This window comes from Ovis aries, chromosome 7, assembly GCF_016772045.2.
Source record: "Ovis aries strain OAR_USU_Benz2616 breed Rambouillet chromosome 7, ARS-UI_Ramb_v3.0, whole genome shotgun sequence".
Taxonomy (NCBI): domain Eukaryota; kingdom Metazoa; phylum Chordata; class Mammalia; order Artiodactyla; family Bovidae; genus Ovis; species Ovis aries.
The window spans coordinates 40,243,081-40,387,259 of NC_056060.1; positions in this window are offsets into that span (position 1 = coordinate 40,243,081).

Genomic DNA, 144,179 nt, shown 5'->3' on the forward strand with positions numbered 1-144,179 from the left:
ATATAGTATGTATAACATATTTTAGAAAATGTATGAATTTTTTCCTAGCTAAAAAAGTTATGACATTTTAACTCCACTTTTTTGACTTAGTATGAGTAGAATCTTAGATTTCTAAATTATATTCACTCAAAACTTTGACATAATTCCATGTATTTTGTCATCTAGTATTACTGCTAAAAGTCCAGAAAATTTATTATCTTAGGGAATTTTTAAAACTTTGAATGAGGCTTGAAATTTCTAATCCAATTCTGAGAATATGAAGAAATACTATGTTGTAAAAAATAAAAACAGGAAATTAACAAATGATATAGTATTATTAACTAAAGTACAGATCTTGTTCAAATTTCACAAAATTTTATGCCAGTGTCCATTATTTGTTTTTACATCTTATCTTATTCAATGCTCCACACCATATTTAATTGCATTGAGCAGCTTCAGCTGCATGCAATAAATTCTGATAAATTCTCTTTTCATTTTTATTGTACTACAAATATATTCTAATTTTCTGTGTTATGGCTTCTTAGTGTTACATATGCCCTCATTTAAAGGTGGACATTTAATATCCAAATGCATAAGATTTTATTTAAAATATTTTTAATGTTAATTTCTCATTTTGATACTAACTTCCCATTTAAATACTTTGTTCTCTGCAATCATCCTCTGTGTTTTTTTTTTTTTTTTCAGTCTAACTTTATTGAGGCTTTCAATGGCTAAGTTGAAGATCTCTCTTGGTAAATATCACACTACACCTGAAAATATGTGAGTTATTTCCCAATATCTTTTGATATTGATTTCTAACATAATTCCACAATGATAAGAGAACAGACTCTGTATGATTTCAATACCTTTAGACCATGAAGTTTTTGTACCTTGCTTTATGTTCCTGGATACATTCCCATGTCTCCTAGTTTACAGTCTATGGGAACTTGAATTGAATTTGTATCCTAGTGTTGTGTGAAAATTGTATAAATCTAATCATGATAAATTGGTTCATAGTGCTTTTCAGGTCTACTATATCCTTCTACTTCTCTGTCTATTCATTAGTTTCTGAGAGTTTGAATATGGAACTCCAATTTAAAATCTTAATTTATCTACTTAAAAAATAATTGTAATATATAGTGGAACTATGTGTAATTTTGTTCTGCATTTTCCAAGTCTCCTATAAATGTGTTCTCATACTTTCATAATTAAAAAAAATTTTTTTAACTAAAAGAATTCATTAGAAGGCAAACATAAGGCAAAGAATCTGATTTTGTTCTAATAAATACTTTATATTTTCTCAAATTATTATCCCCAAAGATTTAATTTATGTTGTTTATAATTATTAATATTTACTATCATAAATTAAAACTGAAAAAACAAAAAACTCATTGAAATTACTTAACTTTTTATATTGTACTTCAATAAAGCAGATTATTAAAGCAAACAAACAAACAAAAAACAGTTAAGTTCATTTCTCATCAAAGACCCATACCCAGTTAAAACATTGGCTCACTGATACCCATAAATGAGGTATAAGTCTTAACTGAAGTCTGGAATTAATGACAGTTTTACAGGTGAAAGTCTTAGTTTGTAAGGCCCAGGGAAGTCAACTAACTTTTCTTATGTCACACTTCTTAATTTGCCTGGACATTCCTGATTTATGCTTATTTTTCTGATGGCATAATTATTAATGGCACCCTCTTTTACTTCCAAAAATGTCCCAGTTGGTACGATGAGTTCTAGGTCTACCTATCAGTTCAGTTCAGTCACTCAGTCATGTCCAACTCTTTGTGACCCCATGGACTGCAGCATGCCAGGCTTCCCTGTCCATCACCAACTCCTGGAGCCTACTCAAACTCATGTCCATTGAGTTGGTTATGCCATCCAACCATCTCATCCTCTGTTGTCCCGTTCTCCTCCCGCCTTCAATCATTCCCAGCATCAGGGTGTTTTCAAATGAATCAGTTCTCCAAATCAGGTGGCCAAAGTATTGGGGTTTCAGCTTCAGCATCAGTCCTTCCAATGAATATTCAGGACTGATTTCCTTTAGGATGGACTGGTTGGATCTCCTTGCAGTCCAAGGGACTCTCAAGAGTCCTCTCCCACACCATGGGTCAAAAGCATAAATTCTTTAGCACTCAGCTTTCTTTATAGTCCAACTCTCACATCCATACATGACTACTGGAAAAGCCAAAGCTTTGACTAAACAAAGTAATTTTGTCTAATTACTAATTTTGTCCAACATTGCTTTGTTGGCAAAGTAATGTCTCTGCATTTTAATACCATTCAGCAAATTAGCAGCATTGCAAAGTCTCAAACTTACTCCCAACCAGCACTTCCTATTTAATCACACTGTCATCAGTCTGTACAGAAGGAAACAAAACATTGCCATCTGGAAATCATCTTGTCAGACAGATTTCATAAATAGGTAAACAGATTTTGCCTTACCACATACCGTTATACTCAGATAAGCTTACACTGACATACATATATGATACTTACACATACAAAATTACATACAGGAGTTTACATTTAGAGCCTCCCATTTCTCATAATTCAATGGATACTGACCTACATTTTGTCCCAAAGAAGAACACAACTCTCTGTGAGCATCTTATCTGCCTTTAAGAGGTCACCTGGCCATGCCTATTCACTTTAGTCCTCTGTATCTCAGTTAAACCTCTGTAAAAGTTAGATTACTTCTATTAAATTAATATAGCTAAAAATCTGTGACCCTGTATTTGAGAACCAACCTAACATATGCTATGGGTTGAATTGTATCCTCCCCGAAAGGTATGAAATCCTAACCTCCGATATCACAGAACGTGACTAGACACAGTTAAGATAAAGTCATACTGAATAGAGGGAACCCTTAACCCAATATGACTGGTGTCTTTATAAAAAGAGAAGAAGAGATACAGACAAAGGCACCATGGGAGAAAATAGCCATGTGATGGAGGCAGAGGTTGGAGTGATGCCCTTAAAGCCAAGGAATGTTAAGGAATGCCAGCAAACACCAGAAGCTATTATTAGAAGAGGCACAGAAGGATTCTTCCCTACAGGTTTCAGAGAGAATCTAGCCCTACCAACTCTAACTCCATGATTTTGGACTTACAGACTCCAGGACTGTGAGACAACAAATTTCTGTTGTTCTAATCCACACAGTTTGTACTAATTTCCTATGGTAGTGCTAATACAGGCGGTGACCTACTTCGTACTCAAATACCAGTATTACAAATTTTTACTAAAATTGATACCTTTACTTTCTAATTCTAGCTAGCTGAATCTTAGGATGTTTTATCAACTTTCTATCTCTCACCAGTATTATCAATTTAGGTGAAATCATGTCTCATATCTAGCTTTTATAGAAACTTTCATAGCTCAAAACACTGTTAAATACCAATCTTTCCTGTTACTATCCCATCACCATGACAACACATGCCTCTTCTATGTTTTCAAAAATCAGAGAGACTCAGAAACTTATGAAACTGTGTACAAGCCCATGTGTCCTTGCTTTTGAGGTAAAATGTTGACTCAAGAATTAATGATTGGAAAATGTCAGGGTTAGAAACAAAGAATAGCTGTTGGACTAAGGAACTGGTAACAATTTATTCTGCCACATAACAGCATCACTGAGCTCCCAGTTCCCCCCAAAATATAGATAAAGGCCTGACATACATTCCTAATTTTTTTTATAGGAAGATGAAAACTGCTGAACACTAAAACATAGGCCCTAGACTGGCTGAAACCAGAAGGTTGATCAGGCTTGAAACTTCACCATGCCAACCAATCCAAGAACTGTCCAGAAGCTAATCATGCCCTGCTCTTTTCACATTATAAAACTCCTCACTATCCCCTCTATCTCCTCATTAGCCCACTGTGGCACCCCTTGCCTGGCAAAACAATCAAAGCTACTCTTTTCTACTTCACCCAAAACTTCATCTCCATGTTTCTATTCGGCAACAGAGAACAGAGACTGAGTTTCAGCAACACTTAACTCTCTATATGAGGATGTCTCAGTCCATTCAGGCTGCTACAACACAACCAAAAACTGGATGACTTACAAACAACAAGCATTTATTTCTGACAGTTCTGAGGCTGGGAAGTCCAAGATCATGGTGTTAGCAGATTCAGCATCTGGTGAGAACATGCTTCTTGCTTTGTAGATGGTGTCTTTCTGCTGTATCTTTACAAGATGAAAGAAGATAGAAAACTCTGGCCTCTTTTTTTTAAGTGAACACTAATCCCATTCATGAAGGCGTTGTCCTCATGACCTAATCACCTCCCGAAATTCCTACCAATACCATCACCTTGAGGGTTAGAATTTCAACTCATGAATTTGGGAGAAAACGAACATTTAGGCCATAGCAGTGAATCAGTTAAATAAGAGGCAGCAGAGTGTTATCAGAATAGATGGAAATAGAATCCTGGTTTCTTTCCCCTCAACCTTTGTATATCTTTCCATGAGAAAGCCTTTCTATCCAGTGGTTACTCCTATGCTTTTCTGGCATTTCACTGTATGCAGCACCAGCCAAGCAATATTAAATAATCTTCTACATGGGATAGTGTATTATTACTTAAAACCTTATGTTTCCCCCAAATTCAGGAAAAGATCACATGGAACATAGCAATAATCAAAATAATGTATGCTCTATATTAAGTGAATATCATAGACAAGTGACTCTCAACTAAGATGGCCCTATCAGAATCACTATTGGGAGGGCTCCAACACCACCACCCATCTTCTCCTGACCACATGAAAACCATGACTTAATGGAAGCACTCTTTTCAAATCGCTGCAAAGTCCTCAAGTGTGTTAGAGGGAATGGAGAAAGTAACAATGATTCCTATAAATTCTCATCTATCTTGTCTACTTGGTGACCTTAGAATGTGTTTAAAATGTGTTCATTTTTTAGAAAATGTAAGTTTCTAAACGCTTTGTATCATGGGGTCCTAAATTTCTTTTTTAGTATTTTTTGTGGTAAAATAGCCATAATCAATTTTAGTCATTTTTAAGTATTCAATTCAGTGGCATTAAGAACATCCATAATGTTATGCAATCCATTTCCAGAATATTTCCGTCATCCTAAACATAAACTTTGTTTCCATTAAATAGCTCACTACTCCTCCCTTTCCCAGTGTGATCCTATTTTTGTCATCAAAGTCTGGATCATACATACCAACTGTCTTAAAGTGTTGGTTTTATTAGACCAACATTCACTAAGTATTTATTCATCACCTATCCTGTACTTCCCCTCAAATGGGTAAAGGGACTAAAAGTCTTTGGAAACTACTTTGAACTTTGTAGAATAAATGATTCAGAATATTATAGCCCTTAGAAATAATACCTGGCACCACAGTAAACAGTATATTGGTGTTCATTATTACTATCATTTATCTTCATTTTTATTTTCTATTTTTTCTAGAGTGAATTATTATTTTTAGAATCAATATAAAGCCTACTACAATTTTTTTTAAAAAACAGAAGGTCCATAAGGTCACTACAAAATGAATAAAGAGTTCCTACCCAAATCATAAAATGGTTATTTTAAAAATGCAAAAATAAAACTATATGAAGAGAGAGAACCATAGATATAGGCAAACCTATTAATGACACTGTCCCCAAATACAATACTAAACAAGGATCAACTCAGAGAGTAATTATTACTGTTTAGTTGTGTCCATCTCTTTTGTGACCCTATGGACTGTAGCCCACCAGCCTCCTCTGTCCATGGGATTTTCCAGGCAAGAATACTGGTGTGGGTTGCCATTTCCTTTTCCAGGGGATTTTCTTGACCCAGGGATCGAAACTGAGTCAGGGAAGCTCACCCAGAGAGTAGAACACAGGCCAAACCATGGAGGAAAGGTTTAACATGCTGTGTGCCATTTTCAGACTTTTCAAGTCTGTTTCTGAACAGACAGGGTCCCACGGTCTCTCTAGGGTCTACCTACTACTGTGCTTCTGTCTCATCCAAGGCTCCAATTTATTATAGCTGTGACTCATCTCACTTCAATCCTGGGACCAAGGCTAATTCGTTCAGCTATACCGAGGAATATATTGACACAAATCCCAATTAGGAACTTCCAAAAATGCAGGATTTCGTCTGTGCACAGACCAGCAGGGTTTGGTTCTCCCAGGAACATAGGTCTCTACTCTTTCTTTTGTTCTCTGCACATTTTCTGTCTTGATACCTGTATAGTACCACGAACATTACTGTTATTTATTGCTTCTCTGAACATGAGGGTTTGATAGTCAGTGGTGCAAAGCTTATATCCTCTAATAGATTCCTCTTTCAATACATGTAAATGACTTCAACTCTTCAAAATGTAGCTCTTTACATTCACAGTTGAACACAGCCATTTGTATTATCTATGCTAGTTAAATTATAGAGTCTCAGCTTTATCACTAAATTTCAAGACTACTCAGAAAGTCACTAAATGATGTGTTCTGCTTACCAGAGGGAAAAGATATATCATCAGGGTCTGATGCTTTAACGTTTTGGGGCCTAATGTCTTATTCAGTCCTTTTTAGTGACTAATCCAGACCACATCTGCATTAATAGTCATAACCCAGTCACAGGTTTAATTTGTTTTAAACTATATTTAGTCCTTTGGGAGCCTCTATAATGAATTTCATTAAACAGAAAGATTATATAATGTACTCTTTTATGATTAATTAACTCTGTATAAAGATGATAATTATAATTAAACTCATAATTTGACTCAAGTGTCATTATCATAATAATTGATCAAGTCATTTTATCACATAAGTGTTCAAAAACTGCAATGCATGTGAAACAGAAACAAACCTAAATCATGCACAAAATGTAATTTTTACATATATTCCAGAAACTCTCATCTTTTTTCAGTCCTTTCAGCTAACGGCCACTTCCCGACTCCTCTCCAAATACTTTTTAATCACTTCAAAGATGACAATACTTTTAACTATAAATTTGCATTTCAAATCAGATTGACTGCATAGCACAGACATATGATACATTTGTTCTTATTTTTTAATTTAGTTATTTTAATTGGAAGCTAATCACTTTACAATATTTTGGTGGTTTTTGCCATACATTGACATGAATCAGCAATGGATGTACATGTGTCCCCCAACCCAAACCCCACTCCCACCACCCTCCCCATCCCATCCCTCTGGGTCGCCCCAGTGCACCACTTTAAGTGCCCTGTTTCATGCATCAAACTTGGACTTTTCATCTATTTCACATATGGTAATATACATGTTTCAATTCTCTCAAATCATCACACCTTTGCATTCTCCCACAGAGTCCAAAGGTCTGTTCCTTATATCTGTGTCTCTTTTGCTGTCTGGCATATAGGGTCATCATTATCATCTTTCTAAATTCCATATATATGTGTTAATATACTGTATGGGTATTTTTCTTTCTGACTTACTTCACTCTGTATAGTAGGCTCCAGTTTCATCCACCTCATTAGAACTTATTCAAATGCAGTCTTTTTCAGAGCTGAGTAATATTCCATTGAATAATATTCTACAGCTTTCTTATCCATTTGTCTGCCAATGGACATCTAGGTTGCTTCCATGTCCTAGCTATTGTAAACAGTGCTGTGATGAATATTGGGGGACACGTGTCTCTTTCAATTCTGGTTTCATCAATGTGTATGGCCAGAAGTGGGGTTTCTGGGTAGTATGGCAGTTCTATTTCCAGTTTTTTCAGGAATCTCCACACTGTTCTCCATAGTGGCTGTACTAGTTTGCATTCCCACCAACAGTGTAAGAAGGTTCCCTTTTCTCTGCACCCTCTCCAGCATTTACTGTTTGTAGACTTTTGGATAGCAGCCATTTTGACTGGCATGAAATGGTACTTCATGTGGTTTTGATTTGCATTTCTCTGATAATGAGTGATGTTGAGCATCTTTTCATGTGTTTGTTAGCCATCTGTATGTCTTCTTTGGAGAAATGTCTGTTTAGTTCTTTGGCCCATTTTTTGATTGGGTCATTTATTTTTCTGGAATTGAGCTGCATGAGCTGCTTGTATATTCTGGAGATTCATTCTTTGTCAGTAGCTCCATTTGCTATTATTCTCTCCCATTCTGAAGGCTGTCTTTTCCCCTTGCTTATAGTTTCCTTTGTTGTGCAAAAGCTTTTAAGTTTAATTAGGTCCCATTTGTTTATTTTTGCTTTTAGTTCCAGTATTCTGGGAGGTGGGTCATAGAGAATCCTGCTGTGATTTATGTCAATGAGTGTTCTGCCTATGTTTTCCTTTAGGAGTTTTACAGTGTCTGGTCTTACATTTATAGCTTTAATCCATTTTGAGTTTATTTTTGTGTATGGTGTTAGAAATTGTTCTAGTTTGATTCCTTCAACAGGTGGTTGACCAGTTTTCCCAGCACCACTTGTTAAAGAGATTGTCTTTTCTCTATTGTATAGTCTTGCCCCCTTTGTCAAAGATAAGGTGTCCATAGGTGTGTGGATTTATCTCTGGGCTTTCTATTTTGTTCCACTGATCTATATTTCTGTCTCTGTGCCAGTACCATACTGTCTTGAAGACTGTAGTTTTGTAGTATAGTCTGAAGTCAGGCAGCTTGATTCCTGCCATTCCATTCTTCTTTCTCAAGATTGCCTTGGCTATTCGAGGTTTTTTGTATTTCCATACAAATTGTGAAATTATTTGTTCTAATTCTCTGAAAAATACCATTGGTAGTTTCATGGGGATTGAGATGAATCTATAGATTGCTTTGAGTAGTATACTCATTTTCACCATATTGATTCTTCTGATCTATGAACATGGTATATTTCCCCACCTATTTGTGTCATCTTTGATTTCTTTCATCAGTGTTTTATAGCTTTCTATATATAAGTATTTTGTTTCTTTAGGTTGATTTATTCCTAAGCATTTTATTCTTTTCGTCACAATGGTGAATGGGATTGTTTCCTTAATTTCTCTTTCTGTTTTCTCATTGTTAGTGTATAGGAATGCAAGGGATTTCTGTGTGTTAAGTTTATATCCTGCAACTTTACTATATTCATTGATTAGCTCTAGTAATTTTCTGGTGGTGTCTTGAGGGTTTTCTATGTAGAGGATCATGTCATCTGCAAACAGTGAGAGTTTTACTTCTTCTTTTCCAGTCTGAATTCCTTTTATTTCTTTTCTTCTCTGATTGCTGTGGCTAAAACTTCCAAAACTATATTGAATAGTAGTGGTAAGAGTGGGCACCCTTGTCTTGTTCCTGACTTCAAGGTAAATGTTTTCAATTTTTTGCCACTGAGGATAATGTTTACTGTGGATTTATCATATATGGCTCTTATTATGTTGAGGTATGTTCTTTCTATGCCTGCCTTCTGGAGAGTTTTTATCATAAATGGGTGTTGAATTTTGTCAAAGATATCCTTTGCATTATTGAGATAATCATATGGTTTTTATCTTTCAATTTGTCAATGTTTTGTATCACATTGATTGATTTGTGAATATTGAAGAATCCTTGCATCCCTGGGATAAAGCCCACCTGGTCATGATGTATGATCTTTTTAATGTGTTATTGGATTCTATTTGCTAGAAGCTTGTTGACGACTTTTGCATCTATGTTCATCAGTGATATTGGCCTGTAGTTTTCTTTTTTTGTGGCATTTTGGTTTTGGTATTAGGGTGATGGTGGCCTCATAGCATGAGTTTGGGAGTTTACCTACCTCTGCAATTATCTGGAAGAGTTTGAGTAGGATAGGTGCTAGCTCTTCTCTAAATTTTTGGTAGAATTCACCTGTGAAGCCATCTGGTCCTAGGCTTTTACTTGTTGGAAGATTTTTGTTTACTGGTACAATTTCCATGCTTGTGATGGGTCTGTTAAGTTTTTCTATTTCTTCCTGCTTCAGTTTTGGAAGGTTATACTTTTCTAAGAATTTGTCCATCTCTTCCACGTTGTCCATTTCATTGGCATATAGTTGCTGATTGATAGTAGTCTCTTATGATCCTTTGTATTTCTGTGTTGTCTGTTATGATTCCTCCATTTTCATTTCTAATTTTGTTAATTTGATTCTCCCTTTTTTTATGAGTCGGACTAATGGTTTGTCTATTTTATTTATCTTCTCAAAGAACCAGCTTTTAGTTTTGTTGATTTTTGTGATAGTCACCTGTGGTTTTTTTGTTTGTTTCTGCCATAATTTTATGATTTATTTCCTTTACTAACCCTGTGGTTCTTCATTTCTTCTTTTTCTAGTCGCTTTAGGTGTAAAGTTAGGTTACTTATTTGATTTTTCTCTTATTTATTGAGGTAAGCTTGTGTTGTTATCAACCTTCCCCTTAGCACTGCTTTTACTCAACCACATAGGTTTTGGATTGTCGTGTTTTCATTTTCGTTTCTTTCTATGCATATTTTTATTTCCTTTTTTATTTCTTCTTTGACTTGTTGGTTATTCAGAAGTGTGTTGTTTAACCTCTGTATGTTTGTATTTTAACAGTTTTTTCCCTGTAGTTGACATCTAATACTACTGCATTGTAATCAGAAAAGATGCTTGAAATGATTTGTTTTTTTTGAAAATACCAAGGCTAGATTTATGGTCCAGGATGTGATCCTGGAGAATATTCCATGTGCACTTGAGGAAAAGGTGAAATGTTCTATAGATATCAATTAGGTCTAACTGGTAAAGTGTATGATTTCAAGTTTTTGTTTCCCTGTTAATTTTCTGTTTGGTTGACATATCCATAGGTGTGAGTGGGGTATTAAAGTCTCCCACTATTATTGTGTTACTGTTAACTTCCCCTTTCATACTTGTTAGGATTTGCCTTACATATTGAGGTGCTCCTATGTTGGGTGCATATATACTTATAATTGTTATATCTTCTTCTTGGATTGATCCCTTGATCATTTTGTAGTGTCCTTCTTTGTTTTTTGTTTCATGCCCTTTATTTCAAAGTCTACTTAGCTGAGTATTGCTACTCCTGCTTTCTTTTGATCTCCATTTGTCTGAAATATCTTTTTCCAGACCTTCACTTTCAGTCTGAATGTGTCCCTTGGTTTGGGTGAGTCTCTTGTAGACAGCATATATAGGTCTTGTTTTTGTATCCATTCAGCCAGTCTTTGTCTTTTGGTTGGGGCATTCAACCCATTTACATGCAGAGTACATCATGAGAAATGCTGGACTGGAAGAAACACAAGCTGGAATCAAGATTGCCAGGAGAAATATCAATAACCTCAGATATGCAGATGACACTACCCTTATGGCAGAAAGTGAAGAGGAACTAAAAAGCCTCTTGATGAAAGTAAAAGAGGAGAGTGAAAAAGTTGGCTTAAAGCTCAACATTCAGAAAACGAAGATCATGGCATCTGGTCCCATCACTCCATGGGAAATAGATGGCGAAACAGTGGAAACAGTGTCAGACTGTATTTTGGGGGGCTCCAAAATCACTGCAGATGGTGACTGCAGCCATGAAATTAAAAGATGCTTACTCCTTGGAAGAAAAGTTATGACCAACCTAGATAGCATATTCAAAAGCAAAGACATTACTTTGCCGACTAAGGTCCGTCTAGTCAAGGCTATGGTTTTTCCAGTAGTCATGTATGGATGTGAGAGTTGGACTATGAAGAAGGCTGAACGCTGAAGAATTGGTGCTTTTGAAGTATGGTGTTGGAGAAGACTCTTGAGAGTCCCTTGGACTGCAAGGAGATCCAACCAGTCCATTCTGAAGGAGATCAACCCTGGGATTTCTTTGGAAGGAATGATGCTAAAGCTGAAACTGCAGTACTTTGGCCACCTCATGCGAAGAGTTGACTCATTGGAAAAGACTTTGATGCTGGGATTGGGGGCAGGAGAAGAAGGGGACAACAGAGGATGAGATGGCTGGATGGCATCACTGACTCGATGGACGTGAGTCTGAGTGAACTCTGGGAGTTGGTGATGGACAGGGAGGCCTGGCATGCTGCGATTCATGGGTTCTCAAAGAGTCGGACACTACTGAGCAACTGAACTGAACTGAACTAAACATATAGGTAATTATTGATAAGGATGATTCTGTTGCCATTACTTTGTTGTTTTGGCTTCAGTATTATAAACCTTTTTGGTGTTTCCTGTCTAGAGACGATCCTTTAACATTTGTTGATGAACTGCTTTGGTGGTGCTGAATTCTCTTAGCTGTTGCTTATCTGTAAAGCTTTTGATTTTCCCTTCATATTTGAATGAGATCCTTGCTGGGTACAGTAATCTGGGTTGTAGGTTTTTCTCTTTCATAACTTTAAATATGTCCTGCCATTCCCTTCTGGCCTGAAGAGTTTCTATTGAAAAATCAGCTGTTTTCCTTATGGGGATCCACTTGAGCATTATGTGTTGCTTTTCCCTTGCTGCTTTTAATACCTGCCCTATATGTTTGATCTTCTTTAGTTTGATTAATATGTGTCTTGGGGTGTTTTGCCTTGGGTTTATCCTGTTTGGGACTCTCTGGGTTTTGTGGACTTGGGTGACTATTTCCTTCCCCATTTTAGGGAAGTTTTCAACTATTATCGCCTCAAGTATTTTCTCATGGCCCTTCTTTTTGTCTTCTTCTTCTGGGACACCTGTGATTCGAATGTTGGGGCATTTAACATTGTCCCAGAAGTCTCTGATGTTGTCCTCATTTTTTAAAATTATTTTTTCCTCTCTCCTTCATTTATTTACAAAATTCTATCTTCCACCTCACTTATCCTATCTTCTGCCTCGGTTATTCTACTGTTGGTTTCCTCCAGAGTAATTTTGATCTCAGTTACTACATTATTCATTATTGATTGACTCTTCTTTATTTCTTCTAGGTCCTTGTTAAACCTTTCTTGCATCTTCTCAATCCTTGTCTCCAGGCTATTTATCTGTAGCTCCATTTTGTTTTCAAGATTTTGGATCATCTTTACTATCATTATTCTGACTTCTTTTTCAGGTAGACTCCCTATGTCTTCCTCTTTTGTTTGGTTTGGAGGGCATTTATCGTGTTCCTTTACCTGCTGACTATTTCTCTGCCTTTTCATTTTGTTTAGATTGCTCTGTTTGGGGTGGCCTTTTTTGTAGGCTGGAAGTTTGTGGTTCCGCTTTATTGTGGAGCATGCTCCCTGTGGGTAGGGTTGGACTAGTGGCTTGTCAAGGTTTCCTGGTTAGGGGAGCTTGCATCTGTGTTTTGGTGGGTGGAGCTAGATCTCTTCTCTCTGGAGTGCAATGAAGTGTCCAGTAGTGAGTTTTGGGTGTCTATGAGTTTGGCATGGCTTTGGATAGCCTGTATTTTAATGCTCACTGCTATGTTCCTGGGTTGCTGGAGAATTAGCATGGTATGTGTTGCTCTGGAACTTGTTAGCTTTTGGGTGGAGCTTGGTTTCAATGTAGGTATGGAGACTTTTGGATGAGCTCCTATCAAATAATGTTCCCTGGAACCAGGAGTACTCTGGTGCCCTCAAATTTTGGATTTAAGCCTCCTGCCTCTGGCTTTCAGTCTTATTCTTATAGTAGCCCCAAGACTTCCCCATCCATACAGCATAGATGATAAAACATCTAGGTTAATAGTAAGAAAATTCTCCACAGTGAGGGACACCCAGAGAGGTTCACAGAGTTACATGGAGAAGAGAAGAGGGAGGAGGGAGATAGAAGTGACCAGGAAGAGAAGATCAAAATGGGAGAGAGCAATCCAGCCAGTAATCAATTTGCTATGTGCTCTCCACAGTCTGGAACACCCAGAGAGGTTCACGGAGTTACATAGAGAAGAGAAGAGGGAGGAGGGAACTATTGGTGACCAGGAGGAGAAAAGGGGGAGTCAAAGGGGAGAGACCAATCAGGCCAGTAATCAGTTCGCTAAATGTTCTCCACAGCCCAGAACACCCTGAGAGATTCACAGAGTTAAGCAGAAAAGAGAAGGGGGAGGGAGGAGATAGAAGTGACCTAGGGAAGAAAAGGGAGAGTCAAAAGGGGAGAGAGCAATCAAGCCAGTAATCACACCCCTAAGTGAAAATGGATACTAAAGATTAGATTCTTAAAGGTACAAAATTGATAACAAATACCAAAAAGCAAAGATTAAAAATCTAGAGCGGAAGTTAGACTCTCAAAAATACAATATTTAAAACATAAAACAAAGTAAATCACAAAAATTATAAAATATATATATATATGAAATTTGCTTTAAAAATAGGGTCTTTTTTTTGCATTGTAAGAGTGTTATAAAAATGAAAATTAAATGAGTAATAAAGAACTTAAAAAAAATTTTAATGATAATAGTAAAAATAGATCTAGAAATTTCTCTGGAGCTGTTGAGGGCAGTGTGGGGTCAGTCCAGTTTCAGATAGTTCCTTGTTCCAGCTTGTACTTCTTCTCAAGGTCTACAGGTCCCTTCCAATGCTTAATCAATGTTAACACAGGGTTTTAATCTGTTGCGCCTGTCACTTGCAGAACGGGTTCCCTTTTCTTTAGTTTGACTTCCTCTGTTTACAAGTCTCTTCAGTGTCTAATCTCTGCCCTGACACAAGGGGGTGAAAGTGGTCACTTATTTAGGCTCACTTGTTCAGTTGTGTTGTGGGGAGGAAGGAACACTGCAAACAAATATCACTGGTGTGTCAGGGTAGTGCGCACAGTGTATGGACCACACTAGTTTTGCCCCAGCTCACGGTGGCCTGTGCTTTTCTGGTCTACACTGCTCAGGCTCCAGATTGCTCTGCAGGGGTACTGTCCAAAGCAGACCCTGCGTTCATGCACTTCCCAGGTCTAAGCTGCTCAAGTTCAGGTTCTCGGGTACTCCGCATGGGCATAGACTTGGTTGGGTGTGAGTTTTGTGCCCTTCCCAGGTCCAAGCAGCTCAGGTGACCAGGTGCTTGCCAGGGACACTGTCCCAGGTGGGCCGTGTCCCAGGTGTGCCAGGAGAGCACCATCTCAGGTATGCCATGTGTCTCCTCTAGGGAGCTGATCTCAGGCTGTGACCCTCCTGGCAGATGTCAACCATCCAGGATCCCAGGAAGACATAGTTAGCAACAAGGAGCCTGCTCAGTTTGGTGGAGGATGCTCTTCTCTGAGCTAAAATTGCCCATTGCCTTCCAGCTCTGACTGTTGCATGCCTGACTCTCTGCCTCCAGTGGGGGCAGTGGGGCAGGGGGCGAGGGGAGGGAGCCTGTACGAAGCCACCTAACTCTCATTTGATATTCACTCAATCCTTTGTTCTGAGAGCCGGCCAGGCTGCACTTTAGAGCCTTTCCTGGGAACATTCTCTTTTCTTTCTCTCTGGCAATCCACAGTTTGGGTTACTGTATCAAGTTAGCTCCCTCAGATTGTCTTCAGGGCATTCAGGGCCAGTCCTTACCCTAAGCACCGATGATGCAGCCCAGGCCTCCCTGTCCAGGCCCTGCTCACTGATGCCGGACATGAGTGTCTGGGCTACTTCTCTGCTGGCAGTTGCAGTTAGGCATGTCTTCTGTGGAATTTTTTTTTTTCCTTTCTTTTTTCCCTCCTGGTTATGTTGCCCTTTGAGATTCCAAAACTTCCCACAGACTCGGCTGTGAGAGGGTTTCCTACTGGTTGGAACCTTCTGCTCCATGACTCCCACCCCAGGACGGGTCTCCATCCCTAACTTTTTTCTGTCTTTTATATTTTGTCCTACCTCCTTTTGAAGAGAATGGGCTGCCTTTCTGGGTGCCTGGTATCCTCTGCTAGCATTCAGAAATTGTTTTGTGGAAATAATTCAGCATTCAAATGTTCTTTTGATGAATTTGTGGGGGAGAAAGTAGTCTCCCTATCCTATTCCTCCACCATCTTGGGACTGCCTGGATACTTTTGTTTTTAAAATACAGGATTTGCTACTTTCCTCAGGTTACTCAGGTGTGTGTACGGGTTTTGGCCATGATATGAAATGTATGGACAGCAATAATCAGAACCCGGATGAAATAGACTCTCAGAAGTGTGACCTGGGCCACCTGGTGAAAGTACTGGCAGTAGATAACACAGAATATTCGCATTTCAAAACTAAGAAGGAAGACTCAGGACTCTGGTTACTCACAGCAGCTCAGAAAAGCCCACAGAAATGCTCACCAGGAAGTATAATTAACCTCAATGAACTGCCACAGTCTAGGCTTTCAAAGGATTTATCCTGAAACATCACTGATCTTCACAGTGCATCCCTGTATCTAGAAGAGTGGAAAATAACAGCTGTGAGGAAATGCTGCAGGCAAAACAAACAGCAGCATCATTATGACTATCTTTAAACCATTGGATGGAGTCAGCCCAAGGCTGCTGACTGGGTGCACACAACAATCTACCCACACTTCAGCATTTCATGGCACACAGGAGCAGGATCATTTCAGTAACAAGAATCCTTCAGGAAAATCCTGACTGTGCACTGAGTTCGCTCAGAGATTACTATACTTACGAAAATGTCTTAAGGAAATAGTGCAAGACAGTGTGAATTTTGTGGTACAGGACATTTTCTCATGCAAAAACACAGTCCTTGGGGGCAGGGGAGTGGTGTGAATCTATAATGACATCTTGGCCTTTCCCCCCCCCACCCCAGGTTTGTAATCTTAATTATCTTTCAAATTTTAGTGAATGCTTCTGTAAGAAGACTTTCAGGCTCACCTGTACCAAGCATTTATCCTGCTGCATGGCAATCAATGATTTTTAAATGCCTTGCAAGTAAGAAACCATCTTTCATTCACTTCCATAGCCCCAGTACCTAGGACATATTCGACAGTAGGGCTTCCCTGATAGCTCAGTTGGCAAAGAATCCACCTACAATGCAGGAGACTTTGGTTCAATTCCTGGGTCGGGAAGATCCACTAGAGAAAGGATAGGCTACCCACTCCAGTATTCTGGGGCTTCCCTTGTATCTCAGCTGGTAAAGAATCTGCCTGCAATGCGGGAGACCTGGGTTCAATCCCTGGGTTCAGAAGATACCCTGGATAAGTGAAAAGCTACCCACCCCAGTATTCTGGCCTGAAAAGTTCCATGGACTGTAAAGTCCATAGGGCCGCAAAGGGTTGGACACAACCGAGCAACTTTCACTTCACTATTTGACAGTATGACCTAAAAATAAAAATGTGTTAACTTAATGAGTAAACAGGTGTCCATTCCAACTCTGATATTCAGTAAGACTGAGAGGCTAGTCAGATACCAGCACAGACTTCAGAAATGAGGCAAAGTACAGCTGACTACAGTGGGATGTGGGAAGGCTTTGGGAAATAGAGAGAGAAAAAGAGGCATTTGGCTCTAGGGCAAAGACCTGAGATGAGCACTGGTTAATGCAAGGAAGCACAAAAGGTTTCACTTACTAATTTAGCCTAGGACCAACCTGGTACTCAGTAAACAGCATATTAAATGTGATAAAGCTTGGTCTTTATGGAAAAAACAAGCAGAATGACCTGACATCAACCAAGATGTCTAAATATCTCGTACACAGTATAGGAAGCCATAGGAGGGGCATCAAATCTCAAACACCAATTTTTAACATACTTAAGACTTACAGCTCTCTCAGTCATATGGTTCTTCAATGTCCTAAATGGGACACTGGGGTTCCCAGGTGGCACTAGTGGTAAAGAACCCACCTGCCAAAGCAGGACAAATAAGAGATGCATATTTGATCCCGGGGTCAGGACGATGCCCTGGAGGAGGCATGGCAACTTACTTCACCATTCTTGCCTGGAGAATCCACATGGACAGAGGAGGCTGGCAGGCTACTATCCATGGGGTCACAAACAGTCAGACATGACTGAATTGACTTAGTTCAGTTCAGTCACTGCATCATGTCTGACTCTTTGCAACCCCATAGACTGCAGCACTCCAGGCCTCCTTGTCCATCACCAACTCCCAGAGTTTACTCAAACACATGTCCATAGCGTCAGTGATGCCATCCAGCCATCTCATCCTCTGTTGTCCTATCCTCCTCCTGCCTTCAATCTTTCCCAGCATCAGGGTCTTTTCAAATGAGTCAGTTCTTCGCACCAGAAGACCAAAGTTTGGAGTTTCACTTTCAGTATCAATCCTTCCAATGAATATTCAGGACTGATTTCCTTTAGGATTCACTGGTTGGATCTCTTTGCTTTCCAAGGGACTCTCAAGGGTCTTCTCCAACCCCACAGTCCAAAAGCATCAACTCTTTGGTGCTCAGCTTTCTTTATAGTCCAACTCTCACATCCATACATGACTACTAGAAAAACCAGAGCCTTGACTAGATGGACTTTGTTGGCAAAGTAATGTTTCTGCTTTTCAATATGCCGTCTAGGTTGGTCATAACTTTTCTTCCAAGGAACAAGCGTCTTTTAATTTCATGGCTGCTGTCACCATCTGCAGTGATTTTGGAGCCCCAGAAAATAAAGTCTGACACTGTTTCCATTGTTTCCCCGTCTATTTGCCATGAAGTGATGGGACCAGATGCCATGATCTTAGTTTTCTGAATGCTGAGTTTTATGCCAACTTTTTCACTCTCTTCTTTCACTTTCCTCAAGAAGCTCTTTAGTTCTTCTTCGCTTTCTTCCATAAGGGTGATGCCGTCTTTATATCTGAGGTTATTGATATGTCTCCTGGCAATCTTGATTTAAGCTTGTGCTTTATCCTATCCAGCATTATTCATGATGTACTCTGCATGTAAGTTGAATAAGCAGGGTGACAATATATAGCTTTGATAAACTCCTTTCCTGATTTGGAAGCAGTCTGTTGTTCCATGTCCAGCTCTAACTGTTGCTTCCTGACCTGCATACAGATTTCTCAGGAGGCAGGTTAGGTGGTCTGGTATTCCCATCTCTTTCAGAATTTTCCAGTTTGTTGTGATCCACACAGTAAAAGGCTTTGGCATAGTCAATAAAGCAGAAGGAACTGTTCTTCTGGAACTCTCTCGCTTTTTCGATGATCCAACAGATGTTGGCAATTTAATCTCTGGTTCCTCTGCCTTTTCTAAATCCAGCTTAAACATCTGGAAGTTCACGGTTCACATGCTGTTGAAGTCTGGCTTGGAGAATTTTGAGCATTTCTTTACCAGCATGTGGGATGAGTGCTTTTGTGCATTCTTTAGCAGTTTGAGCATTCTTTGGCATTGCCTTTCTTTGGGATTGGAATGAAAACCAACCTTTTCCAGTCCTGTGGCCACTGCTGAGTTTTCTAAATTTGCTGGCATGTTGAGTCAACACTTTCACAGCATCATCTTTAAGGATCTGAAAAAGCTCAACTGGAATTCCATCACCTCCACTAGCTTTGTTCATAGTGATGCTTCCTAAGACCCACTTGACTTCACATTCCAGGGTGTCTGACTCTAGGTGGGTGATCACACCATCATGGTTATCTGGGTCATGAAGATCTTTTTGTATAGTTCTGTGTATTCTTGCTATTTCTTCTTAATATCTTCTGCTTCTGTTAGGTCCATACCATTTCTGTCCTTTATTGGGCCCATCTTTGCATGAAAAGTTCCCTTGGTATCTCTAATTTTCTTGAAGAGAACTCTAGCCTCTCACATTCTATTGTTTTCCTCTATTTCTTTGCATTGATCACTGAGGAAGGATTTTTTTTTTTTTTAACTCTCCTTACTACTGTTTGGAACTCTGCATTCAAATGGCTATATCTTTCCTTTTCTCCTTTGCCTTTAGCTTCTCTTCTTTTCATAGCTGTTTGTAAGGCCTCCTCAGACAACCATTTTGCCTTTTTTGCATTTCTTTCTCTTGGAGATGGTCTTGATCCCTGTCTCCTGTACAACGTCACAAAACTCCATCCATAGTTTTTCAGGCACTCTGTCAGATCTAACCCCTTGAATCTAGTTGTCACTTCCACTGTACAGTTCTAAGGAATTTGATTTAGGTCATACTTGAATGATCTAGTGGTTTTCCCTACTTTCTTCAATTTCAGCCTCAATTTGGCAATAAGGAGTTCATGATCTGAGCCACAGTCAGCTCCTGGTCTTGTTTTTGTTGACTATATAGTGCTTCTCCATCTTTGGCTGCAAAGAATATCATCAATCTGATTTCGTTGTTGACCACCTGGTGATGTCCATGTGTAGAGTCTCCTCTTGTGCTGTTGAAAGCCAGTGTTTGCTATGGCCAGTGCATTCTCTTGGCAAAACCCTGTTAGCCTTTGCCTTGCTTCATTCTGTACTCCAAGGCCAAATTTGCCTGTTACTCCAGGTATTTCTTGACTTCCTACTTTTGCATTCCCCTATAATGAAAAGGACATTTTTGGGGGGTGTTAGTTCTAGAAGGTCTTGTAGGTCTTCATAGAGCCATTCAACTTTAGCTTCTTCAGCATTATTGGTCAGGGCATAGACTTGGATTACTGTGATATTGAATGGTGTGCCTTGGAAACAGAGATCATTCTGTTGTTTTTGAAATTGCATCCAAGTACTGCATTTTGGATTCTTTTGTAGACTAGCATGACTACTCCATTTCTTCTAAGGGATTCTTGCCCACAGTAGTAGATACAATGGTCATCTTAGTTAAATTCACCCATTCCAGTCCATTTTGTTTCGCTGATTCCTAAAATGCCAATGTTCACTCTTGCCATCTCCTGTTTGACCACTTCCAATTTGCCTTGATTCATGGACCTATCTTTCCAGGTTTCTATGCAAGATTGCTCTTTACAGCATCAGACTTTACTTCCATCACTGGTCACATCCACAACTGGGTGTTATTTTTTGCCTTGGCTCCGTCTCTTCATTCTTTCTGGAGTTACTTCTCCACTGACCTCCAGTAGCATACTGGACATCTACCGACCTGGGGAGTTCATCTTTCAGTATTCTATCTTTTTGTCTTTTCATACTGTTCATGGGGTTCTCATGGCAAGAATACTGCAGTGGCTTGCCATTGCCTTCTCCAGTGGACCATGTTTGTCAGAACTCTCCACCATGACCCATCAGTCTTGGTTCGCCCTACATGGCATGGCTCATAGTTTCATTGAGTTAGAGAAGGCTGTGGTCCATGTGATCAGATTGGTTATTTTTCCGTGATTGTGGTTTTCAGTCTGTCTGCTCTCTGATGGAGAAGGATATGAGGCTTATGGAAGCTTCCTGATGAGAAAGACTGACTGAGGGGAAAACTGGGTTTGTTCTGATGGGGTGGTGGTGGAGGGGGGGGCATGCTCAGTAAATCTTTAATCTAATTTTCTGTTGAAGGGAGGGGTTGCGTTCCCTCCCCATTATTTGACCTGAGGACTAACTATGGTGGAGGTAACGAAGATAATGGCAACCTCCTTCATGCATTGCTAATGCATGCATTGCTACACTCAGTGCCCCCAACTCTGCAGCAGGCCAACGCCAAGCCACGCCTCTGCCAGAGACTCCTGGACACTCATGGGCAAGTCTGGTTCAATCTCTTGTGGGGTCATGCTCCTTTCTCCAGGATCCTGGTGCACACAAGGTTCTGTTTGTGCCCTCCCAGAGTCTGTTTCCCCAGTCCTGCTCTATAGTGGGTTAATGGTGACCTCTCCAAAAGGGCTTGTGCCATAACCAGGTCTGCTTCACCCAGAGACCCTGCCCCTGCAGCAGTCCGCTGCTGACCCATACCTCCTCAGGAGATACCCAAGTACAGTTTTGTCTTAGTCTCTGTGGGGTGTCCAGATCCTGGTGCACACAAGGTATGCTTGAGCCCTCTGAGTGTCTCTGGCAGGTATGGGGTTTGATTCTAAACACGATTTTGCCCCTCCTATCATCTTGCTGGGGCTTCTCCTTTTCCCTTGGACATGGGGTATCTGAATTGACCTAGCACACATGCCAATGCAACATTAATGTCCCACCTTAAGAATATTTTAGAAATTCATGATTTTCTTCATTTTTCTGACCTTCCAGTATAACTATGCCTATGTATTATATAGTGAAATGTCAGTCAGTTAGTTCAATTGCTCAGTCATGTCCAAGTCTTTGTGACCCCATGAATTGCAGCACACCAGACCTCCCTGTCCATCACCAACTCCCAGAGTCCACCCAAACTCATGTCCATTGTGTCAGTGATGCCATCCAACGATCTCATCCTCTGCCGTCCCCTTCTCCTCCTGCCCTCAATCTTTCCCAGCATCAGGGCCTTTTCAAATGAGTCAGCTTTTCGCATCAGGTGGCCAAAGTATTGGAGTTTCACCTTCATCATCAGTCCCTCCAATGAACACCTAAGACCAATGTCCTTTAGGATGGACTGGTTGGATCTTCTTGCAGTCCAAGGGACTCTCAAGAGTCTTTTCCAACACCACAGTTCAAAAGTATCAATTCTTCAGTGCTCAGCTTGTAGTGAAATGTACAGTATTTTAACTTACTTTCATTTTATATTTCTCTTAAATTCCAGGTTAGCTCCTGCTTAAAAAAAAAAAAAGTTGTACATAGGTTTTATTATCCATAATTTTGTTTAATAAAAGTAAAGGGTTACAGAATATTTGCTATTAGAAAGCTCAGTCTCACCGCCAGGCATCCCAAAGAAGAGATTAGAAAAATGGGGAATGCATAAGTGCACACTCTACTCAGCTTTCTTTCAGTCTTCACTGTAGCATAACCTACAGATACAAGGATCCACCACCCGAGACTCCATCTAGAAGTCTCAGACAAGGATGCTGAGCCTCAACATTTGCAGCAGATGCTGATGCCTGTCATGCTGTCGGATCTGCTACCTCTGTCCATGAGGCTTCTCCAGGCAAAAATACTGGAGTGGATTGCCATGCCTCCTCTTTGGAGGTACAGAATGGTTTATTTCACTCTGGAAATCCAGACAAGTTCAGAGGACACACTTAAATCTGGCCTTGAAAGAAAAATATAACGGTTGGTGTTTTTCTCCTTTTCTTTCTGTTGGTTTAAAAAAATAATAAAAGAAGGTGCAAGATAATAGGATCCATCATAATCCTTTGTTCATAACACAACATTCTCACTGGTCTACACCAAAGATCCAAAGTTCCTTGATCAAGATGAGTTATAGAAAAACAGGAACTTATTCCAGGGTTATATTACAAAGTCAGTGTAAAAGCCAAAGTCACAGGAGTTGAATTACCCTAGAAGTTTCCTTACATCAAGCATAAAGTACAGCATACATGATTTTGGTCAACAAATCTGAATAGTAATTACTACTCATATCAAAGTTTAAGAATCATCTAGCCAGGATAATGAAATGACTTTAAAAAAATCATCCATGCAGACTTCTGATTATTTAGAATTTTATGCTGCTATGATAACTCTCAAATCTTGACAGCCAATGGGGAGTACATAGAGAATTTCAAAGTATTCTCACCTTTCTGGAAGATTTAATTTTGTTTTTTCTTTTCTTTTAGGAGTTTTCAAGGTTCTTTTTTTTTTTTTTTTTAGAATAGTTTTACAGAAAATATAGAAAAATCATACAGGGAGTCCCCATGTATCTCACACCCAATTTTTCCAACCGATAACACCTTATATTAGTAAGGCACATTGATCACAACTCATGAACCAATATCGATACATTATTACTTACTACTGTTCATAATTTGTGCCTATTTCCTTAATTTTTACCTAGTGCCCTTTTCCTGTTTGAGGAGCTTACCCAGGATTTCACATTATACTTAACTGTCTATCATATCTCCTTATGCTCCTCCTATCTGTTAGCAGTTTCTCCTATTTTCCTTGACATTTTTGAGGAGTACTGGTCAGGAATTTAGTAGAATGTCCCTTCATTGGGATTCGTCTGATGTTTTTCTCAAGATTAACTGGAGTTTTAGAGTTTCAGAAAAAAAAAAAAAAGCCACAGAGATAAAGTACCATTCTCATCCGATCATATCAAGAATACACACAGCCCACATGATTTATGACTGTTGACATTAACCTAGCCCATTGAATGGAGGGTGTGTGAGGTTTCTCCACTGTCAAGCTGTTTCCACCCCCTGCCCCAAACATACTGTAGGCATTGTTTGGAAGAGAGTCTTTATGCACACCACAGTTAAGGAGAGCTGAATGATAAGCAAGAGCATCCTCCCTGATAATATACCATCTATACAAATTACTGAGAATTCTTCTGCACAGATCTGTCTATTCTCCCAATGTATTTATTCAAGCATTTATTCATATCACTTGGAGAAGGCAATGGCACCCCACTCCAGTACTCTTGCCTGGAAAATCCTATGGATGGAGGAGCCTGGTAAGCTAAAGTCCATGGGGTCGCTAAGTTGGACATGACTAAGCGACTTCACTTTCACCTTTTGCTTTCATGCATTGGAGAAGGAAATAGCAACCCACTTCAGTGTTCTTGCCTGGAGAATCCCAGAGATGGGGTAGCCTGATGGGCTGCCGTCTATGGGGTCGCACAGAGTCGGACACTACTGAAGTGACTTAGCATAGTATTCATATCACTATCGATTCATGGAGTTATTTTATACTCTGAGTTATTATCTAATCTACTTTATTGTGTTGCTTAAATTGTTGCAGTTTTGGCCAGCAGGAGCTCTTTCAGTTGGCACTGGTGTCATTCTCACATCCTTCCATCATTCAGGGGCTTTTAGGTTTGTTTTCTCTTAGCACTTCTTTACCTTCCAGCACTGTAAGATTCAAGGCTCATCTGATTCAGTATTCATGGATCATTCTAGCTTTCTCCCCTTGCTTGTCTATAACCTCTAACTCCAACAGTGAAAGAAGAAAAAAAAAAAAACCTTGTTTCCAACATCTGCCATTGTTCAATTTCAGTAGACATGCATAGTGGTTTCAGCATTTTTCACCCATGCCTCAGAGGGAAATGACTTTATCAACTAGAGTATATGTATACTTCCATTTGCCAGTAGTCTTAGTCTCTACTCTTCCAAAGTTACTTAGGTCAGCAGCTTTCTTCCCACTCCCATCTGTGAGGTTACTTTATACATTTTTAATATTTTCAAAATTTTAAAAATTTTCATCATACTCTGCATTCCATCCTGGGATCCCTCAACCTCTTAAATAATTTTTAATTTACACAAAGTTCTCTCATTGTGCTGTAAAGTTCCATGGTATTAAGACCCAAAATGGTATGAATTTACCATTATATCATACAAAATAGTTTCATCATCTTAAAAAATTCCTTATAATTCACTACTTAATCCTCCTCTACTTCCCAAATTGCCAGCAACCACTGATCTGTCTACTAACTCCAAAGTTTCATTTTTTCCACAGTGTCAGCATACAATGGAATCATACAACATAAAGTCTTTCCAGACAGGCTTCTATCTATTAAGTGGTATGCGGTAAAGATTTATTCATGCTTTTGCATAACTTGATAGTTCTTTCATGTTATCACTGAATACTAATTCACATTATTAATGTATCAAAGTTTATCTAATTATCTATGGAAAACCCTCCCCTCCCGGTTGCTTGTGGGTTTGGTGATTCAAAATAAAGTTGTTACACAATGGAGACACAGATATAAAGAAGAGACTTAACAGACATGGGGGTTGGGGTGGGAAGGAGTTCAGTTCTGTTCAGGTCTATCACTCAGTCGTGTCTGACTCTTTGCAACCCCATGGACTGCAGCACGCCAGGCTTCCCTGTCCTTCACCAACTCCCGAGCTTTCTCAAACTCATGTCCATCGAGTCAGTGATGCCATCCAACCATCTCATCCTCTGTCATCCCCTTCTCCTCCCACCTTCAATCTTTCCCAGCACCAGGGCCTTTTCAAATGAATCAGTTCTTCGCATCAGATGACCAAAATATTGGAATTTCAACTTCAGCATCAGTCCTTCCAATGAATATTCAGGACTGATTTCCTTTAGGAATCACTGGTTGGATCTCCTTGCTGTCCAACTGACTCTCAAGAGTCTTCTCCAACACCACAGTTCAAAAGGCATCAATTCTTTGGTGCTCAGCTTTCTTTATAGTCCAACTCTCACTTCTATATGTTACTACTGGAAAAACCATAGTTTTGACTAGACAGACCTTTGTTGGCAAAGTAATGTCTGTGCTTTTTAATATGCTGTCTAGGTTGGTCATAGCCTTTCTTCCAAGGAGCAAGCATCTTTTAATTTCATGGCTGCAAGCACCATCTTCAGTGATTTTGGAGACCCTCCCCTCCTCCCAAAAATAAATAAATAAAGAGAGCTGACTTTGGCTCAGATCATGAACTCCTTATTGCCAAATTCAGATTTAAATTGAAGAAAGTAGGGAAAACCACTAGACCATTCAGGTATTACCTAAATCAAATCCCTTATGATTATACAGTAGAAGTGGCAAATAGATTCAAGGGATTAGATCTAATAGATAGAATGCTTGAAGAACTATGCATGGAGGTTCATGACATTGTACAGGAGGCAGTGATCAAGACCATGCCCAAGGAAAAGAGAGGCAAAATGGTTGTCTGATGAGGCCTTACAAACAGCTATGAGAAGAGAAGCTAAAGGCAAAGGAGAAAAGGAAAGATATACATACTTGAATGCAGAGTTCCAAAGAATAGCAAGGAGAGTTAAGAAAGCCTTCCTCAGTGATCAATGCAAAGAAATAGAGGAAAACAATGGAATGGGAGAGACTAGACAGAGGAGCCTAGTGGGCTGCTGTCTATGGGGTCACACAGAGTCGGACACGACTGAAGCGACTTAGCAGCAGCAGCAGAGATCTCTTCAAGAAAATTAGAGATACCAAGGGAACATTTCATGCAAAGATGGGCACAATAAAGGACAGAAATAGTATGGACCTAACAGAAGCAGAAGATATTGAGAAGAAATAGCAAGAATACACAGAACTATACACAAAAGATCTTCATGACTCAGATAACCATGATGGTGTGATCACCCACCTAGAGTCAGACATCCTGGAAGAAGGAGAGAATGGGACAAATGGAGAGAGTAACATGGAAACCTATACACTACCATATGTGAAATAGATAGGCCATGGGAATTTCCTCTATGATTCAGGGAACTCAAACCAGGGCTCTGTAACAACCTCAAGGGGTGGGACGGGGTAGGGGGTGGGAGGAAGGCTCAAGAGGAAGGGGATATATATATATACTTATGGTGATTTATGTTGATGTATGGCAGATACCAACATAATATTGTAAAGCAATTATTATTCAATTAAAAATAAATAAGTTTAACTATTAAATTTTAAAACAAAAAAATACAAAATAAAACTACTACAAACACTCACAATGCAAATTTTTATGTGGACATAAAATTTCAGATCAACTAGGTAAACACTTAAGATCCCAACTGCTAGATGGTGTGCCAAGACCAAGGTTGGCTTTGTAAGAAATTGCCAAATCATATTCAAAAATGGCTATATCATTTTGTATTCCTAATAATTGATATTATTGGCTTTTGGACATTAACACTCTAATATATGTGTAGTGTTATCTCACTGCTCTATAAACACACAAATAACGTAAAGCATCTTTTCACACATTTATTTGCCACCTGTATATCTTCTTTGGTGAGGTGTATATTCAGCTCTTATGCCAATTTTAATCGGGCTTTTTTGTTTTCTTACTGTTGAATTTAGAAGTTTTGTATGTTTTGACTATAAACCTTGGATCAGATATGTGGTTCATAAATATTTTCTCCTAGTCATTGACATCTTTTTATTCTCTCCTAGTCACTGACTTATCTTTTCATTCTCTTGACAGAGTCTCTCACAGAGTTTTAATTTTAATAATATCTAATAAATCAAATTTTGATTTCATGGAACAAACTTTTGGTGTTCCATCTAAAAACTCATTTGCAAACCCCAAATCACATAGATATTTTATCCTACATTTTCTTCTAGAAGTTGCATAATTCTGCATTTCATATTTGTGTCTATGACCCATTTTGGTTAAATATGGTGTGTCTAGGTTTGGGGGGCTTGGAGGGTTGTTTTGTTTTTGCATATGGATGCCCAGCTGTTCACATGGCATGCTGTTTGAAGTGTGTGTGCCAGAGTGATGTGGTGGGGAGAACGACGGTAGAAGTAAGAAAATACAGTCAGTATCTGACATAAAGGAATAAGTGATGTGGTCCTACTGTGTTCACCATGAGAGCATTTTAGCTTTCTCTTTCACAGCTCCTCCAGGGAAGCGAGGAAACAAGCTTCAGAAAGCCTACTTTGGTGTTTCAGAGTTCTCTTTCCACGTCTGAGAAGAACACTTGCCTTTTCCTTACTTCACAGAGCTGTTTTACAGGACAAATGGGAATTATGAAAAATAAAAGCACTTTGGAAAATCCAAAGGCCAGTTCAAATGTAGTTTAACAAGCATCACTCTATAATGAACAATCTTCCTTTAAGTTCCTTTCCTACACTGTGCCTAGGAGGAAGAATCATTCCCTTACTCTTTGGAGAACTTTTCCTCATATAAACATTCAATCTAGAGAGCATTTTCTTGTGAAGCTGAGGCCTGATGTGCTCTGATTGTCATTCTCTGCAGAGCAATTGTATAAGATAAAGAGCCCCCCAACCCTACATTTTCCTCTCTTCCCCTCTCCCCTTCCCTTTTCTGCAAATGGCTGAGAGAAGCCTTAGGAAAATAATACATTTTGTTAGAAGATAAAATTTTAATATGTTTCTGTTTAAGAGTTTGATTAGAGCAAAAATCAATTTGAATAGGGAAGCACCAAGACCAGAAGTAGTTGAAAGCTCTCCACCAACAGGAGTTCTGGGAAAGACTTTTATAGAGAAAAGGCAGAAGCAAAGCAAAGAAATCTTTGGTGAGCCATAGCGTGTTCCTTATTCTCAGGTTTAATTTCTTAACTTTGAGGATTTTCAGGCTTAGGTTTTGGTTTGCTGACCTACACTGCTAAGATATTAGAACCACCTCAGTCTAACAGCCCCCTTGTTTAATTTAACAATTTACACACCTGTTTAGCAAAGAGCCTGGCCACCTGTGCTTGAGAGTGAACAAGATCCTATTCTGAGACCTCTTCAAAACATCACGCTCTACCTGGAGGAAGCTGAAATCACTCTTTGTGTCCACCTAGATACTGTAAGTTGATTGTCAGCCATAGTCCCCAGTCACCAAGCTGCCCAGCAAGTAGACCTCAGTACTAGAGCATCCAAACCATCTGCCAAGACATGCATCAGGGGTCTGGTGGCAAGAAGGAGCATTAGTCTTCAAGAGACTGGAGTTTGGCAGTGGTAAACTAATCACTAAGTGAAAAGCTAGCCAATTTGTGAGTTTTTGTCTTCTTTCTGAGTTTCCCTCAGCCCCAAATAAGAAGTGGAAAGTTGAGATCCTGGTTCATCTGTGTCTTCAATAGATTGCCAAATCGTTCTAGCTCTGAAATGACTTACCTAATGCCTTCAACACGTGAAGTCTTTCTATGCCTTCACAAATTGAAATGGAAGGAAAAATATTTCAAACTGAAGATTTCAAATGCAAGATCAGAATAATGATTCAGCTCTCTTCTTCCTTTCCACAAACTGCAAGTCTTCAAATATAAAATATTCCTTAATGAGAAAAAGAAATGATGCTTTTGAGGGGAGAAAGCAAGTGTGTAGTGAAACAATCAATACTGATATTTCCATTAGCCTGAAATCCCATTAGAGACATTTGTAATTAATTGCAAATATATTTTGAACACAGAAGATTTAACAAGAATACCATATTCACATTGTATTCTGATTCTGTTGATCTGGGTCTTTCTATCTCTGGAAACAACTTATGTAATGAATAGCTAACCTTTGCTATGTGAAATGAGGAACTAAATGAAGCTCACATTTAAATGTAACTGAAAATGTGTCAAATGAGTTGTAAGTGAATAAAGCATGTCAGAATGATTATTTTCTAAAGGTGACAGACACTTTAGTTGTATTTACAGGTTTGTGGAGAAGCTATTAAAATTCTAGCAAGGCCTATCAGGTTCAGAGAATGACACTGGAAATTTATTACAGGTGCCAAATTCAGTCATACTCTGAAGCGTGTTAATGTTTTCCACTACAGACTCCTATAAAATTCATTTCAAGATCTTTGCAGGAAAAATGTGTTTATGAAAATCACAGAGCTTCCAAGAGGCTTTCCAAGAGGAAAGAGAAGAGTAAGTGGGGTGTGTGTGGGTGTGTGTGTGAATTGCTGTATTTTCAAACAATATAAACAAAAAATCCAAAATAGCTGTTTCTATGTTCCTCACTTTCCAAAAGGTCATATATCCAACATACTCAGCAAACCTTCAACAAACTACCATAGCATTGGTTTTTCTTACATTCATATCTATCACCAGGGCCTTATCTACTCCCGAAGTCATCAGACTTCCAAACAAACCTCTTCTTAATTAAATGTATTCCAAATAATCCCTAAACATACAAACCTTCTACCATCAAATCTGTGCTGATCAGAAAAGAGTTATGGGTGAAAATAATTTTCTTTCAACTTCTTTCTCTAATTTCTTTCCATTTTTCTCACTGTCTTTTGTTTGTTGGCTGGTTTATTTGGTTAGTTAAGTAGCTGGATTTGGTTGGTGAGTTTGCTTTCTTATGGCAAACTAGGGCATTCATGTTCAAGACTTTTTAAAGTGCCATAATTTAAATTGTGTTTAAAGTCATTAAACTTGTCCAGCATTTAAGAAATATTCCTCACAGTGGCACACTTGTCTCCTTAGATATAGGGAACTGATTCTGCACTAACTTAGCTGGGAAGAAAGCACTGAAATTCCATTCGTTTTGTTGAAGACTTTCATCGCAATGGGGAGGGTGAACTCTGACGCAAAAGATGCACAGGGCATGTATGGTTGTGAAGGGATCAAAGTCAGATACCCACATGTATATATCTGTCCACTGATGCAAGAAGATGTCATGGAAAACAAACATACCACCCAGAAAGCACAGAATGAACCCCCTAAGCAGCAGAAGAATCTAGAACAGGGAAACATGAGCAACGTTCTCAAACCCTCAGAGGTTTCCTTCCTAGTTTGTTGAGTAATTTACAATCTGAAAGGCAGTGATAATTGATGGTGATCTGGTAAGAGCCATCTGAATGTGCTTGTATCTGAATGGCTAACACCCACCCCCTGCCTCCACTTTTGGCACATCTTGTCTCTGTCCCAGTTCCATGACCTGGGTAAGGAACACGCCAACACATCCCTGGATCATTTACCCCAGGGGGGCTCTCACATACAACCACAACAGCATTGCTTTGTCACCCTCTCCTTTTCAGCCTCACTCACATACTTCTTAGTGTGCCACCTACAAATGTAAGTTTCTCCAATGAAAGAAACCCAGCCGCGAAGGAGGAGGCTACCTGCTGTTTGAAACTGATGGTGTATTGTTGATAGAGAACAAAAAGAAAACTGAACTGCTCGACTCTTGTTTTGCTTTTGTGCTCACTGTAAAGGAAAAGACGTTTAGACTAAAACGAGGAGAACAAACTATTGGTTACCTGGGAAATGAAGCTCAAAATGAGGGACGGGCTTGTAAGGGGATATCTATAGGCTGTAAATAAGTTCAAACCTCTTGACCAGAGAACTATATTTCAGGTTACTGAACAGACTTTCATTTCAGGGTGATAGACTGCTTTGGGTAATCTTTAGAGAACTGTGGAAACATGAAAGTCCCAGAGCCCTGAAGACAGTGAATGTGATTCTAATTTTCAAAGGGGGCAAGGTACACTCAGCATGAACTTAAATTCCAGGCAGGACCCAACTGTGAAAGAAAAGTGTGTGGGCACCACTCACTCCAAGGTTGATAACGTATCCTGAATGATAAGAGACTCTTTCAAAATTCTGATTCAAGCTATGGATACATTTGCCCCCAAAACATTAGATGCATAACTGAAATATAGGATGGATAGCTATCTTCCCAAAATATGTACATGCAAACAAACAAAATTTTGCAAACAATTTCAGGGAGTTTATAAACTCCCTTAATTTTACTTAACACTTGACTCATAACCCATTAAGAAAGATCATGTCCAATTCAAATCATTTCTTCCTTAGCAAAATTTCTATTATACATTTATTAAAAGGGCCAATAATATACACAATGATTTAAACAAGACATTGTGATAAAATTATATTCCTATGGACAAGATGACAAAAAGAGATATGGTTGTAAGTAAAATTAGTTTGTTTTTCCTTTAATAAGTATTTATGAGTGTGCAAAGTCACTTCAATTGTGTCCAACTCTGTGCAACCCTATGGACTGTAGCCCATCAGGTTCCTCTGTCCATGGTATTCTCCAAGCAAGATACTGGGGTGGATTGCCATGCCCTCCTCCAGAGGATCTTCCCGACCTAGAGATTGAACTCACGTCTCTTATGTGTCCTATATTGTCTGGTGGATTCTTTACCACTAGAGCCACCATTTACTAAGCACCGATTATGTGTCATTTATTATAGGCACTCGGGATAAAGTGATGCACAAAATAGATAAGGTCCCAGTATTTGAAGACCTTGTCACCCAGAGGAATAGAGTTTGGAAGGTGTAGTTAGTAGAGCATGAAAAAAAAAAAAAAGACATTGGGTTAGGTCAACTATGAATTCAAATTCCTGAGATATTGCATACAATGTGCCTGGCATGTTGACTGGCCAAGCAGTCCACCTGCTGTTTGAGGACATGACAAATTCTGTTGCTAAGTTTCAAATGTAACAGCTCTGATCATGGGGAAAGGTGTGTATCAGATCAATGGCATTTTTTGTTGTCACTATTATTTTTATCATTGTTTTAGAAGTTCAAGTAAAGGCATAATGTGTCTGTCAAATAAACCAGTGCCGCTGTAGGATGAATTAACAGAAATGGAGATCTACAATTTGGGAAGTAATAAATCCAAAGTATTCTATACTGATGAAGCACAATGGGTCATTATGTTTAATTTTGTAATGCTTAGAGACATGCTTCCCTTGGAGGCCAACCAAGATGGTAAAGGGACTAACAACACACCATGTGAAGAATGTGGAGATGAGGATGGTTGGTCAAGAATACAGAGGGGACATACAAAAGATTTCCATACAATAAGAAAGTGCACTTTTGTTCCATGTCTCCAGGAGACAGGAAGAGGACAGAAGTAAGAAGGAGACAAATTTTGACTCACTGAAGGAACTTCCTAGTATTTTGGACTTTCCAATGAAAGAATACTTTGGCCAATACTTTGGCCACCTGAGGCAAAGAACTGACTTATTGAAAAAGACCCTGATGCTGGCAAAGATTAAAGGCAGGAGGAGAAGGGAATGACAGAGGATGAGATGGTTGGATGGCATCACCAACTCAATGGACATGAGTTTGAGCAAGCTCCAGAAGTTGGTGATGAACAGGGAGGCCTGGTGTGCTGCAGTCCATGGGGTCACAAAGAGTTGGACACAACTGAAGGACTGAACTGAACTGAATGTAAGAAGGGACTCTTTCTGTAGTTGGAAAACTGTAAAACACCAGGGGTATTTGAGTATTTTCTGGTGGCCCCTTGGCAAGAGCATTGCAGAGAGAATCAAGAAACAGAAAGATAGTCATGATAGATATATACCCTGCAGGTCTTTTAAAGCCCAGTGATTTAAAGGATGTATAAACCCTTGTTTCATACATGCACAGGTGTAATATAATACTGTCCCAGGTTGATTTTTTTTTTAATTTTTGGTAGAAAACAACAAATCACAAATTATCAGTGGTCTGTTTTTTAGTTTGAGAATGTCAAAGACAGGACATGCACACAGGCTTAGTATATACCATGTACTTGCCAAAATGGTATGTTGAATATCTTTCACCATGACACGAGCTAGTATGTATAAAACTTAACAGAGTTTATCATGACCTCAAATGCCTGCTAAGATATAGTCAATCAGTGCTATGCTTACATACACAGCATAGACCCTGCTATCACATTTCTAGTTAGTTAATTAATCACTGATAAGATATAATTACAGAATTTTATTTGACTCATGGAAAAATAGTAAGAAATTAAGATCTTCCCTGAACTCATTATTGAAACAAAGAATGTACTTTACAAATGAATTGTAGCCACAAACCAAACCTTACTAAATTTGGTTTGTGGTTCAAAAACCACTTATCAACTGTCCAGTTCTCAGCAGAATGCAGAACTCAGCAGTTGTATGAATTCCCTCTAAGTTTTAGATTTTCATATCCAATAACATAACTCTTGAGAAACCTATATGCAGGTCAGGAAGTGACAGTTAGAACTGGACATGGAACAACAGACTGCTTCCAAATAGGAAAAGGAGTACATCAAGGCTGTATATTGTCACCCTGCTTATTTAACTTATATGCAGAGTACATCATGAGAAACCCTGGGCTGGAAGAAACACAAGCTGGAATCAAGATTGCCGGGAGAAATATCAAAAACCTCAGATACGAAGATGACACCACCCTTATGGCAGAAAGTGAAGAGGAACTAAAAAGCCTCTTGATGAAAGTGAAAATGGAGAGTGAAAAAGTTGGCTTAAAGCTCAACATTGAGAAAACAAAGATCATGGCATCTGGTCCCATCACTTCATGGGAAATAGATGGGGAAACAGTGGAAACAGTGTCAGACTTTATTTTTCTGGGCTCCAAAATCACTGCAGATGATGACTGCAGCCATGAAATTAAAAGGCACTTACTCCTTGGAAGAAAAGTTATGACCAACCTAGATAGCATATTCAAAAGCAGAGACATTACTTTGCCAGCAAAGGTCCGTCTAGTCAAGGCTAAGGTTTTTCTAGTGGTCATGTATGGATGTGAGAGTTGGACTGTGAAGAAAGCTGAGTGCCAAAGAATTGATGCTTTTGAACTGTGGTGTTGAGAAGACTCTTGAAAGTCCCTTGGACTGCAAGGAGATCCAACCAGTCCATCCTAAAGGAGATCAGTCCTGGGTGTTCACTGGAAGGACTGATGCTGACGCTGAAATTCCAATACTTTGGCCACCTCATGCGAAGAGTTGACTCAATGGAAAAGACCCTGATTCTGGGAGGGATTGGGGGCAGGAGGAGAAGGGGACGACAGAGGATGAGATGACTAGATGGCATCACCGACTTGATGGACATGAGTCTGAGTGAACTCCAGGAGTTGGTGATGGACAGGGAGGCCTGGCTTGCTGTGACTCACGGGGCCGCAAAGAGTCGGACACGACTGAGCGACTGAACTGAACTGAATAGCATCTCCACTTGGATATGTCAGAGTCCCCAAATTTAACATACCCCAAATCAGCTCTTGATTCATGTCTCAAAGCTTTCCATACCTGCAATCTCCACACATTTTTAAATTATACCTCTAGCTACCAAGCTGCTCAAGCCAAAACCCTAGAAGTCATCCTCAAGAGCTCTTTTTCCCTCTCTCTCCTCTGTAAGACTGGTTGATTCCTCCTTTACCATATATATGGAACCATTTCCTTTCTTTCAGTCTCCTTGGCCATTTTCCTAGTCAAAATTACCATCATATTTTTCCTGATCTGTTATGGCAGCCACCTCCCAGTTGCCATCTTAACTCATTTCTATACATTTTTTCAGAAATCTGCCAGGGAAATGCAAAGTAGATTGTGTCACTTCCCTGGCTAAATTTCTACAATATTTCCCACAATCACTCAAAGTATTAACTTCTTGCCATGGCTCTCAAAGCTTCAATAGATACAGTGTCTACCTATATCTCCATCTTTACCTCTTGCTTCTCACTCCTTCTCTTATTCTCCAGTATTCTTTCAGGTCTTCAAAACTACCAACCTCTTCCCCATTGTAAATCCTTAAGGTATTCTTTCTTCTGCCTAGAATATTCTGTCCCCAGCTTTTCTCTTGATTGGCTTCTTCTACTGATTTTCTTTCTAATGTTTACCATAATTTTTACTTATTTTTTCTAATTTTACTTATATGCATTTTTTGTTGTTGTTTTCTGCCCACACTATAAGCTCCAAAGGGCATAGACTATATCAGTTTTGTTAACTATGTGTTGGGCAGGGATATACAGCATAAAAGTTAAGGGCACATGCTCTGAAGCCAGACTGCTTGCATTCCAGCTATGGTTTGCTAATTTGTAACTTTCTGACCTTGACTTTTTTGACTTCAATAATTTCTTATGTGAAATAAGGAAAGAAAATAGTATTTACCTCAAAGGTTTTTAGGAGGATTAAATAACAGATTCAAACTGCTTTTGCATATAGCAAACACACAATAAATGTCAGCTATTGTTGATGTCATGCCTAGCATACAGAAGGTAGTGCATGAGTATTGATGGCCTCAAGCTGTGGTCTTTACAAGAGATCAAAACTAACTGGGGAAATCTAACAGATTAAGAAATGATCCTTACCCGGGAGAAATTTATAACCTCCAGCAAACTGTCATTTCTATACTCTTTTCATTCATTCTGAGTTGACATGCCAAATGGTTTATCTAAACAGTCATAACTTTCTTCAAGTCCTCCAAGAATCATCCCACACTCATTTTATAATATATCAAAACAATTTTAAAGAAAAACATTTCCACCTAATTTTTCTCTCTTCCACCTCTAAGTTTAACTCCTCCTTTAATTACCTCCTTTCCTAGCAACTAAGCTAAGGGCCCTTCCTTTTTTCCCCATGGCAAAGTGTTTTCTTATTTTGTAAATAAGCTCTAAATTTTGTACTCTCCTAACTCCCCTGGATATAATTTGATTTTTTTCTGCCTCCCCATCCAACCTCTACCTCTCTGTTGACTTCTTGTTCTCAGTCTACAAATATGCCAATGTCTTTCACCCAACATTAATATTTTTTCTCTCTGTGGACACAATGGCCTTTCTCATCTCTGAAATTCTCTATCAAAAACTTGAATTATTTTTCAAAATCTGTTGTGAATATCACTTCCTTTGTTTAACCTGCTCTATTTATTTTCTCCCTAAGCAAAATCAATCACCTTTTCCTCTGTTTCTAATAGCACTTCATTTGTATTTCCAATATATTTAATTCTTTTTATAATGATGTATATAGATGGATGGATATAAAGATATTAATAGATAGGAAGATATTCACTCCACTAGCTTTTGGAGCCTCAAGGGTAAAGCATGTGTCATTCATTTTCTAACATTTCTTTTAATGAGTCAGCACTTACAGTGTTTCTTTTAGCTATCACAACATTTTGGTCACTGTGCTACGCTCTTTAACTGTAAGAATATTAATAGGGAAACTGCATTATCTCCATCCACAGAGGAAGAAATTGAATCTTCAAATGGTCAGTTTATTTGCCAGCTATCATTCTTCATCATCATATTGTATTTCCTGATGGAAAAATTGGGAAGTCGAGAGCAGAGGCGAGAAGGAATGGGGTGAGATAACTAAGATGAAACTAATAGTGTAAACACAGTCTCCAAAAATCCTTCACCAGTAGTTGTGCCTCTTTATTATCTATTTCCAGCCTCCAGTACATTTTTTCAATGATAAATAAAAGCTAAACGCTACTAAGGTAAGAGCAACAGGTAAGAGTTTATTCTATTGCTTAGCCAACTATCAGACTTTTCTTGGTTTACTTTATTCTGTAACTTTCTCAGACCACTGTTACTAGATGCTTTATTTTGGGAGGATAGTACAAAGAAAACTCAAGTCACATTCTTGGTTTTAGAAATGTTGAAAGGAGCTTCATGGAGAGGACTACAAACATTAATATTCAATCAATATAAAATAATATAAAAACCTGAATAAACTAAATATAACTTTTTCTTAATATATTAACTCTTTCAGAACTTAGGGATTCCTGACTCTTGTTCAATCTAAATGAACAGCAGCAAGTGAGATTAGAAAGATAGAAAAAAAAGAAAGCTAGAATACATAAATTAAAAGGATCGCAAAAGTAGAAAGAGAAATAAAAGCAGTTAATTGGGTGGAGAGAGAAGGCTGAAGGAAGTAATTTATTCAACTCTTACCTAAGTAGCAATATTTTAATCCTCTGTCCTCAGTAGCATTGACATTAAATCTACCAGACTTGAAAAATATATTTGAAATGTATTAAGCACACGGTTAAGACTGGAAACAACCCAAATAAGCACCTGTAGAAAAATGCTTAAATAAATTGTAGAATAACCATATACTGAAAGGAGTTACAATTAACAAATTAACCACTAAATTACACAAGAAAAGTTAAGATGATTCAAACTCCATTTTTAGATAAAAAGTAACCCTAAAGGGTAAAGTGACTTACTGAGAGTCTCACAGATAATTTAGCATTAGATATAGAAGGAATTGATAAAGAAAAAGGAAGTCCCTTAAATAAGTTAACCGAATGAAGAGTTTGAAAATCTGTGATGCGATGCTCGTAAGTGGAAGAATTAAGAAGATAGGAGCTCATTTATTTGTTACTCCAAAGAAACTGTTTCTGGGTCTTGGCCTCATGGTACTTGATGACAGGAGCCAGAGAACCTTAATGGCTACAGAAAACTTAAGAGAAAAATGAAGCATCTGGTTCCAACAGGAAGTCAAAGAGCTATTCATTTCCAACAATATGTATTGCTTTCGTCCAGTGTGCCAGGCTGAACACCCTAACAATGTCAATAGGAACAAGAAGAATAAACAAAGGATGTACAATGTCACACAAAACTTCCGGTCATAACACAAACACCTAAACCAAGTTATAAATAAATAGATAATACCATATACCACAGAGCAAAAATAATCTGAACACACCTTAAAAAATGAAAACCAAAATATTTTAAAGGAATGACTAATACTATAGTAAATAAATCATCCCATAAATGCTATCAAAGAGTGCTTCTCAGTTACCCTTCTTAATTGAAGTAAACTTAGTCTAATGAATAAAGGGATAGGCTCCTACAGTTTTGGCTGGTTTGATCAGGATCAAATCAGGGAAGACTTGCTGGCAGTTCTTTCTGAATGATTCAGCAGTGGATTATTTGAGGTTATAACCTACTCTATATGCGGCTTCCTTCAAGAAAATAAGAATCAGTTTGTGCTTTTGAGGTAGGAGATAGATGGATGAACAGCTGGTGTTTGTCAAGTGGAGTGAAACTGAAGCCTTGTTTTCCCCCAGACACTCCAAGGACAAAGCTAGTGGCAAAAGCTGAGCTCTGCTGGAATAACAAGACAAGATGATCACTCCTGAGGTCAAGGAACTTCCCCTGACTGCACAGGCCCAGAAACACTACTTGGGGGTCTAGAAGGAGGGGGTGCCACCCCATAATAGGTGACAACAAAACCCCGCAGAAGCCTTTGCAGTGGAATCCATCTTAGCAAAAAGTAGCCCACACATGTAGGGCAGGGTCCTCAAACCAGTCAGTTGTGGAAAAAGAAACAAGATAACTAGCCAAAGGTAAACAAAGACCAGGAAGAACTGCTCTGTATAAGTGATTTAAATCACCTCTTTACTGCATTAGGGAGGCCACCCACATACTCTCTCTTTGAATGTGCATTTCTGCCTTGCTTCTGTCTTAAATAAACACTGTTTCTCTATGTATTCCCCAACCTATTGTACCATATCTCTAATGATTTTGTACCTGTTTTTACAGTTTTTGCCTCCTTGAAACATTCTTGCTGTTAAATGGGGCAAGAAGCGAGGGAATTTTACTTCCAGTCTCTAGCTTGTGGTGGTCTAGCAGCTAGGATTCCTGGCTTTCATCCAAGCTGAAAGAAAATGTTAATTGCTCAGTCCAGTCCAACTCTTTGAAATGCCATGGACTGTAGCCTGCCAGGTTCCTCTGTCCATCGGATTATCCAGCCAAGAATACCGGAGTGGGTTGCCATTCCCTTCTCCAGTGGATCTTCTCAACCTAGGGATTGAACCCAGGTCTCCCGTATTGCAGGCAGATACTTTATCATCTGAGCCACCTGGTTCAGACTTCATCCAGACTGCTGCTGCTGCTCCTAAGTTGCTTCAGTCGTGTCCCACTCTGTGTGACCCCATAGATGGAAGCCCACCAGGTTCCCCCATCCCTGGGATTCTTCAGGCAAGAACACTGGAGTGGGTTGCCATCTCCTTCTCCAATGCATGAAAGTGAAAAGTGAAAGTGAAGTCGCTCAGTCATGTCTGACTCTTCGTGACCCTATGGAGTGCAGCCTACCAGGCTCCTCTCATCCAGGCAAGAGTACTGGAGTGCAGTGTCATTGCCTCTACCCATGTTCAATTCCTGAGCAGGGAACTATTAATAAGATCTCTCTTTAAGACCACTCACTGCTATTTCTCCAAGATCCTTTTTGCCCATTTTATAGAAGATGTGATTTTTAGGTTTAAAAGCTCTAGATCTAGACCATCTGAAGAATTACAATAAAGTCATAAAAATTTCCTGAGAAAACCTTCATACACATGTAACTGATGAGGTCTGACAAAGCTCTATTGATTGTACCAACGCCAGCTTCTTAGTTTAGCTATTGCCCTATAGTTGTGCAAGATGTTAACATATGGGGAAGTTAAGTGAAAGATGCATGGGACTTATCTGTGTACTTTATTTAAAACTTCTGTGAATCATAATTATTTTAAACTAAGAAATGTTAAAAAAAATTCTTCAAGTCATACTTCTCCTAACTGAAATTTAAAATTTGTGTTAAATTATAAATCAAGTGGTCAGTCCCTTGGTTTAAGCATTAAGAACTGGGTTACCTCTGAGGGTTAATTTCCATATACTGCCAATCATACTAACCTCCTTTCAAAGGGTTTTCCATTTAAGAAGCATTCAAACAGCATTCCAAGGGCTAAGAAAACTCTCACTGTTGGCAGCTGTAAGACACCTGAACCACACTTCATCTTGTTAATAGAATTTCAATGCAGACTTGTCTGTGTTCCTATTTCACTGCAGCACTCATTTTTTTCATTTGTTCTTCATAAAGTGTTTTCATCATCAGAAAAATGATTTTATAAGAGGTACTAAATAATTCCTCAAAATCATATTTTCTTGACCACATGTATCCTTCTGGTAAAATATTCATTTCATTTTGTATCACAACAGTCAATCTAATTTGCTCCAATGCTGGAACAGAAAAATTTACTCTTTGTCTTTACATGGTACTTTCAAATTTCCAAGTAGTGTTTCTCATGAAATCATTACTTATTCCTCTTATAGAATGAAGGCATCTTAGAGTAACATCTGTGAATCACACTGGAGCATGATCACTAACCTAAATAACTTAAATGTGTTCTGGACATCACTATCTATCATCCTGCAGGCTGTGGAAACCTGACAACACCCATGTTTACATTTTGCCAATCAACACTGAAAAGATGAAAGCAGCCAGACAACACACACCATAGACTGAATGTTTGTGTCACCACAAAATGCATATGTGAAAACCTAACTCTCAAAGTGATGCTATTTGGAGGCGGGGCCTTTGTAGAGCCCTCAACACTGGGCCTAGTACCCTTATATAAAAGACTCCAGAGAGCTCTCTTGTACCTTCTGCCCTGTGAGAACCTGGCAAAAAGACAACCTTCTCTAAACCAAGAAGTGGGCCCTTACCAGGCACTGAATCTATAGCATGCTGGTTTTGGACTTCATCCTCCAGAACTATGAGAAAGTTAGTTCTGTTGTTTGTATGTCACCCAGTCTATAGACTTCATTTTAGGCGCTCAGATGGATTAGATAACAATAAAATTATAAAGAAGAGTTATGATGGCAACAGAATCTTAGTGGTTGAGGCCAGAATGATAATGTTTTAGACATGGAAGGGCAGAGCTCAATTAAAGATATGTTTTCTAAAGAAAGTTGAGAGTTATAGGACCAATATGAATTATTTTCTGTGGCCAACTTCAAAAACAAACAGAAGTTCCAAGGTTTGATATACAGTTGACTGTGGCAATATCATTGTTTTAGCTATTAATGGAGCCTCCAAGCCTGAAGGAAGCCCCCTTGTTGGTGCTTGGCTGTGAACTGCTTATGTAGACTCATTTTTTTGCACACTTGTCACACAACAGGACTATTGACCAAGTTGTTGGACACGCCTTAATTATATGCAAGGATAACTAGAAGGTTTTATTTCATCCTCAGAACTTTTAATTATTTTTGTGGGGAAATGATGGTTCACAGAAAACAGGAATCCTGGCTCTCACATCAATCAAGTGGTGAGTGGAAGCAACATTGTTAAACAGGCAGGTGATAAAGGGGGAGCCAAGGTGTTGCTGTGTGTGCTTTTCCTTGAGGGGAATGGCTAGACCAGCTGTTCCTCCCTCCCTCCTGAGATTAGAGAAAAATGGATGGCTGTTTTTGTAATTGCTTTGCATTTAAATCTGTTTGTAAGGGATTTCTTTATATCCTTCAGTCAATACATTTAGTAAACTGAGCAAAAGCCTGCTTGCAATGACAACTTCTTACACTACATTAAGCAGCTCTGTTTGCAGCTCTAGTCAATAGATGGATGACATGCAACTCCTCTGTGATTTCTGGACTATTTGCCTTTCCCAATTAATTGACTTTGGAAGAGGTTCTTCCCTTCATTGAATTTTGTTGCCATATATAGTAAGTAACAAGAAAGTGTTACAGCTGAGAGATATATTAGTTACAGTCTTCTGACCCAACTCTTAACCAACAATGATACCCTCAGCAGAAATAATGTCCCATCTTGCCGAATAGCCAAAGAATGACCTTCCAAGGATCTTACAGAATTCACCCCTGATAAATTCACTCTCATAGAGGAAAAGTAAAGACATACTGCCAAAATGGTGAGAAAATAGCAGGCCGTAGGGGTCTGAGAAGCTTAGCATACTGTCTGTCTCTCTTAGTCAATGGGCAAATATGATTTTAGAGTCAGTAATACGATTGTCCCACTTTAAAAGAAGGAATAAAGCCACCTGCCAGAAAAGTAAAAATAGTCAAATAGAACTACAGAAAACTTAGAAACTTCTGCTCAGCAAAGGAAATATCAACAGAGTGAAAAACAAATTATAGAATGGGAAACATATTTGCAAACTCTGTATCTAATAAGGAATTAATATTCAGAATACATAAATAACTCCTACAACTCAACAGCAATAAAAAAAAAAAAAACCTCGAAGAATGGGCAAAGAACTTAAATAGACATTTGTCCAAAGAAGATATACAAATGGCTGACAAGCATATGAAAAGATGATTAACATCAATAAATATCAGAGAAATGAAAATCAAAACCACAGTGATTTATCATCTCAGATCCATTAGGATGTGTGTATGTGCTCAGTCATGTCCGGCTCTTTGTGACCCCAGGGACTATAGCCTGCCAGGCTCCTCTGTCCATTGAATTTTCCAGGCAAGAACACTGGAGTGGGTTGCCATGCCCTCCTCCAGGGGTTTTTCCAACCCAGGGATCAAATCCATGTCTCTTGCATCTCCTGCTGCACCACCTGGGAAGCCCTCATTAGGATGCCACTATCATAAAAGCAGAAAATAAGTACTGGTGAGGATGTGGAGAAATTGGAACCCTTGTGTACTGTTGGTGAGAATGTAAAATGGTGTAACAACCATGAAAACCAGGATGGAGGGTCCTCAAAAAATTAAAAACAGAATTACCCTATGATCTAGCAATCTCACTTTTGGGTATCTATGTGAAAGAACTATAAACAGAATCCCAGTGAGATATTTGCACAGTTACATTCATTGAAGCATTATTCACAATAGCCAAAAGGGAAAAACCTAAATGTTAACTGATGTATGTGTGGGTAAACAAAATGTGGTACATATGTGCAATGGAATATTATTTAGCCTTAAAAAGGGAAGGAAAATTTATAATATTTGATATCAAAGATGAATTTTGAGGACATTGCTAAATGAAGTCAGTCAGTCACCAAAAAAGACAAATATTGCATGATTCATCTCACATGAGGTATCTAAAGTAGTCAAACTCTTAGAAACAGAAAAAAGAATGATGGTTACTAAGTCCTGGGGGGAAGAGAGTAGGCGAACTGTTATTCAATGGGTAGAGAGTTTCTGTTTCTCAAGATGAAAAGTTCTAGAGATCTGTTACACAAAAGGGTGCAATATAGTTACCACTAAATTAGACTTAGAAATTATTAAGCTAGTATTTTTATGTTTTTGTGCATTTTGCCTCAATTCATTAATAAAAAAATGAAGGCAACTCACTACACTATATTCAAAACAGCAATTTCTTACTGATATGAACATCAGAGGAGCTTAAAGAACATTTAGGTTATTTTTTGCACATGGAAGTGGAAAAGAGCAAGAGAAAGACTACATCCATCAGACAGAGCTGCAGTCCCCAACCTTTTTGGCACCGGAGATTGGTTTCACGGAAAATAATTTTTCCATGGACCAGGGTGGGGAGGGATGGTTTGGGGATGATTCAAGCATATTATAATTGTTATGCACTTTATTTCTGTTATATCAGCTCCACCTTAGTTCATCAGGCATTAGATCCTAGAGGCTGGGGACCCCTGACATAAAGTGTTAGAGACTCAGAACTCCAGAATTAGAGGTCCAAACCCAGAAGAACAATTTGCAAAAAGGAGGGAGGGAAGGAAGACAAATAATCCTTCGGTAAAACAACTTAAATCAACCATCATTTTATTTGGAATTTTTAGGAGGGAGGTTTCTTTTTTGTGTAACAAAAAACACTAAGTCTTATACTAATGCAGATTTCAACACTTTACCCCATTGATATAATCAGCATAATGAACAAAATTCATTCACATCCTGACACTCTATCACTTCCTTCTTGAAATCAACCCCTGTTTTCTGAACAAAGCGTCTCTCCTTTAATAAGAGAACTTCTTATCTCCAAATAGTTGCTCAGAATTCTCTAGCTTCTCCCCTCCGGCGGATCTCATATACTACACACCTTCAGCTACAACTTCAATGCAGACAACACAAATCTATGGCTGGGGCACTGCAGGTGATACTCCCCCGAGCCACAAAATCTACCTGCAAGACATGCTCTCTGTGCTGCCCCCGCAACTTAAATTCCATGTGTAGGAAATAAATGCATTTCCTACTCTCTTTGATAACTACTTCTCCCAGTTTCCTTGGTCTGTAAGTGACAACATCCATCCAAACATCCTTGCATAAAAACTCAAAATCACATCTTTTACTGTCTTCATATTCTGTAAATTCGCAAGCTTTATAGGTTCTTCCTCTGCAATTTTTTTCACTTTTCTTACCTTTTTCTTTCTCACCAATGTAATTAATTCAAGAGCTTATCATTTTTGTCTCCCTTTACCAATCTTCCCCATTAGAATTCCACACAATATATAAGATAACCATTCCAATCCCAAAGACACATGTGTCTATATTTGTAGAATTTCATGAAATGTTAAGTTCTTTAATTTACTCCTTTTCATCTTAAAATAACTTTTCACTGAATTTTGCAGTTTCAGACAAGAGAATCTATGTCACTAAAAATAAATTAATTTAAAAAAAGAGAGAGAATCTGTGTCTTCTCTCCTATAGAGAAAACTCTAGCAGATCTTTGTCTATGTCATGCTCTACTATGCTAAATCCCTTTAGTCATGCCCAACTCTTCATGACCCTATGGACTATAACCCATCAGGCTCCTCTGTCCATGGGATTTCCCAGGCAAGAATGCTGAAGTGGGTTGCCGTACCCTCCTCCCAGGGATCTTCCTGACACAGGGATTGAACCCTAGTCTCTTAGATCTCCTGCACTGGCAGGCAGGTTCATTACCACTAGCGCCATTTAGGAAGCCCTATCTAAACCAATGCCCCATGGGAAAGGGATATTAAGGACAGCTGTGGCTGAGTCTCTTTGGGTACAGAATGACATGCCTGGGTTAGACCAAGCAGGGAGGAATTCTGCTGGTGTTTTGAACTGCATGCTTAGACAAATCGTTAAATATTGCTTTTTGGACTTAGTGTCTTTCTCAACCTGGTCCTCACTTTGCTTGTGATGTTCCGTCATGGTCACTGAGGAGCTGCAGTTATTCATCATGGATTATGTGTACACATTTGAGCAAGGCAGTATCCGTCTCTGTCCTCCCTATCAGACATCACAAGGTTAATGTGGAAAACGCTATCTGGATGTTAATCACATACGAAAACTGCTGCTGAGCAGAGGAGGACTGGGAGGACTAGGACTATCTAAAAAAATGCATTTCCTTGCTATAATATGCACATGGAGAGATAATGCATAGGCTGTATATATGATCTAGATGCATCTACCGATGGAAACAGGTGACAACACACCTCCTTTCTTGAACACAAACAGCATTCTTAGTATTGGCACCATATACATTATGGTGCTTCACGTGCATTTAACCACTTGTGGCCTGCAAGCTTTTCTGTTCTCAAAAAAACAGCATCTCCCAGGGCAATGTACTTTGGACTTTACCACAAAAAATAAGGGTGAACTGCTGTTAAAAATACTTTTACTATATTATATGTGGAGGATTTGTTTGTTTGGCTTTTTTTTTTTTTTTTTTTTTGAGAGAGACACTGTGAGGAGATGAGATACTATAAAGGTGAAATGCCAGAACCCTTTTTCTTTTCCATCTTAACCATTGTAAGTGAAGATCGTTTTAAATCTTTTAGAATACATTCTGGATGTACACAAATTTATAACATTCTTTGCTTCTCAATAACTAAATTTACCTTATTCCTTATGTCTCTGTTTTCTCATCTTTGCCAGTTAAAGGTAACTCAGTCTTTCCAGTATGAAATTCAGTCTCTTCTGAGCAACTCCTCAGTTCTCCATGACTCTCCCCTCACATCCCTCCCTTCCTTCTCACTGGGTATCTGTTGGGCTTAAGTCAAAGAGGAGGGGGCTGGGGAGAGGTGGGCACCACCACCTTTACTGACTGCCCTTTCCTGAGCCAGCCTCATCTCTCTGGCCTCTCCCTTCAGCAGCCAGGTTTACACACATGACCTCCTGACACAGTGACATGCACCAGGGGCACAGGCTCATCTCTCTGCCCTCAGGGGATCTCGGGAGGGGACTGGGCCATGAGCTTTTTTGATGGATCCTCACACTGCATTAGAGAACTCTGGAAGACTATGTCCTAAAAAATCCACTGACATACAGCTACTTTATCATACTGGACACATGGTTTAATTTACCTAAATCTCACAGAGTTCCTACTCTACACCGTAAAGCCAAAGACACTGCTCTCAGACCTCCTGCATCTATATGAGATTTTAATCACTATCGCCTTCCCCAAGACTCACCAAAGCAGAACCGGGGCACTGGGCCCTTCTCAGGCACCCAAAGTGTATCTAAGCTGAAGTCACATATTCCGTCCAATTCTCTTATCCTTTCTGGCCAGGAAAATGGTGTTTACCTCATCAAACATGCTTCCCCTTCTAGCAGTTATAGTTCAAATTCTATGCACTGAATCTTCCAAGATTCTGGCCTTACTATTTAAAGCCAAGTTTTCGGAATTCATAAAATTTATTATTCTGACCTGAGTCCATGGCTCTTTCAAGCAAAAGCTGTGACTTTTAAGACTTTTTATCTCTGTTATAGATATATAAAAGTATGCACAAGAGCTCAAAAGCCAGGAATTTGACTCTTCTCTTTCTGCACCATCTCTTGCCTGCACAGCATAGCAACACAGATAACTTTCATGCTATTTCAATGATAAGAATAAGGAAAGAAGTAGAAGGAATTGAAAAATACAATTTCCTATCAAAGTGTTACACAGCTACACATGACTTCTTTACTTCTTAAACAGGGGATGCTGAACATCATTATGTATTTTCTGGATAATGTACGGTCCTTATTGGTCAGGGTGGCTAATCTCAGCTGTTTCTGCCTTTTAGCTTCAGTCTCTGCCTTTCCTGCCAGACTATGAGTCACCAGGGGCTATTTTGATGGCCACCTCCAATACTTTCTTCTCTACCTCTTTTCTAGTTTGTCATTTCTTGTCTTCTGTGAGCTAGGAAGCCAGATAACCAAGCTTGTTAAAAAACTGTGTGTTAAAGGGAGCCAATAAGGCCCTGCCCCTAGGAGTGAAGTGTATGCCTTTGTAACCACTATGTCAGCCTTCAAGGCTGATTTTTCTTCCTTCTAAGTTTGGGCTGAGTTCCCAAGGGTAGAGGTTGTCATAAATTCAACCTCTGAATAAGCGGGTCATTACTATAATTTAAAGCATAGTATGTATCATTCTCCTTCATAAAAATGACACAATAAAAGCTTTGTAATTTATACCACGGGCATCATGTTTGAACTTCAAATGGGAGTCAAAGCCCAGCAGGTTGTTTTCAGACATCTCTACAAAAGGCGCACACACACCATTAGGAAGAAATGGGTTTTTTCTCTCTCTCTGTTTTCATGGACTAAAGTGTATTTCTATTTCCCATGAGAGCAACGACTTCAGATATTCAGAGTTCAGACTTTTGACCCTGCTGCCACTGAGGAGGTTTCAGCCTAATGTTTTAGTTGTGAAAGATCAGTACACAAATTGGGCTGTAAACCAAGACATTTCCTTATAATTTCTTGAAAATGTCTCATACTAGAAACAAAGTCAAAGATAACAGTATATAAGGCACTTAGGTTAATCCTTAGGAAATTCTTAATCATCTAAATAAATATATTAAACAGCAATTACTTTCATCCAGCCTTCTGACCTTTTGAGAGGAACAAAACTTCCTAACCTCAAAGCTCAGATCTTTCAACTCTGAGGGTGCTCAATTTTTCTCAAGGATCAATAACAAAGATGCTCCTGGTGAATAGGTGAACATGGTGCCAAGGATCAATCATATAAGAGCTATTCCACAACTCTCATGAAACCCCAGGAATATGTAAGTTTCAGTTTCTGCAACTAAAGACATCCAAGGGCTTCCCTGGTGGCTCAGAGGTTAAAGCGTCTGCCTGCAATGTGGGAGACCTGGGTTTGATCCCTGGGTCGGGAAGATCCCCTGGAGAAGGAAATGACAACCCATGCCAGTACTCTCGCCTGGAGAATCCCATGGAGGGAGGAGCCTGGTAGGCTACAGTCCATGGGGTCACAAAGAGTCGGACACTATCCAATGCCGGATCACTAGAAATAGAGCCCTCTGTCTAGTTGTGTTTCTGTTACTCTGCATCTCACTTGGTAATAAAAACGTGTTACACTATCAAGTGAAACATCCAAACTTACTCCCACTTTACAACAAGCACCTAATTAACTCCAATATTTATACCTGCCTGCTCTACATTTCCCTGTATTCTCATAGCAGCAGCTTCATTGTTGATCTCCTGCACTTATTGGTATACAAGGAGTTTTGTCTTGTTGGACAAAAGGAGTTTTGTTTGTGTTGGACATTCTTAAAGTATTTCTTGATACTTGGTGGTGCATAATAAACATTTGATGAATTCATTTCTGTAGGAAATGTTTATTTGCACACTAAATGCTAGATGAACAAATTAACACAGACTCTCCCCTCATTCATTATCCAGTGCTGCATTAAAACATTACCACAAATTTAGCAGCTTAAAATAACACACATTTATTATCTCACATTTTCTGTGGGTCATGGATCTGAGCATTGGCCTCATAGGCTTTATAGTCCAGTGAGGCATCCAGTCAAATTTTGTTACACTGTGTTCTGATAGGCGGTACCTACACCTTTAGATGCAAGAAGAGGAAGTTGTTATGAACAGCCTTAGGTGTGTGGACTACACCATTTCACACACACGCCTGGGCAGCCCCCAGGGGGAGAGATGAGGTGAGGGGATGGTGAAAGAAGTGGGGCAGGATCAAAGATAGCTTTCCCCCTGTGCTACCATGTTCCAGTTGGAAACTCTGGAGACATTTGAGAATTGTACATTTGAATCAGCCTTTTCCAGTTATCATGAGCATGCATTTGTCAGCCACCAGTATGATAAGTAGGACACCATCTGTATCTTATAACAGGTTCCTCGAATTTTAGGGGTGGAACACGTGATAGTGCTATGATAAATAGATGTTTTGTTGCCTGATTCAGGTCAGAAAGGAAGAAGACTGGTTCTTATAGCCTTTGGCATGAATGTGTAAGCAGCAGCAGCAGAGGCAATGTGGGAGGGTCTCCGGAGTCCATGCAGTAGATAAAAGGAATGGGAGAACATGACCAAAACCTAATCTAGAATGGGAAAGACAGAGTCAGGGACCTATGAGTTTATCAGTAAAAAGTGTCAAGTGCCCAGTCACCTGATCTTGGTGCCCCTCAGTACGGAAGAGGAAGAAGGAAAGAATACACACTTTTAGGCAAGGACTGTATTTCAAGCATAAAAAATACCTCTCTCTCTTGGAGGGACTGGCAACAGGACTGGGATTCCCATAATATTTATTCAGGGGGTCAGAGATAGACTGTGACTTGTTACAGTAGTTTTGTCCCTAGGCAAGGCTGGGCTAGGGCTTCCCAGATGCAGTGGTAAAGAACCCACCCGTAATGCAGGATACAGGGATTCAATCCCTGGTCTGGAAAGATCCCCTGGGGAAGGAAATAGTAACCCACTCCAACATTCTTGCCTGGAGAATCCCCATGGACAGAGGAGCCTGGGGGACTACAGTCAATGGGGTTGCAAAGAGTCAGATATGACTGAGTATGCTCACAAAGTTGGGCTGGAGAAACACAGGAGCTTAATCTCACAAATGTCTACATTCTATTTCTACCTGGCCCAAAGTTTTCCTTATGGTCTGAAACACATTTTTGAGAAATGTGCAAAATCATCATCTGTTTGCTTTCAGGTATGTTCCCAGCCTTTCTCTTACTAATTTCATTGTCAGGCCCTCTTCTCACTTGGGCTAGACTGGAGAGAGAGAAGAAGGGGGAAACATAATTTTCTCATTCTTTCTGCCTTAGAAGCATCGCCTGGAATGGCCACATCTCTACAACTCCAAATCCTGCAGAAACAGCTCTGACAACCTTTGTTTTAGCTCCCTCCAAACAACCCATTGTCTGTCCAGCCTTATGAGTTTTAGCATCTTCCTGCTATTGCTAGCCTTTGAGTTATTCCACTGTTCTCTATCAGGTCCAAGCAAATCATTGGGTATCACACATCCCAGTACTAAATCCCCTCTGGCTGAAATGTCCTAAAGTGGTTTCTACTTTCCTAAATCAACCCAGACTGAGAAGCTTGTCTCATCAAGTCTATCAGTACAAGGAAATCTCAGCAACTGACTGCTAGGACTTCCTGCGATATCCTTATATTTATAGGGTTTTACATGGCACACGAATGATGACCAGCCCTTTTAAGGCAATTAACTGTGTGTTTTTCAGCAGCTAATAAAAAGAAACAGGAACACCTCAAGCTTGACCAATCACAAGATTATTCTTTCTTCAGCTTACTATAGGAGCTAGCAGTACTAATAGTAGGAATAACACTACAGTTATATCATTTGAAGCCAGCCAAAGTCTCATCACTGAATCTGTTTCAGTTCAGTTTGATGTGCAAAGTGATCTCAAACTTGTAAAGAAAGTTTCAGCAGGTCTGTCACCTTAAATAAATGCATGCCCTCTCTTTCTGTCCTTTATTCTTATGTCTCCAGATGAAATTTTCCCTCTTCTGTGCTTAGCAGAATCTGTTTGTTTATTGCCAAGGTAGACATTTCACTTTGGACTGTATCCTCAAGTATTTTCTAAGTTCCTGCTATCTTATGGTTCAGCTTCCTTTTCTTGATCTCTCCTTTCTTCCTCCTACATCCTCCTATCAAATTTGATACAAGATTCTACCTAATCACATGGCAAAATAAGCTGTGGCATGTCTAGTTTGGAGCAACCCCTCACATCACACGTAACCAAGATCTCAACAACACATCACAGAGCAGAGTCCGAAAAGAAGAGAACTAGTAGCCTACAATGGGAGCTGGTGCCACCCAGGGACACGGCAGGAGTTCACATGCTGATATCTCACACACCAGTGAGCTGTCGACCACTGGGAAAATATTCAGCCTTCATACCTAAATTTTCCCAATGCAAAATGCAGATAACTGTATCTACCTTATAAGGTTGTAGAGAAGATTAAATGAGCTCATTCCTGTAAACATTTAAGACTAGTGCAAAGCTCCATAGGAAGTACTCAATAAGTACACGATATTCAGAGAATGGAAGGTGGATCTCTAAGTTACATAAATCCTCTTAACAATCTTGAAATTCTGGGCACCTAAGACAAAGCTACATTCCCCTCTAATTTGCTATGGAGAAGTTTTACAGAAATGTGAACAAATGACTACAGGTATTTTATATAAATATTTACATTTTACAATAAAATTTATTTTTTAAATGTACATTTCAGAGAGACCACAATTCTATGGTTACATTTGAATATTATAAAAATATTGCCACCTGGAAGGTTATAATCATCTTATCTTTTAGGGTTTGTGTGTGTGTGTGTGTGGTTTTTTGGGGGTTTTTTTGTTTTGTTTTGTTTTTGCAGAAGAACTGTCCTTGAGACAAAGGCATCAGCAGATTCCTTGTTAAATGTCAAAAATTTATAGAAATCATATTATTATAAGGTAGAATGGATGGTGTCAGATACACTGGCTTCCTTAAGCACTTGTTTAATCTACTTCAATAATCTTTTTAAGGATTAAGATGAAAATTGGTATTTTAGTGTAAATCTTAAGTGTCAAGACATTTAGACAGTTTAGAGCTGGCATGTCATTCTGTTAAAGGTTAAATCCCACCAAACATTAGGAAAATTATCATTACAGCCTAATAAACTTTAGTGTCTAAAATCAGACCTTTGCAACTCCTAAAACACTGAATTTTTCTTCCTGCAACATTGCCGTTCAGAACTGTGCTATTTCTGAAATGTATTGTCTGATGAAAAAAAGTACTGCAGGACCCAGTGAAATGCATCCTTGTGCACAGTCACCCCTGCGACAGGAAAATCTCACTTAGAAGTCTGCTTTAGGTGAGCATCCCAAATTTAACCACTTTCAAAGTTGTCAGTGCCTCTTGCACTTATCAGCAAGTCGTATGCCTTTGATTTCACCTTTATATTAACTAGTAGTTTGATTAGAGAATGATCAGTATAAACAGAAACTGATTTGCTGACGTGATGATCTATGTTAGTCAACTTATAAAGCATCTATTTTACAGCTATCTATGTACACTTACACTCATATTTACATGTTAAATACATGGTTAATTTGTATTATTTTTAACCATAAACTTGAAAGAATTTTTTTTAAAAAATGAGCCAGAACCACACAGAACACAGACATTCTTTAAACAATTCTACCCATTTTTTGTTAGACATTATCTGTTACAACCACTTGTGTTTATGATTATTACTTACAATAATTATTTATGGATACGTGTTGTATCTTTCAAATTGCCAGAGGAGAGTCATTATCAAAAGTAAACTATTATTTATCTTTATACAATTTTTAAACATTACACTCCACTTAGAGTTATTACAAAATATTGGCTATTCCCCATGTTGTACAATACATCCTTCTAGCCTATCTTACACTCGACAGACATGTGCCTTCCACTCCTCCACTCCTATTTTGGTCCTTCCCCCTTCCATCTCCCCACGGGTAACCACTAGTTTGTTCTCTTTATCTGTGAGTCTGCTAACTTTTTGTTATGTTCACTAATCTGTAGCATTTTTTGGATTCCACTCTTAAGTGAGATCATACAGTATGGAGGTTTCTCCAAAAACTAAAACTAGAACTATCACAGAACCCAGCAATTCCACTCCTGGGTACATGTCCAAAATAAAAACAAAAACACTAATTACAAAAGATGCATTACCCCAATGTCGGTAGCAGCGTTATTTACAAAATCCAAGGTATGGAAGCAACCTAAATGCCCATCAACAGATGAACGGATAAAGAAGACATGGTGTATATACACAATAGAATACTACTCAGCCATAAAAAGGAATAAAATTTTGTCATTTGCACAACACGTGTTGATTCCCTGGTGGCTCAGACGGTAAAGTGTCTGCCTACAATGCGGGAGACCCGGGTTCAATCCCTGGGTTGGGAAGATCTCCTGGAGAAGGAAATGGCAACCCACTCCAGTATTCTTGCCTGGAAAATTCCATGGACAGAGAAGCCTGGTAGTCTACAGTCCATGGGATCGCAAAGAGTCAGACACAACTGAGCAACTTCACTTCACTCACATTAAGTAAAATCATACAGAGAAAGACAAAAGTAAAATAGTATTTTTAAATGTGCTGTTATTTTTATTGAAAGATAATGTGATATAGGGTTTTGAAATCTAAGAGTCCTGGTTTCAAAACATAGGCCACCCCTTACTAGCTATGTGGCTGTGAATAAATTACTTAATATCTCTGAGCCTTGACTTCCTCATCTGCCAAAGGACAGTGTTGTCAAAATTATGTGAAACATAATATAGAAATCTTTTGGAAGAATGTCTGACTCACAGAGACATTCATCAGATATTAGTTCCCTTCTATTTACCTTCATAAAAAAAAACAAACTTGAAATGGGAAGATTTGTGATTGAGCGATGTGTTTCAGTCAATCCTAAAGAAAATAAACCCTGAATACTCACTGGAATTACTGATGCTAAAACTGAAGCTCTAGTACTTTGACCACCTTATGTGAAGAGCTGAGTCATTGGAAAAATCCCTGATGCTGGCAAAGATTAGCAGGAGGGGAAGAGAGCAACAGAAAATGAATGGTTGGATGGTATCATCAACTCAGTGGACATAAGTTTGAGCAAAGTCAGGGAGATAATGAAGGACAGGGAAGCCTGACACGCTGCAGTCCATGGAATCACAAAGAATTGGACATGACTGAGCAACTGAACAACAACGTGTTTCATCCACATACAGTAACAAATGAACATTATCCAGTCTTAAAAGCACATATTAGTGGCTTTATAGTTCCTTCATAGACATTCATTTTACTCCCCAATGACTGCAACCCAAGAAAAACACTCCTGAGATAATAATAAACAATTTAATAAAATTTTATCTGCTATAATTATCTTCTGGCATGATCAAACTATAAGTTAATCTACTGAGAATAGTCGCAGGTGTTAGTACCTACACAAAGTTGGAAATATTCTGTTTTGCATGTGTGTGGGGGCCCAGAGAAGAGATCGATGTGGAAAGCAATATACTAAGTAGAAATTTTTTACAAGGAAGAGCAGTTTTAAGTTTCTAATAATCTTATCTTGAGAAGTCTTCATTACCCTGCTACTAAACTGACAGTTTAACTCTAGTCCAGGTTGATTGCAAAGTTGGATTTCTACCAAAATTTACATTTTGGTTTTTTTACACAGAATTCTGAGTGCCTCCCAAATGCTTATCTCCCTCATCCCTATTCTCAGGGTGACCTTTCTGTATTGCCAAACAATTTGGAATCTGTCTCACCTTTCTAACACAAGACTCTTGAGCTTTCTAGAAAAACCCATTGAGATTGGAGTTGAACTAAAAATTGACCAAGTCTTAGTCCTCAGAAGCTCAAGAAGCTACTTGAAGAGGTTCACAGATATTGTAATACTTCTTGCTTGGTTTTGAGAAGCTTCTTGACAATTAGACCACAATGAATAGAAGCATGTTTTTGATAACTCCACTCACATAGACTGGAGATCTAATCACTAGGCTAATTTTTACAACAAAGTTACTTTAAAGTGCTATAGGAGCATAAAAGTAAGTGTTACAAACTCCGGGGGTTGAGGATGAGCAAAAAGAAGCTTCTCAGATGACATTTCAAATAGCCACTGCAAAATACAAGTACGGCCACCAAGATCACCAAGTTAAAGGGATTCTTAGAAGGTGTATTCCAGATAAAGAAAACACCTTGGGGAAAAGCATGAAGATATGAAAGAAAAAAAAAGCATTTGAAGGAGTATCAAGTATAGAGATATCCTATTCAGTGATGGTTCCACAAGTACTGGCTTTTTATAAAGTTATTTGTCCCTTAGTCCCTTAGTATTCTCTATTAAAAGAGGCAAAAATCAAACACACACCCGTGTGTGCAGGTGCTTAATCACTCACTCATGTCCGACTTTTTGCGACCCCATGGATTGTAGCACACCAGGCTCCTTTGTCATGGGGATTCTCCAGGAAAGAATACTGGAGTGGGTTGCCACACCCTCCTCCAGGGGAACTTCCCAACTCAGGGATTGAACCCAGGTCTCCCACATTGCAGGTGGATTCTTTACCATCTGAGCCACCAGGGAAGCCCAAACACATATTTATACACCTGTATGTATTGCTATCTGTATTTTTCACATTTTCAGAGCACTACGACATTCTCTCCCAATGAAAGCGCTTGTAGTTTATACTTTCAATGAGGGTGAACAACCATCACGCAACAACCCTCAGACAATGAGCTCTCTATTGAATAATACTGGGCTAAGTGCATCTGTAACATAAATTATCCACTTTCTGGGCCTCTCTCTTTCTGCAATCAATATTGTATCCTGACCAACAGCATCGACACATCACGTATCAAGAGATAATATGGCTGGACCCTCAGCTAAAAAATAAAGGGAGAACTAGCACAAATATGGAAATGCCAGAGACTGAACCTATGAAGGAAATGGTCAAGGAAATGGGATAAAATTATGAGGGAATATGAAAGAGTATAAGCCTCACTCTGAACTGAAACAACTGACCAACAACCATAATAATGGTAAGTGAAAGAAATGACAGAACTATGGCAAGGAGGTAAAGGGATTTGAATTAAATGTAAGAATGAAGAGCTGCTGCCCGGGTGAAAAGGAACTAGAAAGGAACTCTGGCTCTGACTTAGCACAAAACTTGACTCTTAATCAAGTGTGCTTATGGATCATTGTGGCTGGAGCACAGAGTATGCTGGGAGAAGTAACAGGAAGAAGTTAAGTAGGTAAGTTAGGCCTGATCAGAAGAAAAAAATTAAATAAATCTCATGTTAGAGACCTAAAGAGCTTGAATTTATTCCCTCAGATAGATATTGCTGCTGCTGCTGCTAAGTCACTTCAGTCATGTCCGACTCTGTGCGACCCCATAGACGGCAGCCCACCAGGCTCCCCCATCCCCAGGATTCTCCAGGTTGCCTTCTCCGCAGATAGATAGTAGGAAGTAGTAAATGGCTTTAACCAAAAAGATAACAGAAAAATGAAGATCTGTGTTTCAGAAATAAAAGTGGTGATGGAGAACCACCATTTTTTAGTACCATAGAATGACATTATCAGGAAAATAAACTAGGAGACTTACACTGCCACAGAATAATAGATTTTTAAAAACCAATGTAATTAATAAGCACAAACACCAAACTCTCCACCCAGTTTTGTCAAATCCGGGGAAAATATTGTAGCAGGTAAGAAAAAGAAAGTCTCCCTGGTCTGTCTCCAGTTGCCACTTGACCCATCTCCTCTTACCTCTTCTTTCCATCCATGTCTAGTCTCCTTTTTTTTTTTCTATCAGATTCTACCTCTACTCTGAAAATAAGGATAGTAACAAAGATTCTACACGTCTGGGGAGAGGATGGAACAAGAAATGCTTAAAATGTCAGGTCATAGGTAAAGGTCACTCAGCAGGGACATATCTTACTCCAGTATGCCCCCCCTAGCTTGATAGAGGAATTGAAAAGGTTGTCAATGCCTGCTAGACAATCTTACTGGAAAGAAAAGGTCCTTTTATTTCTTTTAACCAAAGGATCACAGGAAACTGAAGGTCAGGCCTTTCAATAGAAGATGAAGGTCTACTTCATCTTGAGTTTCAAACACGGATGATCATAGCCCCACAACAGGAACAAGAGAACTGCGGAACAAAGGAAACCATCACATTTCCTGCAGGGAGTTTTTCAAGCATAATTGTTAGTTTCACAGTCCTCGAGGCTTTGAGATGCTCACTCATATATTCATGGGGGCATTTTTTGTTGAAAATGTAACTCCTAGTCCTTTATCATTTAAGGAGAGAAGTGCTGAACACATTTATGTAGCCAAAACAGAGGCATTCAGGAATATCCTGTTAGTGATATGGATAAAATTGGTTGAACTTTCTGCAGTAATAGAGATCAGCCATCATGATTATGGCATTGCGCTGGAAAGATGACACAACTTATGAGATTCTGTTACAGTGAATGCCCTCAAAAAGGGCTCCATGTCATTCATTTTCAACATCCTTGTGGGAAGAGTGACTTCAGTGGTCCTCTGAATGTAACTTCTGTGCTAATGAGACTGGTGAGACTGCCCATTCAGAACAGCCAGTGAATTTATCAAGTTTATCCATCTCTAAGACTTTAGGAGGCCTTGTTACTAATCTGAGTAATGGTTTTAGTATCTATAATGGTCCTTTACATGAACAATCACTTTAGAGAATAAGGAAAAGTTGGTGGTGGTGGGGATCAAAGATTACCTTTCAACCAGGGAGTATCTATAATCTACTCACTTCTCTAATAAAGCAGGAAAATTTTATGTGCTGCAAAAGACTAGAGGGAAGATATCAACTAAGATTTGTGAAAAGTCAGGGCATTTTCTAAATAATGCTTAAGAATAAAGAGTCACAATAAATATTTTGCTTTTCATCACTTTAAAACTAATGACTCTCTAGCAATCATAAGGATAAAAATAATGAGAAAATTAATTCAGAGATAAAGCTTAAATTAAAACGTCCATGTAGACTTTTGCACCCTAAAATAGATTTTAAGAACGTGGAGCATAACTAGCATAGAGAAATTGAGTATGGAAAGGTATAATTTATATACAGTAAACAACAGTATATCTCATAGCAAATAGTTCCATTTGTCATGTGAGACCTTATTATGAGTCTGTAAACAAAAGTGTCAGCTACCACATGGAAATTAATTAATTAACCTCATAAATGGCATGTTTCTTAGAGTACTCCAAGCAACATAAAAACATAATGGTTTCTGTAGAGATGCTGATTTGCAGCTGACACTAAACTACTTTTTAAGTGTCCTATGGAGGAAGATATGTAAAAGGTTTGTGGGAAAAAAAGCCTCATTATAGACTGATTTGTTTAATGGCTCTAATGAACTCAGAATTAGCCAAGATGGCCAGTCACATCCAAAGCATTCATAGTGATGAGAGCTACAGATCAGAAAGTGCCTCGACAATAAGAAAACTACTGGACCATGATGTTCACAACAAAAAGAAATAAAAATTAAGGCCTACCCAAACTAATTACACCAATTGGTTCCCTACCTTTTGTGCTCTTTTCAATTAGGTGACACACTGAACCAGCTGAATCTTAAAATCCAAAGCATTCTCTTTGTAAGCATCAGTCCTGAATACTCATTGGAAGGACTGATGCTGAAGCTGAAATTCCAGTACACTGGCCACCTGATGTGAAGAACCAACTCATTTGAAAAGACCCTGATGCTGGGAAAGATTGAAGGCAGGAGGAGAAGGGGACGACAAAGGATGAGATGGTTGGATGGCATCACTGATGCGATGGACATGAGTTTGAGTAGGCTTCAGGAGTTGGTGACGGACATGGAGACCTGGCATGCTGCAGTCCATGGGGTCGCAAAGAATCGGACACAACTGAGTGACTGAACTGAAGTTGTAAGCATCAACCACACCCCAAGAGAAAAACATCTCCACACACAGTTAGGATATATCCTTTTCTTACTGCAAATACATACTCATTTTTGGGAAATATTTTATTCTACCACAGGTGAAATACATCCTTCACTTTCCTAGTTTCTACATATGCACCCACAGAAATACGATTGAACTGTTTTTTAAAAGATGTCAAATTCTTCAGTCTTTGGCTATTTTCAAATGCTTCATGCAAAAATTAAATTTTTAGTTTTTAAAAAATCTGCCTTACATCATATGGTATTTGTTAGGTTTAGAGACGCTTACTGGTGCTACATGAAACAATAAGTTTAGGTCCCACACCTTTGAAGTTATATTAGCTTAGACTTGGTATAATTCGATACAAAGATGTAGAAACTAAAGGCTGGTTTTATAGTTAAAATAACCCCTGGCAAGTAAGACACACACAGAGCACTGAGCAGAGCACTTAGTATGATGAACCTTATCAGCAGTAGATGATGACATGGTTCCTGTCCTAGAATGCTTAAAATCTAATGCCCTTATCCAAGGTTGTTTCTACATACAATTTAGAGGAATGAGTGAAAATGGTGAAATCCAGAAACTCATTTTTTAATCAGCTCTATATGTTTACCTGATAATTTATAAACTATACATTATATTAGTTTATTTTCAACCTCTTTTAAATAGTTTCAGTCAGTCAGTTTAGTCACTCAGTCGTATCTGACTCTTTGTAGCCCCATGGACTGCAGCATGCCAGGCTTCCCTGTCCATCACCAACTCCCGGAGCCTACTCAAATTCATGTCCATCACTTCAGTGATGCCATCCAACCATCTCATCCTCTATCATCCCCTTCTTCCCCTGCCTTCAATCTTTCCCAGCATCAGAGTCTTTTCCAGTGAGTCAGTTCTTCACATCAGATGGCCAAAGTATTGGCATTTCAGCTTCAGCAGCAGTCCTTCCGATGAATATTCAGGACTGATTTCCTTTAGGATGGACTAGTTGGATCTTCTCACAGTCCAAGGGACTCTGAAGAGTCTTCTCCAACACCACAGTTCAAAAGCATCAATTCTTCAGCTCTCAGCTTTCTTTATAGTCCAACTCTCACATCTATACATGAGGAAAAAACATAGCTTTGACTATACAGACCTTTGTTGGCAAAGTAATATCTCTGCTTTTTAATATGCTGTCTATGTCAGTCATAGCTTTTCTTCCGAGGAACAAGTGTCTTTTAATTTCATGGCTGCACTCACCATCTGCAGTGATTTTGGAGCTCAAAATAATAAAGTCCGTCACTGTTTCCATTGTTTCCCCATCTATTTGCCATGAAGTGATGGGACCGGATGCCATGATCTTAGTTTTCTGAATGTTGAGTTTTAAGCCAACTTTTTCACTCTCCTCTTTCACTTTCATCAAGAGGCTCTTTAGTTTTTCACTTTCTGCCATAATCATAAGGGTGGTGTCATCTGCATAGCTGAGGTTATTGATATTTCTCCCATCAATCTTGATTCCAGCTTGTGCTTCATCTAGCCCAGCATTTCACATGATGTACTACTCTGCGTGTAAGTTAAATAAGCAGGATGACAATATACACCTTTGATGTATGCCTTTCCCAATTTGGAACCAGTCTGTTGTTCCATGTTCAGTTCTAACTGCTGCTTCTTGACCTGCATACAGGTTTCTTAGGAGGCAAGTAAACTGATCCAGTACTCTCATCTCTTGAAGAATTTTCCATTTCGCTGTGATCCAGTCAAAGGCATTGGCATAGTCAATAAAGCAGAAGTAGATGTTTTTCTGGAACTCTCTTGCTTTTTCAATGATCCAACGGATGTTTGCAATTTGATCTCTGGTTTCTCTGCCTTGTCTAAAACCAGCTTGAACATCTGGAAGTTCATAGTTCACGTATTGCTGAAGCCTGGCTTGGAGAATTTTGAGCATTACTTTCCTAGCGTGTGAGATGAGTGCAATTGTGCGGTAGTTTGAGCATTCTTTGGCAGTGCCTTTCTTTGGGATTGGAATGAAAACTGACCTTTTCCAGTCCTGTGGCCACTGCTGAATTTTCCAAATTTGCTGGCATATTGAATGCAGCACTTTCACAGCATCATCTCTTAGGATTTGAAATAGCTCAACCGGAATTCCATCAGCTCCACTAGCTTTGTTCATAGTGATGCTTCCTAAGGCCCACTTGACTTTGCATTCCAAGATGTATGGCTCTAGGTGAGTGATCACACCATCGTGGTTAACTTGGTCATGAAGATCATTTTTCTACAGTTCTTCTGTGTATTCTTGCCAACTTTTCTTAATATCTTCTGCTTCTGTTAGGTCCATACCATTTCTGTCCTTTATTGAGCCCATCTTTGCATGAAATGTTCCCTTGGTATCTCTAATTTTCTTGAAGAGATTTCTAGTCTTAGCTCAGTGTCCACAAAACCTCCTTTGCTTCCACAAAACATCCAGATGCTAGATAAATTATAACAATATACCAGGTCTTCCCTGATAGTTCAGTTGGTAAAAATCCACCTGCAATGTAGGAGACCGTGGTTTGATTCCTGGCTTGGGAAGACTGGCTGGAGAAAGGACAGGCTACCTACCCCAGTATTCTTGGGCTTCCCTTGTGACTCAGCTGGTAAAGAATCTGCCTGCAGTGCAGGAGACTCGGGTTCAACCTCTGGGTTGGGAAGATCCCCTGGAGAAGAGAAATGCTCCCTACTCTAGTATTCTGACCTGGAGAATTCCAAGGACTATATAGTCCATGGAGTCACAAAGAGTGGGACACAACTGAGTGCCTTTCACTTTCACTTCATTTTAAAAAACAGACCTAAGCTCAATCAAAATTACAGAAAATCTCTAAGAGTCAGAAAAAACTAAATTGAAATTATGGACTCAGAACTCTGCTGACTTTGTAACAAAGACGGTACCTAATAACTGCTCCAAGAACAAGAAAGTAGGCTTTGGCATCACCAACATGACTTATCGACTAAAACCACTGCAGAAAGAACAGGTACTCAAGTGGGCTTTACCCTCAGTGAAATGTTTAGTGGTAAAAATTTCACTCATATGCAAGGGAACTACAAGCAAACATGTTTATTTATGCTTTTCCTCTTGAGGAGGGTGTGTGAGTGGACAGGGCTTAAGAATGATACTCCTGGGTGGTTTTGGTAGGTATCATTCATTGGATTTATTCATAGTTTCATAAGAGATTTCTATCATTATTGATACCAAATTTTTTCAAACGTGTTTGTTGCATCTATTTATATATATGAATTGTCTCCTTTAATTTATCCTTGATTTAATTGTTCATTAACCTTGAATTCTTAGACTGAACCCAACCTGATGGCTAGATATTGTTACTTAACATTCCACTAAAATTGAATTGCCAAATGTTTAATTTAGGAATCTTACATTTAGATTAGTATGTTTTGCTTATAAATTAATTGCCTTTTCATTTCTGGACTACATATAATATTGTCATTAAAAACTCACTTTCACATGATTTTTGAAGGTAAGAAATCTTCTAAAGCGATTTATTAGCATACGCTTAAATCTAGAGGGGAAAGAGACAAAAAATTCCTGAACGTATATGTAGAGAATGGAGTTGGATACCCTAGGTTGGATGACATCTTTCATGAGAAATAACTGGTTAATAAGGACTTCAGATTAAAGTTTATATTCTTCGAAAGATAACATTATGCCTTGGAAAACAATGATTCACAAAGCACTTTCTATAGATAAGTACACAAGGACAACTAAATGGTTGTATAACAGGATGGCTACCAATATGAATTCTTATACATAGGTTCATTCCAAACAGGTGGTAAATACATATATTTTTGTGTGTGATCTTGCATACACATTCTTATCTAATAGCCTCTTTGAAAATACCTTTAAAATAAAAGTTCTATCTACTTGCATGTCATAAATAGTTCTTAGTTGTCTAGAAATTCTTTTTCTACTAATTGTTAATTAGAACAGCTAAAAGTCTCAGGGTTACATACAGAATTTCAAAGCCTAATATACACCTAAAATTAAATTTAAAAGCATATGTAGTATGATATATATGTATTTTTTAAAGATTAACAACGATCTTCTTCCATAACATTGGACTGAGAGTATCCGTTTCTTGAATGTTTAGCAGAGTTCACCAGTAAAGTCAAGTAGGCTTGGTGTTTGGTGTTTGGGTTTGGAGACAGAAGAGCACATTTTTATTTTTAATATGTCTAATAAGGCTTTCCATTTCTTCTTGAGACAGTTTGGTATGTTTTTCTAGAAAATTGTTTATCCCATCTAAGTTTTCAAATTTATTGTCATAACATTTTCCATAGAATTTTAACTTTTCTCTTTTATTTTACCTAGAATTTGCTTCCCTGATGGCTCAAATGGTAAAGAATCTGCCTGCAATGAGGGAGATCTGGGTTTGATCCCTGAGTTGGGAAGATCCCCTGGAAGAGGGCATGGCAACTCACTCCAGTACTTTTGCTGGAGAATCCCCATGCATAGAGGAGCCTGGCTAAAGGAGAGGGTTACAGTCCATGGGTCACAAAGAGTCAGACATGACTGAGCGACTAAGCACAGCATGGTGTCTTTATCATTTCTACTACTGTTTATGTGTGCCTTCTTCCCTTATCCTTGATCAACCACATCAAATAATTAGATTATTATTATTTCCAGAATACCAGCTCTTAGTCTTATCGACCTTCTCTACTGTTTCTTTGCTTTCTATTATAATAATTTCTGCTGTTGTGTTTATCAGAGATTGTCTTCTACTTCATTTCCAGAGTTAGATGCTTACCTAATTCTCAGCCTTTCTTCTTCCTAATAATTATAGTCTACACATTTCCATTAAATTCTACTTTTCTACATTTCTCAAATTTGATTTGTAGTATTTTCATCATCTGATAGCAACTGCTATCAAATCATTTGCAATACCTAGTATTTTCTAACATTTATTAACTATAAATGTCACCCCATGAGGTATTTGTTGTTGCTGTTTAGTTGCTAAGTTGTGTCCGACACTTTTGTGACCCCATGGACTGTAGCCTGCCAGATTCCTCTGTCCATTGGATTTCCCAGGCAAGCATACTGGAGTAGGTTGCCATCTCCTTCTCCAGGGGATCTTTCTGACCCAGGGGTTGAACCCACATCACCTGCATTGGCAAGTGGGTTCTTTACCACTGAGCCACCAGGAAAGCCCTATGAGGTATTTCAGTTCTGTTCAGTTCAGTTGCTCAGTCGTGTCCGACTCTTTGTGACCCCATGAATCGCAGCACACCAGGCCTCCCTGTCCATCACCAACTCCTGGAGTTAACTCAAACTCACATCCACTGAGTCAGTGATGCCATCCAGCCATCTCATCCTCAGTCATCCCCTTCTCCTGCCCCTAATCCTTCCCAGCACCAGAGTCTTTTCCAATGAGTCAACTCTTCGCATGAGGTGGCCAAAGTACTGGAGCTTCAGCTTTAGCATCATTCCTTCCAAAGAAATCCCAGGGCTGATCTCCTTCAGAATGGACTGGTTGGATCTCCTTGCAGTCCAAGAGACTCTCAAGAGTCTTCTCCAACACCATAGTTCAAAAGCATCAATTCTTCGGTGCTCAGCTTTCTTCACAGTCCAACTCTCACATCCATACATGACCACTGGAAAGACCAGAGCCTTGACTAGATGGACCTTAGTCGGCAAAGTAATGTCTCTGCTTTTGAATATGCTGTCTAGGTTGGTCATAACTTTTCTTCCAAGGAGTAAGTGTCTTTTAATTTCATGGCTTGTTAATTTCCAAAAATCTGGGGGTTTTAAATTATCCCTTTGTAATTACTAGTTGCACTGTGATCAAAGAACATGACTGGCATAATACCAACGTTTTGGTGTTTTTGAGACTTAGTTTATGGCATAAAAGATCAGTATTGTCCACTGTGATATGCAAATCCTTTATAACCTAACCAAATATTTGGTCTGATTCATCTAATTACTGAGAGAAGTTTATTAAATTCTCCATGCTTATTGACTTTTTAGACTTTCTGTATATTTTCATCAATTTTTCTCTATACATATTTCAAGATTATATTAGCATGAAATGTCATTTTATGTCTTTCTGAGAACCATTCCCTTTATCATTATATACCAACCCTCTTTATCCTTAAAGTGTATTTTTTTCTTTTTTGGTAAAAATAATATAGCTCTACCAATCTTCCTCTGGCTAATATTTACCCAGTATGATTTTTTCATGCTTTTACTTTTCCCCTTTCTGTGTTTTATGTTTTAAGGCTCTCTTAAGAACTTAACAGCAGTTTTGGTTTTTCTGAACAGGCAAGCTCTGTCTTTTAACGGCGAAATTAGTCTCTTTGGATATATTTTGATACGGATACATTTATGGTTTTACCATCATGCTCTGTGCTTTTAATTTAAATTGCACCTTATGTGACTCTGTGATTCTCCAGTTCTCTTTTAATACATTTCATTAAACTTTTTGATACTTTTCCATCAACTTTATTAAAATTCTGTTATATCAAACCACAGGAAGTTGCTAATATTTGACCACTTTTAACTTACAAGAATGGTAACGTCATATAGTTCAGCAGTCAGACAACATTTAACTTAATGATATCTAAAATTAGTCAATCTTTCTACCTCCTCTGAACCATATGGAAACTTCACACCCTCCATCTCTTACCTAGACTATTACAGTAGTGTCCTAACTCTTCCTCCCATCTATCTTTCTTCCCCTGTGTTTGCCTGCCAACACAGGATCCAGACAAATCTTTGTAAAATGTAAATCTTGCCCTGTCATTCTTCTCCAAAGCCTGTGTTGTTTTTCATCCCAACACCCAATTTAACTCTCTGCATCTTCTACCCCCCTATTCCTCTTCACCTTCACCTCCCACGACTCCCTAGCTTATTCTGAGTCAGCTTTTCCTCAAACATGCCAGGCAAGCTCCTTCCTTGGGACATTTGCATCTACTCTGTGCCCAGAATCCCTTTCAACCTTCAGATTTGCTCAAGGGTCACCCTCTCAATGAAGTCCACTCTGACCTCCTATTTGAAATTGCAACCCATCCGAGTTAGGATTTATTTCTGCTCTGTTTTTTAAATTTTCTTTAACTATATCCTCACCAGGAATACTATATAATTTTACTCTGATAGCTGACTGCCTCTCCCATAGAGAATGAAATCTCCACAAGGGTCATGACTTTTGCCGTTTTGCTCACTGCTGTATCTCTTGCACCCAAAGTGTTTGTCTAACCCATAAATATTCATTAAATGAATGAATTATAGCCTCTTGTAGGTCTTACTTGTTATTGTTCATAAATATTCTAGTTCCATCTTGATTTATAACCCCCAAATAAGCACTTATTACTACTATTGCTTTACACAACTGTAATGTATATTTTGATTTACTATATTTAATAATTTGCTTGCTCAGCACTCCATTTTGCTTCTCATGCCTCCTTTCTGGAGATGACTTTTTTCTTCCGTTACTAAATTCTTTGTTTGTTTTTTAGTGTCTATTAGTAGGAAACTCTCAGTGTTAGCCTGAACACAGTTATTTTGCCTATGTTCTTAAACTGCAGTTTACCTATGTATAGAATTCCAGATTAATAACTTCAAAAATCATTCTACTATTTAAAGATTTCTATTTAAACTGTTGATAAATTAGCTGATTATCTATCACCCTCTTTGTATGTCATCAGCATTTACTCTGGTACTTTTACTGTCTTCTGTTATCTTCAACTTAATTTTAATATTCCAAATGTGAATTTAATTGATATTGTGTTTGGACTCATTGTAATTATTGAATCCATAGGAATCATGTCTGTGAAAAATCCAAGAGAATCTGGAAAATTCTCAACTATTTCCTATTTCAATAAATCCCCCCTATTTTCCCAATTTTCTCTGGGCTTCCCTGGTGGCTCAGATGATAAAGAATATACCTTTAATGCAGGAGACCTGGGTTGAATCCCTGTGTCGGGAAGATCACCTGGAGAAAGGAACAGCAACCCACCCCAGTTTCTTGCATGGAGAATCCCCGTGGACAGAGGAGCCTGGCAGGTTACTGTCCATGGGGTCGCAATGAGTCGGACACGACTGAGTGACTAACACTTTATTTTCCCAGTTTTCTCAGTCTAGAGCCCATTTGTAAATGTATATGTTCACCTAACACTTAGTGATCCATGTTTCACAATATTTTCTATCTTTTTACCTCTCAGGCTGCATCCTGGATAACTGCCCCTAATATGCTTTATCGGTCATGAAATTCCTCTTGGGTTGGTTGGTTTTGTCACTAAGTCATGTCTGACTCTTGTGACCCCATCGACTGGGATCCATAGAATTTCTCAAGCAGGCATACTAGAGTGGTTTGCCATTTCCTTCTCCAGGGGATCTTCCTGACGCAGGGATTGAACCCAGGTCTTTTGCATCACAGGCAGATTCTTTACCCACTGAGCCATCAGGGAAGCCCAAAATTCCTCTTAAGCTCTATCTAATTTTATCTTTAAGTTGTTCTATTGAACAATATTTTTAAATTTCTAACAACCAATCATGTCATTTCAAAAAATTAGCCTGGTAATATTTTATCTTGCTTTATACATATAATTTTTTCCTTCATTAATTTGCTAATCTTAAATATTTATATTATGGTTTATGATTGATAGCTCTACATTTTTAGGGGTTATTCCCTGTATTTGTTATATCTGCTAAGTTATTCTCAATATTCTTCTTGAAATTTTGGTAATTTTGGATCATTACCAAAATAGCCAGGGCTTTATCTATTTCTGTACAAACAATAGGCATCTCTTTTGCTTACACCAAAGAAAATTTTTGTTAATATCCTTAGGTTACATATTTGGCAAATGTGAAAGGAAGTCCTGACTACAAGCTTTTATGAAACAGGTATATCTTCATGTTCTACCCAGTGTCAAAAACTAAGTTTTACCAACTTGTTTTGTCATATTCCCTAGCCAATTAGCATTTTTCCCCTACTCCATAATATTATGATGTATAAGTTTCTGAAGGTATTGGCTTTTAAAAGTAACTCAGTTCCAATATCCTCTCTTGATCCAAAGCCCCTTCTCCTCTCATCATTTAAGTCTTAAAAGTCTAAGCTCCTCATTAAACTGCTGTTTCAGGCCTTTGCTTCCTGAATTGGTTTCCCCCTTCATTTTTTAGGAGCTGGAAGTGTTCTTCACTTTTTAGGTCCCTAGCTCTGGAACTTAAAAGATATTTTTTATTTTATATACTCATAAATGTTTTATAATGAGAGTATTTTCAGGTTGTCTACTACCATATTCCTGGAGACCAAAGTCCTTTTGGATGGTTTCAAACATGGAGTGGATTTCAAGGAAACCTACATCAAAGACATTTGCCTTAAGCAAGAAGTGGCCATCAGGGCCAAGGCTCCTGCAGCATACGGGAAATAATAAGGAGGAAAAGCCCTGAAATACTTCAGTATCATGTGTTCCAGTGTGAAGAAACCTTGAAGAACAGGCCAGAGGAAAAGCTACTCATTTATAAATCTAAGTTAAGAATTCTACACATTCCATGTTCATTGTCTTTTGCAGAAAGCACTGTCTTTGAAAAGCATTTTCTTACATCTCCAATTCATTTTATCATACATCAAGCTTCTTGAGTATTTGTCCCCTTATCCCCTTCTTTGAGAGTCTTAAATTTTAAGCATTTATAAGGGAACACAGTAAGAATTGAAGGTATTATTATTACACATGGTCAGAGTGACATTGTTCTGAAACTGTGTCAAGTTCTGACCATATATATTTACTATTAATTAAAATAGACACTAATAATACTTTCACTCTCAGACTGTATATATCCAATTATAGTTTGTAAACATCTTGCGTTATAAATTCTATCCTTTCTACAAGTGTTTTCATTTTGCAGGGTATATTTTCCCTGTTAACTATGAAAATTGGTTCCAACTACTCATTAATTGGGACACTTATTTATATAGTCTGGCATAACGTAGAATGTTAATTAAAGCAGTGTGTGTTTCAAATGTACATGCCCTTTCCAATAATTACTGAACTGACTGGGAGAGGGCTGCTTATCTGTGTGGTATAGTAAAATTTATATACTCTATTGCTTTTTGTGTGTGTGTGTGATACAACATGACTCCAGAGACATGGGGCATTATGCTTAGCAAAGGGACATGAATATCTCATCTACAATTTCAAAATTCACAAGGGCTCTAAAATCTGAAAGCCTTGTTTTGTAATTTATTTGGCAACAACACCCAACCTGAATTCTTTTAGGTAAAATATGATCTCAGCTGATATAAGCACATTTAACCCACTTAATGTGACTATTTACATATTTTATTGAATGCAGCATAATGCGCCAGACCTTGACGAGGTATTACACAATACACACATATGCAAAGTTGGCATGACATTGTTGTTGTTGTTTAGTCGCTAAGTTATATCTGACTCTTTTGTGACCCCATGGACTGTAGCCCACAAGGCTCCTTTGTTCATGGAATTTTCCAGGCAAGAATACTGGAGTGGTTGCCATTTCCTCCTTCAGGGGATCTTCCTGACCCAGGGATTGAACCTGTACCTCCGGTGTCTCTGCATTGGCAGGTGGATTCTTTACCACTAAGCCACCTGTCTGAAATCCAAAAAGATCCTGAATGCTGGAACATACTTGGTTTAATATTTTCAAATAATGGATGATGGAGTTATAATAAACTAATATAAAAACTATCAAATATTTTTTAAAAGACTAAAGTATTCGTGAATTTAGGAATCCTACAAATTAACTTCCCTGGTGGCTCAGAGGTTAAAGCGTCTGCCTCCAATGCGGGAGACCCAGGTTCAATCCCTGGGTCGGGAAGATTCCCTGGAGAAGGAAATGGCAACCCACTCCAGTATTCTCACCTGGAGAATCCCATGGACTGAGGAGCCTGGTGAGCTGCTGTCCACGGGGTCACAAAGAGTCGGACACGACTGAGTGACTTTACTTACTTACTTACAAATTAACTCAAGAGAACTTTCATAAATATAATTCCTTATATAAAGCTTAACAGAAAGGTGAATATATGTGGTAATATAATAAAAACGTAAGGCAAAATGTGAGTTGTAATGCTGTAGTGAATACTATTATAAGTATATTTGGGATGAAAACGTAAATTAAGTAATCAATATGGCATTTAAAGGATGATTGAAAAACTAGGAGAGTAAGCTCCTTAGAGTTATATACAAGTTTGTGTTTTTAAATTTTAACCCAGCATTTCTCAACAGCCATTACTGATATTTGAGTCCAGAGCATTCTTTGCTGCAGGAGGCTGTCGTGTGTAGACTGTAGGATCCCTGGCCTCTGCCCACGAGATGCCAGCAGCACATCTCCTGCCCAAGTTCTGATGAGCAAAACTGTCTCCTCACACTGCCAGGAATGTTGCCTGGTGCAACTCAGTTGAGACACAGTCTTGCCCGAACTTGTGTATAAGACTTCACTGTCTGTAAACGTAGTTTCACACATATGTTGTTATTTTAAACATATCACAAGCAGCTCTTGGAAATAGATATTAGTATAGCCAATTCAACATGAGGAAACTAAGGTCCACAGAGGTTAAGAACTTTGCCCCAACTACATAGCTACTAAGTGATCAGCTGGGACTCCTCAGTCAGCTCAGCAGTTGCCTCAGCCACGTTCTTTCTCCAGCATCATCTTGAAGAGGCTATCGGGTCGATGAAACTTGATGCAGATTGTTTTTAATTTTTTTCTTTTAAGTAGAACAATGCATCTTGGAACATGCATTAAATCATTTCAGCCCAAATTATTAGAAAAATGCAAATCAAAACTACAATGAAGTATCGCCTCATACCAGTCAGAATGGCCATCATTTAAATGTCTGTAAATAAATGTTGGAGAAGGTATGGAAAAAAGGGAACCCTCTTATGCCATTGGTGCGGATGAAAATTGATGCAGATATTCTGAAAAACAGTATGAAGGTTTCCCCCCCCAAAAAAAAAACAAAAACAAAAAATAGAGTTACCATATGATCCAAAAACCTCATTCCTTGGCATATATCTGGACAAAATAGAATTCAAAAAGATACATGCAAACCTATGTTCACAGCAGCACTATTTACAATAGCCAAAACATAGAATGGTTCAAAAGTGGGAAAGAGTATGTCAAGGTTGTATATTATCACTCTGCTTACTTAACTTATTTACAGAGTACATCTTATGAAATGTCAGGCTGGATGACTCACAAACTGGAATTATGATTGCCAGGAGAAATATCAACAACCTGAGATATGCGGATGATATCACTAATAGCAGAAAGAAAAGAGGACCTAAAGAGCCTCTTGATGAGGGTGAAAGAGGAGAATGAAAAAGCTGACTTAAAACTCAGCATTCAAAAAACTAAGATCACAGCATCCCATGACTTCATGGCAAATCGATGGGGAACCAGTGAGATACTTTTATTTTCTTGGGCTCCAAAATCACTGCAGATGGTGACTGCAGCCACAAAATTAAAAGATGCTTGTTCCTTGAAAGGAAAGCTATGGCAAACCTAGATAGGGTATTAAAAAGCAGAGATATCACTTTGCTGACAGAGGTTCATATAGTCCAAGCCATGTTTTTTCCAGTAGTCATGTATGGATGTGGGAGTTGGACCATAAAGAAGCCTGAGCACTGAAGAAGTGATGCTTTTGAATTGTGCTGGAGAAGACTGTTTGAGAGTCCCTTGGACTGCAAGGAGATCAAAACAGTCAATCCTAAAGGAAAGTAACCCTGAATATTTACTAGAAACATTGATGCTGAAGTGGAAGCTTCAATAATTTGGTCACCTGATGTGAAGAGCTGACACACTGGAAAAGACTGTGATGCTGGGAAAGACTGAGGGCAAGAGGAGAAGGGGGTAACAGAGGAGGAAATTATTGGATGGCATGATCAACTCAATGGATGTGAGTTTGAGCAAACTCCGGGAGATAGTGAAGGACAGGGATGCCTGGCATGCTGCAGTCCATGGGGTAGAAAAGAGTCAAATATGATCTAGGGACTGAACAACAAGACATGGAAACAACCTAAATGTCCACCGACAGAAGAATGAATAAAGATGTGGACCATGCATGCATGCATACATACATGCATACATACATACATACAATGGAATACTACTCAGCCATAAAAAGAGTGAAAGAATGCCATTTGCAGCAACATAGATTGACCTAGAAATTACCATACTACATGAAGTCAGAAAGGGAAAGACAAATATCATTTCATATCATTTATGTGGAATTTAAAATATGACACAAATGAACATATCTATGAAACAAGACTGATTTACAGACACAGAGAGCTGTCTTGCAGTTACCAAGGGAGGAAGGGATGGGGGAGGAATGGATTAAGAGTTTGGGGTTAGAAGATGCAAGTTATTATACACAGTCATATATAGAATGGTTAAACAACAAGGTCCTACTCTATAGCACAGGAAATTATATTCAATAGCCTGTGATAAACCACAATGGAAAAGAATATGAAAAAGAACGTGTGTGTGTGTGTGTGTGTGTGTGTATAAAGCTGAATCACATTGCTATACAGCAGAAATTAACACAACATTATAAATCAAATATCAGTTCAGTTCAGTCGCTCAGTCATGTCTGACTCTTTGCGACCCCGTGGACTGCAGCACACCAGGCTTCCCTGTCCATCACCAACTCCTGGAGTTTACTCAAACACGTCCATTGAGTCAGTGATCCCATCCAACTATGCCATCCTCTGTCATCCCCTTCTCCTCCCGCCTTCAGTCTTTCCCAGCATCAGGGTCTTTTCAAATGAGTCATTTCATCACATCAACCGGCCAAAGTATTGGAATTTCAGCTTCAGTATTAGTCCTTCGAATGAATATTCAGGTCTGATTTGCTTTAGGATGAATGGGTTAGATCTCCTTGCAGTCCAGGGGACTCTCAAGAGTTTTCTCCAACACCCCAGTCCAAAAGCATCAATTCTTCGGTGCTCAGCTTTCTTTATAGTCCAACTCTCACATCCACACATGACTACTAGAAAAACCATAGATTTGACTACACGGACCTTTGCTGGCAAAGTAATATCTCTGCTTTTTAATATGCTGTCTAGGTTGGTCATAACTTTTCTTCCAAGGAGCAAATGTCTTTTAATTTCATGGTTGCTGTCACCATCTGCAGTGATTTTGGAGCCCAGAAAAATAAAGTCTGTCACTGTTTCCACTGTTTCCCCATCTATTTGCCATGAAGTGATGGGATCAGATGCCATGATCTTAGTTTTCTGAATGTTTAGTTTTAAGCTAGCTTTTTCACTCCCCTCTTTCACTTTCATCAAGAGACTCTTTAGTTCTTCTTCACTTTCTGCCTTAAGTGTGGTATAATCTCATATCTGAGGTCATTGATATTTCTCCTGGCAATCAACCATACTTCAATGAAATAATTTTTTTTTTAATCATCATTTCAGGTCCCACAGCAGATGACTGCTTAGAAAAGTCACTTGTCTCTGGGTCTAAGCCATAAGCAGATCACAGGCATGCCAAATGGAATCAGGTATTTTCATACTTATAATTCTTGCTAGGCAACAACTCTTATGGGTAAGGAAAACCAGCAACATAAGCTGGTTTTAATAAGCCTGTGCCATAGAAATCCCTTTGTATCTACTTACCAATAATCTCAAACTATAAAATCACTTAAAATAATTCTAAATATTTTAAATGGAATATTACAATGACCTGTAATAAAAAAGATCCCTGAAAATCATCATTCAACCCAGAAAATTAGTTCCCAATGGTTCCAGTCATTTAAAATTCCATTTAGAGACCAGGTAGGATCACACTGCCTTAAATGCATAATAGGAGAGCATTTTCAATTGCATGCTTATCTCTAAGGCTTTAAATCTTCATGAAGTTTATTTGACACTGAGCCTGATAAGGAGCAGCACAGATACTGAAGCGGGTGCACAGTTAGTCCCAGCTCTTTTCCAATTTACTATCGACAATTCCAGTGAAACCTGGCAGAATCACCACACTATTAACGCAAGTTCATTTCCAAATGTCACCTTTGTGTCAAATAGTTTATTCCCAAGAGATCTTGTAATTCACAGTTCAGAAGCATAATTTTCTTATCCATCAAATGAAAATGATTAAGCACATTTTTTTATGGCAGCTGCATTCTACATGGTTATTTCTTATAACCGGTGCATTAAGCACACACACGTCACAATCAGTAATAGTCATCAAAATTACAGTATGTTATTTAAAAGGCAAAAAGTTCAAGTGATTGGACCCTTGTCTGCCACAAATGAATCCTCAGCTGAAAAATTATGCTTTTCACCTATTTAACATTTAAATAAACCTGTTTATATAAAAATAAAACTGTATTACTTAAAATACTTTTGCTAGTCACCTGGAATCTGGCATTCCCTGCATTTCTGGGCTAGTTTTACTTGTTCTTTATTAAGACATTATTTTTTAGACTGCTTGCAGGCTTACAGCAAAATTGAAAGCACAGAAATTTCCTATATGCCCCTGTCCCCACAGATACATGGCCTTCCCCATTATCCATATGCCCTATCAGAGTGGTACATTTGTTACACTTGAGGAACCAGATTGACACATCATCTCCCAAACCCATAGTTTACATTATGGTTCAACTCGTGACATTTTATATTCTATAGGTTTGGAGAAATGAACAATGACATCCATCCATCATTATGGTATCAGAGTATTTTCACTGCCCTAAAAATCCTCTTGACCTATCATCCTTTTCACCCTGAAAACCACTGATCTTTTTGCTGTCGCCATGCCTTTTCCTAAGGGCTCAGGTGGTAAAGAATCCTTCTGTGATGTGAGAGACCTGGTTTTGATCCCTGGGTTGGGAAGATTCCCTAGAGGAGGGCATGGCAACCGACTCCAGTATTCTTGCCTGAAGAATCCCCATGGACAGAGGAGCCTGGAGGGCTACATACAATCCATGAGGTCCCGAAGAGTCGTACAGAATGTAGCAACTAAGCACAGCACGGCACATGCCTTTTCCAGAATGTAATATATATTGTTGGAATCATATCACATGCAGCTTTTTCAGACTGACTTTCACTTAATCATATTTACATATGGTTCCTTTATGCCTTTTCATGGCTTGGCAGCTCATTTCTTTTTAGCACTAAAATATCATTGTGTGGCTGTACCACAGTTTATTTATTCAGTCACCTACTGAATTACTTTCACCACCAGTACTATGGTGAATGTAAAGTTTGATACTGTAAAGAACAATATTGCATAGGAACCTGGAATGTTTGGCCCATGAATCAAGGTAAATTGGACGTGGTCAAGCAGGAAATGGCAAGATTGATGTCGACTAAACATCAACATCTTAGGAATCAGTGAACTAAAATGAACAGGCTACTATGGGTGAGAATCCCTTAGAAGAAATGGAGTGGCCCTCATAGTTAACAAAAGAGTCCAAAATGCAGTACCTGGGAGCAGCCTTAAAAACAACAGAGGTGTCTCAGCTCATTTCCAAGGCAAACCATTCAACACCGTAGTAACCCACATCTATGCCCCCACCACCGATGCCAAAGAAGCTACAGTTCAACGGTTCTGTGAAGACCTACAACATCTTTTAGAACTAACACAAACACACACACAAAGATATCCTTTTCATCATAGGGGACTGGAATGCAAAAGCAGGAAGTTAAGAGATACCAGGGATAACAGACAAGTTTGGCCTTGGAGTACAAAAATGAAGCAGGGCAAAGGCTCACAGAGTTTTGTGAAGAGAACAAGCTGGTCATAGCAAACACCATTTTTCCAACAACCCAAGAGATAACTCTACACATGGACATCACCCAGATGATCAATAACAAAATCAGATTGATTATGTTCTTTGCAGCTGAAGATGGAGAAGCTCTATACAGTCAGCAAAAACAAGACCTGGAGCTGACTGAGGCTTAGACAATGAGCTACTTATTGCTCATTATTTCAAAATTCAGGCTTAAAATGAAGAAAGTAGGAAAACCACTAGGCCATTCATGTATAACCTAAAGCAGATCCCCTATGATTATACAGTGGAGGTGATGAATGGATTCAAGGGGTTAGATCTGGTAGAGTGCCTGAAGAACTGTGGAAAGAGGTTCATAACATTGTACAGGAGGCAGTGATGAAAATCATTCCAAAGAAGAAGAAATGCAAGAAAGCAAGGTGGTTGTCTGAGTAGGCTTTACAAACAGTTGAGGGGAGAAGCAAAAGACAAGGAAAAAAGATATACCCAACTGAATGCAGAGTTCCAGAAGATAGCAAGGAGAGGTAAGAAGGCCTTCAAGGAACAATGCAAAGAAACAGAGGAAAACAATAGAATGGGAAAGACTAGAAATCTCTTCAAGAAATTGGAGATACAAAAGGAACATTTCATGCAAGGATGGGCATGTTAAGGACAGAAACTGTGAGGACCTAATAGAAGCAGAAGAGACTAAGAAGAGGTGGCAAGAATACACAGAAGAACTATTCAAAAAGGTTTTAATGCCCTGGATAACCATGATGGTATGGTCACTCACCTCGAACCAACATCCTGGAGTGTGACATCAAGTGGGCTTTAGGAAGCATTACTATGAGCAAAGCTAGTGGAGGTGATGGAATTTCAGCCAAGCTATTTCAAATCCTAAAAGATGCTGTTAAAGTGCTGCATTCAATATGTCAGCAATTTGGAAATTATGTGAACAATGGCCATAAGACTGGAAAAGGTCAGTTTTTATTCCAACCCAAAGAAGGGCAATGTCAAAGAATGTTGAAACTACCATCAGTTGCATTCATTTCACATACTAGTAATATTATGCTCAAAATTCTCCAAGCTCGGCTTCAGCAGTATATGAACCAAGAACTTCCAGATGTACAAGCTGGGTTTCAAAAAGGCAAAGGAATCAGAGATCAAGTTGTCAACATACATTGGATCATGGAGAAAGCAAAAGAATTCCATAAAAAAAATCTACTTCTGCTTCATTGACTACACTAAAGCCTTTGACAGTGTGGATCACAACAAACTGTGGAAAATTCTCAAAAAGATGGAAGTACCAGACCACCTTATCTGTATCCTCAGAAACCTATGTGTGGGTCAAGAAGCAACAGTTAGAACCAGACATGGGACAGCAACCTGGTTCAAAATTGGGGAATGAGTATGACAAGGCTATATATTGCCACTCTGCTTACTTGACTTACAGGTAGAGTACATGTGTAAAATGCTGGGTTGGATGAATCACAAACTGAAATTAAGATTTCCAGAAAAAATATCAACCACCTCAGATATGTAGATGATACCACTCTAATGGCAGAAAGTGAAGAAGAACTAAGGAGCCTCTTGATGAGGGTGAAAAAGAGGAAGTGAAAAAGCTGGCTTGAAACTCACCAATCAAAAAACTAAGATCATGGCATCAAGTCCCATCACTTCATAAAAAATAAAATGGGAAAAAGAGGAAGCAGTGACAGACCATTTCTTGGGCTCCAAAATCACCAGGAATGGTGTCTGAGCCATGAAATTAAAAGACACCTGCTCCTTGGAAGGAAAGCTATGACAAACCTAGACAGCATATCATTGTATTAAGAAGCAGAGATATGACTTTGCCAACAAAAGTCCACATGGTAAAAGTTTTGGTTTTTCCAGTAGCCATGTACAGATGTCAGAGTTGGACCATCAAGAAAGTTGGACCTTCAAGAACTAAAGAACTGATGTTTTAGAACTGTGATGCTGGAGAAGACTCTTGAGAGTCCCTTGAACAGCAAGGAGATCAAACCAGTCAATCCTAAAGGAAATCAACCCTGAATATTTACTGGAAGGACTGATGCTGAAACTGAAGCTCCAGTACTTCAGCCACTTAATGCAAATAGTCAACTCATCAGAAGAGATCCTGATGCTGGTAAAGATTGAAGTCAAACGAGATGGGGGTGGCAGAGGATGAGATCATTCAATAGCATCACCCACTCAGTAGATATGAATTTGAGCAAGTTCCAGGAGATAGTAGAAGACAGGAGCCTGGTGTTCTGCATTCCATGGAGTCACAAAGAGTTGGAAAATGCTTAGCAACTGAACAACAACAAAGCTGAAGTGCACTGTGGCTGACTTCATGTTTTGGCAATTATAAATACAGCTGCAATAAACACTTATGTACAGGTTTCTGCATGGACATAAATTTTCAACTACTTTGGGCAATTACCAAGGAACACAACTGCCAGATCTTATGGCAACATTAGGTTTGGTTTTGTAAGAAGCTGTCTTCCAAAGTGGCTGTATTATTTTACATTCCCAAAAGTAATGAATGAGAATTTTCTGACCACTTGCTCTTCCTGAACCAGGGGGAAAGGGATATGGCAACTTCCAACCCAAATCTCCAGCTCCGTTCTCTCTGATCCCCAGGGAGCTAGGTTATGCCAGGTGCCATCAGCACTCTGGGATAGGAAAGTCAGAAGTATAGCCCTTGACCAGCTTCCAGAAGAGTTGTAACATTAGATGCCTGAATAAACACTTTCCTTCCCCAGGGAGAAGTAGGCAGCCATGGTTTTTGTCCACTTGCTCTTTACTGAGCCAAGAGGAGGTGCTATGTCTTCTATCAACCCAAGCAGCCTTCTCCATTCTCCCTAAAGCAACTAGCCTGTGCCATATCCCTGAAATCTGCAAGACTAGGGAGACAGCAGCCTGTCCTCTGGGGAATACCCTTAGAAAAGTTAAGATATTGGATATGTGAACCAACTCTTTCATTTCCTTGTGGAAAGCTAGGAGCTGATACCTATAATTCCCAGTTTCTGATAATACTTTCAACATTTCTTCTGTTATCAAGATAACAGATAGATGTCTCAATACAACAAAATGTAATGTCATTTAACATTATTCAACATTCTTCTCCTGTCACTTGAGCCGTTGAAACTATCCAATCAGTTTCAGTGGCATAGCTTGTATGTAACTGGTAAGAATTCAGTAAGGAAAAGAGAAAAACCTAATGTTTCAAGTCTAATGTTTCAAATAAACGTTTGCTAGAAGCCGATAAAATCATCTAAAGATGCCAGTTCTCAAATTTTAAGGTCTATAGTCCTCTTTAATATGTTTATATAAGATTATTTTTTTCTAATTTCCCATGACTGTCTGCATATTGCTTAATTTTTAAAATTTCTTTTTCTGTAATAAAACTTACTGATATTCTAATGTACCTCTCTTCTTCATTCCATTCTGAAGAATTACATTCTTGCGCACTCTGTTCCTCTGTATGCCATGTGAGCCCCAACAGTCTGTCACTGAAAAGTGAAAATGAAAGTGGAGAGTTGTGTCTGATTCTTCACAACCCCCTGCCAGGCTCCTCTGTCCATGGAATTTCCAGGCAAGATTACTGGAGTGGGTAGCCATTCCCTTCTCCAGGGGATCTTCTCAATTCAGGGATCAAACCTGGGTCTCTTCCATTGCAGGCAGATTCTTTACCATCTGAGTCACCAGGGAAGTCCCCTGTCTGTCACTACAACCCCACAACTTCCCTCACAACTTCCAGTTACAAGGACCCTCAATCACTTCTGAGCTGGTCCTGCTCTTGCCCTGCTCCCCCAGCAAAGGAAACAGAGCTCTCAATTTGGCCAATTCACTTCCAACCATTGTCTAAATTGTGCTCAGCTTCTGGAGCAAATTAACTTATTTCACTTCTATAGTCTGTTAGATGGTTATTTTTCTGTTACAGTAAAAATATTTCCAAAAAAGTGTTATAAACTTCAGTTCCTAAATGAAAAGATTTTCTAGGCTATTTTAATTCATTGTGAATTGATAATATTTAACAATACAAACAAAAAGTAAGAGGGGGTCTGATTTCCTCACTTCTCAGGGTTTTTCTTACTCATGTGAGTACCTTCCTGGAATACCTTCAGAAATGTATTCTTACAAGCATAAAAAATAAAATTTCCATTATATTTACATAATAACATTCTCAGATCTCTACTTACAACCAAGAATGTTTTCAATATTCACTGGTGTTTTTAACTAAACATGAGTTTTCTGCAATACTTGTATCTCAAAACTTATTTGGAAATAAATGTGCTAAATTTGAATAATTTTATGTGAACAGGGAGTCTTACAATATAGAAATTGGTAAAAACTTTCTATGTTACTTAGAAAAGATGAGAAAAGGGACACAGTGAGTACAGAAAACAAACAAACAAAAAACTGAACCATTCTTTGGGACTCCAGCTTCCCTCAGATTACGCATTAAGTAACTCACACACTGATCGGAGACTAGTATACAGTCGCCCCCTTGTCCACGGGTTCACTTTCTGCAGTTTCAGCTAAACTCTCAACCAAATTAAGAAAATATTAAATGGAAAATCTCAGAAATAAGCAATTCATATATTTAAATTGTGTCCCATTCTGAGGAATGTGATGAAATCTCTGTGGTTCTGCCCCATCCTGCCAGGAATGTCAATCAACCCTTTATTGCCCAATAGAAAATGACTAGCTGTTTGGGGTTTCACAGGCGGCTCAGTGTTAAAGAATCCACCCGCAGGGCAGGAGACGCAGGTTCAATCTCTGGGTCAGGAAGATCCCCTGGAGGAGGAAATGGCAACCCACTCCAGGATTCTTGCCTGGAAAATCTCATGGGCAGAGAGGAACCTGGCAGGCTATAGTGCATCGGGTTGCAAAAGAGTCAGACATGACTGAGCGAGATGCAGGTTCAATCTCTGGGTCAGGAAGATCCCCTGGGGGAGGAAATGGCAACCCACTCCAGTATTCTTGCCTGGAAAATCTCATGGGCAGAGAGGAACCTGGCAGGCTATAGTCCATTGGGTTGCAAAAGAGTCAGACAGGACTGAGCGACTAAACAACAAGAAGCTGTGTAGCTTATCCAATGACAGGCAAGGTACCAACAGTGCTTATGTTCAAGTTTTCCTTATTTTACTTAATAATGGCCTCAAAGTGAAAGAGTAGTAATCCTGGCAATTCAGCCAAAGAGAAGCTGTTACTTCAGTAGAAAGAAAGAAAGAGAGAAGACATAACGCACTTCCTTTAAGTGAAAAGGTAAAAGTTCTCGACTTAATAAGGAAAAAAATACCATATGGTGAGATTGCTAATATCTACAGCAAGAATGAATCTTCAGTCCATAAAGTTGTGAAAAGGAAAAAGAAATTCGTGATTGTTTTACTGTTGTACCTCAGACTTCAAAAGTCATGGCCATGGACACAAGTGCTTAGTTCAGATGGAAAAGGCATTAAATGAGCACAATAAGACATTTTGAGAGAGACACCACATTCACGCAACTTCTGTTACAGTGTATTGCTAAAATTGTTCCGTTTTATTATTGGCTACTCTCTTATTGTGTCTAATTTATTTATTTAATAATTATTTATTATTACTGTTAATCTCTTACTGTGTCTAATTTATAAATTAAACTATCATGAATATGTATGTATAGGAGACAAACACAGTATATATAGGGTTAGATACTATCTCGGCATGCATTGGGGGTCTTGGAATATACCCACTGTGGATAAGGGAGACTACTGTACAGGATGTTTTCAAACTAAGAGTTTACCAAGCTGAGGCAAAGATTCCTACTTGCCTACATCCCCAGATGTTGTAGGATATAAAAATATGTAAACTTCAGATCTTTGAACCTAGGTTCAGACCCCTGACCTATCACTTAGAGTCTTATGGCCTTTGGCTAATCACTAAACATCCCTGAAGTTCAGCTCCCAGTTATAAAATGGGAAGAATAACTACCTTCACTGCAGACATAAGAAAATAAGTTAAATTTATGTAACAATCTAAGCACACAGTACACCTGAAAAAGCATTAGCTCTTTTCAACTAGAAAAAGAATTCCCCAAGTTGTACCCTGAAGGTACTAATGTACTTCACTTGGTTTATATATTACTTGAAAAATGCTATTTCTCTTGAATAATCAGATCAAGTGTATCAATTTGATAGGTCCTACACTAATCAACAATAATTATTCAACATTTTTTAACAAAAAAGCCAGCATCCCTAATAATAAATGACTTTTTAAAAAACACTGGATTATCCAACAATTACTTAGTAAGCACTTTTTAATGTCTCTACTCAGGTTATCATCCTCTCCATCCTTTGAGAAGGGCTCAGTCTTGCCAGAACAGGCCTCTGGGCTTTTTCGGTACAAAAGAATGAGGGAAGGAAAAAGGATCAGAATCAGTCTCAGGTTGAGGAAAGTGTAAGAGAAGAAAGGTATGTGAGCAGACTTTAAGAAATATGAGGGAAGTGAATGGGGGAGAAAATGGTGAATTAGTAATTAACATGGTGATTATGTAGACCCCAGCATAGAGTTCAAGAAAAGCAAGTAAAGCTCATAAATTGGTATTCATTTCAGTCTTAGGACTGTGTTTTTTCAGCTACAAAATGGCACACGTATGCACACACACAAACACACACACATACTTATACATGCCAATTTAAGTGTTATGAAGCAGAAGTAGTAATTAGGGCATGTGAGAAAGGACTTACTCTGATGTGGGTGGCGCTGATGAAGAACACATAATACTTCCCTGAGGGAGGTAAAAAGCTAAAGGTAAGAACAAAAATGTTTGTTCTCACTCTGCTTAACAATAGCAAGCATGTTTATAAGGCTTACAATGCACCATGTTCTGCTCCAAGCAGTTCTTATGTATGTCTTAACTCTCTTTATCCTCCCGACCACCCTATGAAGTAGGTAAAATTATTTTACTACTATTATTTACTATTACCAAAATCACTGTGGACCGGGACTGGGGCCATGAAATTCAAAGACGCTTGCTCCTTGGAAGAAAAGCTATGACAAATCTAGATAGTGTGTTAAAAGGCAGAGACGTTACTTTGCCAACAAAGGTCTGTATAGTCAAGGATATAGTTTTTCCAGTAGTCATGTATGGATCTGAGAGTTGGATCATAAAGAAGGCTGAGCACTGAAGAATTGATGTTTTTGAATTGTGGTGCTGGAGAAGACTCTTGAGAGTCCCTTGGACCGCAAGGAGATCAAACCAGTCAATCCTAAAGGAAATCAACTCTAAATGTTCACTGGAATGCCTGATGCTGAAGCTGCAATACTTCAATACCACCTGATGCAAAGAGCTGACTCACTGGGAAAGCCCTGATGCTGGGAAAGACTGGGGGCAGGAGGAGAAGGGGACGACAGAGGATGAGATGGTTGGATGGCATCAGTGACTCAATGGACATGAGTTTGAGCAAACTCTGGGAGATTGTGGAAGGGAAGCCCGGCATGCTGCAGTTCATGGGGTCACAAAGAGCTGGACATGACTGAGCAAACTGAACAATAAATTTCCTTTAACAAATGAGGAAACTGAGTCAAAAGGTGGTGAAGTAAATTGTACAAAACCAATACCCTCGAAATTTGAATCCATACAGTCTGACTCCTTATTTTTAACAACTGTTTCATTAACACAAATCAAGCAAATTAAACTCTCCTAAGCAATCTGTGGTCTTCCCTAGTGGCTCCGCCTGCAATTCGGGAGACCTGAGTTTGACCCCTGGGTTGGGAAGATGCCCTGGAGGAGGGCATGGCAACCCACTCCAGTATTTTTGCCTGGAGAATCCCCATGGACAGAGGAGCCTGGTGGGCTACAGTCCATAGGGACACAAAGAGTCAGACACCACTGAGCGACTAAGCACACACACACAAGCAATCTATCCCTAACTTAGATTAATTCAACATTTCAAGCTGGATTTATACATTTAATATATTTGATTTGTGAGTACTTCACCTCCCTGATAAGTACTTACTTAAGTGCATAATGTATAATCCTTTATTAAATCTAATGAATTAAATACTATGTATGTACTTTGATATGACATTACCTTATGTATTACAAACATTTAAAATACAAATAATCATCCTGAAGTCAACATAAAAGCATCCAGATGAGTTTTTTTGTTCTTTTTTGGTGCTCAATTTATTTTTTATTTTTCTAGGATTGCATAGTCCAACTACAGGTCACTGGGAAAGGTACAATACCAGATTAGGAGGACTAATATTTCTGGGCCAAAAATTCTGTCAAACTGTAGTATTACTCAGTGGTTAAAGATTTAAGACTGGACAAAGCTTCCAAGGGCTAGCAGCTCCCAGCACAATTCTACTGAAGCCCTTCTGTACAACTGCTATATTAATAGGGCCCTTGGGTCAATGGTTATCGGAGGAGATGGGTCTGATTCCCTGCATACCCTGAATTCAATCGTTACGTCCGTAAGCAAGTCTTTTTTAGCTTCTATTTGTATTGTCTAATTTGCATAGGCAGAATTCTCACCCACCACATAGGTTGCTTCTAATTTCCTTCATGTCAACATTCTTCTCATATTTTTTTTCTTCTTGGAATTCCAACCACAACTCAATAGATGATTACAAGACATATTTGTTGAAATTTTCACTTTTTATTCCATTATAAATAGGGGGTACTGGTGTGCTTCCAGGTGGTATTGACAAGAGGACCTGAAATCTGCCCCCAGATCACAGCCATTCTTCCCTAGGTGGATCCCAGGGAAGGTAGGTTTACAGAATAATGATAAGTAAATGGAACTGAGGTCCTACTTTATTAATCAGCTGGAAAACACTCCAAAGCCACCTCCTACCTAAGGGCATAAAAGGAAGAAGTGGAAAAATGTGTAAACCATGCCCACATATGCCACACTTCCACCCCTTTGAAAGCCCCTCTTCCAGAAATTGAGCTGAACCAGTAAATTGAGCTGAACTATGATGACAAGACAGATCACTGTTTCTCATTTTATGGCAGAACCAGAAAGAGGTATAAAAAATGGCAGAGAGAGATTCTCTTGAAATGATTCCCCTTGAGGCCTTAACTATCCTTGGTTGTATTCTTTTCACAGATAGACTTAAAAGAACACAATGAACATTGTCATCTTTTTCATAAACATTCACATATACCTCATCATTCATGAAAGGCACCAACACATTTCAGAGACCAACGGACTAGTATTTGAATCCCTCTTTTGACTAGCTCCTGCTTCTGTGAACTTGGGCAAATGGTTTAAACTTTCCAGGCCTCAGGTTCACACATTTGCAAAATGTATTCAATTCCAACTACTTACTGAAGCTATGATGATGATAAAGTGAGATTACAGATTTAAAATAGAGGACAGATAGCACTCACAGATATTAGTTCCCTCATTCAGAAACTACCTCATCTCTTCAACTGAAATAAATTGCTCTCCTTTGCTGAAGAATACAGCTTACTTCAGTTTGGTTCATCCAAGTTTATAATATAAAACAATATATCATCGGCCTACGAATAGTGACTGTGTCACTATCACTTGCTCCTTTGAATTTCAAAGTTATAACAATTACCCAAGGCTAGTTCATTACTCTCATTTTAAAATAAATAAGACTATTTACGTTCAAGGAGGAATGATATGTCCTCAGAATTGTAGGTATAATTCATGTTAGCTATGGTAGGCCGTGGTCGTTAGTACTCTAGATCTTTGCCAAATGTGATTCCATATTGACTAATCACAACTCACTGAATGGAATAGCTTCATAATGTCCTACTGCAGCTACATGACCTACTTGTAGACAGCATTTTCCTTAGGCTCTTTGCTGATTTTTCTCAAAATTAAACTAAAGGGTTAGGTTCATGAGAAAATAAAAGATATCCACCCGTTTTATGTTACAGGAGTTTTTAAAAAACAAAATTATATCAGACCAAAAGAGGGTTTATTTATGACAGAATCATTGGAAGTAGGGCATGAATTGCTCGTAATTTTAAATTACAGCCCCATTTCAATTTACTTCCATGTCTTACCACAGGAATACTCAATTACCATTGAGCAGGATCGTGCTTAAGCCACAATTTGCTGCAAGCATGCATTCCTATGGCTTCACTTCTTGGCTGGATGCCTTTGGAAAGGAACAAAACTTAACCACACCACCTTCATCTTTTAAGCCAAAAGCCAGTTGCTACAGGAGAGCAAAAAACATCAATAAGATAAATAGAAAATGTTCTATTTTACTTTGAAGACTTGAATTCAGTTCTGCACTCCCATGTATAATTAATAATTATTCTTAAATGCAAATGTCCATAAATATAAAATGGTCAGTCCATATTTCTGGGTGCCTTACTTTTGCTGCTTAAAAGGTTGAGCATAAGTGCAATTCTTTCTACTTGGAAAGAAAGAAAAAAGCAAGCACACAATTAGCTACAGAAAGCCAGGTTACCATAGCAACATGGCAAGGCTAAAATGATCTTTCAAACTTTTGCAGCACTGTGTGTCAAAGGAAAGTTTGAGCTCTTTCATCCTTCTTCCTGGGATGGAAAAGGCACACTTTGTTTTCATCCAAAAGGAGCATCTGCTTCTTTATGATCTTCTCCAAGTATCTTGTAGCTGCTGAAATGAAGGTATATAGGACTAAAAAGACTGGACTATTCTGAGTACTGTGGGTACCAAGCTTACGTTTTAAACAGCGTATCCTGACCCAGCCTCAACCAGAATGACCTCCCTATTCCCACAGACCCCCAAATCCTGCTCTGATGCAACACTATCAGAATTGAGACAGAAAAGTCCAGTGCTTTATGAACTTTTTCAGAGAACAAAACACATAAAGCCCCCAAAATGGTATTTACAAAACTAGCATAACCATGATATTAAAGTTAAAAAAACATAGTTCAAGAAAAAAGAAAAAACACTAGGTCAATCTCACCTATTGATTATAGATGTAATATATTAATACTAGCTACAATGCTCACAAATCAACCTGCACATGTTAAAAAAATACACAAACCAGGAAAATCAATGATTCTTTAATATTATGAGTCCATGAGTGGAGAATACAACATTGATTCAAATTAGAAATTATTAGAAACATTGACCTACATAGTGAATAATTATTCAAATTAAAAAGCAGTGGTCCTCTCAATAAGTCCTGGAAAATTATTTGACAAGTTTGGTACCATATCTCAATACAAATGTAAAAAATTCTTTGAAACCAGGAAAAGAAGAGCTACTCTATAAACACAATGTTAAACAGAACTTCGCTGCAGTTTCATAGCTATTTCTGAAGTCAAAATCTGAAAAAGAATGTTATGGTCACACATTTCTAAAGAGGGGTGCCAGGATTCCCCTCTCCTCCCCATGTGCCCTTCAAACTCAAGCCTGGTGAGGGTGGAGAGGGCTTCAGATCATATGACTAGTTACCAGAGTCTGATTCAGGGGGTCTAAGGTTAAAGCCCAGAAAACTGAATTTTTAATACCACTCCAAAGTATGGGGAATATTGTACTAAAGAAAGAGAAAGATAACAATGGGTTCCAGAATTTTAGCAGTTATTTCTGAATAATGAATGAGGAAATGCAGGCTGGAGAACAGAACAAAAATAGTCCATAAAGAACATCATATCTGAAATGCTTATTTCCAGAGGCCAGAGGACTTCCCAAGCCCAATGCCTCACAATAGTGGGCAAAAGCACATGATTATAAGTCACACAGATGATGCCACCACACTAGTAGATCATGCTGTGGACACCAAGTGACATCAGAATAGCTCTTGGAAACAGAAGTTCTGAGTACAATCATATCAAGGTCAGCTCATAACAGAAACCTCATAGCCAAACAAAATTCAAAATAAACTCTGATAAGGAACGCTTGTGTTCTTGTCTGTCTAATCCATCTTTGAGCCTCCTTCAGGTCTTAAGACCAGAAACAATTAAATAGCGAGAACAAGTAGAAATAGGTTTGCACTTGTAGAGTTACAAAGTGTGTGCCCATACCTGACAGAAACTCATGACTTGCTGCTTTAATTCTAAAAGTTCAGCTTTGTAAAAGATGTCCAAAATTTCATCTACAAGAATAAAAGAAACATACACTTTTTCCTTTTGCCCATGAATTTTTCACATTTTCCTCCAAAACATGAATAGTAACTTTCTAAGAAGTGGCCATTACAGCTTTCTGACCAGGATGCCTTCAGACAGGCTGCTCTCATGGGATCTACATTTCTAAAAAGCTATTGACCTTGGACTGCTTGATACAAATAAAATTAAGAGCCTGCTTATATTCCATCATCTACCTTCTAGAGGAAGGGGAGAGATTGGTAGAAAATAATAAAACCATCTTAATCATTATTCTTCTTATGAAAGGAGTATTAGTAGGGGAAAGTACTATTTTTGGATCACAATTTCTGGTAGTTCTTTCCAAAGGAAGTCTTTTTGTTTTGAATACCTTAATGAGTTTTGTGATTAGAAGCTGAGAAAAAGTACTTTGCTTCACACACACAAAAAAAATAAACAAACAGTAAGAAGAGTTTGGAGTTACCTGTGCTATCCAGGGGCAAAAAGAATTGGAGAGAAGAACTGGAAAGGGGAAAAGAGAGAGGCAGTCAAGATGGTGTATGGCCAGAATCTATGAGTGGTGATACCACTGATGAAAAAACCTCAGGTTACAGAGGATGAAAAAAAAAAATTCCTAATTTGAAATGGCACGTCTGTAGAATAAATCTGTCCATAACCCACTGTAGTTTATCAGTAGAGTCTATCACATACATCTGCCCTAAGACAATAGCTTTTATGAATACTGTGCTGAAGGTTCATATTTGGGATTCCACATGGTAGAGTAAAAGAAGCAAGCAAAGAAGGGTGATTCAATTCCTGAATTAATTCTGAGGAAATAGTTTCGCATCCGATGTGAGCATAATATAAACCCCTGAAGAGATCTTTGAAATACGCATTGTATGGAATGGGAAGCTCTAAGCAATCTTATCCAGATATTAGTAGAAGGAAGACATGCCACCATCTCATTTCCAGGAAATACAATTATAACAGATAGGGAAGAAAAATATTTAAAATTTCTCACACTCAGAATAAGGCCATATCCAGAGAAACAAGCCTTTACATTTGAGTATCTATCCTTTAAGCAATAATTTTTCCTCTTCTCTGTATCTCTATGCACAGACACATACCCACTGGTTTTATTTAAATAGACTCAGGCAATTCTTTAATCATACATTTTAAACTTCCATTCCCCACAAAATCCATTCTGAGTTTTTCTCCAAATGCCACAGAATTTCACAACAGATTAAAAATTCACTACAATGTCAGAAATAGAGAGTAACATTATCATTACCACAATCTGGGAGTACAGTAAGTTGAAGTTTTTTGGAACTGGATTTAGATAAAACTATTTGGATGCCAACATATGATATAATCTGAGTTTTTGCTTCACAAATTAAGAGATACCTAAAAGAGATACAAAGATGACCCCCCACCAACTGCCCTCAAAACCAAGAATGAAGAGCCTAGCCCCATCAGCCAACACTCTGTAACCCTTTGACTCTGCCATTTATTTGTAAGTTTTCCATCCTCTTTATTGTACATAATTGTTAAAAAAAAACCTTGCAATATAAAAGTGTATACAATGTGATGAGCTAACCTTGTGAAAAGATTTCCCCCCATCACTTATACCTAAAAAGGAATGAAATTGCGTCATCCAGTTACTTTTCTTGAGACTGATTAGCAAATTTCAACTATACAATAGTATTATCAACTACAGTCATTATGCTATACATCAAATCCTGAGAACTTAATCATCTTATAAGTGAAAAATGTATACGCTTTTACCAATCTCTCCCCATTTCTTCTAACTCCTAGCCCCTGACAGCCACTATTCTACATTGTTTCTAGAAATTGAATTTTTTCCCTAAGAATTCATATGCAAGTGATACCATTTGTCTTTCTCTATATGGCTCACATAATGCCCTCAAGGTCTATTATCTCAGATGGCAGGATTTCCTTTTTTATCACGGCTGAATATCTCATCGTGTGTGTGCGTGTGCAATGCATCACATCTCCTTTGTCCACTTTTCCATGGATGGACACTTAGATGGTTTCCATATCTTGGCTACTATGAATACTACTACACTGAATTCAATGAATATATAGATAACTCTTTGGTATCATGCTTTCATTTTCTTTGAATATACATCCAGAAGTGGGATTGCTAGACCATATGGTAGTTCTATCCTTAATTTCTTGAGGAACATACATATTGCTTTCCCTAGAGATTGTACCAGTTTACACTCCCACCAACAGTGTAGGAGGGATCCCTCCTCTCCACATTGTCACCAGCATTTGCTATCTCTTGTTTTTTTGATAATAGATGTCCCAACAGGTGTGAAGTGATAAATTATTATAGTCTAATTTGTATTTCCTTGGTTAGTGATGTTGAACACCTTTCCCTGTACCTATTGGCCATTTATATGTTTTCTTTGGGAAAATGCCTATTCAGATCCTTAGCCCAGTTTTTAAACTTAGTGTTTATTTTGCTGTTGAGTTGTACCAATGTATTTTGTTATCAACCCCTGATCTCATGTATGGTTTGCAAGTATTTTCTTCCATTCCATAGATTGTCTTTTCATTTTGTTGGTTCTTTGGCTATGCAGAACTTTTAGTCTGATTCAGTCCCATGTGTTTATTCTTGATTTTACTGCCTTTGCTCTCAGTGTCAAATCCAAAAAGTGACTGCTAAAATCAATATCAAGGAACTAAATCTCCTGTTTTTCTCCTAGGAATTTTACAGTTTCAGGTCTTACTTTCAAGTCACTAATCTGTTATAAGTTGGTTTTGTGTGTATGGTATAAAACAGGGACTCCATTTTATTCTTTTGCATGTGGCTGTCCAGTTTTCCCAACACCACTTGCTAAAGAAACTACAATTTCTCCATCATCTACTCTTGGTGTCTTTGTAAAAAATTAATTGACCATATATGCATGGTCATATATGTGTCATTATTTCTGGGCTCTCTATTTCTCTCCATTGATCTATGAGTCTGTATTATGCCAATATTATATCACTTGACTACCATCTTGAGCCAGCATTTGATTATTCCCTCCCCTCCTGGCACATGAGTGTGGTTTCCCATTTGACACTTAGGATTTCAGAGGGTCATTCTCTTCCCCAAGCTTCTTAGGGAACTCTGTTCTCAAGCAGGGACAGTTCTCTCCTTAAGAGGAATACCTGAGTCAGATGTACAGACAGTAAATTGCTCATTATATTACCAATATCTAACAGCAAGAACTCTAAGGAAAAAAGTAAGAAGAATTCTGAGATGGTAATGATGAGAAATATTTTCTGAAGTATGTGTTAATGCTAATTATTCTACTGGGCAAAGGGGGAAATGCATAATAAAGTGTCTTGATTCTTCCAAGCGGAAGGTTAATCCTAGTGTTTGAAAAGTTATCTAACCTGTTAATGAATTTTAAGTAGCATAAATATCTAAGCACTTTGGAAAACAAAGTACTCTACAAAGAGTTTCATTTTGGAGAACAGAAGGAATCTGGTTTAGGTAGAAATTTTTTTTAAAGATTTACCAAATGTGTATTAATCATCTTCTATGGGATTTTTTAAGAAATCAGAATAAGAAAAACATACCTTTCCTCTGACTTTTAGGATTTTGTTTCCTAAAGGGACAGGTCACTAAGAGTCGAACACAACTTCATGATAAACAACAACAACAGAAATACAGATACATTAACTTATAGTTAGAAATTCAAATATCATATACATAAAAATTAATAGTAAGAAAAAGTGAGTGGAAGTCAAAGGAGCAGACTAAAGTTCAATGACAATTAAAATCAGGTAACTGATTTAAGCAACAGTAAGAACTGGACATGGAACAATAGACTGGTTCAAATTGGGAAAGGAATATATCAGGCTTGGATGACTCACAAGCTGGAATTAGATATGCAGATAACACCACTTTAATAGCAGAAAGTGAAGAGGAACTAAAGAGCCTCTTGATGAAGGTAAAAGAGGAGAGTGAAAAAACTGAAATCTCAACATTCAAAAAATGACATCATGGTGTCAGGTCCCATCACTTCATGGCACATAGAAGGGGGAAAAGTGGAAACAGTGTCAGATTTCATTTTCTTGGACTTCAAAATCACTGCAGATGATGACTGCAGCCACAAAATTAAAAGACTTTTGCTCCTTGGAAGAAAAGCTATGACAAATCTAAACAGTGCATAAAAAAGCAGAGACATTACTTTGCCAATAAAAGTCTGTATAGTCAAAGCTATGTTCTTTCCAGTAGTCACGTACCGATGTGAGAGTTGGACCATAAAGAAGGCTGAGCACTGAAGAAGTGATGCTTTCAAACTGTGGTGTTGGAGAAGACTCTTGAGAGTCCCTTAGATAGCAAGGAGATCAAAGCAATAAATCCTAAAGGAAATCAACCCTGAATATTCATTGGAAGGACTGGTGCTGAAGATGAAGTCCCAATACTTTGACCACCTGATGCAAAGAGCCGACTCATTAGAAAAGACCCTGATGCTGGGAAAGATTGAGGACAAGAGAAGAGGGCGACAGAGGATGAGCTGGTTGGATGGCATCATTGACTCAGTGGGCATAAGTTTGAGCAAACTCAGGGGGACAGTGAAGGACAGGGAAACCTGGCATGCTGTAGTTCATGAGGTTGCAAAGAGTCAGACACAACTTAGCAACTGAACAACAACAACTGGATGATAAAGACCATTAGCAAACCAAACCCAACCCTGTACCATCTCATATTCCTGTTTCTTTCGGACAGGCAGGTAATACCAGATTTTATTAATGTTCGGTCAAATCTCAAGTGTTATACTTCAGGGTTATCTTCATTCAATTCATCTTTCCTTTCTTCCTCTTCTCTTCACTGGTACCCAACATGGGTTCAAAAACAGTTGCAAAAACGAAACCCATAAATCAGCATCCAATGTTAATATGGAGAATCTGAAGCTCAACACATTTTTAGTGCCTCACTGCAGCTTTGTAAAATACCTTAAAACAAATTATATACTCCAAGGACATGAGTTTAACTGCAAGAGACATCCATCCCCTATATTTTTACTGTATGCATCGGACTGGGTTTGGGTTTTGGTTGTTTTGTTTTAGTTTGGCTTTTTTAGATATTTTTCTCTAGAATCAAAAGACATACATATTATACAGCTTTCAGATAAGAATTAACTGATATCACACATTCTCTTTTTAACACGTACATTTTCACAGCACTTTCTTCTCATATCACTCTAAGTTGCTTTGTTAATTACACACACTTAGTCATTATGATCACAAAATCATAATTATATCTAAGTGATTTGACAATGGCACATCCCCATTATGAGAGTGTGAATTCTGAGCTTGTTTTCTGAGCTATTAAACATCATTAGATATGAGAAATTGCAGTCAATTTTCACTGTGTTATCCAATGTGTCACTCAAGGATTTAACAAATACTTAGAAATGTGCTTAGATTATAATCTGAACACCAATTTCTCTGTGAAATTTCATTATATCAAAACAAATATAAGCCTGTGAGTAAAATACTTATGTTTATAAGTATGCAAGGTTTTGACGCTATAATTAAAGTCTCTTTCATTGCACATTTAACACACAATCTGTGTTTATGTAAAGTTAAGGTCTTGCAAAGAATTACTGGTTTATTCACTAAGGAAATGAAATATGCCAGCTGGCTTGTGAGATTAGACTATTTTGTTTATACCTTGGTAATCTCCCAAACCAGAAAAATACAGAACATATACTTCTGTGGAGTAAAGGTTTATTTATATATGCAAGCTTTATCAGAGTATCAAAAATACATCATACACAGGTATGTATTGTTTTAAGAAAAACAATAAACCAATATTTACTGAAAAATTAAGCATGGCAGCTAGCATTTTAAAGACATTCTGTGCTATTCCAACGGATTGTGCTGTGATATTAAGTTAAAAAAGTAGATAGAACTAGCAGCACAATGTGATCTCGGTATTTTTTGATAAAGGTTATTACTCAGGTCAACTCTCGAGTGCAATAATACTTTGTTCAAATGAAAGCACTTATAGATGTCTAATATTTCAAAGACAGGTGAATAAATAGTGGGCAAGAAACTCATTTTGCCTTCTCCATCCCTACTCTCCTCTCTGAACTCAGCCCAAGGTAATTTCCAAAACCATATTCAGAAAAACTATAGTAAAAAGTACTTAATATTTTACATCATGTTGAGGTGGGGGTGCATCACTTTAAATAGCACACTTGTTAACTATGAAGAGGGACAGGCTTTCAGTGCTGCAAATCCAGGATGACTTTCAGAAATTGGGTATGTGGCACCATTTGCCATTTATTTTTTGTCTGGATGGGCAATAGTCCTATTCTAAGACTATGCTGTAATAGTTAACATTATCTCCAATGAATCTTTGTATGCTGGGCTAGTGATATAGCTCTCTATCACTAACTAAGAAATTATCTGTCGCTCCTCCATGGATAGCACATAAAGATTAATAGCAGCTCACAAGTTTATTTATCTGAGTAGTTGAGTTTTTGTTTCATTTTGTGTTTAATGTCACAGTTTGAAAAAACTGAAGCAATACATTTCCATCAGACTTAAGAGTGAGTAGGTTGGTTTCAAACTCAAAATGAAACCACTTTATTGCTCTCTGACACGGCTATAAAGTCCATAGAAAAATAGAACACTATACTGCTGTCCATTATGGGATATATAATAAAAGAACCCCAAATCCAATTTAAGACTGCACCAACATCAGTAAATTTGTGGAGTCAAATAAAGTTATTTTAGTGGGTTAAAAAAAAAATCAGCCAAAATACTTGTTTTCTGAGTGGACCAGATGTTTGGTCCTGGAAATAGACCTCCTGTCAGCACCTCCCTGAGAGAGTAAGGGCAAACTGGACAATGAAAGGACTCACATAACTTTCAGATTTCATTGAACAAAGCTCAACTCTCATAACTAGTGGGAAAAATAATAAACTGTCCTTTATTCAACAAATATATATTGAGACTTAATACAATGTCATTGTTCTAGACACCTGGGACCAAACAAAGAACCAGAAAGAAATACTTTCCCTTGTAGAGTCTACATTCTTACATTTGGTCTGAGAGGAAAGTAGACATTCTAAAAGCTAATTTCTGTAATACATAGGGGTTAAATGCCATAGGAACAGAAAACAAAGCAGTATAGGAATGAGATGTGTGTGAGACGGGGCAGGCTTTGCAGTTTTAAATAAGGTGGTCAAGGTGGCACTGATCCAAGACTTAGGAGAAGGTTGGAGAGCAAACCAGACAGACACCTGGGAAAAGAACATTCCAGGCAGAATGAACGGCCAGTGCAGAGACCCTATGACGGCAACCTCATTTGCCTGTTCATAGAGAAATGAGGAAGCTCTAGAGGCAGGAGCAGCAGTGACAAGAGAACAGCAGAAAATAAGATCTGAGGCCTGGCTTTATATGAGGTCATCTCCCAACCAACTTCCTGCTCCAGGCAGAGCCAAGTCTTGGTCCACAGTTGCCTCCCGTGACCCCTAGCATCACTTAGGTATGAAAGATCTAAATCTCACCTTTGGACACCTTCAGGGGACATAGCAGTTTCAAGTCTCCTTTACTTCAAATATGCATATTCTCACTTCTTTACTGCCCATTTAGTATTTTTTTTTAGGATAATGAAATTCTAAGTACAAAAGTTTTTGTTTGTTCGCTTATTTTTAAGTTATTTCTTCTAGTACTTTATATGTTTTGTAGCCAGTTTAGAGAACTGAGGCCTGCCAACTTACCAGAAATATTTAGCATTTAGCCATATAAACCATATAAAATTGTCACATTTATAAGTTAAAAATCATCAAATATTAGAACTTCCAAATAGCCCTATCACACCTCTTGTGGTATTTTTTCATTACTTTCAATACCTTAGTAGCCAGAAATACATGTGGCATATATTTTGAAATACATATGGCAAAGACTGTTGGCTGCCTACACAGTGGCCACTTCCTCCATCTTTTTGGTAGCAGAACTTGATTTTTATTCAAGATGACACTGACCCCGGGGAACAGCACCTATTCCCAATCTCCTTTGCAGGTAGGCATGGTCTTTGTCTAAGACCTGTCTAGTGACATATAAGCAGATGTATTATTAATATGTAGAACTTTCAGGAAATTTTCTTAGAGAGGAATTTACTTGACAGGGAGGTTCTTGGTGCATTTTCTCTTTCCTCCCTTTTTCTCCTTCCTGCTTCCTTGAATGTTATTGTGATGGCAGGAGCTCCAGCAGTCGTAATAAACCATGAGCTACCACTGAATATAGTAGCCACAAGCAAAAGTGACAGAAAAAAGGTAACAGGATATCAGAGTCACTTATGACCTTGTGAAGCTTTCAATAGTAGCCCTGGAGTAACAATATGCAGACATTTTTAATGAAATAGATTAAACCTTATATTTAGGCCTCATTTCTATGGGTTTTGTTTTTTTTTTACTATGTGATTTATTTAAAACCTAGCTTTAGATAAATAAATACAATAGAAATTATTTTCAAAAATTAATCTATTTAAAAGTGGTAAGAGAAATCATTTTAGGTTTTTTCGCCCACTGATTAAACAACCAGTTATATATGTAGGAAAAACACCATCTAATCATCTAGACATGTATAGACCAAATGAGTTTTTAAATTTTTGTTTTCCTTTGGAAAATAATTTGTGGTCATGGTATATTAAGTTTGTGATTGCACTGCTGATCACCATCTTAAGAATGTTAAAGCAGGTATGACAATTTATGAGTACATAGATGAAAATCTTTAGGAGTTCAACTTATTCCACGTGAAACTATTTGAATTTTATTTTTTTCTCTCTGAGAAGTGAATCTGCTATTTCCTTTTCATTTGCTTCACCAGATTTAATTTTTATTAAGTTTTACAGCATTGCATCTTAACACTAGTTTCTGAGTAAAATTAATATAAAGCATGTGGTTATTAAAAGTAGAAAAACCACTACTGCAAAATTCTAATATTCTGAGAACTGTTTACTATTAAGATAGTCTAATCTTTAGTTAAACTATTCTTGAGTGTAAGCTGATGTGGAGAAAGTTAATGTACATTATAGTGCTTCTAATGAATATTTTAAAAGTCAGTAAAGGAGTAATAAAAATACAGATTTGAGAACACTTATCAACATTTATACCTCAATAAGCCAAAGAATAATTATAATATTTGAAATAATTTTGAAATATATATTATGCTTGTAAGTTTTAAAATATAAAAGTAAAATGGTCCTCATGAATTAAACTAATGAGATTTTTAAATCTCACATTAAGTTGGTTATTGTCTAACTATTTGAATCAGTGGCTCTTAATTCTATCCTGGGAAACGATGCCATTCATTGCAGTTTCCACTGGTCGATAGTCAAATAATAAGAATAAAGACAATGCAGTAAGTGTTTAATAAAGCTGACCTAATTCAATTTATAAGCACTGGAATGTTCTTCATAGAGAATAGACTGGTGGTGGCCAAGGGGAAAGGAAATGAGAGAGAGATGGACTGGGAGTTTGGGTTTAGCAGATGGAAACTAGTATATATAGCATGGATAAATGACAAGGTCCTCCTGTATAGCACAGTGAACTATACTCAATATCCTATGATAAACCATAATGGAGAAGAATATAAAAAGAATATATGTATGCGTGTGTGTGTCCTAACTGAGTCACTTTACTGTACAGATATTTAATAGACATGTTTCTCGCTGTGTCATTGGGGTGACCCAAGGCACAGTGCTGCAGGCCTAGCATTGTCATCCACAAGAGATAGCTCTCTATACTCAACAAATTCTAAAAAACAAGACACAAGCTTCCCATATATAGCTAATTAATTGGGAAAAAAAATTTAATAACTATTCAGTGAATAAGCCAAACAAAAATTGGATCAGGTAATCACATTAACATCCCCCTTGAGGGACAGAAGGGACCATTTCAAATGTGGTACCTGAGAAGGACATGTTACCACTTTTGTGCTATTCAGAGCAGGAATGCATATCCTCCATATAATCACAAGGAAACATTATACAAAAATTAAGAACATTTGACAAAGAAACTGACTGTATTCTTCAAAACTATCAATGCCATGAAAGACAAAACACAGTTAAGGAACTGTCCTAAATGAAAGGAGACCGGACACAATGCGTAATCTCAGACTGGAAGGGGGAAATTTCAGTGAAGGGTATTATAAGCACAAGTAACAGAGTTGGAATATGAATGATATGTTAAAGTATTGCATCATGCTAAATTCTGTGAATTTGATAACCTTAAACGATTATGTAAAAATATTCTTGATTTAAGAAAACTAGAATATTAAGAGGTAAAGAAGTATGATGTATGTAATATACTTTTTCTGGGGGAAAAAACAGAAAAACTGTGTGTGTGTGTGTGTGTGTGTGTCTGTGTGTCCTGCTGCTTCTGCTTAGTTGCTTCAGTCATATCCAACTCTATAAGACCCTATAGACTGCAGCCTGCCAGGCTCCTCTCTCCATGGGATTCTCTAGGCAGGAGTACTGGAGTGGGTTGCCATAACCTCCTCCAGGGCATCTTCCTGACCCAGGAATCGAACCCTGGTCTCCTGCATTGCAGGCAGATTCTTTACAGCTGAGGCACCAGAGAAGCCCATATATATATATACACACACATATATACACACATATGTGTATTATATACGGAGAGAGAGAAAGAGAACAATGGAACAAATGCAGTGAACTGTTCAAACTTGGTGAGTCTGGATAAATGTCACACAGAAATTTCTGTTACCTCTGTTTCTCTGGAAAACCCTGATATAGAACGTAGACAGGAAACCATTCTGGTCATAACTCTTGGTGGAACAAATCATTTGTAACAGACCAATGTCTCCACACAAGAGCTCATGATCTTTCAGCTGTTGTGCCCAGGGAAAGAATTAAACTAGAGAATCAAAGAAATTACTGAAAAAATATCCTAAAATTCTGCTTGCAAAGGAAATATCAAGTTATGGGGTTTTTTGTTTGGTTTGCTTTAATTTTTTTTTTTTAGGGTTTTTTTTTTCTTTCTTCTTTTGAGTTTCCTTGCCCTTTTCTATTCTTGGATGAAGAATGGCCCTACTGAGAACAAATAGGAATGAAAGACACCCACTCCTTTTCTCTAGTAGCTATTCTTCCTTTTGGTAATGAAAACCCCAGTGTTACATCTGGGCACATGGCTCCCCAGCTCCAGATTCTATCTCTGAGAGAGTTTGGCGTTGCTAACAGCAAAGTATGGGCCAATGGGATGTGAAGGAAGTGATGTACTTGACTTCTAGATTGTCTTCTTAAAAAGATACTTGTCCTAGATATGGTCTGCCCTGAATCCCACCCACTATACAGGATGTGACAATGACGGGGACAACCACGGAACTCATACATGTTGAGGACAGTAAAGACGCCCCCCAGTTCAGGGACCACTCAGCTCCAAACTGTCATGTGAGAGAAATAAACTTCTATCTTATTTACGCCACTGCATTTTCTGGTCTCTATGGTATAACACCACCCTAATGAACATACAAATTATTACTGAGAGTAGACTTACGTAACAAAAACATTATATGCAGCGCCCAGGAAAACACGCTGTCCAATACCTTCTTCAAAGTTGGCCAAAGAAGGGAAGAACTCTCCAGAGGTCATAGCCAAAAGGAACAACTCTATGGGCAGAGGCAGCAAGATGGGTCCCCCAAGGAACTCACTCTCCTACTAGAGGAGAGACCTCAGAATTTCTACTCAATAGGATTTGATAACTATGCTACTACTAACTGCTGTATATTCCCGCTCTCCCTCTAGAATACAAAATGTATTTTCCTATTGCTACTTCACCATTGTACATCAGGTATGGTTACAGGATGGATGATATCTTGCCTTTTATTTTATATATTAGTTAACCAAGAAGAGCTGCAACAAAGCCCAGCAAAGAGGACAGGCACCACTCAGAGATCCTAGACTTTGATGTAGATGTAGTATTGGTGCCTCTCTCTCATAGAAAGGGTAGCTGTTCTATGTAGGGGAGAAGAGCCACCAAGGGTACACACTGAGACAGGTATGTATGAATGAGCAGAGAAACATGGGAGGTCAGAGAGGTAGACCATGGAGAAGTCACCAAACTGTGCTCCCTTCTTCCTCAGAGTGAGCGAGTCCCTAGATTTTCAGCTGCTCATATATGGCCATACATCTGGAGACTGTAATTTCTATTCTTTCTTGCACTAAAGTATGGTGATGCATGGGGATGACCCACAGAGATGTTATGGGGAGGGAGGTGGGAGGGGGGTTCATGTTTGGGAACACATGTAAGAATTAAAGATTTTAAAATTAAAAAAATTAAAAACTAAAAAAAAAAATCAATAGGCTAAGAAAAGAAGTGTTAGATATAATTTCCAGTCATGCCCTTAATAATTTCTGCCAAAACTTTCTTTTCCCTCCTTCCCAAGAGCTGGGAGACGCCACCACAGAGGTCACCACTGCAGTTTTATGTGAGGGTGACACAGCTGCCGCTCCAGCCCGAATTCCCCAGCTCTGGGCTAGTATGTGAAACGGAAATGATCTACCTATCTCTGGTCTCTTTGTTGTAACATCTCAGCCAATCATTAGATAATATGTTTAATTTAGCTTTGGGGAGCTTGACTCTAAAATAATACTTGACATTCCAAGAAAAGCAATAGGAAAATGCATATATTAGCAGAATATGAAAACTGAATATTCATAGCTACTTTAAGAACTAGAAGTTGTAAAAAAAAAAAATAGAAAAAGAAGAAAGCATACCCCAAAGCATACCTGATCATTCATTTTTCCAGTCTCAGGAAAATAAAATTTGGCTTGTTAGGTTGAAGTTGCATTTAAGACAAAATACATATGTATAATGTTGAATGCCTGCCAGACAAGAGAACATGGCTGCTTAAAATGAATAAGCTTTGTTAACAGATAGAAGATCAGATTTTCATGGTGTAAGAATTTAAAATGATATGAATTTCAGAAGATAGGAATTTCACTATGTAATATATATACAATATTGCAGCTATGCTTCAGTTTCCTAAATATGACGGTATGCCACGTGGAATTGCTATTCTGGGTGTGACAGATCACTGTGATACAATGTTACTCTAATCCCGCTTAACAAAGCACACCAAACTAATGATAAAAGTAGTAAGTAATATATTTGAAGAATAAAATTTACTTTGCTCAGTTTATACAGTGAGAAGTAAGGCTGTAATCAACCTCTTACATATATCACCCTAAACTCCTGGAGATAAAAGATTATGCTTAAAGCACCTCTGTACCTTAACAGAGTTTCTTTGAAGACGCTAGAAAACCTTTTAACAAATTAATTTTTCTTATTCACTTTTACGATGGCACACAAATCTACCATCATAAAATCAGTGAATACACTATTCTTCTCTCGTAATACTCTGCATAAAGCAAAGAAATCCAGTAATAATAAAAAAAACATTTGAGGTTATATAAGTGTGTGTGTGTCATGAGTGTGTACCCTGTCACAAGACAAAGAAGCTGATGAGATTTGAGGGTTTAGACTTAGACAACCAAAGGATATACGGGAACATTACTGAGGGAATATGACAAGGTTATTTTTCACAGAAATGTCAATAGATTAAATTTGGAGTCACTCTGCCCTTAATATAATAGTTGTCATAAACAAGGAGGCTTGAGTTATCAGCTGTTCACATAAGCAGCTTTAGAGAATCAGGGAAAAAAGATTAAATGGATATAATTTATAATCCGAGCTCTCTATAATCCTAGGGCTTTCAGCACCGGACTTTCTCTGAGCCTCTGGTTGGGTCTCATTCCTGACCTTCATCACGACACTGGTTGACATTGGACTGTGCTGGTGTCAGCCTATCATTCCTCGGGATAATAATACCGATAATGCAAATACAACAATTGGACTTTCAATCCCTAAGATTTTCACAACAACAATCAATTTTTTTTAAAGTACCCAATTTCCTACTTAATTCTGTAGGCAGACAAAACACAAACCCACCAGACTTGGACACTGCACTGACCTTTTTAATATTCAGTATCCAATTTCTATTGTGTGTATGTACTATATATAAATATACACAAAAATACAAAAACATTTATTTATAACAGGTTCTCTTTCTTGTCTGAAGTGAAGTGAACTGAACGTTGCTCAGTCGTGTCCTACTCTTTGCAACCCCATGGACTATATGGTCCATGGAATTCTCCAGGCCAGAATACTGGAGAATTCTTTCCCTTCTCCAGGGGATCTTACCAACCCAGGGATCGAACTCAGGTCTCCCACATTGTGGGCAGATTCTTTACCAGCTGAGCCACAAGGGAAGTCCATTTAAACCATAAGTGAATCCCAAATTAGTCTGACACTAAATGGAATGTCTTTTTGTGGTATCACCTATTTCTTGTCTGTTATATAACAAACCAAGCTTTATAAACAACTCCATGGAAAATACTAGCATCAAAGTTTAGAAATAATCTTTATCTTCTCAGTTCAGCTCAGTTCAGTCACTCAGTCATATCCGACTCTTTGCGACCCCATGAATCGCTGCACACCAGGCCTCCCTGTCCATCACCATCTCCTGGAGTTCACTCAGACTCACGTCCATCGAGTCTGTGATGCCATCTAGCCATCTCATCCTCTGTCGTCCCCTTCTCCTCCTGCCCCCAATCCCTCCCAGCATCAGAGTCTTTTCCAATGAGTCAACTCTTCACATGAGGTGGCCAAAGTACTGGAGCTTCAGCTTTAGCATCATTCCTTCCAAAGAAATCCCAGGGCTGATCTCCTTCAGAATGGACTGGTTGGATCTCCTTGCAGTCCAAGGGACTCTCAAGAGTCTTCTCCAACACCACAGTTCAAAAGCATCAATTCTTCAGCACTCAGCCTTCTTCACAGTCCAACTCTCACATCCATACATGACCACTGGAAAACCATAACCTTGACTAGATGGACCTTAGTCGGCAAAGTAATGTCTCCACTTTTGAATATACTATCTAGGTTGGTCATAACTTTTCTTCCAAGGAGTAAGCGTCTTTTAATTTCATGGCTGTAATCACCATCTGCAGTGACTTTGGAGCCCAAAAAAATAAAGTCTGACACTGTTTCTACTGTTTCCCCATCTATTTCCCATGAAGTGATGGGACCAGATGCCATGATCTTAGTTTTCTGAACGTTGAGCTTTAAGCCAACTTTTTCACTCTCCTCTTTCACTTTCATCAAGAGGCTTTTTAGTTCCTCTTCACTTTCTGCCATAAGGGTGGGGTCATCTGCATATCTGAGGTTATTGATATTTCTCCCAGCAATCTTGATTCCAGCTTGTGTTTCTTCCAGTCCAGCGTTTCTCATGATGTACTCGGCATAGAAGTTAAATAAGCTGGGTGACATTATACAGCCTTGGCGTACTCCTTTTCCTATTTGGAACCAGTCTGTTGTTCCATGTCCAGTACTAACTGTTGCTTCCTAGCCTGCATACAGATTTCTCAAGAGGCAGGTCAGGTGGTCTGGTATTCCCATCTCTTTCAGAATTTCCACAGTTTATTGTGATCCACACAGTCAAAGGCTTCGGCATAGTCAATGAAGCAGAAATAGATGTTTTTCTGGAACTCTCTTGCTTTTTCCATGATCCAGCGGATGTTGGCAATTTGATCTCTGGTTCCTCTGCCTTTTCTAAAACCAGCTTGAACATCAGGGATTTCACAGTTCACGTATTGCTGAAGCCTGGCTTGGAGAATTTTGAGCATTACTTTACTAGCATGTGAGATGAGTGCAATTGTGCGGTAGTTTGAACATTCTTTTGCATTGCCTTTCTTTGGGATTGGAATGAAAACTGACCTTTTCCAGTCCTGTAGCCACTGCTGAGTTTTCCAAATTTGCTGGCATATTGAGTGCAGCAGTTTCACAGCATCATCTTTCAAGACAACTTATTAAATCAAATTACAGATGATGAGCTTTTCATTAAAGTTGTCTCTTCTAGAATATGGTATACTATTTTAATTTCCTAAGGGTGAATTTTTTACTTACTTTATGAAATAAGTTTACTTATATATGTGAACAGTGCATGAATAGTAGAAACTGTATTAGTACAAATATGAATTCCTACTCTCTGAAACAGTTATCTTAAAGAACATAATAACAACGACTAACAGTTTTAAAGGTAGGCTTCCTGGATATTAATCCCAACTCTCCCATATACTAGTTGCTTAACTCTGGTCAAGATTAAGAAACCAAGTTTTATATTCCTTATCTTATTATTTCTACACATAAAAATGAAAGTCTACTGTTAGAGTCAGTAAAAAAGAGTTATGTACGTATCTACAACGGACTAAAAGTGTCTCTTCAAAATTCATTAGGCTTCCCTGGTGGCTCAGTCAGTAAAGAATCTGCCTGCAATGAAGGAGACCCTGGTTTGATCCTTGGGTTGGGAAGATCCCCTGGAGAAGAGGATGGCACCCACTCTAGTATTCTTGCCTAGAGAATTCCATGGACAGAGGAGCCTGGTGGGCTACAGTCCATGGGATCGCAAAGAGTCGGACACAACTGAGTGACTAACATTTTCAAAATTCATATGTTGAGATCCTAATCCCAATGTTGATGGTATCAGGAGGTGGAGCTTTACAGAGCTAATTAGGTCATGAAGGTGGAGAACTCATGAATGAGATTAGTTTAAAAGAAGAGGCCAGAGAACTAGTTAGGTCTCTACTCTGCTATGTGAGCTTACAATGAGAAGAGAGCTATCTAAAGCCAGGAAGCAAGCCTTCACCAGACACTGGACATGCCAGCCCCTTGATCTTAGATTTCTCAGCCTCCAGAACCATGAGAAATAAATGTTTGTTGTTTAAACCACAGAGCCTATAGTAATTTGCTATAGCAGCCCAAACAGACTAAGACACCATCCCACAAAGTGATGAACAGAGGGATTTCTCCTTCTTTATCACCACTGAGCAGAACCAAAAGAAGTCAATTAATATAAATGTAATTACTGCGTAAGATAAAATATATTTTAAAACATCCAATTTGTCCTCAAGGTGTTATGCAATTTAAAATGTGCATATTAACGTATACCTTTCTTTGGGGACCATTTTAAGCATAACCCTGGATCAGTGTTCTCTAGAGAGCAAAATAAAACCCCCTTTCTGTGGCTGTACATGACCACACTTTGTCCCTTCTAAAAGCCTTTGCATTTGGAATATTCTCTGTACCTACCATACCCTTTCTTTAATATTCTACTTTAAAATCACTCTAAAATAGTCTTTCAAAAATAACGTCATTTGACTTCTATCACTGTGCAAACCTTACCCGCCTACACTCAGGACAACTCCTCAACTCTCTTTTCATGTCTTTTCACAGAAGGATCATCTTCTTACTCACCCAAATTGCAAAATTTAGAGTCTTTTTTTTATTTTTCCTTCTCCCTCACCTCACCACACTCACTCCACAAGCTCATTCTAGTCCATTATCAAAGTATTTGCTAGTGTAAGCAACATCCACTCCCTCAACCTCACCCCCAGGCAAACTATTACTAATTAATGGACTTTAAGTGGCTATTCTTTCTTCCTTGAAATAATGTAATATTTTCTCATTTTCCTATCTTTCAACATATGCCCCATTTCTTTTATGTCTTTCCCACTGTTTCCAAATATTCGATATTAAGTATATACATCCACAGTCTCAAGTATAGGATTGAATTTAGATTCTAATTTGTATTTCAATCACATCACTTAAGATGCTTGAGGAAAATGATTAAAATTATGTATTTAATAACACTAGCCTCTGATGCTTAATCCTTCTTATATACAAGAGCTGTTATGGGTCAGCTCTCAAATGTACATTAGTAAGGAATGAGCCTGCCCTCAAAGCACATTACAATATGCCCTTTCTTAATAACTCACTAGTGATACCACACACAAAACTGCTTAATAGTCAACTTTCCATTTGGACTTTGATTTTTAAAAGAGATCGGATACTCAATACATCTCATGCTTTAGAAAATGCAGAATTTAATGGCCAAGAATATTTCTGTTTATGTATAGACAGAGCCTGTTAACACAATATGAGAGTAAAATAATCAAAAACTACCTAAAGGTCAACCTCCTGTTAAAAAACACTGAGAGCTATTTTTAAAAATCAAACAGTTTATCCCGCATGAAGGTGGTATATTTTTTTTGGTGAAACTTCTGCTTCAAAGAGGTGACTAATTCTCAACTGGATGCAGAAATTCAGCAAAGTTAAGATTTTATAAATGACATGAAAAGTGGTAGTGGTGTTTTACCCCAAGTTGATCATCTTAGAGCTATTCTCCCGAATATAGTCCTTCTTCTGTCACATTAGTATCATTTATAGCATCCAAATGCATTTGAATTCAGCAGACTTCCTGGGACCCCAGAAAGGATTCACTACAGATCTTTTCCAAAGTTAATGTCTTTTTATTTGCATAAAAATACAATCGCATCATGGCTTCCAATCAGAGGCAATAGGAGAGCATTGTAAATGTCTAGTCTAAAGACATTCATATCTGATAGATTGTGAGGATGAAGCTTCACATTCATTGTTGACCTTTTGCCTTTTATCACTGAATTATATATACTACAAAAAAATACACAAGCTTAGAAAAATCATCTCTCACAAAGATGCAGGAGCTTATCTGAAGGATAGACCTTGCCATGTGTTTCATAGCAAAATGCCATCAACCTTTTCTTCAAAGTCATGGAGGAACCTCTACACAGAGTCCAAGGATAGAAAGTGTTTGAAACCATGATCTTTTAAATCTGTGTCCTACGTAAGTACTAGAATCCCCCGTTTTAGGAAACTGTATAAGGTTGGAGCCATAACACTTTGATCTTGCCATTGTTCCCTACTTGGAAGAAGATGCAAAGTGTTTAAACTGATGAGATTCTGGATGGTCCAAACATTCTCAGGATCCAGAGCTAGACTTGTTTGAACTTCTTGAGCTTCAACATAGGACATTAACAGGGAATGAAGGAAGGGCATTTTAGTCATTTATTCACTCAGCAGTCCTTCATTAATGGGGTGCATTCGTTGGCTTGTAATAGTGCCTGCTTACACCTATTGTCCTGGTATAATTATTAATAGTGTCCCCTCAAAAGGGCCCTTTGGACTACAGCTTATGTGCTAAGCCTATGAACTTAAGGTGACATGTATGCCAGATCTATCTCAGGTTTCAGGTAATGAACAAAGTCCTCTGGTCAAGGAATGAAATCCTTTCCTTACCTAACATCACAGTCAATTACATAGGAGTATTATACTGAGAGGTAGAATCTGACATGCCAAGGCCTTGTCAGTAATGAAAAAACCTCTGAGCACCAGGACAGAAAAACAGCTAGGCTAATATAGTTTAAGAAACCAGAGGATTTGGAGGCAAACTTGGATGGCAAGATTGAGATTATGTAGGAAATTTTACTTATCTAGTTACTCAGAGATCAAAGGGTGTTATCTTGCAAATACCCCTAGAGATCGTGGGTTAGTAGTTAAGAAAAGAATCACACTGTGATTATACCTACATATTATTAACACTTCATATAGTGTGTTTATGCACCTCAATGAAATATTAGCCAATGTACACCTAATCTGGTTGATTTATGATGTTTAATTAGTTCATCCCAAATCTTCTTTCCCCACTAAAGTTATTAAGCTCCTAAATCTTTAAATGTAAGTCCATATTTAAGCTCAAATCAGTAAAATAATCACAACTGCCACAACAACAAGCCAAGTATGCAGCCCGCTAAAGGCAAAAATTATCATGAAATCTGAGAACATGTAAATTCCAGAATCATGGGAAGAGAGGCTAATCTCTTAGGGGATCTAAAATTATATTACCCCCACATGCTTGAAATGAGGAGCTATTGCACAACAGAGCAGAAAACACATGGGCTTTGCAATCCAAAAATTTGGACTTGGGTCATACATTCTAACTACATGAGTTTACTTCAATTTCTTACTTCTCTGAGCACCCCATTCTCATATAGAAAATGCAGAGGATAATCACACTGATTTCACAGGGTTATTTTTAAGACCAAAGGAGTTAAAATATAAGCATGGGTAAAAGATGCTGGCAATAAACTTAGGATGTCTAGAACACCCTCATTTTCTTCATCCCTTTTCTAAGAGTTATTTCAAAGTGGCAAGACTTCAACTGTATCAAATATATTTCTTTCTTTCCTTGCTCATTTATTTTCTATATCATTACTGGCATATGGGCAAAAAGAAAAGTGAGCATGTCAGTACACACAATTTTTTTTTACCACATTCAATTCTTTTTTTGTTGAATCCAGTTAACTCTGTCCTCCAGTTTATTAATAATATAATTAATGACACTTGTCTAAATACTTCATTGCTTAGCTATTTGTTTTATTGCCATGAAGAAAGAACCATAGTTTATTTTTATCTCCTTCCAAAAAGCAAAGATTTTTCAAATAATCAAATAAGCTAGTACAACTCTGCAGTCTAAGGAAATCACATATTTTCCCTGAGAAATAGTGTGTAATTAATGAGTGCTTTTAGAGTTCCTGGGAGTGAGTGCATTGGTTCATATTTTTCATGATTATCTGGCCAATATTTCATTTAAAACAACATCTTTAACAGCAAATAAATAGCTCTAGGATCCTTTCATGCTCTATTCTAGAAGCCTTTTTTCATTCAGTACTTCAAAGTATTCACAGTTGCCAATGTGAATTTTTTAAATACAAAATTAGAAATGAGAATTGGAATTAGAATTAAAACCTCAGTTCAATATCTGAGAAGGAGAAAAGAATTCCAAGTCACTGATCTTCAGAAGGCAAAAATAAAACTCCATTTCACAAGCATTCTTCTTACATTGTTATCTAACCAACCATTAGTACTCACTGCCTACATTTTTACGGTGGTTGACAATCTGTGCTCAGCCACTGTAATGCCAATCTTTCAGAATTAGTTCTTGATTATGTTCCTGAAAGGCTCAAGCTTTTAATACATACTGTCTGGTTCATCTTCAGCATTTCTGTAGATAATTGGTGACAGATGTCAATGTTAACATTTCACAAATTTTATAAAATCGTTAGGATGATGACACAATTAACATAATCACTAGTGATTACATCCTAACCAGACCATGGGAAATTCCCCATGTTGCTTTATGCCTCAGTAACCTTTAATATAATAAATTATGTTTAAAGTTATCAATTATAATTAATAAAAGGATTGTAGAATAGGCTACCAGGGCATAAATGACCATAAGGAGATTCTGAGATAAATTTTAAACCAGAGTTAACAAAGAAACACTCATCCTATATACTCTGGTTTTATTCATTTATGTATCAGTCACTCATTTATTCAACAAATATTTATTAAGGAGCTTCTCTATGCCAAGCATCATTTTATTAATTTTTTTCCAAGTATCATTTTAAATTATCTGTATATATTAGTTAACAAAATTCCTACCTTCAAAGAGCTCGCATTCCACTAGATAGAGACAGACAATAAATCATACATATAAGTAAAGTATATAGTACTTCTTAAGTCTCTAAGTGCAATGAAAATAAAAATGAAGAGGATCAAGACTGCAGAACAGTAAGAATATCTGTATATTTTATTACATAATTTTTTACCAGAAAATAGCTAATGCTTGAAAATCACTAGTACAAAAGTGTTTGCTTCTCTTAAATGAGATTTTCCATTTTTCTTCACATCTCTTAAATGTGTTCATAACTAGAGTTAATAAAATATGCAGCTAAAACAGAAGAGAGATAAATATGTGGTCATCTTAAATCTGAGATTATCTATTTAGTTCCAAAGGTGATGTCATGTCAGTTATATCAATCAAATCGTGTTCTCACACTGTACACTAAAATCAGTATCTGTAATTACGCCAGCTATCTCTAGGAAAAAAAAGATGCTGCCTGAGAATAGGTGTCAATCAAGTATAGAACTAATTTATTCCAGTGGATGTCATAACTATGATAGGTCCAATAACTTTGCAATACAGCTATATGATCATGTTTATATTGTAAGTCACTGTTACTCTCACTGTAGAATTACATTTTGTTTTCTGTGTCTCTAATGACTTCACCGTTATCAAAAACTGGGTATTAGTAACATCAAGATGTCAGCCACTAATGCAATAATCAAAACAACATGTGTATTCTCAATCTCTCTGCAAAACTGCCTTTATTTCTCCTTTAGAACTCAATTCAAGAAACATTAATTGAATGCTAGCCAATTTCAGGATTCTTGCAAAGTATTGTAAGGAATATGATGTTGAACAAATCATGTGCCTCATCCTCCAACAGCCATCTCTTAAAAGGGTTTGAAAAGTGCATAAAGAGCTATAAAGTTTAAGGAGGTCAGGAATTTAATACACATGAGGTATTTTGAACTGTATTCTGATTTAGCCATTGTTATTAATATTTAGCATTTTCTAACTCTTGGAGATTATATCACACCAATGTATTGGACCTATATTTTGAATTTTTTTTAATTTTTCCTATTTCAAATAACACTTGCAAATTTGAAATTTACAAAGTGAATCATAACTTGAGGGGAGGTGAGCTCTCATGCAGGGCAGGAAGGCAAGGCACATCTTTGAAAAAACATTCTTGATAGTACTGAAGAGTAAGGAAAAGAAAGAGTTTAGAAAAAAGAAGCTGTTTGTGGTCCAGCTACAACCAGGGCATCTATCAAAGGAGAGATATGCTTTAAATGCATGAAATAAAATAGAAAAGAAAAACCAGTGAAATAGAAATATCACAGTTTTTATTGTCATACAGTAATACATGTGCTTCTTTATTAGCACATTAAATTACAAGGGGTAGCAGTGTATCTAATAACACCAATAATTTGAAAGTAGTGTTGAGTGTAAATGATTTTGAAGTATCTGCCACAGTATGGCATAAAAACACCCGTGATTTCTATCAATGACAAAGTCGTAGGTGCTGCTAATAGAGTGTCTGTTGTCTTCAACATATAATTGAAGGACATACTAACTTTCACAGGTTATATTTTACTGATCATAAAATACACTGCTCTTCCTCCTACCCTCTGTCACTGGCCTGTGGTACAGACCTAAGTCCTACCAATGCTCAGCATCATTCAGCAATTTAATTTCCCAGTGCCTCACAGAAGCAACATCTTATCAACCTCACACATTTTGCATAGAAACCTAAACCTCATTATGCCCTTCAAACTTCCCTGTCACTGGTACAACTGGGCTCATAATAATCTGAACTTGGGTAAATAGTTCTATTTACCCACTCTTGGGTCTGATAAAAGGACCACCATTACCCGTCAAAAAAAAAAAAACAACAACAACAACAAAAATCCTACAATACTAAATGTTATTGCAGTCTGTAGGAACACACAAAATACAGGACCGAGCACCTAGACAACTCTATAAAGACACACAATCAAGCTTAGATGTTTGCAGTCAAGACATTATCAAGGAATCAATTGCTTAACAACTGACAGCCACAAGAAAAACAAGTTGAGGAAACTCCCTGAGTTCTGTTATTCTAGGAGTAGGCTGTCAAAGCTGGTGCGAAAAGGAACAGAATCTTGAAAACTGTGTCAACAAAGGCAGAACATCTGTTGGGATGCAGGTAGAGGCCTGGATTCATGAGGGTTCAAATAAAAGCAAGGCATGCCATTTGATTCACGTGCTAGTGTAGAATCACGTGCCATTCAATTTCTGGAGCAGTTTCATCTATGACACCTACAAGATATATCTATCAAATGACAAAGCAGAACCATTCACTCATTGAAAGGAGAAGAACCAAATATACAATTCACCTTGGAGACATGCGCCCATCCACTCGGGAATGTTAGCACCTCCAGACCATGGAACACAGCAGCTTCAATGCCAACTGCTTTGCTGCTGTGCAGAAAATAGCGCCCTTGAGGGCAAAAAAAAAAAAAAAAAAGACAGTCTCTTTTAAGCAACTAGAAGAAACAGCAATTTCCACGAAACTGAGCAAAGATGTGGGAGAAAAGAGTAGGAAAGGCAAGAAAGAGAGTTGGTCCCAAACACTAGGGAAAGTGCCCTCAGGAAGGGGACAGCAAGACAGCAGAAGGTACTCAAGGGCATGGCATCCTTCACTGGGTGGTTCTAGATATTGCAAAGCTCCCTGTACCCTATGTGTTGCTTACAAACAAAAAGCTATCAAACTACAAAACCTCACTATGGGCTTGGAAAATGTGAACTTCATCTCCCCCAGCAACACACACCTTTTTTTTTTTTTTTTTTTTTTTTACTAACTTAGCCTCTCAGATTCTCAGATTCTGGTACTACCTCATAAGGCAGGAAGCTCTGACCAAATTTTCTACTTAAAGAAAATAAATAACATCAAACATTTCCTGTTCATCCAATTTTGATAGATATTTTTGCATGGAATTTTTTGAAGTTCACTACACTGATGTCTGCCTTTTGAAACTGTTTGAACAATTTAGTCAGTCATTTCAATGAAAACAAATGTCAGAAGTTACATGAAATGTGTGTGACAAGACTTGCATACTCGAATAGAGACTCTGTACAGTAAACAGACTTTGAATAAACTTCAAATAAAACCTTCAAGTTTTTTATCTGGTGATTTTTGATAAATAATATACACAAAGTTCTTCTGCCTCTAAAATTATGTGATTGGCTCCTTTTTTTTTTTTAATTTCAAATCTGTATGTTTCCTGTGGCTCTTCATATCCATTCTCTGAACATCTCAGAGCTGTAATAACTCTTTTCCAAGCTCAACTTCCCCTCAGACATGTGAATTTATTGTGTATTTCGAGATTTCTGAGTTGAAATTAATTTTTAATGCATGTGCAATTATGTGAATCATTAAGATTGCTGAGATACTATAAACAAAGTAAAACAAAAAGAATGATGAAGTTATGAGATCATTAACCCCAACAGGGACCAATGATGTCTGTCTTATCTCCTTATCTTGCAGAGCCCCTGTTCATGCTGGTTACTTAATAAGCTGTGAACAGAGACAGACATGAGCCAGAGCTGCCAGCTACTGTAGTTTTTGGCTCATCACCAGCATCCTGGTCCAGACAACATCAGGATAATTGATATCTTCCAGAAATATCCAAGAAAGTCAGAGAAAAAGAAACTAGCATAGACCAGAAACACTTTGTTATGTTTTTAAATCCATCCAGCTAGTAAAGACAGACAAATTTCTAACATAATATCTGATATAAGTTAGGGGAAAAAACTTGAGAAAATAGAAAATGCGAGATAATGGTTTTGTTTTGAAGGAAGCTTGCAGTAGATCCTATTATGTTTTTCAAAATAAATATTCTTCTTCATGTGATAGGATTATATATTACTACCCTTTGGATGTCAGCCTTAATTCTGTATCTTATATGGCCAATGATATGGAATCAATGAGATGGACCCCTTTTAAAAAGAAACTTCAAGAATCTTGTTCTCTTGGGATCCTGCCATGAGGTCAGCATCCCAGATAGAAGTTGCTTCTTCAGTCTGTATCCCACAATAAAGCTGGCACAGAGTCACAATGATTCAGGATAAACAGATAGTAGGGACAAGAAATATAAACTTTACAATTTTTTAAACAAGCTTTTTTATAAGCCATCAATATCTGGGGGCAGTTTGTTACTGTAGCATAACTTAGCCTACTCTATTATAGGACTGACAGGATTCCACAGAGCAAGAGTAGGACTGGTGAGCATATTTCAGTAAATACATATATACAGCATATGTTTGTTATCTCTAGCCCATAATCCCAGTACGTATAGGAACCCCGTGTTCATCTTTGATCATCTAATAGTTTCATTCTCCTGGAGGTAGTGCTAGTGTTTACAAACAAGCGATTCCATTTTCTGTGTCACCAAGATTAGGAGAAGGGGAAGGGGAAAACTATGAAAAGAGGAGCAAGGTAGTAAGAATCACAACCCAAATCCCAGGAACATGAGAAGAACAACCTTATTCTCTGAAGCAATTTAATTTACCATTATTGTTCAGTCGCTCAGTCATGTCCGACTGTGCAACCCCATAGACTGAAGCACGCCAGGCTTCCCTGTCCTTCACTATCTCCTGGAGCTTGCTCAAACTCATGTCTATTGCGTTGATGATGCCATCCAATTATTTCATCCTTTGTTTGCCCCCTTCTGTCCCTCAATCTTTCCCAGAATCAGGGTCTTTTCCCATGAGTCAGCTCTTTGCATCAGGTGGCCAAAGTACTGGAGTTTCAGCTTTAGCATTAGTCCTTCCAGTGAATATTCAAAGTTGATTTCCTTTAGGACTGACTGGTTTGATCTCCTTGCTGTCCAAGAGACTCTCAAGAGTTTTCTCCAACACAACAGTTAAAAAGCATCAAATCTTTGGTGCTCAGCTTTATTTATGGTCCAACTCTCACATTTGTACATGACTACTGGAAAAGCCATAGCTTTGACTATATGGACCTTGGCTGGCAAAGTGATGTCTCTGGTTTTTAATATGCTATCTATGCTTGCCATAGCTTTTCTTCCAAGGAGCCTCTATACCAAACCTGTATTTCTGAGCTCCTCTGGTGACTCAGTGGTAAAGAATCCACCTGCAAGGCAGGAAACTAGGGTTCAATCCCTGAGTCAGGAAGATCCCCTAGAGGAGGAAATGGCAATCCACTCCAGTATTCTTGCCTGGGAAATCCCATAGACTGAGGAGCCTGGTAGGCTACAGTCCATGTGGTCAAAAAATAGTCAGACATGACTTAGTCACTAAACAGCAACAAATCACTGGGTCAAGTCACAGTTCTGGAATCTGATATAGGTGAAGGAGGGGAGTTTCTAAGGACAATAGGATAGGATGTCCTATATCATCTCAGTAGTCCACACAAATTGTTGCTGAGATATTTACCATACTACCTTTAAAGCTCCTTGCCATTGGTGACTAGCCTGGCACACCTGGGATATTCCTTCATGAGGCTGACTATAAACCTCTTTGTTTAGTTAGTTAGTTCTTACAGCAGTTTTAGCTGCAGGATCTGCCTCCCAACTGCTCTGCCTGGGAAACTCCTCTCTGCTTTGAACAAGCCTGCCTCTTCCTCAACTGGGAATCTCTAGCATAAAGGGATATCTTTCCGCCTTTGTATCTGGGAACAAAAAAAATTATCTATAGCTAGGCAACTTCTACCATTCCTCGGCTTAAGTTTTCAAAACATAAGCCAGGAAGAATCAGAGTTGATTTCTGCTTTTCAACCAGCCATACTTCTATTCCAAGACAATAGGAAGAAGGCAGAGAACTTGATTGAATTGGGGAAAAAAAAGGAAAACAGGAAAGATAGAAAGGTAAATTTTTAAATTAACTGTTTGCTCTTCCTCCCTCAAAACTGCAAAACCAATGTGGTACGCAGAATTTCCAGAAATGGAAGATTTCAGTCTAATTATTGAAGCCTGTGAATGTGATGAAGCACCACTTCAGTGGTTGTGTTATATTACATGTCACAGTTTACTCTTAAAAAGATTACCTTTAAAAACCACAATCAAGGACAAAAAATGTCATTTGCAGCAACATGGATGGACCTAGAGATTGCCATAATGAGTGAAGTAAGTCTGACAAAGACAAGTATCATATAATATCACTTATATGTGGAATCTAAAAAATGGTACAAAAAAGTTATTTACAAACAGAAATAGAATCAAAGATGTAGAAAACAAACTTTTGGTTATCAGGGGGCAAAGGGGCCAAAGGGGAGAAAGGGATAAATGGAGACTGTGGCTGATGCATTACTATATATAAAATAGATAATTAATAAGAACCTACTGTATAGCACAGGGAACTCTTCTCAATATTCTGTAATGACCTATATAGGAGAAGAATCTAAAAAAGAGTGGACATATGAATATGTATGTGTATAACTGATTCACTTGCTGTACAGCAGAAACTAACGCAACATCTCAAATCACTTGTACTCCAATAAATCTTTAAAGAACACATTCAAGTTGTTCTGATCTATTATAATTACTTCAGCTTTTAAAAATAAAGAGATGTCTCATACTGGTGTCAAAGAGGAAGGCATAAGAGAGAGTCAGAAGATAATGGAAGTATGAGAAGGATTTGAAGAGCAGTTGCTATTTAAAAGATGAAGGAACCTCCAGGAGATGAAGGTAACCCTAACTGATATCCAACAAGGAAACAGGGACCTCAGAACTACAGCCACAAGTGACTGGATGCTGTCAACAATTTGAATGAACTTGAAAGCAGATTCTTCCCTAGAACCTTTGGATAAGGGGTCAGTCCAGCCCAGCCCGTATCTTGATTTTGACCTCATAAGCAGAGAGCCAAGAGAGCCTGCCTGAACTTATGACACATAGAACTCTGAACTAATACATTTCTGTTGCTTTCATCAGCTGAGGTAATTTGTTGCACAGCAATAGAAAACTAATACAACAATATTCCCTGTATCCAACTTCACTCCTACAAAATAAGGATTACAAATTCCATAAGCACTATCAATGATCCTTCAAGGACCATTTCTCTAGTAGTCAAATTCTTTAGTAAGGAGGTGGTTACCTTCCTTACCCCTCTTATTAAAATCATGTTTAATAAACCTGTAAGGTGATTGCATTTTTTTCCTCTTTTAAACTTTCCATATGTGTTCACATTCATTTTCTATTCTTACTTGGGCTAAAAAAAAAAAAAAAAAAAACGTTTTTAGGCTAACCATATAAAACTACTAATTTCAAGCAAAACATATTTTCTCCATATAAGAATATAGTTCCCCATCATAGTTAATAGAGTCAGGATTACAAAAAATGAAAAAGTAACTTTTACCAATGCGTACCTCTAGGCTAGATGCACTGTGGTCTAAATTGCCCCTGGTTTTTAGAATTCAACTTTAAATATTATTTGTTTCCTCCATAGTTTAAATCTTTAAATCAAAAATATCAAATACTATATACTTCAATTCTGAATATAAATAAGGTCATCTCATCTCACTTTATATGTTCATTTCCTTCATTTTTTATAAAATGGATCTGAAAAAAATTAACATTTTTTTCCAAAACACTTAAAAGTTAAAGCTTATTACTGTTGCTATTTCTGATTTTTTAACCAACCGAAAATAGAAAGGTCAAAATAGCTATTTCCATCTTAAGTCACCATTAAACACTTAAGAGTTCTTAAGCACCTCATCAGACAGAATTTTCAGCTTTCATTTCCTAAAAACAACAAGCATTTGGAAGGAAGTACCTCTTTTAAGGAAGTTTGAAAAGCTCCAGAACTTGTATTCTATAACTCAGAACATACCAAAGCCCTAATGTGCTGTAAAGGTAACTTTTGATTCTTGAAATGCTGCTTCCATATAATTCTAAGTCCCTCCAGTCGGTTTGTCAGCAATAAAAGCATCATTGGCTTGTATTCACTGAAGTTTTGATCTTTAAAAAATGTCTTCAAGACACAAAGCTCAGCCAGTACAACCCTTAATGACTTCACACCTGGACACTAGCTAACACCCTCTGAAGGCAGTTGTAACTGCCCTTGCTGAATGGCTGGAAATGAATTGGTTAATACACAAAAATCATTGTAGGGTAGGTGTTTGAATATGTGATTTGGGGTGAACAAGGCAAACTCTTTCCCCTAATCAGATTACCAACCCCTTCCTACAAAAGTGTTCATGGCCAAAATTTACAAGCCAATATTCTTTTGGGAATTGCTATTCCTGGAAGCAGAAGTAGTAGGTAAGAGAGGATGAGACAGGAAAGGAGAGAGAACAAGTAATGGGGAGAGGGTACCCCAGTTAGACTCAGCTTCCCTTCCACCAAATGCAGATGAGTGCCTTGTCTCATGAGATGTCTTCACAAAGGAAGTATGAACTATTCTTCCTTAGAGTCCACAGGGATGTGAAAGGGACAAGAATATACCTAAGGACTTGTTTGCCCCACAGAACATGAAGTCCTTGACACTTTCAGGTTGTACCACACCAGCCAAGCTGGCAAAGCTTAGAAAGCCAGATCCCAAGATGGCATTGGCAGCACCTGCAAGTTCGTAGAGGAAAGTCAGGGGCAGGTGCACACTCAGGCACTGCCCTCCCTCCACCTTCCCACCAGCAGACCCCATGGATCTTGTGCCTCAACAGCGATGGTGAAGTCTCTGGGAGAGAGGTAAGAAGCTCTTAAGATGCTTGAGGAAAGACAATGCCAGGTCCCGCCCACGAGCAATGTGGGGACCTGAGAACAGCTGCCCCAATAGAAGACAAAAACAGCATTCGTGGGGCCTCCGCTCTCCTGAATACTGAAACCCCTCCTTTAAGGTCTGCAAGGGTACACTTAGTTTCAGGCAACATTCCCAGAGACTCTTCCACAATATCGAGCAAAAAATCTTGGCTAAGCAAACCCAGGGATCTGCTTAAATTAGCCCAGCACAGTGAACACCCTGGGACATGGAGATTCTCTTTTGTCCTCGTCTGAGAAAAAAAGGATCTAAATTCTCCCCTCAAGGAGAAGTGACTCCTTCCAAAGGCTGGCTAATTTCAGTCACCAAAAACGACTTATAGATGGTTAGGAAACTAAGTTTTAGGGGTCCATTGTTTAGAATTCTGTGCTTTCACTGCAGGGGTTCAATTTCTGGTCAGGAAACTAAGATTCCTCAAGCCATATAATGCAGTCAAAAAAAAAAGAAGAAGAAAAAGAAAAACTAGGTTCTAGTCACTATTGGTAAAGCTGGTCATCATGTTATAATTGAGACTCATTACTTCTCTTCTCCAATTGCCATTCTAAAGTTCCCTCATCTTCAGCCAGCACATTAGCTGGCCTGGATTATTTATCTAGTGAGGTAACCTAGACTTCTAATACTAAGGGATCTGAGCCTTCAGCTGCCTTGTCCTGTCAGACTATGATTGTTCTAACTATCCATTTACAGCTATTACTGGGCATGGAAGCACCAAAATACACAGCCATGATTACAAATATTTTTCTTCTTGTTTCTATTATATGTCAGGAAGAACACATGTACAGAGGAGAGGTGGAAAGCCACGGAAAGACAAATTTATTATTTACCATTATGCTTAATGCCCATCATCAACAATACAACAGAAACAACAAAATTGCATTGCTAAAGTCAAGAACCCTAAAATATACAACATAAAGTCTCCATAGAAAAAAAATCCAATTCAAATACATACACTTGCTGAACAATAGACAAATTTATTGTATTAATATAGTGAATTTATATAAATAGGCATAGCCTGTTTATAGAAGGAAAGATATTATTTGGGATATTTACACTTTTACAGCAGTTACTTATTGATGCTGAAGCTCCAATACTTTGGCCACCTCATGCGAAGAACTGACTCATTGGAAAAGACCCTGATGCTGAGAAAGACTGAAGGCAAACAGAGAAGCAGCGGCAGAGGGTGAGATGGTCAGAGAGCATCAACAATTCATTGGACATAAATACGAGCAAACTCTGGGAGACAGTGAAGCACAGGCAAGCCTGGTGTGCTATCGTCCATGGGGTCACAAGGAGTCAGAGAGGACTTAGTGATTGAATAACACCAACTTACTAGATTTGTAAATACTATACTAAAGCATCACTCTGACACTATCTATTCAGTCATTATTAGAGAATTAGTGAAGCAATGCCATGCTAATATCTTCATGTTTCTTCAAAAATAGAAATCTTTATTTAAGACATACCTCAAATTCTACAGCAAGGCAATGATTCAGCTTTAGCGCACCTGAACACAGGAAATAATGACTACAGTTTTAATTCCAGAATGTTTCCCTGTAAACCATTATGGACAGTGAGAATGTACTTGCATTGTTTGTATTGCATTAAGTAGTAGAATAAAATTACAGCCACACTAATAAGCTTAAATTTCTGAAACACAAGTAGCTCCCTTGGAAATACATGAACTGCACTTTGACGCCCTGATTGGTACAGAATGTATTAAAGGAAAGGGTGCACAGGGGTAAGGAGAAATAAAAGCATGTTTCAGCAAATTAAGATAAATTGTTCAGAAATAGCTAAGAATCATTATACTAGTAGCTACTGTCCCTAATTAGATTTCTAATCCAAAACCAACATGTCTTTCTTCTTTAACATAGAGATGCAGATGCATCAACCTTTTATTCCAACAAATTTGCATCCAACAATTCAATGTTCTAAGTGGAACAATCTTCTAATTCACTGTGTTATTGGCTTGTTTCCTTGTCTTACCATGTTAGTTATCAACTGCAAGTTTACACAAAACATCTAGAAAATCCAAAATCATTTAAGAAAAAATAATTTCAAAGGGAGCCATTACCAAACACAACATTTTATTTGTGATGAGAGTACATGATAGGCCATTAGAGAAGAAAGAAAAAGCAACTGGAACAGCTAAAACAATTATACAGTGTAATAGTTTCATCATCATCATTTCACTGGCTCACATCTGTGACTATACTGAATCTGCTGCTAACTAAATAGGGACATCATAGGAAATAAAACATCTGGACCAAAATCATGGCTAGGGTACTCATCACAAACATTTATCTATCCCTCAGATTTTCACTTGAGAAGGCTTCATGAAGCCTTGAAACAGAAAAAGGCTTCATGAAGGCAAGGATATTTTTCTTTGTTAAGTTCTGAAACACAGAGTTCATTCCCATAAATATCTAGTTACCTATCTCCTCCTATAATAATACAGATAAATGTTTCAAATTAGTTCTGTTAAAATATTTTTTCCTCTGATAATTTAGAAAATGAATCTCATTTCATATCTGCCTCTGGGGACATGTGAGCTTTTTTCATATTTGTAATTCCTTTAGTTCTAATCACTGTAATTTTTAAGAAGGTTCTTTCCAGGTAATTTTTCGGCAGCCTGGTGACACAAATATCTTAGAGAATCCTCCTTCAGAGTTTTGAAATCTATACCCAGAATCAGCAACATAGAACATTGCTAAGGTCTATATTAATGTTGAACAATAAAGCACAAACACACACACACACAAAAAAAAGCCAAATTGTTCAATGTAAGAAAAACAAAATAGCACAGTTCCTAATTTTGTACTGAGAATATTCAAGAATGGAGAAGAGCTTAAGACATCTCATGATGGGGAGGAGTGCTATAGGATTCCTACCTTTCAAGCCAATCATTCAATTGTTGTTGCTGTTGCTGTTTAGTGGTTAAGTCACATCCAACTCTTTTGTGACTCCATGGACTGTAGCCCACCAGGTTTTTCTGTGCATGGGTCTTCCCAGGCAAGAATACTGGAGAGGGTTGCCATTTCCTTCTCTAGGGGATCTTCCCAGCCCAGGGATCCAACAGACATCTCCTGCACTGGCAGGTATTCTTTCCACTGAGCTACCAGGGAAGCCCAAATCATTCAATACAACTATGAATTGTCAAACTCCTCCATAAAAAAAGTTTATTTCTTCCCCTCCCTCCCCCATTTATACATAGGGACAATTTCACAGTTACCTTCAACTGCAGTCAGTTACCTTCAATCAGAATTTTCAAGGTATGAGTTTCATCTGCACTACTTTAACATGTTATCTAGTCACCAAAAAATCATGGGATACATAAACCCTGGCACTGACCTGAATGTACCACTGAACACAAGTTTGCCGTACACCTGACATAAGCAAAGAGCCAACATGTGTGGAGTTTTGTTGCTGTGTCTTCCTACTTGAAACAGAAAAAGTTCATCTGTTCAGTTCAGTTCAGTCACTCAGTCGTGTCCGACTCTTTGCGACCCCATGAATTGCAGCATACCAGGCCTCCCTGTCCATCACCAACTCCTGGAGTTCCCTCAGACTCATGGCCATCGAGTCTGTGATGCCATCCAGCCATCTCATCCTCTGTCGTCCCCTTCTCCTCCTGCCCCCAATCCCTCCCAGCATCAGAGTCTTTTCCAATGAGTCAACTCTTCGCATGAGGTGGCCATAGTACTGGAGTTTCAGTTTCAGCATCATTCCCTCCAAAGAAATCCCAGGGCTGATCTCCTTCAGAATGGACTGGTTGGATCTCCTTGCAGTCTAAGGGACTCTCAAAGTCTTCAACCGCACAATTGCACTCATCTCACATGCTAGTAAAGTAATACTCAAAATTCTCCAAGCCAGGCTTCAACAGTACATGAACCATGAACTCCCAGATGTTCAAGCTGGTTTTAGAAAAGGCAGAGGAACTAGAGATCAAATTGCCAGCATCTGCTGGATTACTGAAAAAGCAAGACAGTTCCAGAAAAACATCAATTGTGACTGTGACTGTGTTGATCACAATAAACTGTGGATAATTCTTCAAGAGATGGGAACAACAGACCACCTGATCTGCCTCTTGAGAAATTTGTATGCAGGTCAGGAAGCAACAGTTAGAACTGGACATGGAACAACAGACTGGTTCCAAATCAGGAAAGAAATACGTCAAGGCTGTATATTATCACCCTGTTTATTTAACTTATATGCAGAGTACATCATGAGAAACACTGGGCTGGATGAAGCACAAGCTGCAATCAAGATTGCTAGGAGAAATATCAATAACTTCAGATATGCAGATGACACCACCCTTATGGCATAAAGTGAAGAAGTACTAAAGAGCCTCTTGATGAAAGTGAAAGAGGAGAGTGAAAAAGTTGGCTTAAAGCTCAACATTCAGAAAACTAAGATCATGGCATCTGATCCCATCACTTCATGGCAAAGAGATGGGGAAACAGTGACAGACTTTATCTTTTTGGGCTCCAAAATCACTGAAGATTGTGACTGTAGCCATGAAATTAAAAGACGTTTACTCCTTAGAGGAAAAATTATGACCAACCTAGACAGCATATCAAAAAGTAGATACATTATTTTGTCAACAAAGGTCCGGCTACTCAAGGCTATGGTTTTTTCAGTAGTCATGTATGGATGTGAGAGTTGGACTATAAATAAAATTGAGCCCCGATAATTGATCCTTTTAAACTGTGGTGTTGGAGAAGATTCATGAGAGTCCCTTGGACTGCAAGGAAATCCAACCAGTTCACCCTGAAGGAAATCAGTCCTGAATATTCATTGGAAGGACTGATGTTGAAGCTGAAACTCCAATACTTTGCCCACCTGATGAGAGGAACTGACTCATTTGAAAAGACCATGATGCTGCGAAAGATTAAAGGTGGGAGCAGAAGGGGACAACAGAGGATGAGATGGTTGGATGGCATCTCTGACTCACTGGACGTGAGTCTGAGTAAACTTCAGAAGTTGGTGATGGACAGGGAAGCCTGGCATGCTGCAGTCCATGGGGTGGCAAAGAGTAGGACACAACTGATCAGCTGAACTGCCTGTATGAATGTGAGAGTTATAAAGAAAGCTGAGCACCAAAGAATTGATGCTTTTGAACTGTGGTGTTGGAGAAAACTCTTGAGAGTCTCTTGGACTGCAAGGAGATCCAGTCAGTCCTAAAGGAAATCAGTCCTGAATATTCATTGGAGGGACTGATGCTGAAGCTAAAACTCCAGTACTTTGGCCACCTGATGCAAAGAACTGACTCATTGGAAAAGACCCTGATGCTGGTAAAGATTGAAGGCAGGAGGAGAAAGGGATGACAGAGGATGAGATGGTTGGATGCCATCACCAAATCAATGGACATGAGTTTGAGTAGGCTCCAGGAGTTGGTGATGAACAGGGAGGCCTGGCATGCTGCAGTCCATGGGGTTGAAAAGAGTCAGACACAACTGATCAACTGAACTGAATTGAAAAATAATATTATCCTCAATGCTGTAAGACTAAATGATTTTCCCCTAAGATCAGAAACACGGCAAAATAGTCACTCTCATCACTTGTATTTGACACTATAGTAGAAGTTCCAGCCAGTAGATGACGTAAGAAAAGGAAGTAGAAACTATGAGACAGGAAGGTGTAAAGCAAAAAAAATTGTATTCATAGTTGACATGATTGTACGCTTAGAAAATCCTAAGAAGTCTTTTTATAGGTACTAACGTAATGAATTTAACATGTTTTTGAAAGTCATTTGTATTTCCATTAACAATAAATAATAGAAAAATTACAATCTTAAAACAAGTTTAAAATATTACCAGAAAATATCAAATATCTATGTAAAAAAATCTATCAAGAGATATAAAAGACTTCTTGTCAAAACTGAAATGGATCATGAAAATAAAAGTCACAGTTTTCTACAAGAAAAATAAGGCTATTCCCATGACCTTGGTAAAGGCAAATATATCATAGGCAGAATAATATAAAAACTACTAATCATAAAATTTTAAGTTTAATAATCAGACCATAAAAACTAAGACATTCTACTTTTCAAAAAAACTATTAACAAAATAAGCAAATTACAGACAGGAGAATATAGTACATATATGTTACATATTATATATATTAGTTTTGTCATAAATATGATGAAATATATTTTTAAACCCTATGATTCAGTAATAAAAAAGACCAACCACATAATTAAAATGGGTAAAGTATTTGAACGAACACTTCATGAAAAATGATAAAGGAATAACCACCAAACATATATAAAGGCATTCAACATCATTAAGCATCAAGAAAATGCAATTTAAGGCCACGATGAGATACCATATTCATCTGCTAGAAAGACTGAACTAGTAGGCAACATTAAATGCTGACAAGGACGTGAAGCTATTAGATGGAAATATGAAATAGCACAACTACTTTGGAAATACCATATGACCCAGCAATATCAATTCTAGATATTTACCCCCCATGCTTAAAGTATGCCCACAAAACAAATAAAGACCTGTGAAAGAAGGATGATAAATGTCTCATTCATAATACCTCCAAACTAGAAACAGCTCAGTGGTTTATGGACAGTAGCATGGGTTAACTAATTGTGATACAGTCACACAATGTATTACTATTCAGCAATGAAAAGTAACAAACCTTCAATACATGCAAAATGAATATATCTTAAAACAGCATTAGATAAAAGAAACTGGATCCAAATGAGCACATGTTAAATTATTTCATTCATACCCAGTCCAAGATCAGGCAAAACTAAACTTTGGGGATTGGAATAAGGCACTAGTTTTCCTGGGGATAGGGGAACTGACGGGAAAGAGTTACAAAGCAACTTTATGGGATGATGGATTGTTCTATAGCTTAATTTGAGTGGATGTAAGCTACATACAGAGAATTGTCAAAATTCATCAAACTATACCTTAAAATCTGTGAATTTTATTAAAGTAAATGGTGTTCCCATGAGAGTTAAAAAGATGAGGCATGCATAAGAAAGCAGTGTCAGGAAAGACCACTGGATCTGAGAGTATACTGGATACAGAACAAGAATCATCATGCAAGGTTTAACAGGGGTTAAACCCCCTAACAGGGGTTCCCTACCCCCAGGAAAACTTGAATTATAATGGAGGTTCACAATTGGCACTGGCTGCCGAATGCAAAACCCTCATGAGTGGTGGAAAGTAAAACAGTTGCTAATATTTAAAAACTTGGCCATCTGGGAGGGAGAGGAGCCAGTGAGACAGAGAAACTGGGGCAGAGGAGAAGATGGTGGTGGTGGCAGCTTCTTACCAGTGATGCCCAGCGCAGGCTCAGTTCTCTCCCCACCTCCCAGTCCGACCCAGTCTGCCACCTGGACCACCCTGCCCCCTGCAGCCCACAGCCCATGCTAGATACAAAAATTAAATTTAAAAACTTGAATTATAAAGGAGGTTCACAATTGGCGCTGTTCTATATTTATATATCCATGAAAGAGCCTCTTCAATTAAAAATATCACCATCAAGCACAATTTGCCTGATTCCATTAAGGCAACTCAGTCAAGAGGAGGACAAAAACAGCAGTCACCTATGTCATGAGAAGAGGGAACCAGTCCAGAAAAAGACTTGGAGCTTACCATGTTGGGTAAACGGTCCAGATAAGGAGGTGGATTTCTCCCTGATGTGTCGGAGAGAAATCAGGTCTTCCGAACAGGATGAGAGTAGGGAAGTGCCAGGGTTTCCCTAGTAGCACAGAGGGTAAAGCATTCTCCTGCAATGCAGGAGACCTGGGTTCGATCCCTGGGTCAGAAAGATTCCCTGGAGAAGGAAATGGCAACCCACTCCAGTATTCTTGCCTGGAAAATCCCATGCACAGAAAATCCTGGTGGGTTACAACCCATGGGGTCGCAGAGTCATACACAACTGAGTGACTAACACACACAGGGAAGTGCCAAGAAAGGAGAGGATTGCTTATCAAAAAGCTGCTACCCCGTATAAAGTTGGAGTCTCCTTTGTCAGGGCCAACGTACACACCTGATTCCATTCAGCTTCCATTATATCCAGAGGGGTGAGACCCCAGAGGTATCTGATAAGTCCTTAGCAGCTCTGACTTGCCATTTGGAATTTCAAGACCTCTCGGGTCATTGCCTCTATTTTCCTTATTTTCTGTCTCCAGTGGGCTGTTTCCTCAATGTTATTCCTGACTCCAAACCTCTGTACAACTTTCTGGATTCTTCTTGATTTCTCCGACCTTGCACGTAACCTGTCTAAATCATAGCTCCCCCACAGCAAGGGGGCTTTTCCACACAGGTGTTGAGGCTCTGCCACTATTGACCACACCTCTGCCTCCCCCACCAGGGAGTAGTTCCTCAGCGGGGCCTGCCTCCCCTAATATTCTAGGCTCTATATTTTCCAAACATTTTTAAAAATCACAGTTTGAGGGCCTTAACTGAGTTGACCTTAACTGAGTTTGCTGTTTACTAGAGAAATCTACTCTTATATTTATCAACCACCAGTATTGAAAATTAAATATTCACAGCCTTGTGCTAATGTTATCCTTATGCACAGATGCTCAATCAAGTCCAATCCTTTGCAACCCCATGGATTCTCCAGGCAGAATGCTGGATGGGCTGCCATGCCCTTCTCCATTTTTATCGTTCCTTTCCCTCAGTTTTTGTTTTCATAAAGAAATTTCCTTATTGATCACCTTCAGTGAGAGGCAAAATGGCACCCATAGGGATTATGGCGGTGAGATTTTTAAGGAGAAATCTTAGCAGATGACAAGTTTCCCAATGCTAGAGATAGGCTTTGGCAATAATAGAAGCTTCCTGAGAAGAACTTTCACCCAGCCATCCTCAACCTGTACCTCAGATCAGCCTGGGACCACATGCCAGATGTCCTAACTGGAACAGGCTATTATTTTGTAAGCTCAGTAACAATTCTTGGCTGCTGTCTATCCTACAAAATTAAGCTTACCTCTCATAAATAAATGCTCGTCTATGCCGGGAGCCAGCGTGAGGAATTCCACCCATGACAAGGTCATGTGGCAGAGTTCTGATGGCAAGGCTAATCAGACCTCAGGTTTTCCCCCTGGAATTTCTTGAGCATCCACCCCCCACAAAAAAAAAGAAAAAATCTGCCGGCTTTTGTACTCTGCTTTTCCACTCTTCTGATATTCTCTGGAAAAAAGTCAAATCAGGGCTTTAGTCTTCTGCATTTGAAAGGGATGTTTCAGTTAAACCCCCTCTGATAGCTCTCTAGCTTGCCTAACAGGTTCCCCCGGACCTCTTACAACTTGTGAATTGCTTACAGCCCCCAACTGCAAAAGGCACAAAGCTTAAAAGCATCTTAAAGCAATCCCACTGCTGGGCATACACACCGAGGAAACCAGAATTGAAAGAGACACATGTACCCCAATGTTCATCGCAGCACTGTTTATAATAGCCAGGACATGGAAACAACCTAGATGTCCATCAGCAGATGAATGGATAAGAAAGCGGTGGTACATATACACAATGGAGTATTACTCAGCCGTAAAAAGAATTCATTTGAATCAGTTCTGATGAGATGGATGAAACTGGAACCGATTATACAGAGTGAAGTAAGCCAGAAAGAAAAACACCAATACAGTATACTAACACATATATATGGAATTTAGGAAGATGGCAATGACGACCCTGTATGCAAGACAGGGAAAGAGACACAGATGTGTATAATGGACTTTTGGACTCAGAGGGAGAGGGAGAGGGTGGGATGATTTGGGAGAATGACATTCTAACATGTATACTATCATGTAAGAATTGAATCGCCAGTCTATGTCTGACGCAGGATGCAGCATGCTTGGGGCTGGTGCATGGGGATGACCCAGAGAGATGTTATGGGGAGGGAGGTGGGAGGGGGGTTCATGTTTGGGAACGCATGTAAGAATTAAAGATTTTAAAATTTAAAAAATAAAAAATAATAATAATATTTTAACAGTTTAAAAAAAAAGCATCTTAAAGATACAGAGCCTTTTCTAAAGAGTTAAAAATTATATTGGTAGAGGGTTTTCACTGTTGACTCAATGACTGCTGCCAGGCCTCCATATTATTTATCTTTCAGGCACCTGGAAGGATGTTAATCAATGTAAATGGGATATGGAAAAAGATATATAGCAGTTTTGATGTTAGCAACACTAGACTTTTGAGTTAATTACTTTTCTTTTGTTGTAAATCACTGTACTCCTTTCACTTGTTATAAACTGCTGTATCTTTGCTATGTAAGAATGTAACTTTATTTAGTGCTTTCTGAGAATGGAACCAGACTTTGGGAAGATCAACACAAATAAGCCTTCTGGTTGACAAACCCTTATCAGAAAAAAGGCTGTTAAATGTTAATTGGCCCTTTTTGGCCAGAAGATGATGTAAATCACCTAAGACTTGTGCATACAATTAGGTATGCAGAGAGAAAAGCCTGGTTTTGATAAGAGTCTGGACTGCTAACACTGCATAATTTTGTATTACCCATTGATCTCTATGTACAATCAAAAAAAGGTATAAAAGGCCTTTCTAGACAATAGGGGCCGGAGCCAGTCATTGGACTGGTTTCCCCCATGTCTCTCTCTCTCTCTCTCTTTTTCCTTTTCCTCTTTACTTTAATTTCAGGCTGAATTCCCATCTGGGGCACGGAGGCTTGCCAAGTCTACTTACTTGTCCTGGCTGTTAAGACCTGCGCGAAAGGGAGCCTAAGGCAAGGCACCCTTAGATATTCAAGCGAGCACCGGTGGCCCAACGTAGATGGTGCAAATTCCTTGTCTGGAATTTTATTGTCTTCCACATAATCCAAGTTATTCAGCCCTCTTTCTCCACTTAATTTTCTTACTACACTATTGTTTCTTAATCTAATCTTATATCAATCAATAAATAAGTTTTTCTCACACCAACGCCGTCCATGCTTCGAATTCCCTGGATCCACTGGGGCTGGACCCTGGCACGTCTATGTGTTTTTTTTTAAGATTTTTTATATGGACCATTTTTAAAGTCTGTATTGAATTTGTTAAAATATTGCTTCTACTTTATGGTTTGTTTGTTTCATTTTGTTTTTGGCCACATGGTATATGGGATCTTAGCTCCCCAAGAAGGGATCAAGCCTGCATCCCACGCATTGGAAGGTGAAGTCTTAACCACTAGACCACTCGGGAAGTCCTTTTTTGTGTGTTCTCAAATGGATTAAAAGGCTTCAGGTCTTTTTCAGAGTTCTTTGCACTGATGTGTGCAATGGCCTGGCCCCCACAGCAATGCAGGATTCGCCCTGTCTCAGTACCCATCAGTGTGATTCTTTGGCCCTCCTGTCTCACATAACTTCTTGTCACTGGCTTTATTTCTTGATGATTCATCTCCCTCCCCACTTAAAATGGGCATCAATTACACCATCAAAAAAAAAAAACTGAGAGAACTAAAAGGAAGCAAGAGAGAAAAAATGTTTAAAAAAGACTTCCAACACAAATGACCTTAAAAAAGAAGATGGTAGGCCACCTGGCAAAATATACTTTTATCAGCCTGTTAATGAAGTCAATATGAATCTAAACCTACAAATGCAAGTATGCAAGAGAGATTACTCTATGTTTAAGTAATTTAAGGGAATTTCTTTTTCCAAGAATAAGACAAAGATAATCTTCATCAACATGAGGTCCCACACTCTCCTCCAAGGTTTCCATATGTATTCAGGGTATTCAGACACTGAGGATGAATACCTACCTTATTCTTGAGTCAGTCTGGGTCTTGTCCAGGGAGTATCTGTTGAGGCCTCCAATCAGGTCTTGCCCATCTTTCAGTGGTGCTTCACTTCATCCTAACAGCCCCATGGCTTCCTTTACTAAATGTGAGCCACCATGGGGCACAAGTAACTCTTTTGCTGCCCAGCCAGGCTGGAAGCCATGCCTATGAGAAAACATTCTCTACCAGGGAATTTGTCCTACCCAGAATCCCACCACATAGGAAGCACACAGGACACCTCTGCTCTCTGACCCACGACTTCTTTGGCACTCCTCATCTGTTATACCACTCTGCTTAAGGCAGACATTGGCAAAGAGGAGGAGGGAGACAGACAGATACTATTAAAGGAGAAAAACCTGAACAGCTTTCAGTTCTTACCGTCATAGTGAGCCAGACACCAGAACATATGCTAACATAGAAAATATCTCATTTACAAACTGTACTGCATAAGAAAAGCTTAAGAAAAACTTTCTGCTCTCCAGAAAAATGTTCAAACTACTGCACAATTGCACTCATTTCACATGCTAGCAAAGTAATGCTCAAAATTCTCTAAGCTAGGCTTCAACAGTACATGAACCAAGAACTCACAAATGTTCAAGCTGAATTTAGAAAAGTCCGAGGAAGCAGAGATCAAATTGTCAACTACCATTGGATCACAGAAAAAGCAAGAGAATTCCATAAAAATATCCACTTCTGCTTAACTGACTGTACCAAAACCTTCGACTGTGTGGATCACAACAAACTGGAAAATTCTTAAAGAGATGGGAATATCAGAACACCTTACCTGCCTCCTGAGAAACCTGTATGCAGGTCAAGAAGCAACAGTTAGGACTGGACATGAACAACAGATCGGTTCCAAATCGGGACAGGAGTACGTCAAGGCTGTATATTGTCACTCTGCTTATTTAACTTATATGCAGATTACATCATGCTAAATGCTAGGCTGGATAAAGCACAAGCTAGAATCAAGATTGCCAAGAGAAATATCAATAACCTCAGATAGGCAGATGACACCACCCTTATGGCAGAAAGCAAAGAAGAACTAAAGAGCCTCTTGATGAAAGTGAAAGAGGAGAGTGGAAAAGTTTGCCTAAAACTCAACATTCAAAAAGCAAAGATCATGACATCCAGTTCTATCACTTCATGGCAAACAGATGGGGAAATAATGGAAGCAGTGACACTTTATTTTTGAGGGGGCTCCAAATTCACTGCAGATGGTGACTGCAGCCATGAAATTAAAAGACACTTGCTCCGTGGAAGGAAAGCTATGACCAACCTAGACAGCACATTAAAAAGCAGAGACATTACTTTGCCTATAAGATCCATCTATTCAAAGCTATAGTTTTTCCAGTAGTCAAGTCTTGATGTGAGAATTGGACCATAAAACAGGCTGGGCACCAGAGAATTGATACTTTGAACTGCGGTATTGGAGAAGACTCTTGAGAGTCCCTTGGACTGCAAGGAGATCAAAACAGTCAGTTCTAAAGAAATCAACCCTAAATATTCATTGGAAGGACTGATGCTGAAGCTGAAGCTCCAATACTTTGGCCACCTGATGTGAAGAACTGACTGATTAGAAAAGACCCTAATGCTGGCAAAGATTGAAGGCAGGAGGAGAAGGGGATAACAGAGGATGAAATGGTTAGACGGCATCATCAACTCAACGGACATAAGTTTGAGTGAGCTCCAGGAGATGATGAAGGACAGAGAAGCCTGGCATGCTGCAGTCCCTGGAGTCGCAAAGAGTTGGACGGGATTGAGCAACTGAACAACAACTGCTATCCAAAGTAAAATTTTATATTGTTCAGTCGGCTTTATAAATATATACTCAAGAATCACTTGAAAACAACATAGGTTGATCTAACACTTGGAAATAACAAGTGGGAGAAACAGGAACTCATTAAGGGCACAGCTGTGGAAAGAAAATAAAAGTGGAGGGGGAGAGAGAGAGAAGCAGGACCCCCAAGAATCTCAGCAGGGAAAATGCCTCCCCTCCCCAGGAAGGACAAATTGGCTAAAATCATGCACAGAGGATTGATCCTCTGGATTGCTGAGTCCCAGGACTTGTATGTGTTTCCTTCTGCTTTCACAGCCTTAGAGCCAGCAAAATAAAAAGCCACCGGGATTAAACTTATCAGAAAGAGTAATTTGCTAACTGATATAATGTTTTTTGAAACACAGTGAGAAAGGTGATTTGTATTTGATAGTTTCAATAGAATATTCCTGGTACTTTCATTCACTGAAAACCATGAAGGGGATTATACAGTAATACATACATCCTACTTATCAGACTTCTAAGACATGAATATACACACTTAAACTTGGTACAAAATGTCAGCAACATTTTTCCTGCCAACTATTTGCCACAGTGTGTGACGGTCATAAGAGAAGGAAATGACAACCCACTCCAGTATTCTCGCCTGGAAAATTCCATGGGCAGAGGAGCCTGGTAGGCTATAGTCCATGGGACTGCAAAGAGTCGGACATGACTGAGTGACTTCACTTCACTCACTTCATACTTTATGACTGGATAAGGAAATGGCCACCCACTCCAGTATTCTTGCCTGGAGAATCCCATGGACAGAGGAGCCTGGCGGGCCATGGTCCAGAGGGTCACAAAGAGTCGGACATGACTGAAGTGACTGAGCACGCACGCACATGATTGTCATAAAACCAGGCATTCTAACACCTGCACACACACACACAGTTCCAGATAGGCCTGGTAACAGACCAATCAAAGGCTGAGAGGCTCTTGCTTGCCACCAGTTAAATAATTACTTCTCTTTGTTCATTGATCATTTCAGAGTTTGATCCATTTACTGCACAGTTTCTGCTCTCATTCAGGAAATTTACAACACCCATATAATCTCAGACTGACAGGAGGTAGGATGACTATGTTCTGCAAAGTGCTAACAGGTCTTTAATTCTTTTCAAGCAGACCATTTTCTGATTAAAAACTTGAATCTCCAGTTAAATACTCGGCAGGTATCTTCAGAGAAGGACTGGAATGTATCCAGTGCCACTACTGTAGCTGCAGATCAGTTCATTGTGGGTAGAGTTCCTTGGGGCTCAGTTAGAAGCCTTTTCTTATTTTCTATACAAATACTCAAGGCCTACATTTGCACACAGTTAATTTGCATTTTTATGGGGATGAACCCATTTTGTATGCCAGAGAGTTGTCTGTGGATTTTGCACAGGATACTTTTTTAGAATGCATTTAACATAATGAAGACTAGATTGCTAGATATTAAAATATAGAGGTTAGTACAAAATATTTGAAAATGTGTTTCATCTAGACATATTAAACTGAGAAATATTTTATCCTTCTTGAAAACTGAAATCTATGCAATTTGGACAGAGTATATATTTATCTAAATGAGAGAGACAGAGAAAGTGTGTATGACCCAAATACTTGATTAGTTCTTTTATAAAAGAATAGCTGTTTGTAAAATTAAATAAAAAGTAATGAAGTTACACAAAATACAGGAAAAGAAATACTAAAGTTGCCAGAACTCTACAACTGCTGTAGAAACTCCCTGGTGAAAGATATTTAAAATTAACCAGAAACTATCACAAGCAGCAATAATACAGAGGAAATTAGTGTGAATTCTTTCCCAAAAGGAATAGAAAGAACTGGAACGTACAAGCATGGTTGCCATGAGGGAGCTAGAGTTTTTTTTTCAGTAGCATTACAGGATTAATTGTAAGGAATAATTCATTCATTTAGCCAATGTACAGAGTCTCTATCCATACAAAGCACTGTCAAGTCACTGTAAGAACTCAAGGATGAATAAGACACACTCCCCATACTAAGCCTATGGAAAATGGAAAATAATCATGAAGAACAGCCACGGCTTTTCTTAAATTGTGGTTCTTGTGTTTGAGCTCAGTTTCCCATAAGAGTAACTCTGTAAGTAGCACCTTGATATTCAAGGATCAGCAGCATCAGAACCACTGAGAAATTTCTTAGAAATGCAGTCTAAAGCCCCACCCTAGACTTCTAAATCAAATCTATATGTTAACAGGATCCCCAGGTTCTTTGTAGGCACAGTAATTCTGAGAAGCACTGGTCTAGTGCTGTCTGCCATCTTCTTTAACTCTGCCAAAGCTCTATTTCAAAGCAATCAATTTCCAAATGTAAATAATATCCCTTAAACACACACACACACTTTGGTCATGCTATTCCTTGCTCAAAATCCTTCAGTAGTCTCCCAGCATTCTCACGGTGGTCCTCGCGGCATTCCAGTCTGTCTCCTGCTTTTCTTTCGACACGACACGCGTGAGTGCCCACACGGACATCCCTCAGGAACCTGGCATCACCATCCCCAGCTGCTGTTTGCACTCGCTTTACCAGGCATCTTTGCTCATTAGGTCAGCTCTACCTCAAACAATGCTTCTCAACTTTAACTGTCCATTAGAAACCCTTGGAAAGGATTTTAAAATCCCAATAGTCAGGCTTCACCCCAGACTGAGTTAAACAAAATTGCTGGAGGTGCAGCCCAGAGCCCACATATTATTTTTAGAATTTCCCAGAGTGATTCCAAAATGCAACCAAGGTTGTGAACCACTGGCCTAGAAAATCTCCCCTCCTCCCCAATTCATATTCTGAAATCATACCCATTCTTCAACGCAGAGATCTAGTGCCCCATGAGTGGCCCCTGATCACCCCAGCCTGTGGTTGGGATCTCTTCCTTACAACTCACTAACACCTATTTCTCAGGGCTTTTTCTTTGTGATTTGCAACATAGCAGGTACCACACAGGTGCTTGCACATACTAGATGTTTCTTTTTCTATTTAAATAACAGGTTGTTCAAACTTAATTTGCCACTGAATACTGGAGAAGGACTGAAAACAAAATGTGACTCTCATCTCCCAATCAATAAACGTGCATGACACAACAGAGCGTAGCAGGGAATGGGGCACTAAAAGCACAGAGGAATGCGGCAATTGAGGAGGGGTAAGGGAGCAAGAGGAGGTGGGAGCCAGGAGGGCTCCTTCCAGATTCACATCCCCTCACGTGGTTCAGGCTGTGTCACCACACAACCTAGCTGCCAAAGTCAAGGAGACTCCTGTTCTTCACTCTCGTTTTCTTTATTGTTTGTCTCTCTCTACTATGTAAGGCGAAGGAAGGCAGTGAATTTTGTTTTACTCACTGATGTAATCCCCCATTGTCTGGAGAAGTGTGTAGCACAACACATGTGACACGGATAATTTTATGTGTCAACATGGCTAGGCCATGGGTGTCCAGATATTTGCTGGAACATTATTCTGATGGTGTCTGAGAGTATTTCTGGATATTATTAACTTTTGAATGAGTAGATTGACTAAAGACCACTGACTGCCCCAATGTGAGTGTTCTGAATAGAATAAAAAGGCTGACTAAGGATTGACTTGCTCTATATACCTGTCTCCAAGCTGACCACTAGCCTTCTCCTGCCTTCAGACTCTGACTTGAACTAGTAACTCATACCATCAGCTCTCCTGGTTCTCAGGCTTCAGACTCAGAATGGAACTACATCATTGGCTCTCCTGGGTCTCCAGCTTCCTATCTTGAGACGTCTCAGTCTCTAATCAGGTGAGCCAGTTCCTTATAGTAAACCTCTTTATATGTGTGTAATATATATACACAACTTTTTGGCTACGTTTCTCTGGAAAATCCTAATGCACATTTTGGTACTGAGAGTGACTCCAGAGGAATAGAATTTTGAGTTTATGCTTTGGAACTGTAGTGTTGGAGATGACTCTTAAGATTCCCTTGGACTGCAAGGAAATCAAACCAGTCAATCCTAAAAGAAATCAGTCCTGAATATTCATCTGAAGGACTAATGCTGAACTTGAAACTCCAATATTTTGGCCAACTGATGCAAAAAACTGACTCATTGGAAAAGACCCTGATACTGGGAAAGATTGAAGGCAGGAGGAGAAGGAGATGACAGAGGATGAGATGGTTGGATGGCATCACCGACGTGATGGACATGAGTTTGAGAAAGCACTGGGAGTTGGTGATGGACAGGGAAGCCTGGCGTACTGCAGTCCATGGAGTCGCAAAGAGTTGGACACAACTGAGTGACTGAACTGAACTGACCCTGGTATTCAACTACTGATCTAGCAAATACTTTTTTCTCTGTACCTGTTAATAAAGACCACTGAAAGCTGTTTGCTCTTAGCTAGCAAGACCAGTCCTTCAGTGTCCAACATAAGGATATGTCAACTCTTCAGCCCTATGTCATAATTTAGTTTACAGGGAATCTATTGCCTTTTCCTTCCACACAATATTTCACTGGTTCATTACATTGATGATGCTATGCTAATTTGACCCAGTGAGCAAGAAGCAGCAACTACTCCAGACTTATTGATAAGACATATGTGTGCTAGAGGGTGGGAAATCCAGCAAAAGCTCAGGGATCTTCTACCTCAGTGAACTTTCTAGAAGTACAGCAATGTGAGGTGACTGACTCTTTCTGCCTGTCTTCAGGCTAGGCATTGCTCTTCTCCTGCCTTTGGACTTGGACTGGAGGGCTGAGAAGCCAGAGAGACAGCTGAAAATAAAAGTTCCAATCTAAGTCCAAGTCTCCCACTTGCCAGCTGCAAATCTTGGGACTTCTCAGCTTCTATAATCACATTAGCCAGTTCTCTGTAATAAATCTCTTTGTACATAAATATATATCCTATTAGCTCTGTTTCTCTGGGGAACACTAATACGGAGGTGCTCAGTATAAAATTGTTGAGTGAATGAATGAGTAAATGAACTACTCACTGTTACTTAGTTCAAGCTTCCATTGTCTCCCACATGAATGGCCTAAATTTCTTCTTAGCTCTGATAAACACACACACACAATGCTTTGAAGAACAGATTTTTTTAAACACCAGATATGACCATTGCGACCACAATTTCTCTCCAGCCTAAAATTAAATGCTCCTCATTGTCTGTTCCCAGAATTAAATAAAATTGTTTGTTTAAACAGAATAAAGTTTAGTTTCGTAAACATATTACATAAAGCTTTATATAACCTAACCTTGAGATGTATTCAGTCTCACCTTTAGTACTTTTCACCCTGCCCTTTACACTTCAAGACCAACAAATGGCTTTACTGTCACTTTCTCTAACACTCAAGGGCCATGCTCATCTCTGTTCTTACACATAATGTCCTGACTGCTTAGAATGACTTCCTGCCCTTCATCCACCTGGAAAATTCCTTTCACTGTTCAAAACAAAGTTCAGTGACAACTCTTCAGAAAGTATTTATCTTCTGAAAGAAGGTTAACCACTATCTTCTTGATATAGACCCTTCAGATTTAGCTTATTTCCACATTCTCCTTAATTCCAACTTTTTTATATTTTTATTGGTTTATGTGCGTTGCAATCCTTTAAGCTACAAAAACCAGACTGTCATTACTGTCTTAAACCTGTCATGATTCATCACCTGGGACTAGCAAATTAAACAAAATTGGGATTCTATAAACTGAAGAAGGGAGAGTGACTATAGAATAAGTAACCGATACATTGGTCCCTATGTCTTTGTCTCCAGTGAAAGATGATTGGTTTGAAAGCAAAAGCTATATCATTTCATCTTCTGGCCAAAGTGCATAGAATAATGCTGATTATTAAATGTGTAGAATTGAATTCTAAAGCTCACATAGGAAAAACTCAGTTGAAACAATTACATAAGCAGCTTGAGCAAAGGCTTTTAATTTCCTTTTGCCTCAGTTTTCCTATCTGTAAAGAAGAGATAATACCTGTAAACAAAGAGTGTCACCTGCCATTTCAGTAAACAAAGAATGTCACAGCCACAAAGCCATCAGCCACTGCAACTGCCCTTAATGGTAAACCATTAAGGTTTATTCAGGATAGATAAAAATAGGATACTGGCCCTAGATAGTTAAGATGCCTACCAAAGAATGGTTTCAATAGGCCAAGACTCTTTTACCTTACCATATATATAAAATAACTAAAATCATTAACTTGAGGTGTCTATTTTTGTGATTAGTAGTAAATCTTTTTATATTTGACTACATGTGTTTTTCCTTTCAGCAAAAACTCCTATATATCTTGACCTTCCTTTACCTCTTTGCAACAGTCCTTCAGAGCTTTCCGAGACAGTGTATCCCAGGCTATAGTCCTTAGTAAGTCTGCCAAATAAAACATAATTCTCAACTTTTAGATTGTGCATTCTGTTTTAGCCAACATACCTCTTCACTCCATAAAATTCTTTTGAAAAGTATATAAATCTAGTCATTGTTAGAATACATGAGAAAACAAAGCATAAAGATACATGAAACTATCTAAACCACCATTTTATATCAACAAAAAGAAATTGTCATTATATGATTAACACACCAGTATTGATGGGGCACTCATGTGGCATATTACTCATGGGGTTCAGTATGCCACATGCAAGTGCTCCATAAATGTGGTGCATTAATGCTTCTGTTTTATTCATTGCACCAAAGTCTTTGTGTGGATCACAAAAAACTATGGAAAATTCTTCAAGAGATGGGAACACCAGACCACCTTACAAGCCTCCTGAGAAATCTATATGCAGGTCAAGAAGCAACAGTTAGAACTGGACATGGAACAGCAGACTGGTTCCAAATCAAGAAAGGAGTACGTCAAGGCTGTATATTGTCACCCTGCTTATTTAACTTATATGCACAGTACATCATGAGAAATGCTGGGCTCAATGAAGCACAAGCTGGATTCAAGATTGCCAGGAAAAATATCAATAACTTCAGATATGCAAATGACACCACCCTTATGGCAGAAAGCGAAAAAGAACTAAAGAGCCTCTTGATGAAAGTGAAAGAGGAGAGTGAAAAAGTTGGCTTAAAGCTCAACATTCAGAAAACTAAGATCACGGCATCCAGTCCCATCACTTCATGGCAAATAAATGGGGAAACAATGGAAACAGTAACAGACTTTCTTTTTTGGGGCTCCCAAATCACTGCAGGTGGTGACTGCAACCATGAAATTAAAAGACACTTGCTCCTTGGAAGAAAGCTATGACCAACCTAGACAGTATATTAAAAAGCAAAGACATTACTTTGCCAACAAAGGTCCATCTAGTCAAAGCTGTGGTTTTTCCAGTAGTCATTTATGGAAGTGAGAGTTGGACTACAAAGAAAGCTGAGTGCCAAAGAACTGATGCTTTTGAACTGTGGTGTTGGAGAAGACTCGTAAGAGTCTCTTGGACTGCAAGGAAATCAAACCAGTCAATCCCAAAAGAAATCAGTCCTGAATATTCATTTGAAGGACTAATGCTGAACCTGAAACTCCAATACTTTGGCCACCTGATGCAAAGAACTGACTCATTGGAAAAAACCATAATGCTGGGAAAGATTGAAGGCAGGAGGAGACGGGGATGACAGAGGATAATATGGTTGGATGGCATCACTGACTCAATGGACATAAGTTTGAGCAAGCTCTGGGAGTTGGTTATGGACAGGGAAGCCTGGTGTGATGCAGTCCACAGGGTCGCAAAGAGTCAGACATGACTGAGTGACTGAAGTGAACTGAACTGAACTACATGTGGCAAAGAACTTATTGCTGTATTATTTACTAGAGCTGCCATAACTAAGTATCACAGATTACATGGTTTAAACAACAGAAATGTATTGTTCTACAATTCTGAAGGTTAGAAAACCAACATCACGGTTTTGGCCAAGTTGCTTCTTTTTTTAGTTATGTAAGGGAAGGATCTTTTCTAAGTCCCTCCCCTTGGCTTATAGAAAACCATATTCTTCCCCTATCTCTCTTTACATAGTCTCCCTCAGTTTAGGTCTCATGTCTGAATTTCCCTTTTTTATACAGATATCAGATACTGGATTAGAGCCCACACTAATGACCTCATTTTGGCTTTATTATCTCTGTACTCTATCATCAGATAAGGTCACATTCAGAGGCATTGGCGGGGGGGTTAGAACTTCAACATATGAACCTTGAGGGAGGGCCCCATGTCAGCCCATAAAACATGCATTGCCTCTTTTTATCTTCACAATAACCCTCAGAGGCAAATACTATTATTATCCTCATTTCATAGAGAGGGACATAGTAAATTAATGAGGTCAAACACATTCTCCAATGATACATAGGGAATGGTGGTGTAGACTCATTCATGAACTAAGTAAATTAGTTCATGAATTAGGATTATTTATAAATTATACACTGGTTTCCCTGTTGGCTCAGCAGCAAAGAACCCACCTGTAATGGAGGAGACACAGATTTGATTCCTGAGTTGGAAAGATACCCTGGAGAAGGAAATAGCCCACTCTAGTATTCTTGCCAGGATAATCCCATGGACAGAGGAACCCGGTGGGTTACAGTCCCTGAGGGAGTCGGACACGAATTATTGACTAAACCACCACCACAACCAGCATAAAGTAGAGAGATGTTTTGGGGAGGGAGGTGGGAGGGGGGTTCATGTTTGGGAATGCATGTAAGAATTAAAGATTTTAAAATTTAAAAAAAAAAAAATTTTGAAATATTTGCTAACAATACCTAAAATAGTAATTTTAATTACAAGTTGGAAGCAAATGGCATTATAGTCAGAAAGGATAAAACTATAGAGTTGGTAGTTTCCTTGGTATGCATTGAGTCCTATTAGTTTATTTCACACATGTGGAAACTGAGGCCCAGATAGGTAAACTTACTTACCTAGGGTCATATAGTATGTTTATGGCAGGACTTAACTAGAATGCAGGTTTCTCAGGCTAGCATACTTACTACATTGTTCCTCTGACTTATAAAGTAGGACAGTCTTTAAGAAAGCTTCATTGGACTGAGAATGCAGATACTCAGGGGCCTATGTAAACTTTAATACTAATGAATCAGTTCAGTTCAGTTCAGTCGCTCAGTCGTGTCCGACTCTTTGCAACCCCATGAATCGCAGCACACCAGGCCTCCCTGTCCATCACCAACTCCTGGAGTTCACTCAGATTCATGGCCATAGAGTCAGTGATGCCATCCAGCCATCTCATCCTCTGTCGTCCCCTTCTCCTCCTGCCCCCAATCCCTCCCAGCATCAGAGTCTTTTCCAATGAGTCAACTCTTCACATGAGGTAGCCAAAGTACTGGAGTTTCAGTTTTAGCATCATTCCTTCCAAAGAAATCCCAGGGCTGATCTCCTTCAGAATGGACTGCTTGGATCTCCTTGTAGTCCAAGGGTCTCTCAAGAGTCTTCTCCAAACCACAGTTCAAAAGCATCAATTCTTCGGTGCTCAGCCTTCTTCACAGTCCAACTCTCACAGTATACATCACAGTAATTATATTGCTGTTCATTCAGCAAATATTTTTGAGAATCTACCATCTACCAAAGAGAAAGAACATCTCATGGTTAAAAACATGGGTCTTGGGACCGTACCATTCAGACCCTGATTCTGTCACTTACTAAGTGACCTTGGGAAATGGGTCACACTTCTTATCATTCTGACTCTTGATCTGTACAATGCTGATCATGCTAGCCCTTGACTCACAGGTTAATACTGAGAATTAAATGAGTTAATACAATGCAAAAGACTTGATAAGGTGGCTGGCATATAGTAACATTCAGCCAAATGTTAGTTCTTATATATTATTCTGTGCCAAAGACGGTGCTAGGCACTAGAGATACACATGTTAAAAAAAAATATAAGGGTGGACAAACCAGTACTTAGAAATTTCACCAGAGATTGATCAATATAACATTACAGGCATGTATAGGATGCTGTGACAGTCCTTTTGAGACAGGCTGGGACCTGGTACCCTTTGCTGCAATAAATAGTGCTTGCACCTGAACAAACATCTCCTCAAGCAATAAAATACAAACAAACTGTTAAGAGACTAAAAACAACCAAGTGCATGCACAGTTGGGGCAAATTATGGACAAGATACAAAAAAAAAAAAAAAAAAAAAAAACCAGAAAGCCTAACTGCCATTTCCAAAGAGCCAGGAGCAAAAGCAGGAACTTGGGAGCAAAAGCAGGTTACTATGTGTGCCCCCTCCATTCAACACCACCAAACGGGAGGGCAAATCACCTCAGCCATCCCTCCACCCCAACCACCGGACACATCCCTACCTTCACCCCATATAAGGAATCAGCTTGCCCCTCCTTGGGAGAAAGCATGGGAAACTGTTACTTGTTTTTATTCCCCACTGCTACAACAGGGCCCCCAATAAAGCCTTGCCTAAATTTCCTTTCTAGCCTCTCATCAGTTTCTTTTGACTGGGGAAGGCCAAGAGCCCTGGTCAGTATCACTTTAACCAATCTGGATAAACTCTAGTACATCATATCACATACTGGGTTGATTGATTAATTTGATAAGACATTAGAAAAGTATCTCTCGTTAAAATTTTGCGTTCTTCAATCAGTTCTTCTGGGCTAGTGAAGGAATGCTGCCCAAAAGGAGTTATCACTTGAGCTCTGTCTATAAATTAGGTAGATAAAGAAAAGACAGGAGCATGCCAGGGAGAGAAGAGAAAGATTTTAAGGAATCTTGTGGGGGAGAGGTAGGAGGAAGAGCAGAAGACAAAGGTGGGGAAGCAAACCACCCTTAGATAACAGAAGGCTGTGCCAAGATACTGGGGATTTAGCTGGACAAAATGAAAAGCCTATATAGGATTTTAAACAGGAAACTAAGGTGATCACATTGTGGTTTAAGATCTATTAGCCTCACTTTCCACTGATCTCACTACTACACTCCCAGTCAAATAACCCAGTTAGATGTTTTAGATATTAGATATTGAAGGGATCTGTCCTTTCTAGTTCCAAAACTTCCTTTACCCTGTAACAAATCTCTGTAGATCTCAACACAAACAAACTTCATATTCATTTGGAGATAATGCAAGTGGAATGGTTAATGGTACTTTCTATGACAATCTGTTACCAAGACAGCTTAATGTAGTAAAGAAAACCCATTTTAATATCAGACACCCAAATTGAAAATTCCTGTCCTCATTATAAAACATGGCCTGAACAATATACAACGTTACAGATCATCGTCAACACCAGTAGCCTGGTGCTTTTGAAAATGAAGTGGTAGCAACAAAGCTTGTACAGCACAGTAATGGATAACAAGATGCTATACCATTCATAAAATACTGTTCTGTAACATGATTTGCAAAGCCAGGATTAACTTTTGAGGTATGAGACATCAAGGATTAGTATGCCTTAAAACATAAACTAGTTCTCCCGCTGCATGACTGATGGCTCATCCATTACTGTCTATGTGGCTACATATCTTTGAAAGGAGGACTTCTGTCTGAATGTGAGACATACTCCTATTTGAGAAAAAAAAAAAAAAACCGATTGCACTAATCACTATAATGATTCCCCAAGGAATTTTTTTAAAACTTTTTAATAAATATTCTGAAATAGTGATCTAACAGCAACTTCTCTAACTCATTTCAACATTGAATGTACCTGCCATTCTTAGTACAACTTAATTTCAATTATATATGTAGGTCCTAAGTCCTCACAGTTAAAAGAATATTTAAATTGAGACCAGTACTGTTTTCTAAATTGCTTCCTTAATTAATATTTTATGGATGGTAACTAGTGTATTCAATACACAAAATTATACTCTATAAATATAACTCGGTGGAATATTAAAAAAGGTAATACCACCCACATTCCTAAATAATAAACCAATAAAAGGATGAAATGAGGAATCCCAGGCAAACTTTAGAAAAAAAAAAATGAGTTAAACTTTAACATTATGGCAAAGACAGAGACTGACATGTTTCCAACCCTACGAGCATTTCTTAGTAATTTTGTGCGTATGCTCTGCCGCTTAGTTGTGTCCAGCTCTTTGCAACCCCTCGGACTGTAGCCTGCCAGACTCCTCTGTCCATGGGATTAACCAGAGATACGTCAACTATGTAAAAGGTACATGCAAACAACTAAAATGAAAAATCTTTGAGGGCAGATAATATAGTTATCAGTATATCCACATCCTAGCACAGAGCCTACAACAGTACAGAAAATGGGTGCCAAGTTGTTGATAAGAGGTTGACTGAAGAACCAACCAATTATCTACATTTGGCAATGTCTTTTCTCAATGGAAAGCAAAGCCTAGAGGAATCATTGGAATATGTCTTCTAATTGAAGTGTTGATGTATAATATTTCGTTAGTTTCAGCTATACAGCAAAGTGATTCGGGTATATTTTTTTTCTTTTTCAGATTCTTTTCTATTATAGGTCATGAAAAGATACTGAATATACTCCTTGTTTTGGAATATTTTTTAAAGCAAGTATCACTTACCTCCCTCTCCATGAAGTTTCTCATATATTTACTGGATTTATTACCCACCATGATAAAACCTTGTAAGTTCACGCCAGAAACTCCAAATCTACTACAATTTATGTATTGATATCTTTGTCTTACTGGATGATACTGTCTTACTGGCAGGGGCCATGTTTTTATATTGTTGTTGTTCAGTGACTAAGTCATGTCTGACTCTGCGACCCCATGGATGGCAGCACACCAGGCTTCCCTGTCCTTCACTGTCTCCTGGAGTTTGCTCAAATTCACGTCCATTGAGTCGGTGA